The sequence below is a fragment of the Trichosurus vulpecula genome, chromosome 1 (genome assembly GCF_011100635.1).
Source record: "Trichosurus vulpecula isolate mTriVul1 chromosome 1, mTriVul1.pri, whole genome shotgun sequence".
Classification (NCBI taxonomy): Eukaryota; Metazoa; Chordata; class Mammalia; order Diprotodontia; family Phalangeridae; genus Trichosurus; species Trichosurus vulpecula.
The window spans coordinates 70,269,237-70,387,858 of NC_050573.1; the positions used below are offsets into that span (position 1 = coordinate 70,269,237).

Sequence of the window (118,622 nt, forward strand, 5' to 3'; positions counted from 1 at the left end):
ACCCCAGCACCTCCTACTCAACAAACTTCTTTGGCTACCTATCGCTTCCGGGATCAAATATAAAAATCCTCTGTTTGGTGCTCAGAGCCTTTTATAACCTGATAACCACCCCTGCCCCACCTTTCCAGTCTTCTCATATCTTACACCCCACTTGTTCCATGTACACAGCCATCCAGTGACACTGGCAACCTTTTTGTTTCTTAAACAAAACACAATCTCTCACCTCCAGGTATTTTCTCTGGTTGTTCCCCATGCTTAAGATGTTCTCCCACCTCATCTCTACCTCCTAGCTTTCCCTGGCTTCAAGTCCCATCTAAAATCCCACTTTCTACAAAAATCCTTTCCTGATCTCCCCTTAATTCTAGAGCCTTAATTCTAGAGTCAATTATCTTCAATTTATCCTGTATACAGCTTGTTTATACAAAATAATTTGCCTACTGTCTCCCCCATTAGACTGTGAGCTCCTTGACAGACATTGTTTTTCCCCTTTGTATTCCTGATGCTTAGCACAGTGCCTGACACATAGCACACCTTTGGTAAATATTTATTGACTGAGTTCTGTTGCAGACATATTGAGTTTGAGATGCCTGTAGGACATCTAATTCACAATGTTCAGTGGGTTGTATGTCCCAAACTCCGATGGGTATTAATCATAGACCTTAGCTCAAATCAATATCTATTGGTCTTGTAAATAAGGGTCAATTACAAGGGTAACCCTATTGCCCACCTTTTTGCTGCTTTTTAGCTTCTCCTAGGGTTCCTGAGGTCCTGCAAGCTGATTTGTGTCCCAGTAACTTCTCACACCTTCCTTCTTTCCTCACTGGGCTAATCATAGCCTCCCTCAACACTCCTACCTTAACCTGTGGTCTTTAACCCTTTAAATATGTCAGGGCAAAATCTCATTACTTTTGTTTCCTTGAACCCAGGCTGGTGCATTTGTGTCTTTTTAGGACAAAGAGGAAAAACAGCTCCTATGTCTATAACACATTAGGGTTATGACATGAGGACTAGCTAGTATCTTGTATATGGTACCTAGTCTTATTTGGCTTCTCAGAGCTGAGAGGTCCCTTAAAACACAGAATGTCAGAGCTATGGAGGATGAGAGGGGAGGACAACCTTAGAACACAGGATACCAGAGCTGAGAGGGATCTTAGGACACAAGATATGGGAGGGATCTTAGAAGAGAGAATATTGAGCTGGGAGGATCCCATATTTAGAGCAAGAAGGTACCAGAGAGGTCAGATGTCTTAGTTTGCTGGTTCACCCTTCTCTGACTATCTCTGGATGGATGGATGGATAGATGAATGGATGGATGGATGGATGGATGGATGAAGAAACATTTATTAAATGATTTTGAAGATGAGGAAACTAAGGCCAGAGGTTAAGTTCCTTGCCCTAGGTCACATACGTAAGAAGTAAAAGAGCTGGGATTTGGACATCTTAGTACAGGTTACAGGCTATCTAGTCTAACCTATGTGAGAAGAGACTCAGATCAATTCAGTAAAGCAAACACATTATCAAGCATATGCTAGGTTCAAGGCACAACTGTCAAAATCATCTTCCTATAGCAAACACTAACTATCTTACTTTCCTGCTCAAAAACCTTCAATGGCTCCCCATTACCTTTGGGAAAAAATATACAATCCTTAGTCTGGGGTTTAAGCTCTTCCACAACGTGTCTTCAATCTACATTTTCCAGCCCTATTTTACATTATTCTTTAGGACAGAGCCTTACGGATGCTTGAACTTAAGACAATGCCCGGAACATAGTAGTCACCTAATAAATTTTTGTTCATTCATTCATTAATTCATTCATTCATTCAGAGAGAGTTGGAGGGTGCACCAGCAAAAGAAACTAAGAAGGATTGATTAGACAGGTAACAGAATTAATTAAAGCAATGTCAAGGAAACCAAGGCAGTAGAGAACATGGAAGAAGAGGAGATGGTCCACTGTGTCCAAAACTATAGACAATGTCAAGGATGGTGAATATGGAGAAAAGACACCAGATTTATCTGATAAGAGGTCTATGTATAACAGCAATTTGGCTAGCAGAGGTGTAAGACCCAACAAGACCAGCAACAAGAGCTGCCAGCACAAGTTCTTTGATCTGCTTTTCTAAGGAAAGCAACTTTAAGGAGTTAACAATCTTACTTTAATTATATATATGTATGTACATATATATGTATATATATATATATGTATATATCATTCACTTAGTTCAGGGGGGAAAGCCAGCACCCTGAACTTCAGAGCAAATACAAACAGAAATTACAGAGACAATATAAACAGACCAAATCACAATACATAGTTACCAGAGAAGCACCAACATCTGGGTTTTTTCAAAGCCAGGGGCCCCAGTGGCTACTCAGAGTCTCTACACCAATCCTCTTCCAGTGAGTGAGAGCCCCAAACAAAATGCTAACCTCTGAGTTTATATACCCTTCTTAGGGCCCAAAGGCTTGACATCTAATCAGCAAGGTGTGGGCCTGGGGCTTCGAACCTAGTAAGACTTAATCAAAGGCACTTGATTGCTTTAGAATTCTTAAAAGAGAAAACAGTAAAAAAAAAAAGTCCCACCTTAATTACCAAGACACTCAGATGACCTTGAAGAGAATAGTTTCAAAAGAATGATGGAGGGAGCAGGCAGAAGCCAAAATTCTAGAAGTAAATAGAAATCCCTTTGACATCTTCCTCAACAAAGTGGGAGTCCAGACTTTTCCTGAAGACTTCCCAACTATGGGTTGGTGAGCATGACTTCTATTCCTAGCAAAATTCTAGAGTTCATTATAAAAGAAATTGCTTATGAGCAATTATTTAGAGAGGGAACTAGGGATCACTAAGCCAACATGACTTCATTAAGATTAGGTCATGCCAGGATAACCTCATTTCCTACTTTGACAGGTTATTAGATTGGCCGATCAGCATAATGTTGTAGCTGTGATATGCCTAGATCTCAGCCAAGCATTTGGTAAAACTTCTCTTGATGTTGTTGTGGATAAAATGGGGAGATTTGGGTTAGATGAGAATACATTTAGGTGACCAAACCCAAAGAGAAGTCATATGGGTTTACCTTTACTTAGAGATTTCTTGAGGAGTGTATTCCTCAGGGATCTAGCTCTACTTGGTCTGGTGATGAGAGGACATTTTATCAATGAATTAGATGTTATAAATGGCCCAGTTGCCAAATTTTCAAATGATACAAAGCTGGCAGGTCTAGCTAACATGTTAAATAATGGAGCTCAGATCCAGAGAGAGCTCCAAAGGTTAAAGTGATAGGACAAAACTAAATAGGCTGGATTTAATGCAAGATGGTATACAGGTGCTGGGGAGCGGGGAGAGACAGAGTCTAGACAATAATCTGTGTAGGAAAGAGCTGGGTATTTTAGTGGAACACCAGTTCAAAAAAAGTCAACAGTGTCACATATCAGCCAAAAAGCTACTGGTATTTCAGTGGGAGCAATATCCTAACCTCCTCCCACCACCACTCACATAATTCAGGCCAGTTTTCCTTTTAAAGTATTGAAAGAGATTTAATTGGTTCCAGGGACTAGGTCCAGATCATTAAGGTAGCTTCTTGACCACCTGGGTATAAAATGGCCAGAACATGAAGGACTGAGCCCCTCCTTCTAACTTGTGACCACAGACCAGCAGCATGAACTCTGGGAAGCTGTACTCAGCTGGATCAATTTTTTATCCTGGATGAACATCCTGGATGAGCATCTGAAAGTCTTCCCCTGCTATGGCAGAGTTAAAAAAAAATCTCCTTGTGTTAACAGGTGCATTGAGTATCTCATTTTATGCTGATCCTTGGCTCTAAACTACCAAGAGACCAGTCTAAGTCAGTATTCTGGTTTGTATTAAGGAGGCCAGAATGTCCAGAATATAGAATCATTCCCCTGTACTCTGCCCTGGCCAAACCTGATCTGGATTATTTATTGTGTCTAAGATTGAGCACTATATTTGAAGAAGAACATTGATACAGTGGAGCATATCCAGAGAAGGGTGGCCAAGATGGTGGGAGCACTGGATTCTACCTTAGACCCTGCAAAAGAGGATTAATTGGACAAACTGAGGGTATTTGGTTCAGAGAAGAGATTTAGGGGGAACAGCCTAGCTGTCTTCAAGTTGAAGGGTTGTTATAGAGAAGGATTAGACTTCTACTTGACCTCAGAAGGAAGAACTAGGAGTGATGGAAGTCATAAAGAGGAAGGAAGGAAATAAGCATTTATCAAGCATTTTCCTGGAATTGTGTTAAGCAGTTTACAAATATTTTCTCAGTTGATCCCCACAACAACCATGAGAAGCAAGCACTATTATTATCCCCATAATGCAGGTGAAGAAACTGAGGCAGACAGTGGTTAAATAATTTGCCAACATCAGAGAGGGAGGGGGAGAGAGAGAGAGAGAGAGAGAGAGAGAGAGAGAAGCAGGCTTAGGCTTGTAAATGTGGAACTGAAGAGTAGAATGGGGACCCTAAGGAGGGAGAAAATGGGTGCCTTTTCACTGGAGAGCTCCAAGGGGGAGATGGAAGACCCCTTATTGAGGCTGTTGTACCCAGAACTCCTGCTTGCCTCTGGGCAGGATTAGATGACCTCTGAGGTACCTTTAATCTAAAATTCTGTGATACTCAGAATATTTTCTCATGGCCCTAAGGTTATATAGGCAGGATATCATCTCCAAAAACTCCCATGTAAGGTACTGACTTTATCTCTTGTTCACAGGCTCATAGAACTAGAGGGGCTTTTAGAGATCACCCAATTCCCATCTTCCTTTGGTGTAATGGAAAGATAACTAGTTTCTGGAGGCAAGAGAACTTAGTTTGAGTCCTGACTCTGGTAATCATTATCTGCATGGTCTTGTGTAAGTCATATATCTAACCCTCAGTTTCCTCATCTGCAAAGTGGGAATGATGGCATAGTGGAGAGAGTCCTGAATTAAGAGACCCGAGTTCTGCTCCAGGCTCTGCTTTTGACCATGTGTGACCCAGGGCACATCAATCTCCTTTTGCTTCTCACTTTTCAGACTACCACAGGAAGCCTCAACTGCCTCAGCACCTGGGGCTTCCTCACCCTTGAACATCCATCAACCCCTGTGACCTTCCCGGGGTCTTCATTTTGAGGACTGGCACAGTTGGGTCATCCTTCATTCCCCTCCCTCTGGGCTTTGCTTTGGACCTTCTAGATTTAGGGATCATGGCCCTGGGTGAATGTTGAGGGTTGGGAGAAATAACCAGGGATATAGGAACCCTGAAACTAGAGTTCCCAGACAGGGTCAAGGCTGTCTGGAATGAATTCACGATCTCAAGCATTCTTTAAGTCAAGGTGGCAAAGATTTATTACACTTTTCAGCAGGCAAGAGTTCTTAAGGAACCTGCAACCTTGGAGGGGTGCAGGCAAAGTTTATATAGTTTATTCTATAGTAAAATATGTGCCAAATATGTTAATTAGGTGATTCAGGGTGGGATTAGGGAGTGGTTAAGGAATGGTCAGTTCTTAAAGGAAGATGTACTTTTTATATCTACTATGAAGGTATCTTACCCAGAGTTCCCTGGGAAATAGCCCAAGGGGGAGGCTGCTTGGAGGTGTGGTTTTAGGTCTGAGATGTTACTAAGTCAACTAATGGTCAGGGCTGACTGAGAAATACCCAGGCTGCTTCCATCAATGTCTTGTTAGACAAGATAAATGTAAGGAAGTTTACATATATCTAGGTCTAGGATGCACATGATAGGTCAGTGAGTAGTCAATATCTTTATGACCTAGTACACAGCCAGTTCAGCCAGTACACAGCTGGTTCAAAGTAATAAATTCTATAGGTACAGCTGGCCACTGTATCAGGAAGAGAGAAAAGTTTTTTGCTAGGGTATGCTGTCCTATTTTGCTAGAGAGAAACTGCTAGGGACAGTGTTTTGAGGCTAGGGAGAAATGTGATTTTGGAACTGGATGTGATTTTGGAATTGGGGTCCAAGCACAGGCACCCACACACCCCATCACCCCCTCTCTACTCACTTTTAGCTCCCTTGTGTGTTGGCCTTCTGGCCTAGAATGTAAGCTCTTTGAGAGCCCAGACTGTCTTTATGTTTGTGCTTCTATTCCCAGCCCTTTGCACAATGTCTGGTATATAATAACTGCTTAATAAACCTTGCTGTCTTGACTTCCCTTTGCAATCTTCAGTTTCCTCATCTGTAAAATTGAGTCACAGAAGGACAGGCTTCCTTTAGCATTATCAGCAGTGGGCATCTGGGTCAGTGAATCCTTGGGGAACGTGCCCCCGGGGACAATCCCATTGTCTTTCTCTAAAGCAGGAAGGGACCATGAGAGGTGGAAACTCATCTAGCTGGCTATATCTAGCCCTCCTCTTTACTTCACATTTCATCTAGACATCTAGACTGGCTTAATACCTCCCCTCCTCCCCTACCTTTATTTATGCTTCTTGCTTCATTTCCAGATATGTACTATATTTCCCATTAGAATCTTCCTTGACAGCTGGGGTTGTCTTTGTTGTTTGTATTCTTAGGACTTAATACTGTGCCTGGCACACAGGGCACACAATATTTATTTTTTCATTCATTCTTTCATGGTCAGAAGATACTGAGAAGACTTGACTCCTGGTCATGCCTGAGCTGGCTGAGACCCTAGTGAAGTCCTGGCAGCAAGAGGTCTGGTGTCCATGGCAATATTTAATTTGTTGTTCACTTATTTCTGTTGTGTTTGACTCTTTGTGACCCTATTTGGGGTTTTCTCGGCAAAGATACTGGAGTTGTTTGCCATTTGACAGATGAGGAAACTGAGGCAAACAGGGTTAAGTGACTTGCCCAGGGTCACATAGCTAGTAAGCATGTGAGGACCAATTTGAACTCAGGTTTCCTGACTCCAGGCCTAGCACTCTATCCACTTCGCGACCTGGCTGTCCCAGCAATATTTAATAAGAGGCCCTCATTCTTTGTAAAGTTGGCTCTGTATGGGTCGTCCCCTGACTCTGAAGCCTGATCCACCCTTTAATTCCTCAACCTCAGGCCAGGTTGCAACTGTCTGCCCTTTTTCTAGTCTGGACAGGATTTTCCCCAGGTTCCAAAAGTTGCCATCTTGGAGGCTGAGGAGACATTCCCTCCTGTGGCTTATACCTATCAGCATCTTGGCTGACACAGTGTCTCATCACATGGCACTCAGGTTTTTAAGAAGACTCAGCTTTCCTTGTTCTGGGTCACACAGTAGTAAATGACAGAGCTGGGATCTGAACCCAGGTCTTCTAACACCCGATCCCATGTTCTTTGCACTTCACCTTGCTTCTTCTGTCCTCTGTATCATGCTGGAGGCAAACTGCATTCTACAGAGCCTGGGGGAAAGGAAGGAGTCTTGGCCAGGAAATCTGCCCAACCAGAGCAGTTAGTGGTGATTCTGGGACTAGAACTCAGGTATTCTGGCAAGGTGACCTTTAAGATCCCTTTCAGTTCTGGCCCCAGAAAGAGAGAGGCCATGTAGGACAGAGGAGAAATTGTTGGATTTGAAGTCAAAGGACCTGGGTTTGAATCCATTTGTTAGCTATGTGGCTTTGGGCCTCAGTTTCCTTTTCCGTTAAGTGAAGGCTTGGAGTAGATGATCTCTAAGGTCTCTTCCTTTATATCTGATTTAGCCTCCTACTTCTCCAACTATTCTACAAGGGAAGAAACTGAGACCCACAAGGGGTAAATGGCCAAATGGAGATCACAGAGTGAGTCACAGACAGAACAAGTCTTGTGGCTCTCTAAGCCCCCGGCTCTGTTACTACCCCATACTTACTACATGTGGCCCCAGCCCTATGCTCTGTCTCTCTGTCTCTCCTTTAAATGTGTTTCTCATTCTCTATGTTGCTATGAGCCTCTTTGTCCCTTTCTCCTGTTCGTCTCCCATGTCTTTCTCTCTCCTGTCTCTGTTTCTTTTCCAATTGTCTCTCAGTCCTCATAGTTCTTCAATCTCTTTATTTATCTCTCTCCTATTTTCTCTATTTTGTTCTCTCTGCACCACTGTCTCTGATTCATCTATATCCCTTTTCCTTATTCTGTGTCTTGGAGACTCTTCCATCTATGTGGTTCTGTCTCTCTCCCTTCTCTTTGTCTTTCTCTGTGTGTGATTCACTCTCTCTTCCCTCCTCCACTCTCTCTGTCACCTTTCTCTGGGTCTTTTTGGCTCTTCTGTGTCACTATGCCTCTATCTCTGCCTCTCATTCTCTCTGTCTCTTTTTGGGCCTGTCTTTCTCCTCTTCTCTCTCCCACTCACTCTGTCCCTCTCTGTCTCTGACTGTCTCTTTCCCAATTCTCTGCATTGGTGTGGTGGGGGTGGGGGTTCTGTCTCTCTATATAGGCTGACCCCAAAACTTTCAGTTTTAATTTTTAAAAACTGCACTGATTTTTGGGACTACCTATGTATGTTTCTTTCCTCTGTTTTTCTGTGTGTGCTTGTGTTTGTGTGTGTGTGTGTCTGTCTGTCTGTCTGTCTTTCTCTGCCATCTATGTGTCTCTTTTCTACCTCTCTCTGTGTCATTCTGACTCTTTTGTCTCTTCACCTTGCTTCTTCTCTCCTCTGTGTCATGCTGGAGGCAAATTGCATTCTACAGAGCCTAGGGGAAAGGAAGGAGTCTTGGCCAGGAAATCTGCCCAACCATAGTAGTTAGTGGTGATTCTGGGACTAGAACTCTCTGTATCTATCTTCTGTCTGCATCATTCTCTTTCTGTGTGTGTGTGTGTGTGTGTGTGTGTGTGTTTTCCTTCTGTGCTCCTGTCTACCATTTTTCTGTTTCTCTCTGTGTATGTCTCTCTTCCATCTCTCTGTCTCTATGTCTCTCCCCTTTAGCCAGGCCCCTCCTCTGCTCCTCTGTCCCTGGCCCCCAGCCCACTGCTCTCCACTTCTCTCACAGCTTCCATGATTCACAATACTTCAGAACACATGTGACCATCACTCAAAACCTGTTAACAAAACACAAAGATGAGGGAGAGAATGAAAGTGGGTGGGGAGGGAGGGAATGAGGAAAGAGGGGAGAGGCAAGGGTAGGAGCAGGCATGCAAGGCCATCCCAGAGGAGCCCAGAGGAGCTGAGAACAGACCTCTGGCTGTCTTTCCTCCCTCCTTTTTCCCCACTGTTTTTTCTCTGATCCCTACCCTCCTTTCTTTCTTTCTGGTCTCTATTTGTGTCTTTGTCTGGACCTACCAAACTATAGAATTGTAGTGTGTGTGTTCAGGGAGGAGGGTGGGGGCAGAGTGTAGAAAGCTCAGGGTCTGAGAATCCTGTGTTTTAAGACCTCCTACTCTGCCCTCCCCCTCCAACACACACACACACACACACACACACACACACACACACACACACACGATTTGCTGTGTAGCCTCAGGTCAGTCACTGTCCCTTTCTGTACACTGTAGTGGGGCTAATGTGGATGAACTCTCCTAGAATCTCAGACCTGAAAGGGATAGTATATTCCACTGTCTTTTGGTCTCTTCTGCGGTTCTCTCTGCCTCAGCCTCCTGGGGAGAGCCAGAGGGTCAGAGACAGAGACTGATAAAAAGAAAGAGATGGACACAGAGCTCAAGAAGGGAAGAGATAACAACAGGAAATGCTTATTGTGTTGGAGCACACTCTCCCAACAAAAAGAGACAAAGATCATCTTCGGAGGTCCCTCTTGCATCCTAGTCAGGTGTGTCCAAGAATCAACTGAGTCTGGTGACCTCTGATATTGCCCCAAGTAACTATTCCTTGAATTGTAGATGGCCTCAAATGTACATCTCCATGGACTGGGGGCTGCTGATTCACACACACACACACACACACACACACACACACATACACACATTCACACATAAACATACACATACACATACACATAATCCTGAGCACTGGCTGGGAGGGTGAATGTATACTCAGTTTTTCCTCAATATATGCGCCTATGTCTTTCAGTGTGTCTTTGTCTCAAGTTTGTGTTGGTGTCTGTTTTCTAAGTGTGTGTCTCTCTCTTTGTATATGTGTCTGAGTGCGTGTGCAATCTATCCATCAATCTACAAGCACGTATTAAGCCCTTGTCATGTGCCAGGTATAAAGAAAGTAAAAAGGCAGAATGCCTGCCTGCCCTCAGGGAGGTCATGCTCTACTTGGGGAGAGGACACATATCCCTAGGAACATATACAAGAGACATGCAAAGCTTCTGCAAGGTAACCTTAGCAGGGAAGATGCTCTTTGGTGTGAGGCTACATTCTGCAAAGCATGATGGGACTTGGAATCGCTTCTTAGCTGTGTGACCCTGGACAAGTTACTTCCTCTGTCGCAGCTTCAGTCTTCTCCCTGGTTGTTGGGAGGAAAATCCTTCAGAATGCTAAAGGTGCTACAAAAGTTTGAGTTCTTTTGATTATGTAGGTCTGAACTTGTGTGTGCGTGTCTGGGGCCACATTTGTCTCTGCACCCAGGTGCATGTCTAGGTGAGGTGCGTGTATTTGTCTCTTTGTCATTGTGTGCGGGGGGGGGGGGGGGGGGGGGGGCGGGGGGCGGAGGTGCATACATGTGTGTCTCCAGTCTCCCATGAGCCTGCATGCAAGCTTTCCCTAGGCCACGGAACAGCTAATTAAATAATGTAAGAAAGGACATGAAAGAGAAATTCCTGCCCAAGCCTCCTTAATTATTAATGGAGTGCAGCCAACCAGCAGCCTGCAATTCCCAGAGTGATGGGGTGGGGTGGGGGGTTGGAGAGCGGAAGGATGCTGAGGCATCAGGCCTCACTCCTGCTCTCAGCCCCAGAAGCTGCCCTAGATAGAACCTGAAGAAGACTTCGTCCACTTGGGGTATGGCGCAGCCTAAGTTCTGGAAACGCTCTGATCTGAGGGGGACCCAGCTCTGCCCTCTGAGGGCTCCCTGTCTGAGGGGGCATAAGCTGCTGGCACCAAGCGACTAACCAAAGGCAGGTGAAAAGAAGGGGGCAGGCTGCCCCGACTTGGGACCCACGCTTCCAACTCAAATGACTCCCCTTCAAGGTATGGCTCCACAGCTACATGGAACTGGGCTGGGTAGCCCAAGGGACCCTCCCAGAGGTTCTGAGTTCTCTTGTTCAAGGTGGCCTGAGACTCCTCTCCCATTCCCCTCCTTCTCCGTAGCCTGGGCTCAGAGCCAGGGGATAGGGGTCAAAAGGGGCTCAGCTGAGCCTCTGGGTGCCATGGGAACCAACAGAAGGCTTTGGGGAACAGCAGCCTCTCAAAAGAGAGATTTTTTATCTCTATGTCTGCATGTGCTCATGTGTGTACACGTGCATGCGTGCCTTTGGGTCTGACTGTTTTGTGGCACTATAGTGTGTGTATCTGTGTTTTTTTATATGTGTGAATGTGTGGAGGGGGACACACATGTGTGAGCTATTCTCTACACATACACATGCATCTTCTTAATTCCCAAGGCTTCCTTTCCTCCCTCCCATTCTCCAAATCAATGAAACCCTGGTATTCAGCCCCACCTCCTTCCCTTTTCCCCTCCAGGCCAAAGCTCCAGGATGAGTCGCTTCCCCCTTCCCCCTCCATACCCCCCCCAACCCTAGCCCTGTTCCAGGCCTTAGCGCAGCTGCCTCTGGGAATCACAGGTGGCTTCCGGTGTCAGGTGACCTTACAATAGTCTTTCTTGTTCCTTAGCTAGATCAGGGTCTCCAGGGACAGAGGCCAGTTCCCCACCCCATAGACCTGGCAAACCAAGCAGTGTCAGCTGTGCCCTTCCTCCTGCTCCCCAAGGGCAGGGGTGTGGCCAGAGAAAGGGAATTAGGGCTTTCTTTCCTGTAGCAGGAGTTGGGGCAGTGTGAGGGGACTCAACCCCATGTCAGGGTCCCATTCCTTCCAGCCTCTATCTTGGAGTCAGAAGACTTGTGCTTGAATCGCAGCCCCAACACATGCTAGCTGTGCAACACTGGGAAAGTCACCTTTCTGTGGCTCACTGTGAAATGGGCATATTCATAATCGCACAATCCATTTCATGTAGGGCAGTTGTAGACTGTAATTCATGAGCCTGTTAGTTTCATGGGAGCAGGGGCTATTTTGTGTTTCTTTGTATCCCCAGAGCTTAGCACAGCACCAGAAACATAGTAGGCATTTAATAAATATTTATTGACTGATTTTAGAGATAGACTCTATTATGGTTATCATTATACACATGTAGTATAGACAGAAAAGCTGACCTTGGAACCAGGAAGACCCGAGTTCAAATCCTACCACTAACACATAATGACTATATGACCCAGGACATATTACTTAACCTCTCAATTCTCTGGGTAACTCTCTAAGATTAACTTGCAGAGAAGATGCTGACCTGTTTTAGTAGACGTGTCTTCATCTGGAGAGCTATACCAATAAAATCACAGGTCCAGTGCGTATCTCTATCCAATAATTAATGGCAGAGGACTTTGAGACCTGGCCTTGTCTTTACCCCCTCCCTTCTCCATTACTCCTTTCCTCAAGCAGTTATAATAAAGCCACCCACCCTCCCTGGCAACCCCCAGGACTGGTCCTCAGAGACTGTTGCCTTGTGCTCTAGAAGAAGCCTGGCTTGGGATTTGGGAAACAGTTTGTAGCTGTAGCCCTGCCACTGTCTTCCTGTGTGTGGTCTCCTCTCTCTGGGTCTCCATTTATAAAATGGAGAGATTCTGTTACATAATGTAATAATCACTCACACTGATACTGTGTGTAAGGGTGGGGATTGACTGTGCGAATCAATCAAAACCCTTGTCCTTAAAGAGATAAGATGCAGTGTCCTGATACATTCATCATGTGAGAATATAACTTGATTATTCATTAGGTATAAAGCAGAACAGCTAGTGTTTATTTAGCACTTAAGGGTTTGCAAAACATTTTACAAATATTATCTCATTTCATCCTTACAAGAACCCTGGGAGTTGGGTGTTAATACTATCCCCTTTTCACAAATGAGGAATCTGAGGAACCAGGTTAAGAGATTTGCAAAACTAGCAAATATCTGAGATAGGATTTGAACTCAGGTTTTCTAAGTGTTGCAGTGGATAGAGTGCCCAGCCTGGAGTCAGAAAGACTCCTCATCATGAATTCAAATCTGGCCTCAAATACCTACTAGCTGTGTGACCTCGGATAAGTCACTTAACCCTGTCTGCCTCAGTTTCCTCATCTGTAAAATGATCTGGAGAAGAACGTGGCAAACCACTCCAAGTATCTCTGCCGAGAGATAGGGTCATGAAGAATCGAACATGACTGGACAACAACAAAACTTCTTGACTTCAAGAAGTCAAGCTGTTCCTAATGTCTGGATACCTTCCTAGGTACATCAGGAAGCATGCTTGGGCTGGTGGAGGGATTTGGTCATGCCCTGTGGAGACTGCAGAAAACCATCAAATGGTTAGAATCACAGATTTCACTGAGCTGCAGTCAGGGAGGAATATTTCAGCCAAGCCTCACAGGAAGAGCCACTTGGGTCAGGGGAGGAGAAGAGCAGCACCATGGCCTCATCTCCTTCCTTCTCCTTGGTTGGAGAAGGATCATGTGAACTTTAAGGGGTCTAGAAAACCTGGACTTTTCATCAGTGCCCAGTAACATTCCCAGAAGAGCTGACAGCAAGGTCTCCATCAGGATCCAAGGACAGACTAGATGCAGATTCAAGGTCTAAAAATAAAAATAAACTAAGTCATACCTACAGGGAATGTCTTGAGGTCTCCAGCAAAAAGACTTCTGGGAACTGAGTTAACCCTTTGTCATGTGTTCTCTAAGCTAGAGGGAAAGCTTTCTCCTGGATATTTTATGTACTGTATGAAGAGTATCCCAGACTTCAGGGAGGGTGTGTTTGTAAATATCCCTTCTAAAGAAATAATTAAGTCTAGCCAATTGTTATCCATTAAAGTCCAGGAAGCACACTGCTAGGGGCTTTTGATCTCTAGCATTATTAAAGACACTCCACAACCTCTCAGGGTTAAGCCTAGACTCCTGAGAAAATATGGCAGCCAAGCTCTGGGGGTAGGAGAGTAGCTTTGGGAGTTGGGAGAGTAACACCAGAGTCTATCTGAATTAAACATGCTTTTCAATGCACTTTCCTTACACTACCACACACCAGATAGTGTGGCATAGTAGATAGTGTAAGATCAAAAGTCAGGAAAACCTGTGTTCAAATCCTGCTTCGGACACTTATTAAGCAGTGTGACCCTGGGCAAGTAATTTCACTTTCCTGGGTCTTAATTTCCTCATCTGTAAAATGAGGAGGTTGGATCAGATGGCCTTTGAAGTCCCTCCCATTTCTAAATCTATGATCCTTACAGATGAAAAAACTGAGACTCAGAGAGAGGATGTGAATAAAGGTAAAAGGACTGGAAGTGACTGGAAACCACTTTTCTCGATTTCCTGTATAAGGCTCCTTCTCTTCTCTACTCCCTTCCCTTGACCATGCCTCTCATGGTTGGTGGAGACTTGGACCAGGAAAGTGAAGGTTCAGGCTGCTTCATGAGTACTAACCCATGCAGGCACAGCGAGTTAGGGTGTGGGGAGACCTGCTGGAAGGATAGCTGATCTCACAGGCCAGAAGATGGTAGTACTTTCATTGGGTTGTACAGTGGTATTAATTGGTACATTGGACTTAGAGTCCAGAACACCTGAGTTCAAAGCCTTCCCCAGACACCCATTAGCTGTATGACCAGGTCACTAGCCGTCCTGGTAGGTAGGTCCTGGCCTCAGTTTCCTCTTCTGTAAAATGAGGATAATAATAGCACCACCATATAACACGTGAGAATCAAATGAAATAACACACATAGAACATATTGCAAAGTGTAAAGCCATATATAAATACCTGCTATTACTTTTATTATGGAAACCAATTTTTTCTCTCTTCTCAATGCCCCACTTTTTAGTCAGTGAATAAACGTTAATTATCTACTAACTATCTACTACTAATATCTACTAATTATCTACCACTAATAAACGTTAATTATCTACTCATTATCTACTATGTACCAATCACCGTGCTGAGTGCTGGGGATACAAATAGGAAAAAGAAAGAATCATCCATGCCCTCAAGGAGTTTATAATCTAACAGAGGAAGGCAACACACAAAAGGAGTCTGAAAAGGGATGGGGGTGAGAGGCTGGGGAAGGAGATACAATGAGAAGTCCAGAGGGGTGAAGCTGGATGGGAAATGAAGAAATGGCTGGCCTGGGTCCCCTCCTGAGTGGAGGTTCTGACAGGAGCTCTCCACCCTCCAATCAGAGGGAAGGGTCCAGGGGCAGAGGGTACTTATGAGGTGTGAGTTCCGAAGATGAAGAGGCTCCTGGGGCATGATAGAGAAATCTAAAGGAGCACAGCCAGGTGGGAAATGTCTGCAAGATAAAGTAATGGGAACCTTTAAGGTGAGGAGAGTAGGGGTTCCTTCAGTGAAGTGGAGGAGGGCCAGATGGATAAGCAGATGAGGCTCTCTTGGCTCCTCCCTCTTCTTTTTACCCCACTCTCCAGCCAGGATAGTCCCCTGGGCCTGAGAACAAGGCCACCTCTGACCTTTCTTTCATAATCCCTCTTTGTGGGCTTGAGAGCAGAGAAGTCATCTTTGAGAGTCATCTTGGGAAATAACAGACTCACTGCTACCATGTCAGAGTTTGGGAGGGAATTTATTCTAACTCATTCACTTTATAGAAAAAACTAAGGTCAGAGAAATTAGATAACTTGGCCAAGCTCAAACAGTGATTTAGGGGCTGAGCAAGGTTGCCAGAACTGGGGTTCAGTTAAAAGAAGACTTTCCCTTTGCCCTTTCTCTCTCTCCTCCTCCTCCCACTGTTCTCGACTGCCCCACCAAGGAACAAACCTCACACTGCTTGGTGCTCATGGAAGGAGACTTCTCTTCCACAGTCTCCTCTGCCCACCCAATTACCTTACCTTCATTCTTCTTAGAATATAGCATATCGGAAGTAGAAGAGACTAGAACAGAACTTCAGAGCTAAGACAGACTTTTGAGAATAGACTGTCAGAGATGGAAGGTCCCTTAAAACATGAGAGTGTCAAAGTTTGGAGGAGCTTTAGACAGTCCACTAGTCAACTAGCATTTTAAAACTTTATTCGATTTTTTCCAATTAACAAACATCCACCTTCTCTCTTTCCCATGCCTCACCCCTCTCCCAAATTGAGAACAAAAGAAAAACAAAACTCCTATAATAAACATATATAGTTCAGTCAAACAAATTTCTGCATTGGCCATGTCCAAAAAAAAAAAGGTCTTATTTTGCCTCTCTGTCTGGAGACATGTAGTGTTTCATCCTAATTTCTTCTGGGGTTATGCCAACTAGCAAATATTAAGCACCTACTATGTGCCAGGCACTCTATGCTAAGTGCTAGGGATAGAAAGAAGGGCAAAAGACAGTTCCTGCTCCCAAGGGACTGACTCACAGTGTAGTGGGAACATAAAATGTCAAAGCTGGAACTGGTCTTAGAACATAGAATGTCAGAGCTGGAACTGGCCTTGAAACATAGAGTGTCAGAACCAGGAGTGAGTCAGGAGCAGAGCTGGCCCTTACACCTCAACTCTGGGCAGGGCAATTGCCAATACCCTAGGCCACCTTTCTGGAAAAGTTGGATCTGAATAAGGAGGCTCTCTCAGAGGGAGAGGAAGGAGAAGCAGGACCAAGTTTAAGACTCAGTGCTGGGCGATATCGTAAGGATGATCAACTGTGAAAGACTTGGCTACTGTGATCAAGACAATGACCCAAGATAATTCCAAAGGGCCCATGATGAAAAACACTATTCCTCTCCAGAGAGAGAATTGATGAAGTCTGAGTGAACTCTGAGACTGAAGCATACTTTTTTTGCTTTATTTTTCTTGGGGTTTTTGAGTGTGTTTTCTTTTGCAACACAGCTAATATTGAAATATGTTTTGCATGACTTTGCGTGTATAATCAATACAATATTACTTGCCTTCTTAAGGGGCAAGGGAGGGATGAGAGAGAAGGAGAGAATTTAGAATCCAAATTTTTAAAAAAATACATTTTTTTTCTCAATTACATGTAAAGGCAATTTTTAACATTAATTTTTTTAAAAAAATTTGAGTTCCAAATTTTCTCCCTCCTCCCTCACTTCCCCACTCCCTGAGACAATAAGCAATTTGATGTGTACATGTGCAATCATACAAAACATATTTCCATATTAGTCTGTTGTAAAAGAAGACACAGACCAAAAAAACCCATAAAAATAAAGTGAAAATAGTATACTTCAATTTGCATTCAGAGTCTAACAGTTCTTTCTCTTGATGTGAATAACATTTTTCATCATAAATCTTTTGAAATTGTCTTGGATTATTGTATTGCTGAGAATAGTTAAGTCATTCAGAGTTGATTGTCATATTATATTGCTGTTAGTATGTATAATGTTCTCCTGGGTCTGCTCACTTCACTTTGCATCAGTTCATGGAAGTCTTTCCAGGTTTTTCTGAAATCAATCTGCTTGTCATTTCTTATGACAATAATATTCCATTACCATCATATACCATTACTTCAGTTATTCCCCCATTGATGGGCATCCCCTCAATTCCCAATTCTTTGCCACCACAAAAAGAGCTGCTATAAATATTTTTATACAAATAGGTCCTTCCCCCTTCCTTTTTTTCTTCTTATCCCTTTGTGATACAGACTTTGTATTGCTGCATAAAGGGTATGTACAGTTTCATATCCAGAACTCAAAACTTTTAAAAATGAATGTTAAAAACAATTTTGCATGTAATTGGAAAATATTTAATGAAATAAATAAAAAGATATTTTAAAAAGGACTAAGTGTTGGGTCCTTGTCCTGGAGTAGTTTGGTGAGGCAGTCGGTACTATTGACACTATATAGAAGCCCCAGACCTTGGGGGTGGGAGGGAATAGAAGAAATGAACACTATGGGCATATTACTATAACCACAGTCCACATGTCCCAAGGCTAATTTTCACTCTTGTAGTCTGAGCAACCCCAGTTCCCATAGCCCTAAACCATTTAGTGGACTTCAAACTCACTGAGGCAGTGGTGTGATCCATAAAAAGCTAATTTGGTTTTTAGGGGATTGAAGTCTTATGTTCAGGGGCAGGTACATTGGACTCTGCCCTGGTAAGACTACATCTGAAGGTTTCTGTTCACTTCTGGGCACCACAAACTGGAGAACACCCAGAGGAGAGCCACCAGAATGATGCCCAAGTAGGAGACCGAGTCATGTAAGAATTGGAAGTACTTGGGAGACCTAGCCTAGAGTAGGAGGTTTGGGAAGGAATGTGATCACTGCTTTCAAAAATTTGAAGAAAGATGTGGGACATGTAGAAGACAGACATTTCTTTTGGTCCCCCACAGGCAGAATTATGAGCATTTGGCAGGGTGCAGTGAGGGAGAAGTTGTGAAAGGAAAGGATTTTGGCTCAGTGGCAAGAAAAACTTCCTGGCTAATGCTATCCAAAAGTGGAATGGTAGTGAATTATCCATCCCTGGAGGTCTTCAGGTGGAGGCTGGATGATCACTTGTTGGGGATTATGTAAAAGGGCTGCTTGTCCAAATATGGTTTTGACTGTATGACTGTGAAACTCTAGTATTCCCAGCTTTTTGGTGACATCATTTTGTTCCTCTCCAACCTCTCTAGACTGACCTTCTACTGCTCCCCTCCATGTACCTTTTATTCCAGTTAGGTCAGTGTCCCCACTGACCCTGTGCGTGGCAGGCTCATTCTTACCTCCCCTTCATTACCAACCCTGCCATTTGGAATTATCTTCGCTTCTTCTGCTCCTATCTAGATACTGTCTGAACTTCAATGATTAGCTCAAATTCCAAATATCCCAGGAAGTCATCAATGGCCAGAGGAACGTGTACATCCCTTAGGATCCAACTATGCTAAGTCAACTCTACACAATTCAACACATAATTGCACACTGTTATGTATTGCTCTCGAATTGTTTCACATTGGTGAATTTTGTCTCCTCAGCTAGACTGGGAGCTCCCTGAGGGCAGGGGACCAAGTCTTGTTTTTCTTCTGACTCCTTTTCATCCCTTTCCTGAGGGTAGCCTGGCACACAGTAGTTACTCAATTTATACTTGTTGATTGATTGATGAACATTCTCACCCCCAAAGTGCCATCTGTCTCATGTTTATTTTTGAAATGAAAATTAATTTTGTTTTGAGAACTTCACAACAGCACTTAAAAAGATTGGGGACACCCTAACCAGACTTGAAAATCATTGCTTTATCTCAGGGATGGAGGGTCTTTGACTGAATCCAGCCCTTGGTATGACTTCTGCTGGCCACAGCTACAAATAAACAACCAAGAGCACACGCCCCGTTTGTGCCTACAGTTGCAAAAATGCAACAAGACTTTGGCCAACATTCTTCCCCCTTCCCAAACCCAGAATTTTTATCTTGATTTTTTTGTTGTTCTAAACTTGATAAACATTAGGAAACATTAAATATTTCCAATTACAACACACAGAAAAAAGAATTGTGAATCTCTATTACATACATCTTGTTTTTTTTAAAAAAAATGTTATATATTCAACACATTAGCTCTAAAGCTTTCCTGTTTGTCTGTGCCCCACCCTCTGAATATTCTCCTGTTCTCTTCTGTGCATTTAGAAAATATTTCATTGATGCTCCTTTCTTGATTTTTTTTGGGGGGAGGTAGAGGAATAATAGGAAGGTGAGGATTACCATTGCTCTAAAGAAGCAGCATGACATAGTGAACAGAGAGCTAGCCAGCCTCAGGAGGAGCTGAGTTCAAATCTTGCCTCTGACACATACTTGCTCCATGACTCTGAGCAAGTTTCTTAACTTCTGTTTGCCTCAGTTTCTTCCTCTGTAAAGTGGGAATAATAAAAGCGCCTCCCTCTCAGGGTTGTTGTAAGGATCAAGTAAGACATAATTGTAAAGTACTTAGCATAGTGCCTGACACATAGTAAGCACTACATAAATATTAGCTATTACTATTCTTTCTGATGGTACAATAATATCCCATCGCTTTCATATACATAGACTCATATTTACATATTTTCCACCTTTCAGCTGATGAGTGCCCCTGTAGTCTCCAATTCTCTACTACAATAAGAAGTATGGCTAGAGATATTTTTGCAAATGCGGGTCCTTTTCCTTTTCCTTTGGTTGATTTGGGGTATGTACTTAGTATTAGCATTGCTGAGTCAAAGGATATGCCTAATTTAATTACTTTGGGGGTAAAGGTCAAAATAGTTTTCTGGAATTTAGCTATGTTTTAGTCATCTCTTCATGTTTCATAGCAGCTTGGTTAGTAGGTCATACCAATTCAATAAGACAATCAATCAATCAACAAAAACTTATGAAACAATTGCTATGTCAGGCACTATATGTGCTAGGTACTGGGGTTAAACGAGTCAAGAAGTATTTTTATTTTACCTCTGCAGCAAAGGATCACAAAGATTATGGCTTCAGTGATAAGGTATCTTAGATGTCATATAATTCAACCTCATTTTTACAGAGGCTCAGAAAGGTTAAGTTACTTCTCTCAGATCTTTCCCCTTCTGTCTATTCCCATTGCTATATCTTAGTCCAAGCCCAAAATTCTGCTTACTTAGTCCTTTGTCCTTGAATGGGTGTTGCCTCAGGTAAACTAAGACCTAAGAAAGACATAATTTAGGTTGTCTTTGGGCCTTATGTTTTGCCATTGGACTTTGGTGACCCTGAAGGAGACAGTGAGACTGATGACTTTGCACAGCTCTTCCTCACTTAAATCCAATTTACACGTAAGTCAAGACATTGCCCTTGTTATGTCATCAGCCATCTGTGAGAATTAAGGATGAAGAACAACAAGAAGTCCAAATTCTCAATGGTACTTCCTTGGACTATTTCAATTGACCTTTAGTAAGTTTATTTTAACATAACATTATTATAAACAGAGGTTTCCACTTCAATTCTCTCTTTCCTTCAGCAGATTTGGTTGGCTCAGTCCTTAGCTGAAAATTCTGCAACAGCCCCCTATGTCTTATATAGTGAAGGACAAATTCCTTTCCCCAGTATTCCAACACCTCTGCAGTCAGCCACTGTCTGCCTTTCAAACCTAAACTCACCTCTGTGTATAAGGTATATTCCTATACCTTAACCTATAATTTTTGTGTCAAAGGCAACCTCCTGACAGGAAGGCAATAAGTAGGCTGGAGGCAGGGAGGGGCATCTCACATCTTGGATCATTACCCTTACACAGACAATCTGAGAACTTCAGTGTGCGATGCTCATCCCTACCCCTAGGGTATAGTCACCAACTCCCCTTATGAGCACACAAACTCCTGAGACTGAACATTAACAGATTTATTTAGGGTTTAATAGCAACCAGCTAGGGAGGCAGTAGAGAGTATTGGCTTGAGAGTCATGAAAACTTGACTCTACAATTTGCCAGCACCGTGACTTTGGGGGAAGATATTTAACCTTTCTGAAACTATGACAACTCTCTAAGACAACGAGTTAAGGATGAATTGGAATCTCAGCAGGTGGAGGGATCACTGAAGTTATAGTTCCTTAATATATTGCCTAATGGAAACCGGTGGGACTCTTGTCAGGGCCCATAGAAAATAGCCATAGCCGAATATCCATATATATATACGTATATATATATATATATATATATATATATATATATATATATGTTTATGTATATATATAAGTGAATGTGTATGTATGTATATATCTATGTGTATATGTATGTATATGTATGTATGTGTATATATATATATGTGTTTATATATATGTATATATATATATGTAAAAGAGAGAGAGCAGACACAGGGTGAGTTGAAGATGAAGGGAAGATACCTAAAAGAAATAAAATGAAATTAAGGGATGAGAGAGTAACATACTGAGAGAGGGAGATAGGGAGAGACAGAATGGGGTGGATTATCTCGCATAAAGGTGGCAAGAGGAAGCAGTTCTATGGGAGGAGGGGAGAGGGCAGGTGAGGGGGGAATGAGTGAACCTTGCTCTCATCAGATTTGGCCTGAGGGGGAATACCATACATACTCAGTTGGGTATCTTACCCCACAGGAAAGAAGAGGGAGGAAGATAAAAAAAAAAATAAAAGGCGGGGGGATGATGGAGGGGAGGGCAGATGGGGGTGGAGGTAATCAAAACAAACACTTTGGAAAGGGGACAGGGTCAAGGGAGAAAATTCAATAAAGCCGGATGGGTTGGGAAGGAGCAAAATGTAGTTAGCCTTTCACAACATGAGTATTGTGGAAGGGTTATACATAATAATACATGTGTGGCCTAGGTTGAATTGCTCAACTTCTTAGGGAGGGTGGGTGGGAAGGGAAGAGGGAAGAGAATTTGGAACTCAAAGTTTTAAAATCAGATGTTCAAAAACAAAAAAAGTTTTTGTATGCAACTAAAAAATAAGATACACAGGCAATGGGGCGTAGAAATTTATCTTGCCCTACAAGAAAGGAAGGGAAAAGGGGATGAGAGGGGAGGGGGGTGATAGAGGGGAGGGCTGACTGGGGAACAGAGCAACCAGAATATAAGCCATCTTGGAGTGGGGGGGAGGGTAGAAATGGGGAGAAAATTTGCAATTCAAAATGTTGTGAAAATCAATGCTGAAAACCAAATATGTTAAATAAATAAATTGCATTTAAAAAAAAAAAGAATAAAAAAATGTATACATAAAAAAAAAAAAGAAAATAGCCATAGCCATCCTTCTTCGGGGGGGGCGGGGTGCCTTGTACAGTCTTAATTACAGGATTGCCTTGAATCTAGGTGCTTGGGAGGAGCCCCTCATCTCTCTCCAATTTCTTTCCAATCCTTCCGTTTCCCCCTGGGAGCTGATTTAGGCTAGTCAAATTACCCAGAGATTTCTGAAAACATCTAGAAGAGAGAGGAAGGAGTCAACTACTACTCCCAGCACCTAAAAGGAATTTGTAATACCACTGAGGCAGGTATCTCACACTCCAGTCCAAGTGGACTATACTGTTTCCCCTGAACATGTCCTGGGATTTCCCAGCCAATCAATGCCAGGGGCTAAGGTGCTAGGGATACAAAAACAAAAAAAGGAATAGCCCCTGCCCTTGTGTTATTGTGCTCTGTGCCTGTAATGGCCCTTTTCCCTTCCTCTCTCTGCCTGATAAATTCTCACCCAGTCCTTAAGATGGATTTCGAATGTTACCTCCTCCAGGAAGAATTCCAAGATGATTCTCCCCTCCCCTTTGTGGAAAATAACCTTCCCTCTTGAACTTCCGGTGGCACTTTGTTTTGTCCCTTTTGGGTATAATATTGTGTACTATTGTTGTTGGTGCTTGTATCTTATCCTGTCATTGGACTGGGAGCTCTCTAAGATCAAGAACAAAGTCTTATACAAACTCTATATGATAGTGATAATAATAGCTAACATTTATGTGGCGCCTACTATGTACCAGGTACTTAACAAATATTATCTCATCTGATCCTCACAACTCTGGGAGGTAGGTGCTATTATTAGCCCCATTTTGTAGCTGAGGAAACTGAGGCAAACAGAGGTTCAGTGACTTACCCAGGGTCACACAGCTAGGAAGTACATGAAACTGGATTTGAATTCAGATCTTTCTAACTCCAGGCTCAGTGCTCTATCTACCATATCACCTAATTGCCCCATAATGAGCTAATATTTATATATTACCTACTATGTGCCAAGCACTTTACAAATGCTATCTCATTTGAACCTCACAACAACTCTGGGAAGGAGGTGCTGTTTTTATCCCCATTTTATAGCTGAAGAAATTGAGATCAAGTAACTTGGCCAGCATCACACAGGTAGTAAGTACCTGAGTCCATATTTAAGCTCAGGTCTTCCTGACTCTAGATCTGATGCTGTAATTGCTAAATCACCTAGCTGCCCCTAGTATCTCACTCAGTGCTTCTGCACACATTAGGTACTTAATAAATGTTTGTTCAATTATATTAAATTGAATTTTCAACTCTGTAACTCCTTTTCTCCCTTCTTCGTTTTCCATTCTCTCTCTCCTTTGGTTAACCATGACATCTAATTGAAGTATCTATTTTTCACATTTATTGAATAAGGTTTCACATTCTCTGGTCAAAATTTTAAGCTTTCCAATCTGTGTGTGTGATGATCTTTCTCTGTTTTGATCTCTCTCTCTTTCTCTCTCTCTCCCTCCCTCCCCCCCCCCTCTTCTCTTTCTCTGTGCTTCTGTCTGTCTCTCTGTACACCTCTCTCTGCCTTTTTGTCTCTCTCAAAAAGACTCCAACCTAAATCAAGGGGCTTTTAATTTATGATAGTCCTCAATCAATTTTTTTTCCCTTTATGGGTAAATGGTTCCAATAACAGCAGAGGTTTCCTCCTCCTACTCCAAATATAGCCCCAGTTCTGCTCCAGACTCCAGAGAGGCTCAGACCTCTGTTCTCCCTGTCCTCTCAATGGGGTCTCTAACAACCTTCAGCCTGGAGTTTGGCTCTGCCCCAGACCAGAACTAAGGGCTGGCCATGTAATTGTGGCTCATCATCTGCAATGCTGGGTTCACTTACCATCCTGTTGTCAGGAGAAATTCCCTGGGTCTAATTAAAACTGAGTGCACACACCACTGATTCCCCTGGGAGGGACTCGGCTTCCGCCTCCCATCAGAATCCAGAGCATAAAATGATGTTCACACATTGGGGCAGAGAACCAATTCCCTCGAGAGCCTAGTGTTTCTTGTGCTCATTCCAGACCCGAGGATTCAAACAGAAAAGATGTAAAGCTACCTTAGACAAAAGCCATTCTTGCTCTTGTCCCTTCTGGAAGGAGTAAACTCTCCAATGACCACAGTGGAGCGTGTAAGCTCTCCTCTTGATACGTGCTGAAAAGTGGGTGGATCTGGACTTCAGAGGACTGATGGTAAGGCAAGCTCCCTACCTCTCAGCAGAAAGGTGGTAGGCTATAGGTACAGAATGAAGCATACATTTTCAGTCATGTGACATGTTCATTTATTTTTCTTGATTCCAGAGTTCTAAGGGGAATGAGGAAGATATTGGAAAATTCCAATAACATTTTTAAAAAAGAGTATCACTAAGACATTTTTTAAAGATTTAAGTGTTGGGAGCCAGTGTGGCATAGTTGAAAAAGCCCTGAATGGGAACCAGGAAGCCTTGGTTCTAGCCCTTGCTGTGCTGTATTCTCTTAAACAAATTCATTCACCACTATGGACTTCAGTTTTCCTCTCTTTTAAATATGATATGGAGGCACAGTGAGTACAGCACCGGCCTTGGAGTCAGGAGGACCTGAGCTCATATCTGGCCTCAGACACTTGACACTCTTACTAGCTGTGTGACCTTGGGCAAGTCACTTAACCCCAATTGCCCTGCCTTCCCCCCTCAAAAAAACAAATAAGAAAACCCAAACAAATAAAGCATGATAAGTGATTTAAGTGGTCTCTAAAGTCTAATATTGTTGAAAAACTATAGGAACATGAAAGATAACTTGATAATTAGGAGTTTGGATGGCTCAAAAGAAGATACACATCCCTGATGATGACTGAAGAAAGGGCAAGGCAGGTTAAGGTGCTGGTGTCGATGGTAACTTGAGTGATGTTTGCATCTCCTTAGTGGTGACAGTGATTTCTGACAGATGGTGGTAGTGGTGGTAATGGTGATGGTGAATGTGCGATCATGGGAACTGATGGTGACAGTGATCCTACTCATGGTGGCAATGATGGTGATGGTGGTGATGATACTAATTTGCATTTATACAGTGCTTTAAGTTTTGCAAAGCAATCTACATATGCTACTTCATTTGAGTTTCACAACAACCCTTGGAGGTAGGTGCTAGTATTATCCTCATTTTACAGATGAGGAAACTGAGGCAGGGAGGTTATGTGACTTGCCCAGAGTCATATAGCAGTAAGTGTCTGAGGCAAGATTTGAACTCATGTCTTCCTGACTCCAGGTCCAGGAAGTTCTATGCAAAGCACCACCTAGCTAGCTTTCATTGACCATTCCTGCCAGGTGAGCTCACAACCTACCCATGGAAGCATCTCCATTCCTTAAAGTTGAAACACAGCAGGGAGCAAGATAGAAATACCAGTGAGGGGCAGGATGGACGCCTGCCAATGCTGGCCCATCTGTGGCTGGGAGCTATTTCCTACAGGGCTAGAGTCAGCCAGATAAAACTGATCTATTGAATGTTGCCGAGCTCCTGATGACCTCAGCTTGTTAGTGAGAGCCAGGCAGAAGGGGCTGCAGACCAATTCTGGACACAGGGCACGTTTTTATACATTTATATATAGATGAGTGGAGCTAGAGTGACTGCTTTCCTGGCAGGTATTAAACACCAGCTGTGTGTGTACATGTAGGTACAGATGAAACCCCCTCTTCTGAAGTTTGGGGGTGGGGGAGAAGACCAGGAAAACACAAGACCCAGTTCCTGCCTTCAAGAGCTTTCAGCTTAGTTGGAGCCACAAAACAATTCAGTTTACAATTTATTAGGCATTTATTGTATAGAAGGCTCTGGATTGAGGTCTGGGGATATATAAGACAAAAATGAAGTCATCTAGACCCTAAAGTGGTAAAGGTTCTAGTGAAGGTGGTGGTAGTTGGGGAACACTGGTATACAAGTAAGTAAATATAACATCCATATATAATAATACAAAGTAATTTCAAGAGGAAAAGAGTACTAGAACTGGGGGTGGGAGGGGGTGGTCAGGAAAGGCTCTCTATAGGAGGTGGCACCTGAACTGGACTTTGACGGAAGCTAGAGATTCTATGAGGAAGAAATGCATTTCAGACATGGAGGACCGCTTGTGCAGAAGCATGGAGGCAGGAGATGAAATACTGTGTCTGTTTCTGATTCTGGTGTGAATAAGGTAATAGCTGAATGTGAAAATCCTGATCTTTTGCTCCTCTATCTTGGAGCTTTTGGTCTATTACTGCTGTCCTGACCACCACTGGGAACCACATGCATAGTACTCTTCTCTATCATTGCTTTGGACATTTTCTTTCTCTGAGTAGGAGGCCAGATATCCAAACTCTCAAACTTGGTTATTCCAAAGGGAATCCCTAAGGCTTGCACTATCTAAGAAACTCCCACTTGTCTAGCTAGAAGATTGGATTTTGGAACAGTGTTGCCTAGGAAATCTCCCTTCTTTGGATAGAAGGACAGATTCTAGTACTTTTGAACTCAGGGTTAACCACAAGGCAAATACTGAGTTTGGCAAAAATCCCTCTTCTCTGGCTAGAAGGTTAGATTCTGAGATCATGTTGCTTTGGAAATCTGACTCTCCCTCTAACTAGGAGGCTGAGGTTTAAGAAATAAATTTCATTTCCTGAGAAAAATCCTCCCCACCCCCACCTGCCCACCTCCACCCCCACCTCACTCCTGGCCACATAGACATCACATCTCTGCTTCTGCATGTGCCTCTGCTGCCAAAGTCGCGAAGAATGTTCTGTCATTAACAGGTTGTTTCTCCCCCCCACCCCCATCTCCACCTGCTGCTCTTTCAGAATCTCTTCAGAAGAAAGGTACAAGGGAAAAGGCAAACAAATTTCTGGAAATAACTTGGAGAGGAAAGTGTCGAAAGGCATGTAAATGCCATAGTCTGAACTGAGCATATCAAGGAGGGAGGAGAGAATTGGTTTGGTCTAAAATAACCTCATTTGAAGGATATGAGAATAAAGAGGCCAATATGAGAAGGCTTCCTGGAAGAGATGAGATTTTCTTTTTATTTGTTATTCTGACTCTTTATCCCCTGGGGCATTCATCTGCACTGGCCTGAGTGGGGTAAGAGCCCCTGGGAGGGCAATTTTAAACAAAATGGAGGTGGATAAACCAAAGAGATGCCCAACCTCTGGGTTATGTAAGTGTCACATAGGGGATCTCAAAGACCTTTCACGCCTTTGAATACATGATTCTCAAGAGCTAGTTCTAACATTTTGTGTTCTTAGGTACCTTCCAGCTCTGACATTTTATATTTAAGTGTCTCATCCAGCTTAGACATTGTATTTTCTTAGGGGCTCTTAAAAGAGGCATTTTAGCTCTTTAAATACCTAGGCATTACCATGACAAAGCTTGGTTCCAAAGATGAGATAAGAAAATGCACCACCTTCCCTGTTTTTCAGAGGTGGAGGACTACAGGTGTGGAACGTTGCATATGGTGTCAGACTCATTTGTTGTGTTGGTTTGTTTCACTGATCCACTCCCCTCCTCCCTTCTGATTCTTTGTTACAAGAGATAGCTTACTGAGTAGAGGAGGAGAGACAGATAGATAGATAGATATGTATGTATATGGAAATTAAGGTCATGAAAAAGCAAAATATAGAAATAAAATTAATTATATTTCTGCATACATGGAAGAATACGTGCAAAAACATACATACATATATGTATATATATAATACACAGACATTGCCACCCCCACCCCCACCCCCAGTAGAGATAGGGAAGAGCTGGGATCAGAATATAAAAATCTTTTGGTTGTTGTAGCCAAGACCTAGGCAAAATTCTTATCTCTTGGCTCAGCTTGCAGCTGGCTCCCCTCCATTCCTGAATCATAATGGAGCTGTCCAGGGTTCTGATTCAGGTCTCCTGACCTTGCCATTCTGGCCCCCATTTCATCAACTTCCCTCAGACCTGGCCTTTTCACCAGACCTTGCAATCCATTAACCAAAATCTTTATTGAATTCCTCCAGTGAACTGGCTCTAGTAAGGGTCAGGTCATAGGAAAGACACACATATAAACACACAGGGCCTGAATTTGAGAAGGCGCAAAGCTGACTCTTGGAGTGAGACACATACGAAAAACAGAAACTGTTCAAGTACTAAATTGTATGACTGCTGGTGCTTTGGGATATTAGAGAAGGGAAAGCTCACTGGGGTCATGGGATCATAAAACTAGAGCTTAAGTGACCTCAGAGGCCACCTAATACAGCCCCATCATTTTATAGAGAAGGAACTTGCTATCCAAAGAGGTTAAGTGACTTGCCCAAGGTCACACAGATAGTAAAAAACAGACAAAATTTTAACTCAGGTCCTCTTTCTCTCAATTCAGCACTGTGTTTCCTACCTACAAAAGCAGGGTGTGGTCTCTAGGGGCTTCCCAACTTTAATGCTTTTTGTTCTCCAGACCTTTCCAGCTCTGATGTTTTGCTTTTTATATTTTAATGTCCCTTTCTTTTTGCTTTGACATTCAATGGTCTGTGTTCTAAGGTCTCATCCAATTCTGACACTTGTTCTAAGACCTTTTCAGTTCTAATTGTCTATGTTCTCTTTTATAATGTCCTTTCTGATTCTGATATTCTACATTCTCGAGTCCCTTTGAGCTCTGACATCCTGTGTTCCATGTTCTAAGGTACTTTCCAGCTATGACATTCTCTGTTTTATGTTCTAACATTTTTTGTGCTAAGACCTAGTTGGTTCACAAAACCTCCTCTAGACTTGATCTCCTCTGTGGCTATGGGTTGAGGAAATATGTGGATGTCATTGCTTCTCACTGGCCTCCTCCTACTCCCCCCAGAGGGAGGGTGAACTCACAGGCTATAACAGCTGGGAGATGCTGAGCTCACAGCTCCCTGGCCTCAATGATGTCACCACCAGTAAGGTCCTGTCACTGGGAGGGGGTGTGAGAACACAGAGCAGAAATAGCTTCTCTCAGCAGCTGCACAAAGGCTTCCAGGTGAGGGCTGAGGATGAGCAAAGTGAGATAGATAAAATAAGAATCTTCCTCAACCTGGGGCTCCCACCAGCACCACCATGCCCTGAGCCTGAACTTCAACCTCAAAAAACCCCCTCAAATTCCTTAGCTTGGCATTCAAGCCCTCAATGTTCTACTCTATTCTATCCCCTCCCTCTGCTCCCACCAGGCTATTATCCTCCTCTCCTCAAACCCCCAACCTTGTTCCTATCTTCAGGTTTTACTCATGTAACATAATTAACAATAATAATAGCTAGAATTTGTGTCATTTTAAGATCTGCAAAATGCTTTATTTGTGTTATATTATTTGATCTTCACAACAACTCTGTAAGGTAGGTGCTATCATCCCCATTTTATAGATGAGGAAACTGAGGCTGAGAATGGCTAAGTGACTTATTTGCCCAGAGTTGCAAAGCTAATAAATGTCTGAGTCAGGATTTGAACTCAGGTCTTCCAGACATACCCACCATACCCAACTTGCAACAACCCCTCTCTTCTTCTCTTTAACACCTCTCATCCTTCAAGGTTCATAACACACCTCCTCCAGAAAGCCTGCCCTGACTTCCTCTTCCCTTGCTCTCTCCCCCATGGTCTCTCCCTCTCCTGATCACCCTGATTTTTATTTCATAGGATCATAGGATTTAACTGGAAGGGACTTGAGAGATCATCTGGTCCAACCTCATAGATAATGCTCCTTGGAGTGTTCTTTCATTGTTCTGTGTGAGCCAGTCTCTAACTGTAACAATCACTCTCATTTTTGTAGTAGTCAGTTGGTTGACAAGCATTCATTAAGTACTTCTTGTGGACCAGGTACTGTGTTAAGTGCTGGGAATACAAACAGCCCCTACCCTCAAGGAGCATATATACTAACAGAAGTGACAACATGTAAGTAACTAGATAGCAAAGTGCTCTGATTACAAAGCTTTCCCTGAAGGCATCGAGTGCAAATGTTACTATTATCTCCATACTGTGGAGGAGGAGGCTGAAGCTCAGAGAGTTAAAGTACTTTCCCTATACTCACAAGCTGTTAAGGACCGAAGCTAAAATTCAAGCTAAAGCCTCATGATTTAAGTCTAGTGCTCTTTCTGCTTCACCAACTGCCCCTCATTCGCAAATCACTAAACCGAGACCCCAGAGAATAGATCAGGGCTTTTGGCCATTGAATAGTGATAATGAGGATGATGATGATGGTGATGATGGTGATGATGATGGTGACGATGATGACGATGGTGATGATGATTCTTTTTATGGGTCCAAGGGCTTTCACCTCTATTCTCCTCATTGGTTGTCATGGAATCATTGACTACCAGAATCTCAGAATAAGAAGTGGCCACAGAAGGCACTTAGTCCAAGCCCTATTTGAGCAGAAATCAAACCAAATTAATAAACATTTATTAGGTATCCGCTATGTGCAGAGAGTCCTGTGCTAGACTTAGACAATGCAATTCCCTGACTTCAAGGAGTTTCTAATCTACCAGATAAATGGGACAAGTGACCATAATATACAATATTTACACAATAACTGTATTTGAGAGATGTAAACAATGCATTAGGTAGGGTCTGAGGAGGAAGGGAATTGCCAACCAGGGAGGATGACACTTGAGGAAGTGGCACTTGGGTTAGGTTTTAAAAGATGGAAAGGAGTTGAACAGGTTAAGATGGGGAGGGAGGATATTTTAGGCAAAGGATATCTTTGTCTCAGAAAAGGCATGAAAGTTGGAGCACACAGGTCCAAGATCACAGAATCATCAACTTTGGGCACAAGAGTAAAATTTTGATGGGGAATAACAAAAAAGAGGGCTGGAAATATAGGGCAACATCAGATTATGGATGACCTAGAATACTAGAATAGAGAACTAGAACTTTACTTAGGCATTATTAGGAAGCTATTGAAGAATTTTGAGCTGAGGAGCAACATGAAAAGATCCTTGTCTTTAAAGAAAGATTATTCTGGAAGTGTCATGAAAGCTCGATTGAATTAGTGAGCAAATGGGGCTGAGAAGATCTATAAGGAGGCCTTTGTACAGTAATAATCTAGGTGGTTGTAATGAAACCTTGAACTAGAGTGGTTGAAAGGGGACTGTGTGATTCTGAGTAAGTCATTTCTTTTCTCTTTGCCTCAGATTTTTAGGACCTAACAACTGGTTAAATATAAAAGCTAGTGGAGAGGAAAAAGTCAGAGATAACAACAAGGTTCAAACATGGGAGGTCAGGTGGACGGTGGTAACATGCAGAAATTGTGAAGTCAAAAAGAGGAGCAGGATTGGGGGAAGATCATGACAAGCTTGATTTAGGACATGAAGAATTTGAGGTGGAGATGTCCTGTAGGTAACTGGAGATATAGGTCTGGAATGCAGAAAAACACCAGAATTCATGCCTTGAGATATAAATGTGGGATCATTTGAATAGATGTAGCAATTGAAGCCATTAGGAGGTATGAGATTGCCAAGGTAGAGGGCAAATAGAGAGGAGAGACTTGGGAAACACCAACATTAAGGGGTCAGAAAGACAGTGAGAATCCAGGTAAGGAATCCTCCTCATATCTCTGACAAGTAGTCATCCAGCCTTTGCTTGAAGACCTGTGATGACAAGGAATCTACTACCTCACCAGACAGCCCATTCCACTTTGGGGACAGCTGTGATTGTTAGGAAGTTTGTCCTTGGGGGCAGCTAGGTGGCACAGTGATTAGAGCACTGGCCCTGGAGTCAGGAGGACCTGAGTTCAAACCTGGCATCAGACACTTGACACACTTACTAGCTGTGTGACCTTGGGCAAATCACTTAACCCCAATTACCCTGCCTTCCCCCTGCAAAAAGAAAAGAAAAGAAAAGAAAAGAAAAGAAAAGAAAAGAAAAGAAAAGAAAAGAAAAGAAAAGAAAAGAAAAGAAAAGAAGAGAAAAGAAAAAAAGGAAGCTTGTCTTTGTAAGGAGCTAAAACTTGCTTCTCTGTAACTTCCACCTATTGAATTACAAAGAATCACAGAATTCAAGAATTGGAAAATACCTCAGCAACTATCTAGTTCAACCCCTACCTGAAAGGAATCACCATTATAATACACTCAAAAATGTATTTATCCAGCCTGTGCTTGAAGACCTCCAGAGAAGGAGAATCCACCATCTTTTCAGGCAGCCCATTCTGACCTTGGACAGCTCTCATCTTTGAACATCCAGCCCTAATTGGCCTATTGTCAATTTCAACCCATTCCTACTGTTTCTGCCCTATAGGACCAAGTAGAATAAGGCAGATCTCCTCTTCTCATGACAGCCCCTCAAATCAGGATAGAGACTGTATTCCCTGTAAGTCTTCTCAAGGGTAAACATTCCTGGTTTCTTCAACCAAATCTTCCTACATCCTAGTTACCCTTCTTTGTCACACAACCCCAGCTGTTGTTACAACTGCTTTATGGCAAGAGACAGGTTATGGATTATTGTCATTTTACAGAGGGCAAAAGTAAGGTTCAGAAGTTAAGTAACTTTTCCCAGGTTACCACTTTGCAATGAACCAGCACAAGGATCCTAGGACTTGAGCCTACCCCCACACCCAGGTATACACAAGACAAAGAGGACCGAGACCTGAGGACACTTCCCAGTACAACCTGGGCAGAAATTATTCCCTGACAGCCTCATATTGAGGTGGAAGGTAGAAGGACAGATAGAGATCAGGGCTGAAGCAGTTGAATTTTCTGCAGTTGCAGGAAGTTAGAGCTAAGAGTTGGTGCCTTGACTTCAAAGGCTGCCAAAGGGTGGAGGAGGGAAGGATCTGGCCAGGAAATTCTCTTTGAAGTGAAGGGGAAAAGAGTATCTGGTGATGGTATGAGTTATCACTAGAAACTGTCTCAAGGGCCCTGAATATAGCACAGATACGCACTTGTGTAAATGTGCAGACATAAATGGACATACACATATACTCATGCACAGAACACTTGACATGCACAACTCATGTAAAACATACATATAATATGCACACCGAAATATATGTGCACATGTAAGTGCATGTATATCCTGATGCACATAGACAAATACATGCATGTACATTCACATGCAGAAACACACATACAGATACGTGAATACAGAACCTGAATTGGAAGGTCATCTAATCCATAGAATACCTAAACAAGAATCCTCTCTACAATGTACTGGGTAAGCTAACGTATGTAAAGCATTTCGCAGAGCTTAATACTAACTAAAAATGTCTGTTGTTATCTTGTTTTCATAATTTTAATGCCATCAGAGAGAAACAATCTGAGAACAAGTCATTAACCTATTATTCTTTGTTTATGTTTATGATGATGATGGTGATAATAATGGTGGTGGCGGTGGTGGCGATATGGGCCTTGTGAAAGGACATCCACTACCTCTGGAAGCAGTTCATTCCACTTTTGGACCAGTTGTGAGTTTTGCCATCTGGAGCCAACCAGGACAAGACTCAATTCCTCTTCTCTATGGTAACCTTTCAAGTACTTAAAGACAGTTATCATATTCCCAGCTGATTTTTCTCTTCTGCAGGCTAAACACCTGTCAGTCCTTTAACTGATCCAAACATGGCATGATCTGGATGCCCTCCCTTTACTCTCCTGCTTGCCTCCCTATGGACATTCTCCAGTTTATCAATAACCTTCCTAAAATATAGGGCACAGAACTGAATGTAATACTTCATCTGGGCACTAATCAGGACAAGAGCATCATCTTCCTAGTCCTGGGCATTTTGCCTCTTCTAATGTAGCCCAAGATTGTATTAGCTTTTTGGATGCCATATCACTGTTTATAGAGGCAGCATGGAATAGTGGGTAGATACTAGCTGGCTTTGGAGCCAGGAAGACCTGGGCTCAGTTCCTGCCTTCAACTCGGATATGTTGTGTGACTTAACTTCTCAGTACTCTAGGTAACTGAAAGTTGAAAAAAAAATTCTAACATACATTGGGAGAAGGCATCTTCTCAGCTGGGAGTTCTCTGCATCAAAGAGACCACATGGCCAGTCCCCCTCCTTGCCATATTGTCAATGCATATCAAATTTGCAGCACACAAAAGCCCCCAGATATTTTTCAGATGAATTCCTGAATTGCCATATGCCTCCTTTTATTTTTAACTTGATTTTTTGAACCCAAGGATAAGACTTTGCATTTGTTCCTATTATATTTTGCTTTCTTGGATTCAGTTTGATATTTCATCCTGTTGAGATCTTTTGGGATCCTGACCATATCATCCATGATGTTAGATATCCCTAATTTAATTAATAAGAATGCCATCAATTCCTCTCTATAAGAAATTGATGAGATGCTAAATAACTCAGGGCTACACATAAATTCCTGGGACACCTCGCTAGAGTCTTCCCTCTACAGTGGCCACAGAGTCACAGAATCTCAAAGTTGGAAAGCACCTCTGAGGTCATCTACTGAGGTCCACCCCTACTAGACAAAGGATCCTCCCCACAACTTTGCTAACAAGTGGGTCTCCACCCTCTAATTGAAGGCTTCCGGTGTTGGGAAAGTCTCTAGTTTCTATGAACACACAAATGCACAGATATGCTCAAATTTAGGTAGTGAGTGAAATAATCCAAAAGAGCAACGGCCTTTGCCATCATCACTTTGCAGAAGTCCTGGGGCATCAAGGTCTATATTATCCTTAATTTCCTCACATATCTGTGATGTCTGTACAACTGGCCCCTTCCTACCTTTCCAGTTTTCTTACACCTTATTCCTCTTCACATACTCCATGATCCAATGCCCCTGGCTTTCTTGACATTCCTTTCATACCACACTCTACCTGTTGACTCCATGCCTTTTTCACTAGTCCCAGGTCTGGAATGCTCTCTCTTCTCAACCTGCCTCTGGCTTCCTTCCAGATTCAGACTTAGACTCAGCTCAAATCCCACTTTCTGCAGGTTGCCTTTACCAGTCTCCCCCCCCCACCCACCTCCCCACTGCTTAGTGGCTTCCCTCTGAAATTACGTCCCATTTACACTGTATATATCTTGCATGTACATGTTTGCACACTCTCTCATCCATTAGAATGTAAGCTCCTTGAGGTCAAGGATCATGGTGTTTTGCCTTTCTTTGTTTCCCCAGCACTTAGTGCAGTGCTCAGTACACAGTAAACACTTAATTGTGCTTGTTGACTGACAACCGTATTCTTGAGCATGTGAAAGTCTCTGGTGGGGGAGATTAGTGGCATGATGCAGTGAAGAGAGTGCACCTACCATCCAGGGTTGTTGTGAAGATAAAATGTGATACTTGTAAAGCATTATGCAAACCTTAAAACACTGTATAAATGCTAGCTATTATCTATTAGTAATTGTGATCAATCCCATTTATATCACCCTTTATGGTTCACAAAGTGCTTTCCTCATAACAACCCAGTGAGATAGGCAGTTTAAGAATTATTATCCCCATCTCAGAAATGTAAAGTGGATGATCCCCTTTGCTGGAGTGGTAGGATACACAGATAAGAAACAGTCTCTGAGAGCTCATAGGATTAGAACTGAAAGAAACCTTAGAAATGGACTAATTGGTCCAGTCTTCTCACCTTATAAGTGAGGAAGAGAAAATGCATGTGTTTAAGTGACTCATGTGATGCCTCATAGTCAGTCACATAGCTGGTATTTAAACTCATGTCCCCTGACTCAAAATCCAGGGCTCTTTCCAATTTGATTGGTTGATTCCTCCAAGAAGCTCCATTTTAAGAAGGATGCATGGATCAGCCATGTCTTCATTCCTCTACCAGGACCCCACACCAAGTATCATCATTCCCCCCTCTTTTCAGATTCCTTTTATGTGTTGTTTTCTCCTATTAGAATGCAAATTCCTTGAGGGCAGGGATTGTCTTTATATCTGTTTGTATTTATTTGTATTCCTAGACCTTAGTACAGTGTCTAGCACACAGTAAGCACTTAATAAATGCTCTTTGACTTCACTTGACTCTATCACAATAGGACTTATGCAGAGTCAAGTAGTTAGTGGTCAGTGGAAGCAATCCTGGATTCCAGGTTTCTGGCACCTCAGTCCGGTGCTCCTTTTCCTAGAGCACAGGCTTGGGCTATGGGCTGGAGGGACATCAGACCCAGCTCCCCAATGTGTCCTCCTGTCCTCTCAGAGTCCATCTGCATATGTGAAGGCCTGTGTTCCCTGGTTAGAGCACCCTTGCTGGGAGTCTTTTTCAAGCAGCTCTCCCTTTCACTAAAACTCTTGATAAATACTTCATATTCTTCTTGCAGAGAGATGTGGGCTAGGTGAGATTATAATAAGATAGATTCAGAACTGGTCGACTGGCCAGACCCAAAGTTATGACTATTTCAATGTTACTTTGGCAAGAAGTCTCCAGTGGAGTGCCCTGAGGATCTATACTTGGCCCTATGCTGTTTAACTTTTTTTTAAAATGACTTAGAGAGAGGCATAAATGGTACCCTTATCCAATTTGCAGATGAAAAAATGTTGGAAGAAATAGTTAACACACCAGATGAGAGTGTCGGGATTCAAAAAATCTTGACAGACTAGACTAAAGCATTAGATTCACTCTAATGGGTTGGAGCTCAATAGGGAGAAAAATTAAGTCTTGACTTTGACAAAATAATCAACTTCACAAGGGCAACATAGGGGAGCCATAGTGATAACGTATTGTCTAAAAGAGACCTGGGGTGTTAGCAATCTAGCAGCTCCATATGAGGCAGCAGTATGATGGGGGTAGCCAAAATAGTTAATGGCCTGGGCTGCAGTAAGAGAAGTATAAAAGCTTGTAGGAATAAGATAGCAGTGGTTCCTCTGTACTCTACCTGGTCCAATCAAGTGTCATCTCCAGTAGTCCTGGTCTATATCTGGCCACTGGACCCAGATGGCTCCAGAGGAGAAAGTGAGGCTGGTGACTTTGCACAGCCCTCCTTCACTTCTCTGACATCATGGTCCTCTTTGAGAATAAAGGACGAACAACAACAACCTGGTCCTATCACAGCTAGAATGCTACGTTCAGATCTGGATGCCACAGTTTGGTGTGGACATTAATGAGCTGGGGAGCATCCAGAGGAAGGGAACCAAGATGGTGAAGGGATGTGAGTTCATGTTGTATGATGAATGGTTTGAAAAAACTGGACATAATTAACCTGAAGAAGAGAAGGGATACTTGATATCTGTCTTCAAGCATTTAAAAGCCCGGTGAGTGAAAACAGGAATAGACTTGCTCTAGTTGGCCCCAGAGGGAAAAGGGGTGGAAGCTTCAAGGTAACCCATTTAGATTTGAGGTCAGGAACAACTTCTAAACAATAAACTGTCTGAAGGAGAAATGGACTGCCTGAAGAGATGGTGGGCTACCTCTCATTGAAGGTCTTCAAGCAGAGGCCAACAATTTGTTGGGTCTGTTATGGGTGGTATTCCTTTAGAGTATGGTTCCTTTTTCTTTTTTTGAGGCAATCGGGGTTAAGTGACCTGCCCAGGGTCACATAGCTAGTAAGTGTCTGAGACTAGATGGTTTCTTTTTCTTTTCTTTCTTTCTCTCTTTCTTTGTTTCTCTCTTTCTTTCTTTTTCCTCCTTCCTTCCTTCCTTCCTTCCTTCCTTCCTTCCTTCCTTCCTTCCTTCCTTCCTCTCTTTCTTTCTTTCTTTCTTCCTTATTTTTTGAGGCAATTAGGGTCAAGTGACTTTTCCAGAGTCACATAGCTAGTAAGTATCTGAGGTCAGATTTGAACTCAGGTCCTCTTGACTCCAGAGCTGGTGCTCTGCACCACCTAGCTGCCCCTTAGAGTATGGTTCATACCAGATGGCCATTGAAGTCCCTTCCAACTCTCAACTTCCATGGTTCTGTGATTCCTCTGGGCCCCAAAGGGTGGGGGAGGGTAGACAGGCAAGATGCTCTGATGATTCCTTCCTTACCTAGATCTGACTTCCCTTAAACAAACTCTATCATGCAGGGAGAAGGAAATGGACAATCTTTTTCCTACTTTCTGAGTCTTCCATTGGGTACTCTTTCCATCTCCCAGACTGAGCCTCAAATGCTCCTCAATTTCAGGGGAAGGAATGGGGTGCTACTCTGAAGGAAAAAAAGAAAGGGGTTATCCTTGATGAACTTTGAGATTGAATTATTCTGCTTTTTGAATAATCCATACACTCATTCAAAAATCATTTATTAAGTATCTAATGTATTCAGGGCTGGAGGAGATACAAAGTTAAGACAAGGCTGAGTCCATTACCCTCATGGAGCTCACAGTCTATTAAAGAGGATAGATAAAACGATGTGGTGAAGAAGTATGGGCTTACATATCAGACATCAGGAGCCCCGAGTTCTTTCCTGGGCCCTCAGTTTCTTCATCTCTGAAATGGGACTAATAATGCCTGCCCTACTTACCTTACTTTGTACTTAGCAGGAATGTACTGTAAAGCATAAGCGACTGAATTATGTGAAGTATTATTATAAGACACAAACAGAAATAACAGTAACACACACCAGGCCATGCTAAGAACACCAGGGAGGTGCAAACGAAGTGTTATGTGAGGTGGTTAGGGATTAGGGATGTGGGGAGGGAAACATTTCACATCTCTCTGCTAGCTCAGCCCTCTCCCCCCTTTTGGAAAGCTCCTCCAACAGCGAGCAAAGCTCACAGGATCTAGGCTTGGAAGGGACCTTAGAGACGATGATGATGGTGATGATGGTGATGATGGTGATGGTGATGGTGATGATGATGATGATGATGGTGATGGTGATGGTGATGATGGTGATGGTGATGATGATGATGATGGTGATGACGATGATGATGATGATGGTGATGATGGTGATGATGATGATGATGATGGTGACGATGCTGATGGTTATGACGACGATGATGATGATGGTGATGATGGTGATGGTGATGATGATGGTGATGGTGACGATGATGATGGTGATGGTGATGATGATGATGATGATGGTGACAATAATGATGGTGGTGATGACCGAAACTTTCTCTAGCACTTTGCAGAGCACTTTGCATACACTAGTTCTTTTTGTCCTCTATCAACACCCCTGTGAGGTCAGTTTTGCTAGTGTCACCATTCTTATTTTTCAGATGAGGCAGCTGAGTCTCAGGGAGGACAGGTGATTTGCCTAAGGTCACATAGCTAATGAGTCCAGGGCAGAATTTGAACTCAGCTCTTCTTAACCCCTAGTCCAAGAAGATCCACTCCAACTTGCTGCCCCTCACTCATTATCTGATCCAGAGAGGAGAGTTGAAGGAAGTGAGCTGTCCAAGGTCCTGCAGGTGAGTAAGTAGAGAACCAGAACTGGAGCCCAGGACTCTGGATTCCAGATATTGACACCACCCTGATCCACATGTGTCTCCCTTAATAGACTTTGTGATCCAAAATCAAGTGCTCCTGCCAGTACACCACAGCCTCCCCCTGAGACGAGGAAGAAGCAAAGGAATCGTGGTCCGCCTGCCTAGACTTGCCTCCTGTCAGACTGCCTCCCTGCCACCCACGGCAGGAGGCTTCCCAGACTAGGTGGGCTGGCTTAGAGACACTTGCCTCCCACCCTCTCCCCCTCCCTGTCCCTGTCTAGCTGTGGGCACTGGCACCATATGTCCCTGATACAAGAAGTAAAATAACAAGCCCACATTAGACAGCTCAGTCGAGGTGATCAGTTTGGGGGAGGGGAGAAGGGAAATTATCTTGGGGTCTTGGCACGGTGATGTCTGTTGTGTATGTGGTGTGAGTGTGGGTCCTGCACCTGACAACAGCAGCTTCTGGAGAGTAGAAGGTTCCTGACCAAGAGCACAGTCTGGGCATGGGGTCAAGTGACCTGGATCTGCCATTTGTCACCTGTGACCTTCATCAAGTCGCCTATTCTCTTTATGTCTCAGTTTCCCTACTTACAAAGGGAAGGAATTGGACTAAACTTCTAAGGGTCCTTGTGGGTCTAAATCCCATGATAAGGCATTTGATCTCTTAAGTGACTCTTACTTAAGGAAACTTAAGTTTCCTTACCTGTAAAATGAGGATATAGATTCTTGCTTTATCTCTCTCACAAGGTTGCAGAGAGGAAAGAGCTTTGCAAACTGTAAACCACCAAAAGGAATAGGGGGTGTGAAGGTTTTCATTTTCATTTTGGGGGTATTTTTTACTGTTTTTATCTTGTTATGAGTCTTCCTTGGACAAGTTCTCCCCATACACAAATTGACCTCTGCCCTGTCCTGTGGATTCCAGTCTGGATTATTTCTCTGTTGTTCAGAGTGCAGGACACAAGGAAAGGAGGAGATCAGAAGAATTGGAACAAGGATGAGACCCAGGGGAACTGTAGTTAACAGCTCATCCTCTCTGTCTCTGTCTCTGTCTCTGTCTCTCTGTCTCTGTCTCTGTCTCTCTCTCTCTCTCTCTCTCTCTCTCTCTCTCTCTCTCTGTGTGTGTGTGTGTGTGTGTGTGTCTGTCTGTCTGTCTCTCTGTCTCTCTCTCTCCCTTCCCTCCCTCCTTCTCTCTCTCCTCTCTCTCTCTCTCCCTGCCTCCCTTCCCCCTCTCCCTTTTCTTCCCTCCCTCCCATTCTTTTCCTCCTTTCCTCTCCCCCCTCTTCCCAAGCCCAGCTCTGTCTTTTAAAAATAGACCCAAAGAACAGGCCTTGTTTGGATGGGAGCAATTATGGGTTCCCAAGCTCTGTATCTTCTCATTATTAAAAGTAGAGAGAGCAGAAAGATGCAGAGAGAGCCAGGAGAGGGGGACAGATGAGGGCCTCTATGATAGGCTACACCATCCAGGCCAGAAGAGGTCCCTAGGGTGAGCTTCAAGGTCCTCTCCCTAACCTTCCTAGGAGACCTTCATCTCTGGGCTTGCTTGTCCCTCCTCTCTCACTTAACTGGGCCCAGAGTCAGAGCTTCATAAACTGTCAGAGTTGAGAAGGAATAGCTCTAAGAATGGGCAGAATTGATGGCCACCTGCATGAGATTTCCAGGGCCCAGGGAGACTCTGTCCCACCCACAGACCTTCTCTTATCAAATCCCACAGGCCTGAAATCTCCTCCCCAGGAACCCCAGCTTCTTCCTCCTCCTTCAGACTTAGAATGTAGTTCTTTGGGCAAGAGGGAGCCCATAGACATTAAGGGGTAGGGGTGGAGTTCAGAGTCCCTCCTATCAGGTGTATAGGAATGTCAAAGAGGGCGCTGGGGGGCACTGGGCACCTGTGGTACTTCGGGGTGGGACTCCTTGAGCCTGCTCACTGATGCACTCACTCATTCATGCTTACTCACACATGCAGTCACATATGCACATCCAATTGCTCATCCAGACACACGTGTCCACATTCACCCAACTCTGATCCCATGGACTGTCACCCAAACACACTTGCACATCCAGCATAGATTCACACACTCACACTCAATTGTGTACACAGTCTCACAACCTTCCCTATATGATGTCTGCCGGGCCACATGTGGACAGTCACTCTTTAGGGTGCTCCCTACCAAGGAAGCTGGAGTCTGCTAACATCCTAATCATCAGAACTGTCTCATCATGGAATAAACTGACTGGGGTGGGTAGTGAGCTACCTGTCACTGGAGAGGGATGACCACTCGTGAGGTAGGTCATAGCAGCAATTCCTTTTCAGGTATGTGTTACAAGCCAAGATGGCCTCTGAGGTCCTTTCAAATTCCAAGCTTCTGTGATTCTGTGATTCTGTGCTACAGGCAGCTGAGGGACAAAGAGAGAAAGTGGGAGGAGAAAAAGCTTCCAATTATCTCCAGCCCCAGACCCTCAGATGCACACACAGTTCTCCAAGACATATACACATGCTCCCCATGATGTACATACCATCTGTGCAGCTGCTTGCTGAACTCACCTGGAACCTCCCCAATCCCGGGCATGCCCCCAAGACCCCAGCCTACTCTTGCCTCTCTCTCTCTCTCTCTCTCTCTCTCTCTCTCTCTCTCTCTCTCTCTCTCTCTCTCTCTCTCTCTCTGTCTCTCTCCTCTCTCTCTCTCTCTCTCTCTCTCTCTGTCTGTCTGTCTCTCTGTCTCTCCTCTCTGTCTCTGTCTCTCTCTGTCTCTCTCTGTCTCTCTCTCTCTCTCTCTCTCCTAACTCCCCAAGGGTCCATCCCCCACATCAGCATCAGAATCTATATTCCTACAGGACCATGATTGCCTGATCTGCCATTCCAGGTAGAGGGGCAGCTAGCTCCCCACCCTAGACACATGTTTGCATGTGCACATAGATGAGACACATGGAGGCACATACAAGCATACAGGTAAATCTATGAGCCTCTATTCCACCTCCTGAAAAGAATACCTGTTCAGACACACCCCTGGATCTAGAGGCACAGACACCTGCGAGTGTGCAAACACAGACAATCCCCCACCTCCAATCTGTCTCCTGAGCCAAAAAGCTTTTGGGAATGTGCTTGAAAGCTCAAGGCAGTTGGTTGCTTGTGAAGGATGAGGAATGAGGGACATAATAAACATTACACATATCCCCCTTGAAATTTAGTTTGGATTTCATCAAATCCTTCCCAGCGCCGATGGGGGGCATGTTTGATATTCAGCCCTCATTCTCCGGTTTCTGCTGCTTTGCTACTATGCATGCACACACACGCACGGCGTGCACACACACACACACACACACATGCACACATACACACACACGTGCACACACACATACACATAATCAAACAATACATACATGCAAAGGCATGCATGTATATACGTGCCTGTTCTGCTCACAGCTCCATATATGAACACCAGTGCGCATATGTGGTAGGAAATTGAAGTGAATCAAACCAAAACCTCCCCCCCCACACCCTGGGCTTCTAAGCCCCCCTACCCACAGGGCTGCTGCCTCCAGCCAGGCTTTTCAAGACAGGCTGATGGGGCCCTGCTGCCTGTAACAGTCACTAGACAGAGGGAAGAGGCTGCAGGAGCTGGTATTATTCTAGTCAGAGTTATTATCCTATAGAGACAGTGCAGTGCAGAGGAAAGAGCCCAAGGCCAGGCAGAGGAGTTCTAGGCTTGTTTCTGCTACTGCGTCTGCGTGATATTGGCCCATTCCCTTCTCCTCACTGGGCCTCAGTTTCCCCATCTTTAAAATGGCAGTGTTGGACTACAGTATGAAGCTCATTTCTAAATAATATTCATTAGTTTTTGTGTGCTCAGGACCAGATATAGAGAATAGATAGCTATACACACATATGTATATATACATAGAGATAGACAGACAGACAGAGACAGAGACACACACAGAGAGACACAGAGAGAGACAGACAGAGAAAGAGAGAGAGGGAGAGAGAGAGAGGGAGAGAGAGAGAGAGACAGAGACAGAGACAGAGACAGAGACAGAGACAGAGAATCATGGTTGGAGAGCTTCTGAAGAGGGAGACATCCCTGTGATCTGGAGGAATGGGCATTGGGCAGGACAGGATGGCTTCCCAGGTGAGGGGGGCTTGAGTTAGGCCCTGCAGGGAGGGCTGGATAGAGTGAAATGGAGAAGGGAGGGATTTTGGTGAGGAGTTGCAGGGTGAGCAAAGGGGGGAGGAATCGGGAGTTTTCACCAATTGGGGAGGCAATCTCACCAAAAAAGGAGGGTCTGTGTAAGTGAGTTACGGAAGAGGGATGGTGGATGGTGGAGGCTTTGAATGCCAGGCCCACTGCAAAGTCTAGGCTTTGGCTTTGGGGGAGCAGGAGTCAGCACAAATCTTTGAGCAGCAGAGTGATTTGAAGGTCTGACAGAGGACCCCTCCCCTGACATCTAGCGCTGGCCCAGACCCAGACAGCCCTGATGACATATTGACCCAAAGAAGGGGGAGGGCCCACAACCAGTCAGCCTGGGAACGCAGACATGGGTCCTTCTCTTGGATCTGGCAAAGGCATCAGCAGCAGGAAGCAGAGGCCAAGTGCAGGCAGGCCCAGCTTCTCTAGACTCCAGTTGTCAGGGAGCTCCCACCAGGGGCTGGACCCAAGAATCAGAGAAGTGGACAAGGCCTCAGCAGTCTCCTATTGTGACCTTCTTCCATTACAGCCCCACCTGCAGGGGTTTATCCAGCATTTGCCCAGACCCCTCCTGAGACAGGAAAGGGAATCCCTCTCTTCCTCTCAAGGAAACTTGTTTTATTGAAGGCAAATGTCCTCTCTCTATGCCTTCTGATTCTTCTTGGACCCCATTAATGATGGGAAATTCACTACCTCTCAGGACAACCCATTTCATTGTTGATCTGGTTCTAGAAGATACAGAAATGGGTCATCTGTTCAATGGTTCTCTTTCTTTAATAGACTCACATGGATACAGAGAGATGCCACACATGGGTACATGTAGGCAGATAAGCATTCACAATTGTGTGTATGTGTAAAAATGCATGAATGTACACGTTACCACTGTTAGTGAATGACGTGGATGATAATGTGTGGGACCTGTCATCAAGAAGGCTTGGGTTCAAATCCCATCTCTGTCACTTAGCAACTGTGTGAACAGCTTGTCCCTTAAGTTTTCTGAGCCTCAATTTCTTCATTAGTAAAAAGGGAATGACAATCTACCTCTCCAAGCAGTTTCAAGGCCCAAATAAGATAATGTATGTAAAGTGCTTTATACATGTTAAAGCATCCTATAAATGTCAGGTATTATTATCATAGCGACTAATAATCGCATTTCTCCAGCACTTTAAGGTTTAAAAAGCTCTTTCTTGCAACACTCTTATGAGAGACAATTTGGGACAGTATAAAGCACATTGAATTTGGATTCAGGGGACCTGAGTTCAAATCAATCATTCGGTAGTGAATAAACACTTATTAAGCACCTACTATGTTCTAGGCACCGTGCTAAGTGCTAGAGATATAAGGAGAAACAAAATCTAAGGAGAAATCACAATCTAAGATGAGAAATGATAAGCAAAAAATATGTTCAAATATTTTATATGCAGGATAAGTAGGAGATCATGAGCAAAAGGAAGGCACTAGAATTAAGAGGGGTTGGGAAAGGCTTTTTGCAGAAAGTGGGATTTTATTTTATTTTATTTTGGAGGCAATCAGGGTTAAGTGACTTGCCCAAGGTTACACACCTACTAAGTGTCAAGTGATTGAGGCCAGATTTGAACTCAGGTCCTCCTGACTCCAGGGTGGGCGCTCCATTCACTGTGCCACCTAGCTGTCCCTTGAAAGTGGGATTTTAGCTGGGACTTGAAGGAAGTCAGGGAAACCAGGAGGCGGACGTGAGGAGAGAGGGCATTCCAGCCGTGGGGCACAATCAGAGAAAATTCCCAGACCAAGAGATAGATTGTCTTGTTTGTAGAACAGGCAGGAGGCCAATGCCTCTGGATCCAAGAGCGTGTGTTCAGGAGTAAAGTGTGAGAAGACTGGAAAGGTAGGAGGGGGTTGGGTGATGAAAGACTTTGAAGGCCACATAGAGCATTTCGTATTGGATCCTGGAGGTGATAGGGAACCCTGAAAGTTTATTGAGTGGGGTGAGGGACATGTTTGTACCTGTGCTTTAGGAAAAGAGTGATCTCCGAGAGTCTATTGAGCTCTGAATCTCACGAGTTAGGTGTAAGCATTTTGCAGATGAGGAAGAAGTGACTTGGCCAAGGTCACACAGATGAGAAGTATCAGAACTGAGATTCAAACTCAGTCTTTTAATCTCCAATCCAGTCTTCTTCCCACTACAAATACACACACACACACACACACATATAGACACATACACACGTAAGCCCCATACAAAGGCAGAGACACGCCTACACATGAACATAGTAGTTGATATGACAGCCCATTCAGCTGTGCTAATTCATGTTGGGGGAGGTGTACAGAAAAGGTGCAAAGGGGAAACAGAACCACCTGTCCTCTCCACACCTGCTGCTCCCCTCTCCTCCCTCTCACACATGGATCCTGTTTGTATTTGATAGAATCACTAGAAGATTCAGAAGCCAAGGTGGGGGAGCTCAAAGCACCAACTGGTAGACCATGCCGGGCCTTGGTGCGCACCCATCCTTCTAAAGGGCTCATCAGCCTTCCATCCTGACCCTGGCCCCAGCCTAGGAGAAAAGCAAGCCTCATTCCCATCAAAGTCGGAAAACTTCAAGAGAGACCGATGCTCCATGCTCCCATCATAAAGGCATGCACAAAGGTTTTATTAGGATAGAAAATTAAACCCTCTGGGCAGGAAGCAGCCTCCTTCAGTGCAGAACTGAGGAGTTGCCTGAGGCACAGACGGAGTTACACAACCAACAAAAGTCAGAGGTAGTTTTCGAACCCAGTTCTTCCCGACTCTAAATCCAGTACTCTATCCGTGGCGTAGCAATGCCTCAGTGTACCCAATATACCCATTATACAAACTGAGGGCCAGAGCTGGAGGCAGATATAGAGTTAGCCAACCCCAGAAGTCTCCAGGCTTGGGGGTCTCTACTTCTAAAAGTCTCAGGTCTCAGAAGGGGAAGGAGAATTATCGTCCCTCCCTAAAGCTGGCCGGCCACCATCCTTGATGGGATCTTAGCTCCATACCCTGGGGGTGACTTCTCTCTGTTCCCCAGTCCTAGCCCTTGACTAAACTCTGATAGCCCATTACTCACATTGGTCACTGGAAAGCCTGTGGATAAAGGTGATCTGGGTGGCCACTGCCCATTGCTGGGGACCATGAGGTTTAAAGGCTTCATCCTCATGTTTGAAGAGCAGCAGGTTCTGCTGGGCTGATTCTAATGCCACCCTGTAGTAGAGCAGGGTTAGGGTTGATAAGGTAGATAGATTATAAAGGACAAGGCAAGAAACTACTAGAATTAATGGAAAATTAATAGATCGGTTAATCAATTGTTGGTTCTGGAGTAAAGGATTTGAGTTCAAATCACAAATCACGACTTTAGATAAGGGAAAGGAAGGATTAAGTATTTATATAGGGCCAACTCTGCGCCAGGACAGCTAGGTGGTGCCATAGTGCACACAGCCCTGGGCTTGGAATCAGAATGACTCTTTCAGAGTTCAAATCTCTCAGATGCTTAGTAGCTGTGTGATCCTGAGCAAGTCACTTAACCCTGCTTGCCTCAGTTTATTCATCTGTCAAATGAGCTGGAGAAGGAAATGCAAACTACTCCAGTATCTTTGCCAAGAAAACCCCAAACGGGGTCACGAAGAGTCAGACACAACTGAAAACAACTGACCAATAACAAGACTTAAATGTAAACTTCTTGATGGGAAGGATTGCCAGTTTTTATCTCTTCTCCCCAGCACCTGGCACAGAGCTTTGTACAATTGGCTTTTTTTGGCCCAAGTCCCTCTACCGACGCCTCTCAGCCACTGCTCTTATTACAATCTTAGAGAATTGCCTGGCATCTTCAGAGGTGTATATCAGAGGTGGGTCTGCTTCTATCTGTCATGCCACGATGCCTTGAACATAGTAAGTGTTTAATGCATGCTGAATTGAATTGAGCAGCGTCATATAGGGAGTAACAGGAGAAAGAAGTCCAAAACTTGATCTGAAATTTGGAAGAAGGAGAAATCGGTTTTAGGTAGATGGCATGTTTTTCAGATGGCCATTTTTTTTTACTTTGTATACTTAGCATACTGCTTGGTACACAGTTGGTGCTTAATAAATGCTTGACTGACTGGCAATAGAAGCTCCAGGCCAGAGAGCCATATAAATCAGAGCTCTGGGAGGCTTTAAATATAGAATGTGAGAGCTGAGGAAGGGATAGGCTTTTGGGGGCAGGTAGAGCATGTGTGAGAACTGATTGCTAAATTTTTTGTTGTTCAGTTTTGTGTCTAACTCTTCCTTCATTACCCCATTTGGGGTTTTCTTGGCAAACAAAGATACTGGAATGGTTTGCCATTTCCTTCTCCAGCTCATTTGCCAGATGAGGAAACTGAGGTAAAGGTTATGTCTTACCCAGAGTCACACAGCTAAATGTCTGAGGGCAGATTTGAATTCAAGAAGATGAGTCTTCCTGACTCCAGGCCCTGTACCCTTATCTACCTTGCCAACTAGCTGCCCCATTAAATTTTTAGCATATTTATGACTTGGAAATAAGCAAATGCTACACATCAGCCTGATTTATCTAGAAGTAAGAAAGTGAGTTGGAGAAAATATTAACAATACAGATAAACTTATTGTACATCCTGAATTTTTGGAGAGTCTGTTGTTAAACAGCACATCCCTGTGTTACCAGCACATTCCTGAGTTTACAATACAGAATGTCAGAGCCCTCTCAAGGCCCTAGTCAGAGCTAGGAGGGAACTTAGAACACAGAATGTCAGACCTGGAAGAGACCTCAGAATACAGAATGTCAGACATGGGAAGACCTTAGAACTCAAAATGTCAGACCTAGGAGGGACTTTAACATACAGAATGTCAAAGCTGGGGCCTTTAGAACATAGAATGTCAGAGCTAGGAGGGAACTTAAAACATAGAATGTCAGAGCTGGGAGGGTCCTTAGAACACAGGATGTCAGACCTGGGAGGAACCTTAGAACATAGAACATGAGACATGGGAGAGACCTTGGGAATACAGAATGTCAGAGCTGGGAGGGACCTTAGAACACAGAATGTCAGACCTGGGAGGGCCCTTAGAACATAGAATGTCAGAGCTGGGAGGGCCCTTAGAACACAGAGTGTCAGAGCTGGGAGGGTCCATAGAACACAGAGTGTCACAGCTGGGAGGGCCCTTAGAACATAGAATGTCAGAGCTGGGAGGGTCCGTAGAACACAGAGTGTCACAGCTGGGAGGGCCCTTAGAACATAGAATGTCAGAGCTGGGAGGGTCCATAGAACACAGAGAGTCACAGCTGGGAGGGCCCTTAGAACATAGAATGTCAGAGCTGGGAGGGCCCTTAGAACATAGAATGTCAGAGCTGAGAGGGTCTGTAGAACACAGGATGTCAGAGCTGTGAGGTAACTTAGAGACTATTTAATCTCAGTCCCTCATTTTCCAAATGAGAGCACTGAGGTCCAGAGAAGGACAATGACTTGCCCAAGGTCCACTGAGTCAGTGGGAGAAGTGGGATTAGAACCCAGGGCTCATCTGTTTTCTTGGGGGTGTTGTCCTCTCTTACTACAGGGCCTGTGGTTGGCTGCTCCATTTCTGCTAGCTATGTTGGCTTTGAGATTCTCACAGGGAGACAGAAAAAGTGGGAAGGGGGTGGAGAGAGAGAGATGCCAGAGGCTGCAAGCTGCCTGCTCAGCCTTTGAGGGGGTAGAAGAGGAGGCCTGTTCTAGATGGTGGTGTTTCCGAGTGTCTATGCAGCTGAGTATCTGTCGGGGGTGGGAGGTGGGGGGAGGTTGGGTATATGTGTGTCCCTATTTGTGTTTGTGTCCTTGCATTTTCTTTGTGCATCTGTGTGTCTTTGGATGTGCTTGCATCCTTATATGCACTATGTGTTTATTCAAACGTGTGTGAAAAGTCAGTCTCTTTTTTCCTCTTCCTCCCTACCCATCCCTGGACCTCCCCTCTCCTTAGCATCCCTATCCCCATAACCATGCTCTCGGCACAGGCCTGTCCCTGGAAATCTTCCCTCATTCAGTCTGGAAGCTCTTTCCTTTCAGCCTCCGGTCCTTGGGGGAGGGGGTGGAGAATGAGGGGAGGCAAGAGCTTCTTGGGGTCCCAACTGTGGTGGACGGCTGCCCCCTGCTGGTCATGGCTTCTATAGGCTCCTTGCCAGCTCTCCTGCCCCCAGCCCCCAGCCCCCAGCCCCCAGCTCAGACGTGAAGAAACTGAAAATTGAGCAGCAGAGATTCATTCAGCTGGGAGAGACGCAGAAAGGAGAGGGCTGAGATGAAGGAGATCCTTGAGCCTCAGGAATCAGAGAGCCCCATGTGCTTTGTAGTGGAACGAGCTGCAATGTTGGATGACCTGGCTCTGCTCAAGAAACTCCCAGATGAGGAACTCCCTTCACGAATGCTGGTCAGCACCTCTTCTGCAATTACCAGTCTTAGGGAGCTGCCTAGCGATTGCTGAGAGGCGTTTGGATGGAATTTGACCTTCTCTATGCACTGCCTCTCCAAATAAACATTTGCTGATTGTCATCATCACTTACTTTGCTAGCTGTGAGCAAAACACTTATAGGATCATAAATGTATTGATTTAGAGCCGGGAGGGAGCTGGGAGATCATCTGGTCTGATCTCTTCCTTTTGTAGATGAGGAAACAGTCCTAGAGATGAGAAATGGCTTGTCTGGAAACACTCAGGAAGGAAATGACAGAGCTAGGATTTGAACCCAGGTCCTCAGACTCCAAATCCTGACTCTTTGTTCTCCAACATGCTGCCTCCATCTATTAGAGTTTCAACTTACTTTTCTGTATCATGATGGAAGCTAGACTAGCTGAGCTCTGAGTACCCTCCCAGCTCTAAATCCTGTGAGTTTTGTTGTTGTCGTTTAGTCATTTTCAGTCATGTCCAACCCTTAGTGACCCCATTCGGGGTGTTCTTGGCAAAGATACTGGAGTGCTTTGCCATTTCCTTTTCCAGCTCATTTTACAGATGAGGAAACTGAGGCAAACAGGGTTAAGTGACTTGCCCAGTGTCACACAGCTACTAAGTGTCTGAAGACAGATTTGAACTCAAGAAGATGAGTCTTTCTGACTCTAGGCCTGGCACTCTACCCACTGTGCCACTTAGCCATCCTCACTCCCCTGAGTCATAGGATTTACAACAAGAAGATATAGAGAATAAGATTCAAAACTGAAAGAGAGATAGGGAAACTGAGGCTGATGTTACATGTTGCCTTACTCAGAATTGCGCAGCTGGTAAGAACAGCTGAGGACATGACTAATACAGAAATATGTTTTACATGATTTTGTGAGTATAATTGCTATCATATTGCTTGCCTTCTTAATGGGTGGGGGAGGGACTGAAGGCAAGGAAAGAATTAGGAATTCAAAATTTTTAAAAAGTGAATGTTAAAAAATAAATAATTTTTAAAAGAAGAAAGAACAGTTGAGAGCCAACTCCTAACTCCAAATTCTTTCTTATTTTTAAATAGAATTTAATTTTCCCCAATTATTTGTAAAGACCATTTTTAGTATTCATTTTTACAATATTTGGGGTTCCAAAACTTTTTCCCTCCCCTCTCCTCTTCCTAAAATGGTAAGCAATTTGATATAGGTTACATATGTGCAATCATGTAAAACATATTTCCGTATTAGTCACAGTTGTAAAAGAAGAAACAGACCAAAAGAAAAAAAACATGAAAAAAATAAAGTAAATGAAAAAAGTATGCTTCAATTTGCACTCAGAGTATATTAGTTCTTTATCTGGATGTGGATAGCACTTTTCCTCATAAGTCCTTTGTAATTGTCTTGGTCTTGGCTCATCGTGTTGCTAAGAACTAAGTCATTCAGAGTTGATCATCATACAATGTTGCCATCACTGTGTACAATGTTTTCCTGGTCCTTCTCCCTTCACACAGCATCAGTTCATATAAGTCTTTCCAGGTTTTTCTGAAGTCTGTCTGCTCCTCATTTCTTATAGCACAATAGTATTCCGTTACATTCATATACCACAGCTTGTTCAGCCATTCCATAGTTGATGGGCCACCACAAAAATAGCTATTCAGCATTCTTTCTACTACAAGACACTTAAAGATCATCTGAGATGGAGGAATCCCACGGTCATCCTCTAGTGCTCTGGGGATTGATATGGCCAAAGAGCTTGGAGGACAAACTTCCAGTGGAGCACAAAGCACCCCACCTGTTCCTCTGACCCAGTAGGTAGTGTCAAGGCTTCTCCCCACCCCATCCCAGCAATGATAATGATAAAAGCTAACATTTATATTGTACCTACTATGTGGCTGGCACTGTGCTAATTTTTTTCTTTTATTCTTTATTTTTTATTCTTTATTTTTCTTTCTTTATTTGTTCTTTATTTTCTTTTTTCTTTTATTCCAAACTTAAGAAATAAAACTAACATTTCCATCACATAGTAGAATAGAAAAAAAGATGATTGCACATGAAACTGCAAATGTACAACTTGCTATTCCTTTTAAATATATAACAAAGTTATTAACAATTATCTCATCCGAGCATTGCATCAACCCTGGTAGGTAGGTGCTATTATCATCCCCATTGTGTCGATGAGGAAATTGAGGCTGATGGAGATTAAGTAACTTGTCCTCGGTCACACAGCTAGTAAGTATTGGAAGCCAGATTTGTGTTCAGGTCTTCCTGAGTCCATGCCCAGCACTCTAACCACAACAACAACCAGCTGTCCTGAGAAAGAGACCCTTTCCTTGCTCTCTACTGTTAAGAAAGATTCTACTCAAACCCTTTGGGGGTGACATCTTTACTCCTGCCCCATTCCTGACCTCCCATCTGCTCTGAAATCCCTTCACCAACTCACATAACCTCAGAGCTTTGAGGGACCATATAGGTCATTGAGTGCAGCCCCTTGCCTGAATCAGAGAAAGCTATGTGAGGGTTGTGAGTTGACCAAAAACTCGATATGAACCATCAAACAGCATGACATATTCCGAGTCAGAGATGAAGGAGAGAGATATCTGCTACCCCATCCGCCAGATGAGGGCTATTTGCAACCCCTCAAACTAACCGGAGCTTGGGCTGCATGAACTAATCACAGGATTTAGAAAGAAGGAGATCATGGCTCTGATGTTCTCTGGCCACTCCAGACTAATCTGGAATAATGTAATCAGTGATGGGCCCAGTTTGAGGAAGGCCACTGACAACTGGAATGAGGCCAGAGGAAGGCAATCGGAATCGTGGGGGACTGGAAACCAAACTCTACACAATTAGTTGAAAGAACTGGGATGTGGGGAGGGAGTGTTAGACTCCGGGTGGGGAACCTTCGGCCTTGAGGCCACATGTGGCCTTCTAGGTCCTTGGGTGAGGCATTTTGACTGAGTCTAAGTTTTACTGAGCAAATTCTTTTATTAAGGGGATTTGTTCTGTGAAGTTTGGATTCAGTCGGAGGGCCGCACTTGAGGACCTAGATTATCTGCTTCAGGGGAATATAACAATAATAGTTAACATTTATGTAACACTTTATATATGTTTATTTCTAGTTCTATATTATATCACATAAATTATTATATAAATTATATTATTTTATTATATTATATAAACATATTTTTATATATAAACTTTATATATGTTTATATAAACACTTACTAAGTACCAGGCACTGTGCTAAACACTTTACAATTATTTTCACATTTGGTCCTCACAACAAGCCTGGGAGGGAGGTGCTATTATTAGGCAAACACGAGTTAAGTGACTTGCCCAGGATCACACAGCTAGGAAGTGCCTGAGGCAGGATTTGAACCCAGGCCTTCCTGACTCTGGCCTAGCGTTCTGTCCACCACTGTCTTCAAGGATCTCAAGGGTCAGATCATATAACAAAATTTAGAATTAGAATGAGCTTTGGCCATCATCACCCTTCATTTTAGAGATGAGGAAACTAAGGCAGAAATAGGATAAATGACTTGCCCAGGGTCACACAGCTAGTGAGTATCTAAGGCAGGATTTGAACCACAGTCTTCCTAACTCCAAGCCTACTTCTTTATCCGCTGCACTGTCTACCTGCCTTCAGGCAGGACCTAGCTAGCACAGCCTGGTGGCAAAGTGGATAGAGTACCAGGCCTGAAGTCAGGAGGACCTGAGTTCAAATTTGACCTCAGATACTTACCAGCTGTGTGACCCTGGGCAAGGCACTTGCCCTGTTTGCCTCAGTTTCCTTATCTGTCAAATAAGCTGGAGAAGGAAATGGTAAACCACTCCAATATCTTTGCCCAGAAAGCCCCAGATGAGGTCAGGAAGAGTCAGACAAGATAGAATTGCCTAGGTTTTGTCAGGGGGGATTGGGCTTATTCAGCTTGGCCATAGAGGTCAGAACGAGGAGCAAGAGGGGAAAGTCACTGAGAAACAGATTTTGGTCCAATGCAAGGAAGATTTGGGCTCAATATAAGCGTTCTCTTCTTTAATCACAAAATCTCAGAAGTGGAAGGAAGAGCCCCAGAGGTCATCTGCTCCAGCCTCTACTGAAAAGGAATTCTCTGAAAGATCTCTGATGAGTGGTCATTCAGACTCCAGATTGCAAGCTAATTCCGCATTTGGATAGCTCTATTGATTAAAGTATTTTCCCATACAGACACGTATTCGTAATGGAATAAATTGTTGAAGTAGCAAGGTCCCTGCCACTAGAAGGTATCCAAGCAGAAGCCGAATGGCCTTTTCTCAAGGTTGCTGTAGAGGGGATTTGGGCAAGTTGGATTAGAAGTCCTTTGCATGCTTTCTGCCAATGGGAGCGATTTCCATAGTCTCTCACATAGGTCCCAAGTCTCCTTATGACCTCCTTTCTCCCTCCAGAGGCCTAGAGCTCTCACTTAATGTCCTGGGTATTAACAAGCAGCCTAGAAGGATCCTTCCTGATCTAACAGGTCTCCCCACACATCTCCTTTTTCCTCTACTCTAATCCATCCATCCCAGGCTGCCAGCATAATCTTTCCTGCCCATAGATCTGGCCACGTCACTCCTCTGCTCAAAAACCTTCAATGGCTCCCCATTCCCTATTTGGCATTGAAGGACCTCCAAAATTTGGCAGCATTCAACCTTTCCAGTTTTACTTCAGATTACTTCCCTTTACATTCTCTGTGCTCTGGCTAAATTAAACTTTCACATCTTACTCCAAGCATGACTGTGCTCTCCTGCAACCAGGCTTGTGATTAAACCTATCCACTACCCTCTAGATCTGGAATGCCCTGCCTCCCCCTCTTCACCTGCAGAATTCCAGTTTTCCTTTTCCAACTCAAATGCTTCCTCCATCGGCCTGTCCTGCCTTCTCCCCTCTCAGACCTCTCTTACTGCTTTCTTTTTTACCTCTTTAATACACTTGTTTTAGAAACACTTTTTCTTTTTTTATTATTACTAACAGGCATTTCAATACACAAAGAACAAGAAATAGGACTTTATATGAAGCTGTGAATTGTTTCTGGTTACGTTTTAAAATTACACATCAAATTTAAATCATATCAATTTTTAAAAGTTATATATTTAAATTTAACAAAGCTACCCTATTTGTCTGTGTTGCCTTTTGAACTTCCTGCCTGTTGGTTTGTGGTGCGCTTTTCAGATAATATTGGGTACCATAGCTTTGTGTCTGTATCTTCTCCCTCTACTAGAATGCAAACTCCATGAGGGCAGGGCCAGTAGCCAGCACAGTACTCAGCACACAATAGGCTTAACAGATACACGCTCAATGAATTCCAAGTTTGGTGTTTCTCTTCACCAAAAGTGTCCTTTGTCTGGAGTTGACCTGGGAAATGCTTGTTGACTGACTAATTGACACCCTCCTTCCTCCCACCACCACACAGTTAGGGTGACCTGTTTTTGGCTCCAGGCCTGGTGCCCTTTGAATGATCCCTACAAGAAGGTGTGACATCATACCTTTGAAGGAATCACCCAGTGGCTGCAAGGCTCCCCTGATTACTCAATTCTCCCCCACACACACACCGAACGCTGGAACGTGACCCGCAAATTACTCACGTAGACAAAGCATACAGCTACCATCAACCCAGGGGCCAAGAATTTCACAGTCTCCTTCTTTACCTCCCAAGAGAACGGAAGGACTAAAAGCATGCCCCCTGCCTCCAGGAGCAGCTTGGGCCCCCTGACCTCTTAGATAAGCAGATGCCTGGGTCCCAACCATGAGTGGCCTCTGACTCCTCCACTGGGGAACAAGGAGGCCTGGGTTTGGGGGCTTGGCTCTGACACTTAAGAGTTACATGAATATGGCCGATGCGCTTTCCTTCCCTGCAAAAGGAGTATGCTAATACAGTTCTTATCTTACCGAATTCCCCTGGAGTAACATGATAATAATTCTCCCACACATGCATATGAGGGAAATACTTTTTAAATCACCATAGGAAAGGAATGATAGAATAACAAAATAATATAAATAATGAATGATATGAAATAATATTATTATATGATAATATAATATTATAATTATTATGTAATATGTGATATATTAGATAATATAATAATATAATATAATATATAAATAATTAAAAAAAGAATGACAGCTAGCCTTGGTTGTTTTTCATCCTTTTTTTTGCAGAGGACCAATGACATCGTAGGGTGATGTCTTGCCTTGTGCATGAATTGGATTTAAGTGAGGCAGAGTTACATGAAGTCGTCAGCCTCGTTCTGTCTTCCAGAGTCACCAGTGGCAAGACCAAAGTCAAGACAACTGGCGATGGCCTGGGATGCAGTGGCTGACCTTGGCATCTTTGATGTCTGACCAAGCTCTAAGCACTCCACAGAGCCTGCTACAGCCACCTTCATGGATGTTAGAACAAATAGTTCTCATACGCCCATTCTGCCTGGGGAAGTCTTCATGTGCTTGAGGTAGACATGGTCCTAACTCACCAATGGATTTGAGACCCCTTGGTTACCTTCCACTTGGTTTAGCCCATCTGTTTAAGCAGTTTTAGGGGTGTGTGTTCAGTGTGCTAAACAGCTTCCTGGAGCCCCAGGTGAGAGCTGGGTGGTAGGTGGACACCCAAGCTGAATGAGCAGCCCCGGAAAGGGCTCAGCAAGCCCTCCCACCGGAGGTGCTAGTGCTTCCTGAACACCCCCTATACCCCAGCTAGCATTTATATACTGCTTCAAGGTTTGAAGGTGTTGCAACAAGTCAGCTAGCAGCTGCTATAGGGGTGGAAGACCAACACAAGCCTAACAACAAGAATGCTGCCAGCATGGGTTCTTTTGATCTGCTTTACTAAAGAAAGCAACATTAAAGGGTTAACAATCTTATTTCAATCCAACATACAGCTATCATTCACTTAGTTCAGGGGAAAAAGCCAGCACCCTGAACTTCAGAGCAAATACAAACAAATTACAAAGATACAATATAAACAGACCAAATACAATTCATAGTTACCAAGAAGGCATCAATTTCCGGGCTCACAAGCTGGAGGCCTCTTAACTACAGCTGCCCAGAGTCTCCACACCAACACTCCTCCAAGAGTGAGAGGCCCAGCAAATAGCTCTGTTCTCTCTTTTTATACAGTCTTTGGATGGCATCAAACGTCATCTGAGAGACCAGAACTTAGGCTCATACTATTTGCTCTGGGGCCCCGAGGGCTTCACACATACTTCTGCTTAGCACCTAGTAGATAGGGGTTTGGGCCTGGGGTTCTGTACCTAGTAAGGCTCAGTCAAAGACACAATTAATTTGGCATTCTAAAACAGTAAGTCCCACCTTAATTCCCAATAAAGAAGGGCATTTTATAAATATCATCTCACTCTCACAACAATCCTGGGAGATATGTGCTATTATCATCCCTATTTTACAGAGAAAGATACTGAGGCAGGCAGAGAAGTTAAGTGATTTGCCTAAGATCACACAGCCCTTAAGTGTCTGGGGCTGCATTTGAATTCAGGTCTTCCTGACTAGCACTTGGTCTATTTTACCACCATTTCCAACTGATTATTACCATCACTATCTCTCCTCTTTCTTCCTTCTTGTCCAGAGGAGCCTCTTGATTCCCCAGCACCCATTAACCAAATACAATTAGTGAGAAATCTCAAATACACTACCCTGTTATTTCCGTCCAAAGAGAGCAGCTGACGCAACTCCCTCTGACCCAGGCCCACATTCTACCTGACCCCACCCCAAAGAGAGGAAGAAAGGAAACAAATCTCAGGCCTGGTTAAGGTGGGTGAGGAAGAGGAGGTAAGGACAAGAGTCACAGGGTGCCCCCACCTCCAGATCCAAGGACTGAATGGACCTCTGTGTGGGAGAGCAGGCTCTGAGGAAAAAAGAGGGGATCCAGTTACTCCAATAACTGGCCAATTCCCTGTGTCTTTGGATATGAGCAATGCATATACTCCGGTCCTGCAGAGTCTGGGCTTTCTTGTTTTTCGACTCCTCATTACCTCATTTGGAGTTCTCTTGGCAGAGATACTGAAGTGATTTCCCATTGTCCCTCTCCAGTTCATTTTACAGATGAAGCAACTGAGGCAAACAGTGTTGTGACTTGCCCAGGGTCACATAGTTAATGTGTCTGAAGCTAGATTTGAACTCAGGTCTTCCTGTGGCCAGGCCTGACCTGGCACTCTATCCACTGCACCACCTAGCTGCCCAAGCGCAGTTGGCGTTACAGAAATTCAATATCTCTGAGTTTTGAGGAGCTAAGACATCATTTAGTTCAAGTTGGACCTGACCAGGCATCCCAGATCATGGCAGTTTCTGCTTGGTGAGGGACTCACTACCTTCCAAAGTAGCATGCTCTGTATTTGGAGAGCTCTAGTTATCAGGAAGCTGTTTTTCATTATGGCAAGCTGAAGCTGCTACCTCTCTGCAAACTGCCCCCACCACCCCGACTCCACATACCCATGAAAGGGCCCTGGTTTTGGGGCCTTTGGGGGTTAAGTGGAGCACCCCTTCCTATAGGGAAGCCTTTCAAAAATTTGAAAAGAGATAAAATAATAGCTAACATGGCACTTTAAGGTTTGCAAAGCACTTTGCAATCATTTATCTCACTTGATCCTCATAACAACCCTGGGAAGTAGGTGCCATTAGTATCCCCGTGTTACAGATGAGGAAACTGAGACAAACAGAAGCGAACACAGAAGGGTAACACAGCCAGTAGAGGTTTGAGGGCAGATTTCAACTCCAGTCTTCCAGACTCCAAGCCTATTGGATCTATCCACTGGGCCACCTTAGCTGCCTGGGGGTGGGGGGCGGGGTTATCTGAAGATGATGGAGATTGTATCCAGGATCTGATATGTGAAGCTTTGCTGCATCCCCTATAACCTTCCCGTTTCTAAATCTTCCCTTCTACAGGACAAACATCATTCACTCATGCGTGCATGCATCCATCCAATGCGTATTTATTAAATATCTAGCAATCAATGAACTCCAAGACTTTGCTGGCCCTGGGGGATACAAAGATAAAAGTGAAAGCAGTACTTACCCTCAAGGAGCTTACAGTCTAATCAGCAAGATGTGGTGCAGAAACTAAGGACGCAAAGTTTAAAAAAAAAACAAACCAATTCCTGCCCTCAAAGGACTTATTTTTACTGGGGGATGGGGAGGAGAACAATATGTACAGAGATAAATAAACAAAAAATATATACAAAGTAATTTCAAGGAATTGGGGGGACATGAACAGCTCAGGAGAAAGGAAAGGCCTAGCTGGTCACACCTGAGTAGAGCCTTGAAGAAAGCTAAGAATTCTGACAGGAGGGGATGAAAAAAGAGTGTATCGCAGGTATGGAGGACAGCTTACACAAAAAAGATGGAACACTATCTGCTGGAAACAGCAAGTAAGCAATTTTCACTGGAGTATAGCGGCAGCTAAGTGGCACAGCAGATAGCGCTGGACCTGTTCTTCCCAAGACCTTAGTTCAAATCCAGCCTCAGACACTTACTAGGTGTATGACCCTGGGCAAGTCACCAAACCCTGTTTGTCTCAGTTCCTCATCTGTCAAATGACCTGCAGAAGGAAATGGAAAACTACTCCAGTATCTCTGCCAAGAAAACAACAAATGGGATTACAAAGAGCTGGACACGACCGAGCAACAACAGGGTTCAGGTTCATGAGGGCCAAGTAATTTCTAATCAGCCTAACAAGACGGGTTGGAGCTGAATTACCAAGGGCTTCAGATGCCAAAGGGAAGAGGTGGTCTCGCACCCTAGAGGCAACAGGGAATCCCTGGAGTTTCTTGAGCAGAGGAATGATCTGACCAGATCTAGGCTTTAGCAATATCAGTTTGGTGGCCTGCCTGGAGGACAGGTCTGACAGGGGAGAGAAGGAAGCAATTTGGGGGCTACTGGAATAATCCAGATGGGAAACTCTGAGGTGCCGACCTGGGGTGGCAGCTATGTGAGTGGAGGGAAGAAGATGGAGGGCAGAGATGTCGGCAGAGCTGACAGGTCTTCAATCAATACTAATGGCTAGAATTTGCATAGTACCTACTATATGCCTGGCACCATGCTAAATGCTTCACAAATATTATATTATATTATACTATGGTATGTTATGTTAGATTGTATTGTGTTATATTGTGTTGTGTTGTGTTATATTGTGTTATGTTGTGTTGTTAAATTATATTATGTTATATTATATTATATTTGATATTACAAATAATATTTACAAATGTTCACAACAATCCTGGTAAGTAGATGCTATCATTATCACCATTTTGCAGTTGAGGAAACTGAGGCAAATAGAAATTAAGTGATTGGCCCAAGGTCATATAGATAATAAATGTCCAAAGTATGATTTGAACTCAGGTCTTCCTGACTCCAGGCTTAGCACTCTATCCACTGCATGCCATGCGATATGACCTTGAGGCCCTTGTCCAGCTCCATGTTGGCACTGTCCTTCCTATAATTACAACATTTCAGGCTTCTAGGTACCTTAAAAACCATTGATTCCCAGAGTTCTTAACATGGGTTTTGTAAACTGTTATTAAAATATATATATATATATATATATATATATATATATATATATATATATATATATTTTGCTTTTTGGCAGGGCAATTGGGGTTAAGTGACTTGCCCAAGGTCATACAGCTAGCATTTGTCAAGTGTCTGAAGCCAGATTTGAACTCAGGTCCTCCTGACTCCAGGACCGGTCCTCTACTCACTGTGCCACCTAGCTGCCCCATAAAAAATATTTTGATTGCGGTATTTCAGCATAATAGGATTCCTTTGTAATTGGATGTATTTTATGTATTTAAAAACAACTCCGAGAAGGGATCCATAGGCCCCACCAGACTGTCAAGGGGGTCCATGATTCAAAAAGCGAAAGAGTCTCTGATCTGGTCTTTCCTTTTAATTTTACATGTAGCAGATGGATGATTGGGAAGGAGTGTGATCAAGAGTCCTTCCAATACACTTAAAGGAATTGCAGCATGTGTGGAGCAGGTAACAGACAATGAGATGTAAGAGTCACACCACCCTGCATGTGCCCAATCTTGTCTGATCTCAAAAGCTAAGCAGGGTCAGCCGTGGTTAGTACTGGAATAGGGGACTATGTAGTAACACTGGGTGCTGCAGGCTCCTCTCTCCTCACTCTTTCTCCTAAGCACTGGCATCTCCCAACAGAAGCACACCGCATCAGCCAAGGAAAAGGATGTGGCTATAGAGAGCGAGATTGAGTGTGTGTCCACTCTTCCACCTGACGCCATGTGTATCTGTGGGATACAGGTTTACGGGGCAGATGCTTGGTCACTACTGTTCATGCTATCTGAGGAAAATGCCTTTGCCTTAAGCTGTGTTCCCTAGCTACCAAAAATAATGGCAGATGAATTCACAGGGACCGGAGAGTCATAGAGTTTTAGGAGTGTGGACTTGGAGTAGTCAATTCAGTGGCAGGATTCAAGTGAATTAACAACCAGCTCACCAGCCCGAGGCACCATCCCTGCTAACAACCTGTTTGTGGAACTAAACCTAAAATTATGTACCGATTCTACCAAACTGGTACATACCGGCTGAATCCCACCACCAGGTAGTCATCCCTATGGGGACCTGACCTTCCAGTGCAAGTTGGTGAGTTATCACCAGAGAGGGTATTACCTACAGATCAGAAGACCCTGAGAGGTTAAACGGCACAAACCCGGGCCTCTTCTTATCACACTTTGCTGACTGTCTAGGGAAGGCTTCACAAAGGAAGCACACTTGAGTTGGACTTTGGATGATGGGTGGGCTTTGAAAGGTGAAGGGGGAATGACCCATTCAGCACAGGATCTGGGTCATTCCTTGGGAGGAAACAAACACCTCATAGAGTACTATGGGCAGGATCCCAGTTGTTTTCCTAAAAACAGCAGCTGCATCCTCCTCTGGTCAAAGTAACAAGAAAACCACATCTGGATCAGCCACTCTTTTCCCACCCATCCCCCTCTTCCCCACCAACCTGACAATAATATCCTGGAACTAGTTGCTGAATCAAAGGAAAGGAGTTTGAATAAATATGTAACTGTTTTCCCCCTAAAGGATCCCTATAGAATGTCATCCTGATACTTGACCCCATAGGAAAGAGAGGGCAGGGGGAACCAAGATGGTGATGATGAGGACAGAGGACTCCATGAGCCTGGTAATGAGATGGTGAAGTCTGATTACCTGCTAGATCTCTTTCCTGTTAGCCTAAAGAATGATGGAATTCTAGAAAAAAGATTTTCAAACCCTGGAAAATTGAATACTGCACTGGAAGGGACCTTAGACATCACCTATTCTAAGACACATGGCTGGGAATCTTTTCACACAGTTTTGTGTATGTGTGTATGTGTGTGCGCACGGTGGGAGGGTGCCATAGTCAGGTATGGAAGGTAGGGGAATGGCAGTTCCAAATGGACTATCTGGTGACAGAAGGGGTCTGTCCTTCTGCCCCTTGCACCGCCTCCACCCCCTTCTACCCCCTTCCACCCCACCATACCAGGTACTAGTCAGCAGAGGACCACAAGATGCAAGGTACTGGGACAGAGGTCTCCACATCACCTGTGCTCCCCACAGATGTCAGTGCCTGGTAGAGCCCTCCAGATGCCCCACCTTAGTTAGAGCTCTGTCCATTTCAAATCTCTTATTCTACTGGAGGGAGGTAGGATCTGAAGCCCTGGAAAGAGAAATGACTTGTCCATTCATGCTAGGGACTGAACCAGTACTGGAACCCAGGTTTCCTGCCTTTTAGCCCAGGGCTCCATCTGGAGAAAACAAGGCCAAGGCTGTGTGCATTATGTGTTGGATGGTACTGAGAGCCAGTCAGCTTTGTCATCCTGTAACCACTGCTGGCTCCTCCTAAACATCTAACAAGGGCAGGGAAGATGCAGCCTCAAGGCCACATGTGGCCCTCTAGGTCCTCAAGTGCAGCCTTTTGAGTCCAAACTTCATTTGTTCTGTGAAGCTTGGATTCAGTCAAAGGGCCCTGCAGTTGAGGACCTAGAGGGCCACATGTGGCCTTGAGAATGCAGGTTCCCCATCCCTGAGCTTCTAGCATAATCCAGGGGCACCAGGACTGTGTGTGTGTGTGTGTGTGTGTGTGTGTGTGTGTGTGTGTGTGTGTTTTGGGGCAGGGGAGGGGCAGGATGTGGATGGCTTGGTTCACACCCTTTATCTTTGGGACAGGAAGAAGAGAATCATTTCTCTTCCCTGGGCCTCAGCTGCCTCATCTACAAAAGGGGTACTGGTGGACTATGAAGCTTCTAAAGTCCCTTTCAGCCTTTCCCCCAAGACTGCACCAAAGATGAAGAAGGAAGCTATTGCCCCCCATCCACCCAAGACAGAAAGGCCTTGAAGGCCAAGAAGGTGGTGTTGAAGGGTGTCCATAGCCACAGAAAGAAGATCTGAACATTCCCCACCTTCTGGAGACCTAAGACACTAAGACTTCGAAGGCAGCCCAAATTCCCTTGGAAAAGTGCCCTTGGAGAAACAAGCTTGACCACTATGCCCTCATTAAGCTCCCCTTGACCACTGAGTCAGCTATGAAGAAGATTGAGGACAAACAACACCCTAGTCTCCATTGTGGACATCAGATCAAGCATGTGGTAAAGAACATATGACATCAATGTGACCAAAGTCAACATGCTGATCCGGCCTGATGGAGAGAAGAAGGCTTATGTCCCACTTGCCCCAGACTAAGATGCTTTAGAAGTTGCCAACAAAATTGGAATCATCCAAACTGTGTCCTGCTATCCAACTCCACCTACAATAAAGTTTTCCAGTAAAAAAACAAACAAACAAAAAAATAAAGTCCCTTCCAGCTCCCACATTCAATGACTCTATAAATGGGAGAGCAGCTATGTCCTGGAATGTGGGGTGTCAGGAGAGGGAGCTGGCACAGGAGGAACTGAGAGGCAGTGGAAAAACCACTGACAGGGCTTAAAGCTAGAAAACCTGAGTTTATATCCCCATTTTTCCAATTCCTGTCTATGTAACTATGACCTCTAGCTCTACTTCTTAACTCTGGGCCTCAGTTTCTCTGTCTGTAAAATGAGGTGATTGGAACCGATCTTTTCCAACTCTGACATTATCCTGACTCTGTGTGTGTGAGAGAAAGAGAGAGAGAGAGAGAAAGAGAGAGAGAGAGAGAGGGAGAGAGGGAGAGAGAGAGAGAAAGGGAGAGGAAGAGAAAGAGAGAAAGAGAAAGAGAGGAGAGAGAGGAAAAGAGAGAGAGGAAGAGAGAAAGAGGGAGAGAGAGAAAAAGAGAGAAAGAGAGAGGGAAAGGGAGGGAGGGGGGAAGGAGAGAGAGAGAGAGAGAGAGAGAGAGAGAGAGAGAGAGAGAGAGAAGGCAATTATTCACGATGCCTTTCAATGCCTCCGCCTTCAAAGCCTACCCATGCCAGCTAAGTTATTTTCTAGGTTTAAAAGTTGGTGCCCACCAGTGTTTTCAGCAGCAGACTATTTTCCAGGTTCACCAAATCCAGTACAATTGATCAATCCATTTATTAAGCATCTATTATGTGCCAAGCACTGTGCTAGATAGGATACAAGTTCAAAAATGAAACTGTCCCCACTCCCAAGAAACTTTCATTCTATCAGGGGAGTGAATGTATGCCTAGAGAGGGGTAAACATAATCCAGACAAGGTGATAGGGATGGGGAGGGCACCTGCAGATAGGAAAGGCTTCACATAGAAGAAAGAGCCTTAGCTGGGTCATGAAGATGTGGGATTCTTAGAGGCAGAGATGAAGAGGGAGTGCCTTCTAGACATGGGCAGACAGCCAATGCAAAGACACAGAGATGAGAGATGGGGCATCGGGTACAAGAAGGCCAGTCTGACCCAATCATGGGGACCTCAAATGGAAGTATTGTTGGAGACAGGCTGTAAAGGGCTTCAAATGCCAAAGCGAAGAGGCTGTGGCAGTTTCTCATCTGCGAAATCAGAGGGTTGGGCTAGATGGCCTCTGAGTTCCCTTCCATCTAGATCTATGATCCTAGAGGTAGTTGGGAGCCACATGGTCAGATCCACACTTTAGGAAAATTACTTGGGCAACTGTGTAAGTGATGGATTGGAGTGGAGAGGGGAGACAACTTGAAACAGGAAGTCCATTCAAGAGGCCATTGTAATGGTTGCTAAGTGAGACCTGAGCTAGAGGGGTGGGATGGAAAAGGAGGATGAGAGATATGAGAGATGCTCATTCATTCATTTCAGTTGTTTTCATTCATGACCCCATTTGGGGTTTTCATGGCAAAGATCCTGGAGTAGTTTTCTATTTCTTTCTCCAGGTCATCTGACAGACTAGGAAATTGAGGCAAACAAGATTAAGTTACTTGCCTAGGGGCCTGAGAGATGTTATAGCAGTAGAAACAACAAAAGTCGGCTGCTGAATGAATATAAGGAAGGAAGGAGTGTGAAAAGTCTGGGATGATACAGAAGTTTTGGACCTAGGGGACTTGGAAGGATAGGAGTGGAAATACCCTTGGATTCAGAGTGAGGATTTGCATCCAAATCCTGGCTCTGGCACTCACTGCCCCGTGACCCTCTGCAAGTGATTCCGGAACCTCAGTTTCCTCATTTAGAAAATGAGGGGTTGGCTAGACAAGGTGATCTCTAAGGGCGCTTCCAGCTCTAAATCCTATCATTAATATGACCTCAGAGGGCATCTAGTCCAACCTGTCGCTAAGCAGGAATTCCTTCTATAGCATTTCGCAAAATTGGTGATCCAGCATCCACTTCAAATGATGGGGAACGCACTACCTGTGGAGGCAAGACCCCTCCGGGTTCTCACAGCTCTGATTGTTAGGAAATATTTCCTTCTGTTGAGCAGAAATCTGCCGAGTCTCTACAACTTCCATCCATCGTTCCTACCCATTTCCTGCTTCCCCTCCGGCCTTTCGGACCTTGGGGATCCGGGATCCGGGATCGGAACCCGGGGCGGGGGCTGACAGGGCTAAGATCAGTCCCTCCCAGCCACACACAGACGTGCACATAAACACACCGACACACTCAATCACACACTCACACACACCCCCTCCCACCCCTCCCCAGCCCGCGTCCAGCTCGCCTTCCATTGGTCGCTTCGTAGGAAGCTCGGCCGGCAGTTGGCTGGCCCCGCGCTCTCGCCCCGCCCCTTCTGGACTGGCAAACTTTGGCTTGAGTTTGCCTCCCTCCTCCGCTCTCCCCTCCCCTCCTCCTCTCCCCTTCCTTCCCTTTGCCCCCTTGGCCTCGGCCTCCGGGATCCGGGCAGTGCATGGGGCCCCGGGCCGGGCTGCAGGCGTCCGGTAGCCGCTGTACATGCTAGAGGCACGGGCCGGGCCAAGTGTCCCGCTGCCGGGTGCGCTCCCCTGCCATCCCATCCCCATCCCCAGCTCCCCGCGTGGGCGCGCGGACCTGGGGCTTCTGGGCAGCGAGTGTCCCCCTCGCTCCAGGCGAGTCTCGGAGGCGGCAGCGGCTCTCAGAGGGTCCGGGGAGCTCCGTGGAGGCGGGCCTGCTGGCAGGTGAGCTCCTCTACTCCCCCAGCGCTGGAGGAGGTGGCAGCAGCGGGGACCCCTGGGCACCCGGCGCCCACGGTCAGGGTGGGAGCAGGAGAGACAGCTGGGCAGCCCAGGAGGACACGGACTGGGCAACCTAGGCTGCTGACCGCCCCAGTCCTCGGCTTCCCTTCTTTCTTTTCCTCGCTCCTCAGTCTCCGTCTCTTTCGTCTGCCTCCCCGCCTCCCTCAGTCTCCCCTCTGGGTCTCTTTCTCCATCCCGCCCACTCCCCTTCCCTTCCCTTCTCTATCGCTTTTTGTGTCCCTCTCTAGCTGCGTGGGTTTCAGTGCAAGTCTCCCTGTCTCTTATCTCTGTCTCTGGCTTCCTCCCCAGCCCCCTTCTCTCTCTGTCCCGTGGTCGCTTGGCTTGGAAGGGAGAGGGGGTTCTGGGCTTTGACATGTCCTCCCCTCCTTGATTTGCAGCACAGCCAGCGCTTACTCCTCTGGCTCCGACGGTTCCTCGGACTCCTGGGTCTTTTACTCCAAATCAGGAGGGTCGGGGATTGGAGCTGGGGGATGGGGACGGGGCAAGACGCCAGCCCCTCTCCAGGTAGAGAGAATCCTCCTCTGGGGCCGATACACCCCGCCCCGCCAAGGTCTGGTCCTGACCCCCCTGGGCTCTAGACAAGCTCCCACACTGTCCCAATTATCTCACTAGCTCTGCCCTCCTCCACCCTCCACCCCAGACACTCCGTGGGGCCGACTTTTGGGCTGGCCCAAAAGAGACAACCTCTTCCCTCTGATTTGCTGCCGACCAGCCTGGTACCCTCGTGCTAAGTGACCTTGGGGGCCAAAAAAAAATCACCAAATCAAAAAATTAAAACTGGAGGAGACCTCAAAACCACTTAGTCCCATGCTTTCCTTTTTACAGACAAGGAAAAGTCCCTCCATCTGATGCATATGGACAGCCAGTATGTAACTTAGAGTCTTAGAGAATGGGTTGCCTGGGGCACTAAGAGGTTAAGATGTTACCTTTGATCACCATGCTTGGTATGTGTAACAAGGAGTCAGAGGACAAACCCAAGTTCACTAGGGCACAATCATTGCCTCTCATAATACACTATCTTACATAATAAATGCAACAGAATTGCTGAACCAATGTGCTATGTGAGCTCTTGATGGGTTGGGGGTTAGGTTATTCCAATATGGAAAACTGGGGAGGTTTCCTGGAGGAAGTGGTTTTGTTATTTTGTAACTTATAAAGAAACTTTTAAGTATGAGCAGGCCTTCCACTGGGGAAGCTGAGGAGGGAGGGCATTCCAGGTTTGGAGGTAGCAAAGGGTGTTCTGGAGATGGTGAGTAAAGTAGGGAGTGGGTTCATGAAAGGGAATAATATGAGAGAAAATTGGAAAAGGGGGGGAGGTGGGGTGCCAGATTACAGAAGGTGGTGAATGCCAGGCAAAGGAGATCAGCTTCACTTGATTATTTGAGACACTGAAGATCTTTGAGCAGAAACGGACCAGGAAAAAAAGTGTGAAAGAAAATTTAGTCTGGCAGAGCCTTGAAGGTTGGATTTCAAGGAAGAGAGGGTAGAGACAAGACCACCCACTAGCAGGCTAGTGTAGTAGTGTAAGGCAACTAGGTGATAAAGTGGATTGAGTGCTGGGCCTGGAGTCAGGAAGAACTGAATTCAAATCCAGCCTTAGATACTTACTAGTTGTGTGGCCCTGGGCAAGTCACTTAACCTTGTTTGCCTCAGTTTCCTCATATGTAAACCACTCTAGTCTCTTTGCCAAGAAAACCCCAAATGGGGTCACAAAGAGTCAGACATGACTGAAAAATGACTGAACAGATAGCAGGCTATGTGGAGATGGGGGTAGGGACTGGACCAACTTAATGGCAATGGGAACAAATGGGAAAACCAAGGCTGCCGAGAGGTGGAGACTCTAGCAAGGTCTAGAAGGCTCCTGTACAAGGCTTCCCTGGAGGATCGAGATGGGGTGGAACTTGAGAATGGACAGACAGGATTTGAAGAGGCAGAGAGAAGAGGACTTAGAAGATAGGGGAGGGAAAATAAGCATTTATAAATCACCTACTAGGTACCTGGTTCTGTGCTGGATGCTTTACAAACATTATTTCCTCTGATCCTCACAACAACCCTGAGAAGTAGGTGCTGTTATTCATTTTACAGTTGGGGAAACCAAGGCAAGGAATTTACCCACAGTCACATGGCTAGTAGTGTGTGGGGTAGGATTTGAACTCAGATCTTCCTGACTCCAGGACCCAGGGCCCTATCCACTTTATTGCCCAGCTAGAGGAGGGAAAGTGAGCAAAGACTAGGGAGGCGGAGGGCAGAATTCAGAGTTCTGGGGAAGTTCTGGGGTGGAGGAAGCTGCTGCTGCTGATAACCCAGCCTGAGCAAGGTCAAGATGCCTTCCTAAGGTGAAGCCTCTCCCAGGCCTTCCTCTCCAACTGCCCTTGGGCAGGTCTCAGTTCCTGCCTTGACTTCTCAGATATTAAATGGGCCCAGAGCCTAGCCATAATAATTAGGGCCATTAGGGTGCTTTGAAGTTTCTTCTAAGTGGCTGGGATGAAATGACGTGATGCCAACAGCTTTGACTCAAGTGTCCTCTCGCTTGTCCTGTAGGACAGTTTCCTCCTGTCCCCCATCAGCCCAGGCCCACCCCACCCCACTTCACCCTTAGCGTTCTGCCTTCCTAACCCCAGTGAGGGTTAGTGACTGAGCTGAGGATAGCCATTGAGCTGCTGCCTGTGGTCTGACTCACTTCCTGACTCGGCTCCGCCTTCTTGTCATCAAGGGCCAGGTGTGAATCTGACGAACTTTCAAGTTGTTGCTTGCTGTGGCTGAGCCTGAGTAGGTGTCTTTACCTGACACTCCTTTGGGGCCCCAGGATGGGTGTAGTTGTGGCTTAGTAGGGCCCAGATGGGAGCTCAGGAAACAGCCAGTGACTGAGGCATGTGTTTAATGCGTAACACACTCACACTCCCTAATATAGCCAAGTCAATGAATCCTGTGCTCCAGGGAATTCCCCTCTCTGAAGGAACCTGGAAGATTGAACAATGACTTTGGAAATGTTCCTTCCTTTCTGCTTTTTTTCTTTTCCCCCTCCCCACAAGCCCTGAGTTTCTTTATCTGATTCCTTTCAGCTATAGAATCATAGAAAGTTGGATCTGAAAAGACCCTTAGAACAGAGAATATCAGAGCTGGGAGGGCCCTTGGGACAGAGCATGTCAGAGCTTAGAGGAGCCTTAGAATACAAAATAAAAGAGCTGGGAGGGCCCTTAGGACACAGTGTCAGAGCTAGGAGGGGCCTTAGAACACAGTGTCAGAGCTGGGAAGAGTCTTAGAGTACAGAATGTTAGAGCTGGGAGTGCCCTTAGAACAAAGAATGTCAGAGCTGGGAGGGCCCTTAGAACACAGAATGTCAGAGCTGGGAGGGCCCTTAGAACACAGTGTCAGAGCTGGGAGGGCCCTTGGGACAGAGAATGTCAGAGCTTAGAGGAGCCTTAGAATACAAAATAAAAGAGCTGGGAGGGCCCTTAGGACACAGTGTCAGAGCTAGGAGGGGCCTTAGAACACAGAATGTCAGAGCTGGGAGGGCCCTTAGAACACAGTATCAGAGCTGGGAAGAGTCTTAGAGTACAGAATGTTAGAGCTGGGAGTGCCCTTAGAACAAAGAATGTCAGAGCTGGGAGGGCCCTTAGAACACAGAATGTCAGAGCTGGGAGGGCCCTTAGGACACAGTGTCAGAGCTGGGAAGAACACAGAATATCAGAGCTGGGAAGTACTTTACAACACAGAATGTCAGAACTCGGCCCTTAAAGCTAAATGACTTTTAGTCCCCTCATTTTACAGATGGGGAAACTGAGTCCCATAAAGATGAAATGACCTGCCCAAAGCCACACTGAGCGGATGGGGACTAGGCCAGTGCTCTGGGCCTTTAGCCCTGACAGATGGTGCTGGATGAATTATGAGAAGGAACACCCTTCTCCTTCTGTCCCCTCCCCCCCACCCCCCCCCTCTATGTTCTCCCCAGACCAGGCTTATAAATGGAGTAGGGAGAGCTAGGTTTGTCCCTTGGCCATTCAGGTTGTAGTTGGCATCACCACCCAAACAGCCCTGATTTTCAGGGGGAGGGAAAAGAGGCACAAAAAAAGAAAGCACCCCTTTTCCTTGGCAGGGTAGCTGAGAGGGCTGGGACATCCTTTCAAATATTTTTCCTGGCAGAAGCCCAAAGCCCATGCTCTGCATCCCTCCCTCCCTTCACACTGTCTCTAGGGTACAGTCTCTCCTTAGAGACTCACAGTATCCTGGAGAAGTCATATCCCCATTTGACAGATGGGGAAACTGAATCCCAAAGAGGAGACTTGCCCACACAGAGCGAGTGGCAGGCTTGGAGTTAGAACCCAGGTGTCCTGGCTCCCATCCCAGGCTCTCCTCATTCAGCCCTGCTGACCACTGGGCCTTGAGAAGCACATTCCTTAGATCCAGGGGGGCCAGTTGAAACAGGATCTGTGGAGCCATGGCCCCGGAGGCAAACTGCCCCCTATCCTGCTGGCCAAGGTGCTGTCATCCCTGGAGCTTTAAAAAAAATGAAAAGGGAGACCCTGCTGACTCTCAGCTCCCAGGTAGCCAATGAATAAACAAGAAATGCCCTGACACGTTGGGGAGCAGCTGGGAGATGTTGGAGGAGGGGCTGGCAAAGGTGTAACCGGGCCCCTGGCCGCGGTGCCTATGGCAACGACAAAGAACAAATACCTGTTGCCTGGACAGAACGCCGGGAGTCATCCAAACATTGGGGCTGTTTCCCGATTGCCCCCCAACTAGAGCCCCTCTCTCCTGGGGAGTGCCCCACACTTGCTGTCCCCTCAGGGCCAGGGGCCTGGAACATTCCTCAGATGAGTGTTGACTGGCTTGGGGTGAGTGTGGAAGAGGCTTGGGGCATGTGGGGTGGGAGAGGCAGTGGAGCAGAAGGGATCCTGGGCTGGGAGTCAGAGCCCCCCAGATGTTCCTGGCTGTGTTCCAGCTTATGGTGGAAATCCCAGGAAAGTTGCTTCTCCTCTCTGGGCCTCTGTTTCCTTATCTGTAAAATGAGGAGTTTGGATTAGCCCCAGGACTTCTTAACCTTCTTCTAGTGGCCTAAGATACCATTTGGCCATCAGTCTGGTGAAGACTCTGGACCTCTTCTCGAAATCATGTTTTTAAATGCATAAAATATTGGATTACAAAGGAAATGAAGTCTATTGAAATTGTTACCAAAATATCCTTTTTAAAATAAATTCACAGGTCCACAAGTTAAGGATTCCTGGCCATTAGATGGTCTGTAAAGGCCTTTCCAGCTCTGGTGGTCTCTGTTCTACACCATTTTACAGATGGGTAAATCAAGGCACAGAAAGGGGGAGTAACTTTTCCAAAGTCACCCATTAAACCAATGCCAGAGCCAGGCTTAGAACTAGGCTTCCTTACTCCTAGGCCTGCCTCTCCCAGAGAATGCCTTCCCTGCGTACTCTGGCCCCTAGGACTTTTGTGGGAGACATGCTTGGTCCCAATACTTCTCCAGTCTTCTTCTTAAAGGGCTCTTACTCCCCTGTCCCGGTAGGTTTTCATTTACTTTCCCCATTGGGTAGAAATAGTTTGGTAATAAGGGAAGATGTATAGAAATGACTGCAGGGAGTCTCCCTGGAAACAAATACATTTCAGATGAAAAGAGATTTTCCTATGTTCTATGAGAGATCTGCATGCTAGGGGTCCTTCTGTGGTAGAAGGGAAGGGGAGCAACTGATGCCCCTGCTCCATTCCTGACCCTAGAATGGGTGTTCTCTTCCTCCTCTGAATGCTTAATAAGTGCCTGAATTGAAAAAGACCAGGCATTTATTAAGCACCTACTATGTATCAAGCACTATGCTAAGTGCCTTACAAATTTTGGTTGTTCAGTTGTTTTAAGTTGTGTCTGACTTATTGTGACCCCTTTTGGGATTTCCTTAGCAGAGACGCTGGAGTGGCTTGCCATTTCCTTCTCCAGCTCATTTGACAGATGAGGAAACTGAGGCAAACAGGATTAAGTGACTTGCCCAGGGTCAGTCATAGAGCTCAGACCCTGTGTCTGAGGCCAGATTTGGACTCAGTCTTCCTGACTCCAGGCCCAGAGCTCTATCCATGGTGCCATCTAGCTGACTCTATCTGCAGTTAGGTCCTGCTCTTCATTGAGAGTCCTTAAACTAGTTTCTTTGACCTAAAACAAGCCAATCCATAGGCTCAAAGGAGGGACCTGGGACCTGGGGGGGGGGGGGGTAAGGAGGAAGAATGACTTGCCTGAGGCCTTGGAGCTGGTAAGTCCATAGGTCAGGATTTGAACCCAGGTGTTCCAACACCAAGTCCAGCCCCCTCCTCTATTCCATAGTGGGGTGCTGGTGGAGAAATAGGACATGTGTGAGTCACAAGAGCAGAGCAGAGTCTGGCAGGGGTGTGCTAGTAAAATGTTTAACAAGCAGTTCTCTGGGAGGGAAAATGTGTTCCTTAAGAGTTTAACCTGCATTATTAACATTTTCTCCATCGTTTTCTTAAGTCTAGACAATCAACAAAACAATAAAACAAACTCCGATTTCTGAGGAGTAAATAAATGCTCGCACTAAAAATTTAACTATCAGCTCTAACACAACCCTAGAATTCTTTGCATTGGTCAGAACCGGTCCCCAGGAGTGGGAGGAAGAAGAGGCAGAGATCCCCTTCAGCTTTCCCTATACCTCTGATGAGCTTGGGAGTTGGAGGGGGGAATGCCTTTTAAAGAGACCCCACCCCTGGTGATCCACCTCCTCCTAGTGAGATACACCCTCCCTTCAGTCCTACCTCTATTTGCTCTGTGACTTTGGATGGATCATTTCCTCTGCAAGCCTCAGTTTCCCAATCTGTAAAATGACTTGGGATCCTTAATAATAAAAGTTTTCATTTCTATAGTGCTTACATACATCCTTAGATCCTTAGATCAATTCTGTGAGTTAGGTACCTTTTTTTTTTTTACTAGATCTGTGATTTCATTGGTTAAAAACAGAACTCCTAGTGAAGAAATTCTCTCCACCAATGCAGTTTGGCATCTGCTCTGCAACATATGGTCTTAGCTTTCTGAGGAAATGAGTGGTGCTGTTGTTATCCCTGTTTTGCAGATGAGAAAGAGACTCAGAGCAGTCAAGCCAGCTGCCCAGCACCCCACAGCCAGGGAGTATCTGAGATAGGATTTGAACCCTGGAGGTCTTGATTCACGCTAGGTCTTCAAGCTCTGCCACTCTGTGGTTGCCTAAGTTCTGCTCTGTTATTGGGAAGGGGCGTCTGACCCTGAACCAACACGATCGGGTTCTGCAAATGTAGATAGAGCGCCTACCATGCTTAGCACTGGCGGGGGGTTATACAAAAATGCCACGAAATAATCCCTGACTTCGAGTGGTCTATAAGTGGGGCAAGTGAATTTTGCCCAGTGAGAATTTAAGGAGGAAGAAATCACTTTCTTCTGTGAGGACCTAGGAAGTCTTCATGGAGGAGGGGGGACCAGGGCTGGGCCCCGAAGGACGAGAAATGTTTCATTGGGCAGAGGTGAGGGCGTGGAAATGTGGCCTGCACAGATCCAGAGAAGGGTATGGTAGTTTAGGACAGTTTGACTCCAGGCCTTAGACCAGGCAGCCGGGCCGGGAGGCAAGGGAGAAGACCAAATCCTGGACTTGTAGAATGAGGCTAGGAGGGGTAGAGTCACCCCAACACGTCAGGACTACCTTGGGCCCCTCCAAGTGAGGGACAGGCCCATTCCTGGTGTGCTGGCCTTTACCTCAGTTGGCCTCAATAGGAGCTCTCCTTGCCACACCTTACCTGATTGTGGGGAAAGACAAAAGACGGGGAGACTAGGCTGAGTTGCAGGAGGTGGCCTTCATTGCTTGGGGCCAGAGTATTTGGGAGGGGGGGGCAGCAGCGGGAATTTGATTGGTGGCGGTCAGAGGCTGGCCTAGCGGGTGCCCTCTCTCCAGGCCTCCCCCATCCTGCTGCACCAACTCATTAATTATTTAAGGTCTTTGGATTCCAGCGTGAAATATTCATTAAATGGGGGAGCAGCCTGCCTGCCCCTCTGGGGGCGGAACAGAGCGTCCCTTCTTTGGCCCGGGGGGTGGATGCCTGTGTAGTAGTCCTGGCTCTGCAGTTGATTTGTGGCATGAACTTGGTCAGGTCACCTCCCTCTCTGGGCTTTGGTTTCCCCATCCACAAAATGAGGCAATTGAATAAGACAAAAATAACAGAAATGGCGCTGGACCCGATCGGAGTCGGGAATCTCAAGATCCAGTCCCAACTTCTGACACAACTAGCTGGGGAGCTCTCATGAATGTGTTCTCATTTCTGTGAGCCTCAGTTTCCTCGTCTGCAAAATGGGAATGATCATGCTTGCAGCCATCTCCCTTACTTGAGCTTGTGAGGAAAGCACTAAAGTTATTATTATTATCCGAGTCCTATCCCAAGTCTCACCCTGGCACGAGGGTGACTCTGAGCTCTTGAAAGCCGTGGCAGATAAGCCCAGGTCCTGGCAAGTCCCGCCATCCTGGAGAGGCGTGTGGTACTGCCCGGCGATGGTCTGTGAACTGCCATTTGAGGAGGATGCCGGCTAAGTGCACCCAGACTCACCCCCAGACTGGGTCCAAGGTGACAGATATCATAACCTTAGTCGCTGGCATGAAGCAGGCAGCTAGGTGGCTCAGTGGGCCTGGAATCAGGAAGACTCGTCTTCCTGAGTTCAAATCCGACCTTAGACATTTACTAGCCATGTGACCCTGGGCAAGTCACTTAACCCTGTTTGCCTCAGTTTTCTCATCATCTCAAAAGGAGCTGGAGAAGGCAAACCACTCTAGTGTCTCTGCCAAGAAAGCCCCAAATGGGGTCAGGAAGAGTCAGACACGACTGAACAAATACACTCTCAGGAGCATTATTGAGAAGGGGCTATGACCAAGGGAAATTGTGGATCCTTGAAGCAGTCAGTTCTGTGATGATTCAGAATCTGTGACCCTGCCTTCCCATTATAATGACAATAATTAATAATGATAATCAATAACTGCTGCTTACATAGTGATTTGCAAAGCAATTCACATACATTTTTTTCATTTGGGACTCACAACCATCATGTAAGGTAGATACTACAGGATTTGTCATCCCCATGAGGAAACTGAGGTTCGGGTCTAAGTAATCTATTTATTGTCACACAGCTAGTCAGTGTCAGAGGCTAGATTTCAGCCCAGGTCTTGATGCTAACAAAAGCCCACTACCCTATTCATTGTGCCACACCTCCCCTGCCCTCTATTCTTCCCTTCACCATCCTGGTCACCTTCTTGGATACTCTTCCACTTAATAAAGGTTTGTTGTTGGGTTTTCTCCTTAAGATAAGTCACCTAAAACTGAACACAAGCCTCCAGATGTGGTCTGACTGGGGACATCTTCCCCAGTCCCAGCCATGCCTCTCTTAATGCTGTCCACAATCACATTGAGTTTTTTGGCTCGCATATCAACCAGCATATTGAGCCTGCTTTCCCCTAAAACCCCCAGAACTTTTTTTTTAGCCTCATCTCCCTCACCAGATATGTGTGAAGTGGATGTTTTTGGAATCCAAGTGAGTTTCTTTGCCAAGGAATCCAAGTTGTTGGTTACCCAAAGAGTAATGGAGAGTGGCATAATGAGCACAAGGAGTCTGGAATCTCCAGTCTCCAATCCTTGACGAATGGAAGTTGTAGCATTAGAAATCCTTCTAGTGCTGATGGTCTGTGTTCTAAGAGGGGGAGCTTCTTGGGGCCAGGGAGTCTGTCTGATTCTTTCTGTGAGGTCTCCCTCACAACATAGCCACATAAATCCAAGGGGCCAGGTGCACACACAGTAAGTAGGCATTGAGAAAGGAAGGAAGGAAGGAAGGAAGGAAGGAAGGAAGGAAGGAAGGAAGGAAGGAAGGAAGGAAGGGAGGAAGGAAGAAAGGGAGAGAGGGAAGGAAGAGAGAGAGGGAAGGAGAGAGGAAAAAGGAAAAAAAGAAAGAAAGAGGGAGGCTCTCTACCCCTGATGAAAGCTGCCCTTGTACTGAATGCTGGGAATGCTGAGGTTCAGAGCAGGGCACTTCCCAACACAGGCATACCTTGGAGATATTGTGGATTTGGTTCCAGACCATGGCTATAAATGAATATTGTAATAGAGAGAGTCACACAAATTTTTTGGTTTCCTAGTACATATAAAAGTTATGTTTATACTGTACTATAGTCTATTCAGTATGTAATAGTATTATGTCTAAAAAGACGATGTACATATCTGAATTAAAAATACTTTATTGATAAAAAATGCTAACCATCATCTGAGCCTTCAGCGAGCTGTAGTCTTTTTGCCGGTGGAGGGTCTTGCCTCCATGCTGGTGGCTGCGGAGCGATCAGGGTAGTGGCTGCTGAAGGCTGGGGTGGCCGTGGCAATTTCTTAAAATAAGGCACCAGTGAAATTTGCCTCATCGATTTATTCTTCCTCTCACTCGAACACTTAAAGACCATTGTAGGGCTATTAATTAGCCTAATTTCAATATTGTTGTGTCTTAGAGAGCAGTCAGAACACACGCATTTCTCAGTTTTGTTCTCTGTCTTCTATGGGTAGGGTTCCTGGCCTCCCAAAACAATGACAACAGTCATATTAAAGATCCACGATGACAGGTCACCCTAACAGATCGAATAATAAGCAAAAGTTTGAAATATTGTGAGAATTACCAAAATGTGACACAGAAATATGATGTGAGTACAGTGTTGTTGGAAAAATGGTCCTGATAAGTTTGCTCGACACAGGATGCCCACAAACCTTAATTAAAAAAAAAAGCAGTATCTGTGAAGCACAATAAAATGAGGTCTGCCTCTACAGAAAGGGCTCCTGACTCAGCTGAAAGTTGGTGCCCAAGGATAGGTTCAGGCTCTGTTTTTCTTGAAGAGTTTTCATGAGAAAAGTTCTTGGCACAGTAACCTGGGACCACCAGGTGCCAGGACCAGTCAGGTTCCTCAGTTGGGACAGTGTCAGGCTAGTGGTCAATACAGAGATTGCAGCTAGTTCCATGACATTGGAGAAGGTACATGTAGTTTACCTTGAGTTTTGTAGTCAAAGCTTGGATCAAACCAAATGAAGGGACATTGGCCATGTGTTCGTAGTCCTAGGGGAAAGTCCAGAGGCCCGGTTGGCCCAGGTAGGAGCGTAGCCCAAAGTGCAAGTTAAGAAGGAAACAGAGATGTGGAGTTCAATGCAATGAGAGTGTCTGGTCACCAGTGGGGATCCAAGATTGAAATTCACATCCTTTGTCCTTTGGTGGATACCAGTAGGAGGAGGTGACCCCTACCCTAAGTGGGGTACAGGCTCGGAGCTGAGTGTCTAGCAGTGGCAATGGATGACAATGAACCTCCCTCCTCTCTCCCTTGGTCCCCCAAGGTCATTGGTGAGATGGGTCACACTGTTTGAGATCCAGTCTGGGGTCAGGTTCATGAGAGTCAGAGTTGGGCACAAGAGAGCCCAGGCTGGGGGCCAGCTACATTGCTGCTCAGATACTGTACAAAGCTACTCCCAGTCCTGACCTTCCCTGAAACTTGGCTGGCCTGTGTGGGTGTTGGCGGAGAAGGGCGGCCCTGGTTCATGCTCCCTGATTCTCTGGTGCTTCCTTGGCTGCCGGAGCTCAGTGCATGAGCTGTGCCTCCCGTTGTACAGTATTCTTCTGAGGTGGAAACATAGGCAGCATACTGGAACAGGAAGGAAGCCTCTGGTTTATTCTGGTCTCTTGCTGGCTCCCCAGGGACCAGAAACATCTCCGCTTGTTGATAAGGAGATTCTGGATAGAACAATGGAATGGGGAATGTGGGGTGGGGAGAGAAGAGGGGAGATGACAGAATTTAGAGCTAGAATTTTGAACCATTTCACAGGGTAGGGGAGTCACCCAGCTGGTTCTCTGAGGCGACATCCAGTACCATTCCTATTCAACCACAGAGCTACAATAGGGACAGTTGGTAAGAAAGCTGAACATACTCTCTGGGGCCCTCCTTAAACCCTGCCGAGCCTGGCATCCTGGAGGAATGGGCTTGGGGCAGACAGCTTGAGCTGGGTTAGGGGACAAAAGCTGTCTGGGTAAAGCCCCATAGGACATCCCTTTTCTTTTCTTCCAACCTGAATTGTACCAACTAGAGAACAGTGGAGCAAGAAGCGGGCTTGGTAGCAAAGAAGCCCACCTGGGCCCTAGGCCAAGATAACAAGTGGGCTTCCATTCATTTCATCAAGCATTTATTTAAGCTCCTACTATGTGCTCTAGAGTTGCTGAGACAAAAGCAGAACACTTCCTGCCCTCTAGTTGCTTACAATCTTAATGTGTGACCGTGTATGGAGAAGCTAACCCAAGTCACCTCGGCTCTGATCCTGGCTCCTTTGAGCAGCTCTAGACCCCAGGTTCTTACTAATGATGGATGACATCTACGTGGCACCTACTCTATGCAGGCACACTCTGCTAAGCACTCTACAGATTTCTCATTTGCTCCTCACACAACACTGGGAGGAGGTGCTGTTATCCCCATTTTACAGACGAGGAAACTGAGAGGGTTAGAGTAACTTGCCCAAGGCTCACATAGTATCTGAGGTTGGATTTGAACTTGGGTCTTCCCGACCCCATGCCCAGAGCTTTATCTACTGTATCACCCGGCTGCCAGTTTCTTGCTGTCTAAAATGAGGAGCCCAGACTTAATGACCTCTATAGTCCTTATAAATCTATGAACCTAGGAAGAAAGCGATCACAACTGCGGTGCCGAGGTCGGGGGAAGACCAGCAGATTTCAGCACCTTTACTGAGCCTTGGAGGGGATTCTATAACTACTCTAAAACACTTTACATTATTTCATTTGATTTTTTTAAAAAAAGTTTTACTGACACCTTTCAAGTCGGCTTCTTAGTCGTTTCTAGGTCTCCTTTGGTTCTAAGACATGGAAATGAGGAAGGAATGCTTTCTAGGCATGGGTCACAGCCCTTGCAAAAACATGGAGGTGGAATAAAGGAATTAGGTAAAGGAATAGGTCAGATTTCCCACTTCTGGAATGGGTTGCAGGACTATTTGGTTGGAATGAAGAATTCATGTAGGAGAGTGGTATGAAATATGACTGGAGAGGAAGAGTCAAGCCGTACTCTGGAGGCTCTTCAATGCCAAGCTGAGAAAGCTGCATTTTGCCCTAACAGCAAGAGAAAGACACTGAAGCTTCCTAAGTAGGGGAAGAGATTATTTTGGTGTCTTTGTAAAGGATGCACTGGAGAGGGGAGAGACCTCTCTGGGAGATCAGTGAGTAGAGGTGATGAAGGCCTCAACAAGGGAAGTAGCCATAGAAATGGAGAGGAGTCAGATGTGAGAGATGTGGAGAGAGAATTGGCAAGATCTGGCAACTGTTTGGATATGGGGGTGAGGAAGAGGGAGGTTATGTTCGGGCTTGTGAGTCTAGGCCGCTAGGGAGAGATGTCACTGCCTTTGGCAGAAATAGGCAAGTCTGGAGAAGAATTGGTTTCAGAAGGGAAGATAATGAATTCCATTTGAGGCATATTGAATTTCAGCTGCTGCAGATTGAGACGTTTAGCAAGCAAGTTGATGATATATCATTAGAGTTCAAGAAAGAGTTGAGGGTTGGATAAATAAATTTGGTAGTTATCTGCCTAGAGGCAATCGTTGAACTTAAAGGAGTAGAGAAACTGCCAAGGAATAGAACAGGGAGAGAAGGAAAAATAGTCCAGAACAGACCCTTGGGGAACTTTTACAGTTAGGAGGTAGAAATGGATGGTGATATGGCGAGGAGGAAAAGTCGGAGAGGTAAGAGAATGAAGAGGGTACAGTCAGAAGTCAAAAAAGGAGGGAATATACATGACGGGAAAGTGCTTGACAGTGGTCAAGGCTAACGGCAGTCAAGGAGCATGAGGACTGAAACAGAGCGCTTGGATTTGGCCATCAAGAGAACCTTGGTAAACCAGAGGGAGCAGTTTCCGTCCATCGGTGGGGTAGGAAGCCAGACTTGGAGGCATTGAGAAATGAGTGGATGGTAAGGAAGGTAGTTCACAAGCAGCTTCTTCTAGGCATCCGGCTATAAAAGGGAAAGCCCTAGGATGCTCTGGAGAGGATGGGAGGATCAAGTGAAGGCTTGGTGTTTCTGAAAGAATGTAGAAGGCTGAGGTATGTGTGTATGTGGAGCCAAGAGATAAGGAGAGATTGGAGATGAGAAGAAGGAAGACTTTGGAAAGGTGAGCTCCCACAGGAGACTAGAAGAACTGGGATCAGGGGTCACAAGTATTTGTTTGTTCTGTCTAAAAGCCAGCCCACCAGAGTCTCACAGGCTGGAGCAAAGGTGGAGAGAACAGGGGATGACTGGAGGGGTTTGGAGGTGGGGGAATAAAGGAAAGAGAGAGTTCACAGTGGATGGCCTTCTTCTCAGCAAAGTGGAAGTGAGGTGGGTCCTCCTCATAGAGAAATGGGAGAAGTGATAGTTTTGAGGGGTTGTAGAGGGAAGAGCTTTGGAAGAATTGCTGTGGGAAGTTTAAGAGAAAAATCAAGGAAGAAGAAAAAACAGCCGTGCCACAGTTGTGATTAGATAAATTTCTAGAGTTCAGAGTTGGCACAGTTGTCTTTTGGCCACAGTAAAAGTTGCCACTTCCTGCAGGGGCATTCACCAGAGAGCGAGTAGCAGCGGAGAAGGCAGATAGTGGGGATAACCCAGGGCTGGGGTTTGACAACGTGTAAGAGGCCGTGAGACGAGGTAGCAAGAGGGTTTAAGTGGGGACTGGAGAGAATAGCAGAGCATGGGTGAATTGGTCAGACTGGAAGGAAGAAAGTGAAACCTGAGCATGAGTGTCAGATTGGCATAATAAGGAGGGATGATGGGACTGAAGGTCACACGGAAGTCAAAGAATAGCATTAGCTCAGGAATTCTTAACTTGTGGTCTGTGGACTTGGCTTTAATATATTTCAATTCCTATATTTCAATATATTTGGTTTCCTTTGTAATTTTACATATTCTATACATATAAAGACATTACTCTGAGAAGAGGTCTACAGACCGCCAGAAGGGGCCAGGATATATACACACATACACAAAAGATTATGGACCCCTGGTTTAAAAAGTGAGGCAGAGATGGAAGAGGACTTTGGGAGTGCAGGATGGTGGATGTAGCCCAGGCATGGGTGATGGCAAGAGCTCAGGTGACTATTAATAGGTCCATGGAACTCTCCAAGTATGAGGGCAAGAGTGAGGCTAGAGAGGAAGACTGTGGGCCAGGTACTGAGCTCCTGAAGGAAGGAAGGAGGGAGAGTTACCTGAAGGACTACAGATGACTGAAACAAGGACCTGGCATGGGTGGTCTATGGAGCGTGCCTTAAAGGAGGGAGGTTGTTACGTGATGATGGTGGCAGAGAGGAAGTCTAGAGTGACAATGAGGATCAGAGTGTGCCTTCTCCTCCTCCTCCTCTTGGTTCAGTGTGGTGGGGGGCTGGAGGAGGCCTATGATAGAAAGAGGAACACCTATTATTGGTGAGGCCAGTGAACACAGGAGGAAAAAGATGAGAGCTGAAAGAGACCTTTGAAATTATCTAGTCCAACCTTACCCCATCTCCCATTTTACAGTTAAGGAAACTGAGGACTGAGGGGTTTAAGTGATTGGTCCAGAGTCACAGGGCAGTAATTAGCAAAGTCAAGATTTGAACCCAGGTCCTCAAAAATCTAATGCTCTTAGCACTGTGCCAGGATGCCCTGAGAAAGTAGAAGAGTGTGAGGAAGAGGTCTAGGATGGAGGAGAGTTTGTTAATGACTGGGCAGAGGGAAGGCTACGCTGGATGGTGAGGAGAGCTCTGACAGTGGTAGCAGGTGTGGATCTTTGCCTCATTATGCAGTGATTCTGAATCACAGGGATTCAGAAGGAGGAGGAAGTGGGAGTTCTCTAGCTGCAGAATGGGGGAAGTCACGCCCCCCCAGGAGGGGAGGCTGTGATGATGAAGGGCAGCAGTTGGGGCTGTCTTAAAGAAGAGGCTGAGCTGGCAAGGAGATGGGGTTGGACAGATGGGTCAGGATCCTGTGGACACTGACTGGACTCACACTTGGCACTTCGCCTCATTCCAACATGGTGGCCAATGACACCCAGAGGATATCCTTCCTGTGACATATGCGCTTGGCTCCTGGTTGGGCTGCGTGTCGGAGTCCCTGACCCTGAACCAGGTTCTGGCTAGCCAGATGCCTGGCATCTGGACACTCACTGGGTATGGATGGATATCTGAGCCACTGCTGTTTCTTGCAGATCTTACAGTGAAGCAGGGCAGAGTAAATATCCCTTCCACATACCACACACAGAAGTAGGTTTGGGGGTGAGGAAGTCTCCAAATCCATCTTCTAAGGGGGGAATGAAGTTAGAGCCCTATCCTCCCCAGTCCAGAGATAGAGAAAGGGCTCTTGGTATGAGCCATGGCCCCCATCTACCTGGGGGCTCAGTCATAACTGGCATTCACTCCACAATCCCCCCAGAGTAGGACCTGCCTTCATGCATGGTGGGAGGCTCTGGAACAATAAGGGTCTGAGAAGGGTCAGAGCTGGGACGTCCATCCTAACTGGGCATATGATAACAGATCAGCCTTGAGATCCCAGGTTCCTGGATGGGTGAGTGGCCACAGTCCACCGACATCGTATATGCTTCTGTAGCATTGCATGCTAGGGCCTGGGCCACAGCTGCTGATCACCATTGTAGAATATGAGCCCTAAAAGGACCCGCTCAGTCCCAGTGAAAGGTAGGATGTGAAAGTGTGGCATGCCAAGTTCAAGGAAGGATTTATTAAGTGCCTACTATGTGCCAGGCCACACAGCTGATAAATATCTGAGGCCGGATTAGAAGAGAATGCTACATTTGGAGTGCTGGGATCTCCATTAAGGTCCTATCTTTCCCACATACTAATTATGTAACCTAGGCAAATCACTTCCCCTCTGAATGCCTTGGTTTCCCCATCTGTAAAATGCAGGCAATCAGACTTGTACTAGCTATCTCAGGTGTGGTGATGATCTTTGAGATAATCTGCATAGATGCTTTGTAAATGTGAGTTGTTATAATTAATTATTATAAAACAATTAAAGAAACACCCCATATGTCCCTAGTGCTTTAAAGTTTACAGAATGTCTTCCTTGTAACCACCTGGTGAGGGGTGTGGTGTGAGGATTGTCAGCCCCGTTTGACAAATAAGGAACCTGAACCTCCACAAAGTAAACCGACTTAGCCAGGATCACACAGCTAGCAGGCGTGAGAGCTTACACCCACGTTTCCTGACTCTGGTTTCAGTGTTTTTTTTCACATCTTTATGTTCAGGAAGTAGGGGACATTGGGCTGGAGGATTAGGATGGGGTTGAATTGTGGAGGACCTCCAAGACCAGGCTTCAAAGTTTGTCCGTAAGGAGCCACGAGAAGCTCTCCCCCAGGGAATGCTGGAGAGGAAAACGTGGCCTGCCTTGAGTAGAGGGTCATGGTGTGCAGTCTCCATTAAGCCCTCTTTAGGCAGCCAGAGGGGGTAGCAGGAGTAAGCAAGCCTCTGGGGTTCAGACAAAGGTGAGCTTTGTTACAGCCCAATACCACAGGGTCTCCGCAGAACAGAAGGCAGCCCATGTGCTCACCATACATGCCTTCTTCTTCCTACAGCATGAGCTAGGAGGATTGTCATGTCTGGGGGCATGAGGGACTGGGGCAGGGTTAACCCCTGATGTTTGGAACTGTTAGGCCTTTCCCTCCCCCAATCTGCAAACACGAAAAAGTGAGGATGTTTCACTTTGCCCAGCTAGTCTCATCTCCCCAACTGGGCTCTGAGGGGACCAAGAAAGAGGGACCTGCCTCTGCCCAACAGCAAACCTTTTTACTCAGGAGAGCTAACCAACAGGCGCCTTTTGTGTGTCCATGTGGGCTTGTGGTGTAAAGAGCTCTGGGCTTGGGGTCAGGAGCCCCGACTTCCAATCCCATTTGAGTGGCTGTGTGACTAACTGTAGGCAGGTCACCCAATCTCTCCTCAGTCCCTGGTTCCCCCATTCTAAAGTGGAGACAATGGTACCTGCCCTGCCACCTTCCCAAGAATTTTGTAAGCTGCCATAGAATGTTGGAACCGGGAGAGACCTTGGAGCCCGTCTATTTCGACATCCCCCATCTCACGTTTTAGATGGGGCGAATGAGGCTCCCAGGAGAAAAGAGACCCATTCGCCCGCTCGTGAAGTCAGAACTCAAACCTGGTCTTCCAGCCGCCTCCGGGGCCTTGACTTCCTGGCTCTCCCCCTGGCATCCTGCCGCCCCCACATTTTCCTAGAGCACTTTGGGCTTCTCCTTTGCCGTGACTACATTCTGCTTGGGATCATTTCTGTACCTGTCTTGCTTGCCTTACTAAAATATTAGAGTATAGTCGAATTACACGCAAAGAGAGAGAGAGATTGGAAATATAGAGTGGAAAGTACTGATTTCTGTACATTCATGTTCCCCTTGGTCCAAGGGTTCTTAACCTGGGGTCCACAGACACCGCCCCAAGGTCTATGGAGGTCTGTGAACATGAATGGGAAAAAAATACATCTTTATTTTCACTAAGCTTTGGTTTCTTTTCATCATCATTAATGCACTTTGTGCATTTAAAAACCTAGTCTGAGGAGGGGTCCATAGGCTTGCCCAGACTGACTGCCCGTGGGGTCCAGGACATACACACCCACACACCCATACCCACATACACACACACGCACTGTTAACCCCCCCCCCCATTCTCCCCCCCCCCATTAGTAAAATATAAGCTGTTTAAAATGAGTGAAGGAGCCCAGGTTTCCACTCAGGTTCTCCAACTCCAACCCCAGGGCTCTTCCCCGCTGACCACAGGCCCAACAGTTTACCCACCAGGCTATCAACAAGGTAAGAGTAGGTGTGCAGAGTGGGAGACAAGGGTGAACAAGGCATTAGGAGGCTCCCTGGGATTCCTAGACCAGTTTAGGGAATGGCACAGAAAGCTGGGACTGTATGATCTGAGCTTGGTCTTGAAGAATGGCTATTCAGAGTCAGCAACAAGGAGGAGCAGGGGCCTCTGGACGGGCATTAGCAGTAGCCTGGCAGTGGTCAAGCAAGCACACAATGTTTTCAAGCGGCAGTGGACCCATTAGTTTAATGCAAGGAGGGGAGGATAGGGCCCCATGGAAGAGGGCCTTGAATGCCAGGCTAAGGGATTTGGTTTTCACCTTGAAGGCAGTGGAAGCCGCTAAATATTTTAGATCAGAGAAAGTAGTTCATCAGAGATGACAGGTGGGGCCCAGGCAGGAAGGATATGGTGAGAGGAAGAAACACCTGGCATGGCCCAAGAGCCTCAGAGGGTTTTAGTAAACAACTGAGGTGTGTCTGTGGGTGTCTATGGGTGTGGGTGATTGGTCTGTGGGTGTGCATGTGAATGGCATAGGGGGCTGAGTTTTGTGGTGTGTGGAGGGGGAGGGGGTGTGTGGCGGGGTGAGGGCCCCCCTTCCTGGAGGTCTTCCACCAAAGGCAGGATAACGACCTGACTGGATAGTGCAGCTGGGTGGCGAAGTTTTAAATCAGGAATGCCTAAGTTTGAAGCCTACTTCAGGTACCACCTGTTTGACCCTGGGCCAGTCACTGAAGTGACTCTCTGGGCCTCAGTTTCTTCATCTGTAAAATGGACATAGCAGCCCCTGCCTTACCCAGAGCAAATGAGATAACATATGGAAAGAACTCTGTAAATCTTAAAACGTTATTATGAGCATGAGTTATTATTATATTGTCGGGAGGATTTTTGGATGGCTTTAGCTTTGGCCAGATGGTCTTTGAAGTCCCTTCCAATTCTGTGATACTGAGGCTAAGAGACAAGTTCAGAAGCTATTTATTACAAAGGTCCAGCTGTGAGGAAATAAGATGCTATGCTCCACAATGACCCGGAGAGTAGAGAGGACTGGGGTCACCTGTGAGAAGTGCTGCTGAGGAGGGTAGAAACCGGAGGTGTTGGAGAAGATGTGGGAACGAGGAGCGGAGGACCAGAACAGGGAAGGCCACTAGAACATAAGTGTGTGTGTGGGGAGGACCCTTAGCACACAGGGTGTCAGGGCTGGGAGGGGCCTTAGAACAGAGGGTGTCAGGGCTGGGAGGGGCCTCAGAACACAGGGTATCAGGGCTTGGAAGGCCCTTAGAACATAAAATGTCGGGGCTGGAAGGGCCCTTAGAACCCAGGGTGTCAGGGCTGGGAGGGCCCTTAGAACACAGGGTGTCAGAGCTGGGAGGGCCCTTAGAACTCAGGATGTGGGTGGGGAGGGGCCTTAGAACATAAAATGTCAGGGGAATAATCAGTTCACAAGCATTTATTAGTGTTTTACGCACCAGGCATTGTGTCCTTAAGCCTTGGAGATATAAAGACAAAAATGAGACTCCCCGCCCTCAAGGGCTTACATTCTACAAAAATTTAAAGTCAATCTCTTATCCTATCATTTTACAGTGAGATATAAGAACTAGGGGTGCAGTGGATAGAATGCTGGGCAGGAAGCTAGCAGCAGGAAGATCTGAGTTCAAATCCAGCCTCTGACACTTACTAGCTGTGTGACCCTGGGCAAGTCATTTAACCCTGCTTGCCTCAGTTTCCTCATCTGTAAAAATGAGCTGGAGAAGGAAATGGCAAACGACCCCGGTGTCTCTGCCAAGGAAACCCCCGAAAGAGGACACTGAAAATGACTAAACATCAACATAAGCACGAGACTTGTAATAAGAAGAGTCTTATTCTTTGGTCTGAATATCGAGTCTGCTGTTGGTGTGACCTCGAACAAACAACCCATAACCTCTCTGGGCCTCATTGTTCTCATCTGGACCAGATAATCTCTTATGAGGCCTTCTAGCTCTAAAACCTATGATCCTATAGACAGAAAAACTGAGGCCCAGAGAAAAGGACTGACTTGCCCAAAGTCACGCAGTTAGAAAAAGCAAAGCCAGACCTAGACTCCAGGAGGCCCAGGCCACTGCCAAGGTCCTAGCTACCTGAATTGTGCTTCCTCCTCCTCCTCCTCCTCCTCCTCCTCCTCCTCCTCTGCTAAGTAAATGATTGGTCCCTGATCAGAAACCCCGGCCTGCCAACTTCCAGCTATGGGCAGGGCTGCCCCTGTATTTTTTCTGCTCTTTAATATGAGTGGGAGCCAGCCCCCGTCCAAGGTTCACACTGTTAAAAAAATCAATGTTTTTACATCAAAGGAAATTCTGACTAACCATTGCATTTCCAGAAAGCCATAAATAACTCTGTTGTGAAAACCATGGGCACAATAAATTTCTTGGTGGCTCTACTCTGATTGGCTCGCTAATCTACAACAGGCTTTGGGGGTCAGGGAGGATTCTCTATTATCTGCTGGGCTAGGGGTCTGGATGACTAAGGAGAGCTTCTCACCTTAAGTGCAAAGTGCTTTGTGTTAATTATAGTGGAAAGAGAATCAGGGGCCCTCCATCCAAATCCTGGGCTTTGTCACTAACTAGTTATGTGGTAAGGGCCTACTCTAGGCCCATTTCCTCATCTCCAAAAGAGGGATAAAAATACACTCTGTTGTGATGTGATGAAGGGGTCTAAATTCGAAGCTCAGAGAACTGGGTCTGAATCTCAGCCACAGGGACATGGACGTACTCTGGGCTTCCTTTCTTTGTAAAAGAAGGATAGACATATGCTGTTATGGGGTGAAAAGAGCCCCAGCCTCAGGGTCAGAAGTCCTGAGTTTCTTCCACTTTGGACAGATCACTTGTTCTCCCTCTGAGGTTCCTCCTGAAAAAAGACAGGACTGGACTACAGCAGAGGGTCTTCATCCTTTTTCTGTCCTGGACCCCTTTGGCAGTCAGACTGGGGAAGCCTAGGGAACCCTTTTCAGAAGAATGTTTTTAAATACACAAACTAAAATGCAGAGGATTACGAAGGAAACCGATTCTAGTGAAACATAATAATCAATTTCACAGACCCCAGGTGAAGAACCCCTTTCGCTACCCAGTGTTGAGGGGCCCTCCCAGGTCTGAATCCTCTGAATTCTACTTCCTGGGCATCATAGTAAGAAAAGTGCTTTATGAATCTAAAAGTTCTGCAGAAACGCAAATTATTGCTTTGATGATCATCGGCACAAACATCCGCTCAGAACCGTGGAAAGGAGTCCAGTTTCTCATTCTCACCCTGTGACTATCAGGACTCCTTTTCCGACCAGCCATGGCCGGGGCTCATTAGACAACATAAACACAAAAAGATCTAGGCGTTTGGGGAATGTTTCCAGATTCTTCTGTTTCCAAATCCTTTCTGCCAAAATCATCTTCCTAAAGTCACTCCCCTGCTTCAGGACTCCCCCTGGCCATGTCTACCCTGAGCACGTGAAGATTTCCCGTGCAATATGGTGCAGATGAGAACAACTTGTTCCATCGGCCATGAAGGAGCTGAAGCGGGCCCTGTGGAGCTTAGAGCTTGGTCAGACGTCAAAGCCGCCAAGGTCACCCACTGCATCCTGGGCCATCCCCAGTGGTCTTGACTTGTGTCTTGCCACTGGACCTCAATGATTCTGGAAGACATAGTGAGGCTGACGACTTTGCAGCTCTGCCTCATTTAAATCCAATTCACTCAATCAAGGCATTGATGATGGCATCTGTGATGTCATTGGTCCTTTTAGAAAGGAGGGACCAACAATAAGAATTATATACAATCTGGCTCCAGCCTCGCTTCCATTTCACCCCAGGCTCATTTCACATTTCTCCCTTTTACAAACTGTAAATTCCAACCAAACCACCCTCCTTCTGCTATTTCTTGAACTTGGAGTTCCATCTCTAGCCTCTGTCCCCTTCATTTCCCATGTGTGAAATATTCTCTTACACTCCTGGTTCTCGGAAATCCTCTGCTTTCTTCAAGCTCCACTGAGGGGCCACCTCCTACAGGAAGCCTTCCCTGTTCTCCCTAGTTTGTCAGTGCTTTCTCTGGCCTCTCAAATTAAGTCATATTTATTTATCTGTGTTGATGTCCAGGGCTGTGCTGGAGCCAGCTCGAACTGGCTCACAAGAGCCAATTGTTAAATTTTCAGTGTGAGCATTTACACCTTAGATACAAATCGAGACTTACAGCTTGTTTTATTGTTATGCTGACCATCTAGACTTAAGAAAGTGATGGAGAAAATGTTAATACTTCAAATTAAACTTAAAAGTGTGTTCTGAAAATTTTTTTTTTTCCTGGAGAGCCAGTTGTTACACGTTTACAAGCATACCACTGGTAGTATCACTCCAGTAGACTGTAAGGACTTATTCCTTCCTCCATTCAGTCAACACTCATTTACGAAGCATCTTATGGATGCAAAGTACCATATATGCTAGGACTTGGTGAAATAAAACTTTGCATCTAGTAGGTGCTTCATAAATGTGTGCTGAATGGATTGGGGAAAGGAATAATAAAGAAATTGAAAGCATTGAGGGAAAGTGCATCCATTCCAACAGTGTGGTGCAGTAGAAAGTGCCCTGGATGGGCTAGCAAAGATGGATTCTGGGCCAGCTCTGTCACTAAGCAGTTGGAGGAGTCTCTTCCCCATCCAAGTTCTCAGTTTCCCCAGCTGTAAAATGAGAAGATTGGCCTCTATCAACAAGTTCCTTTCCAGCTCTATGAGCTTCCAGTTCTGACTCTAGGTTTGGGGAAGTGGGTTTGCTGAATCTAATCCCTTGACAAGCCTTGAAGGCAGAACCAAAAGTACACAATAGGCACTCAGCAAATATTTGAAGACTGATCAAGAACCAAGTCCCTTCTGTGGTCACATTGACCTGAACGTTCCTTTCAGCCAGGAAGAATGCACTCCACCCATGCCTGCTTATCCTGTGTGATTCATGCCTTTTGTCTGTGTCACTGTTTTTTAAAATTTTGTTTCATTTCTAAGTTTTTGGATTTTTCACTCATAGAAATATTCTTCCTTGTATCCTTCACACTTCTCTCATTCTTCCCTACCCTGCGAGCCTTCCCATGTAGCAAACAAAAATAGTTAAGCAAAACTAACCCACAGAGAGACCCATCTGACAGCATATATAATATTCTACACCCATAGTCCCCCACCTCTACACAAAAGAAAGATGGTTACTGCGCAAAGTCTTCCAAATAGTCTGTCATAACCCAAACCAGATCAGGCTACCCTTTGTTGCTGGCTGACTTCATGACAAGCTCAGGCTACCCTTCCTTGCTGGCTGATTTCATGACAAGCTTCCTTGGGTCACAGCTGCTAAAAACATATGGGCTGCTCCCATAGGGCAGTGCCCACAGAATGGCGCTAGCTTCTGGGTGTGCCATCCTGTGATTGAATCTGTTATTGATTCAGGAACTTGGAAGGGGAACTAGGAATTACAGAAATGAGCGATGCTGTAGCAAATAACAGAGCCAGGATTCACACCTAGGTCTTCCTACCCTAAATCCCATGCTGGCTCCACGACCCCCTGCTTGCATTTGAAGATAGGCTGGGGTGGTAGTGATCCTGCTCCTCTCTAGAGGAGGCTTAGCATTGTGTGGCCGAAGGAGCATTAGGGCTTGGGGTTAGAAGTTGTGCCCTTGATGCTGGATAGCATGTGTGGGTGACTAGAAGTTGACTTCACCAGAAGGAAGGTCATGCTTGCCCCCATCTGCCTTATAGGATTGTTATATGGAAAACTTCAAAGGGCTATAAAAAACAAGAACAGTCATTTTGAGAGCAATTTATTATTACTTCCTGGGCCTCGGTTTCCTAATCTGGAAAATGGACTAGCTGGCAAGGCATTGTGAAGCAACAGCAAGAGTGCTGAAACTGAAGTGGGAGACGTGAGACTTGAATTGGAATCCTGGCTCTGCCAGTCACTACGGGACTTTTCTGGGCCTTGGTTTCCTTATCTGTAAAAGGAGCAGGTTGTACTAGATTGCCTCTGAACTTCCTTCCAATTCTAAATCTGTGATCTTCTAAACTCTAAAGTCACTATAACTCACGTTCTTATGGTAAGTGCCAGTTCTGAGGGTCCCACAAAAGGTAATCTACAAATGCCCACAGGTAATGTCGCTTCTCTTCAGTTGGACAAGGATTTGTTAAATGCACAGTATGCAGTGTGGGATTCAGGGGTAAAAATGAAAAACAGCCTCTGCCCTCAAGGAGTTTATGTTTTACCAGAGGACAAGATGCAACGTAATTTGAGGAGGGAGAGAGGAACAACTCTAGGGAGAATCAGGAAAACTGGTACATGAGCTGAGTCTCTAGGGAGCTAGAGATTCCAAAAAGCAGAGATAAGGGAGGGCATCCCTGGCATGAGGAACAGCCATACAAAGTCATGGAGGCAGGGGGATGAAATGCCACATTTAGGGAAGAACAAGTAGATGGTCTTGGATGAAATCTAAAAAGTATATGAAGTTACCTGAAATAAGTCTGGAAAGGGAGGGAGGCTAGAGGCAGACTGTGAAGGGCTTTAAATGCCAAGCTGAGGAGTTCAGATTTTATCCTAGAGTCAATATCGAGTCAGTGCAGTTTCTCGAAGCAGGGGGCCGACTTGATCTGACCGGTGCTTTAGGAAGATTATTTGGGCAGTTGTGTGGCAGATGGATGGGAACAGGGGAAGACTGAGAATAGGCAGACCTGTTAAGAAGCTATGAGTGGAGTCTGGATGAGAGGTGATGACAGCCTTTAGTGGGGTAGTGGCCATGAGAGTGGAGAGAAGGGATGGTGGATGGGAGAGATTTGTATAGGAGAATCAACTGGTGCGGCTTGGCCAATTAATGAATATTTGAGTGTGGGGAAGACAGGAGACTCAAGAATGATTCCAAGGTATTTGGAATTCCAAGGTCCCCCAGGAATTTGGGGAGACAATGGCTTCTCTGCATGCCCAAGATGTTAGAATTGCCTTTCTTAAATGGTGAGACAGTTTTCTTGTCCCCTGAGGGATGAAAGTCTCAACCTGTCATTTTCAGGTTTCTGGAGGAAGGAAATTGCTTTCCGATTCTTAAAATACTTACAACCCACCCTCATCCCTACCCCTTCTATACATCTGCTGTTAAAGAAATTCATCTTTATTTTTCCCTTTCCCAATTGTTAAACTGAAGTCATTTACTTCCTTTAAGGGAAGGGGAGAGGAATAAGCATTTATATGGTGCCTACTGTGCGCCAGGCACTATGCTAAGCACGTTACACATATTATTTCATTTGACCCTTACAAAAATCCTTCAAAATAGGTAGCTGCTGTTATTATCACTATTTTACAGCTGAGGAAGCTGAGGCAGACAGGTAGAATGACCTGCCCAAAGTCCCACAACTATTGTCTGAGTACAAATTTGAACTCAGGCCCTTCTGACTGCACCTTACCACCTAGCCATTTGCTTTTCTTTTTCAAACAAACCAAAATCCTTGATGAAGTTAATAGATGACTAGTCTTTGTCCTGGAGAGAAGAAAAGGCTTTCCCACCTTTCCTTAGAAAAGTGGAATCCTGCAGGTATAGGATGTCATTTACACTAAGAGCCACCTTGATGCATCAGGTGGTTTTGCCTAACTTTTTTATTTTATAAGGGAAGGAAACTGCAATGATATGAAGCCAAAAAGGTACAAATGAAATGTCTTTATTTAAAAAAAATTAAGAAATCATTAGAGGACTCTTGATTGTCAGGGCCATTAAGAATCAGAGATGGAGTCTAACCTCCTTTGGCTCCTAGAGATGTGCCTTACCTTAGGTCCTACAACTAGGAAGTGTGAGAACAAAGCCTATTTTACAAATGGGAGGAGGAGGAGGGGAATGATGTCACAACAAAATGAGAGTGAAGGATACAGTGTCATGAAACAAGCTGCCAAGGTGGGGGGAAGGCTGGCCAGAGAACTTCAGCTGGGGTGCAAGGGATTACTCACATGCACTTTTCTCTTTCTTCTTTCTTTCTTTCTCTCTCCCCTCCTGCCTTCCTTCAGCAAACATGGACACCTTCAGCACCAAGAACCTTGCCCTTCAGGCTCAGAAGAAACTCTTGAGCAAGATGGCATCCAAAACCATGGCCAGCGTGTTCATCGATGACACAAGCAGCGAGGTCTTGGATGAGCTCTACAGGGTGACAAAGGAATTCACCCGGAACCGCAAGGAGGCTCAAAAGATCATCAAGGACCTCATCAAGGTTGTCATGAAGCTGGGTATCCTCTACCGCAACGGGCAGTTCAGCCCAGAAGAGCTGGCGCTGATGGAACGCTTTCGAAAGAAGGTCCATCACCTGGCCATGACAGCAGTCAGCTTCTACCAGATAGACTTCACATTCGACCGTCGGGTCATGGCCACCGCCCTCCACGAGTGTCGAGACCTGCTGCACCAGGCTGTCAACACACACCTGACAAGCAAATCCCATTCTCGGATCAACCGTGTCTTTAACCACTTTGCAGACTATGAATTCCTGGCGGCTCTCTATGGACCCTCTGAGCCCTACCGCTCCCACCTGCGACGGATCTGTGACGGGATCAATAAAATGCTGGATGAAGATAGCATATGACCTCAGAAACTATATGAAATACAGGGACAACTATACTGCTATGGCCTCGGAGGTGGGGGAGATGTGTTTTTATTCCTATTTCTTTTCTCCCAATCTGAATCTAGCCCGACTGACTTGATCTTCTCCCATTCCTTACGGCATAACAGGGAATTTGCAACCCACAGAATTGTTTTACCAGCAGATTTCACAGGCATCGCCTCCACCTGTGTAGGAAGTGCTCTCAGGGAACAGAGGAGCCCAAGGGGCTTTTTGCTTCCAAGAGTGGTGCATTTTACCGTGGAGGAGAATATGGCGTGGTGGCTAGCAGCACCTCAGCTTTGGGGAGTTGGCCACACACCCCCAATGAATCCTCTGACTTGGTCGGTCTGAGCTCTCATTCCTGTGTGTAGCTCAGGAACTGCCCTGTGGTCTTATGAGATCCAGCTGCATTCACACTTCTGAAAGCCCAGTGTATGCAGTCCAGGAGCTAGCTAGAGAAAACCTACCGCATAGGAGCAGGCCTCCTTCCCACTCTCAATGTTAACAGGACCTTGGGGTTGTTTCATGCAAAGAGGCAAAGGCCTGGGAGTTCCAGTACATGCAGGCTTTAGGTGCTGTATCTGTTTGCAAGGCCTGCAGAAGGTTCAGGAAGATTTGGTGTTTTTTGTTTTCGTTTTTTAGGACTTAAAGGTTCGTAAGAACCAGATCTGTTTAGGATATAATCTTGGGCTAAAGAAACAGCTAGCAGAGGGAAGATAGATACTACTGTTGAGGAGAGATTGATGGTTCATCTTACATGTCCCCTTTTGAACTCAAAGGCGCATAGTTGCTTGTCCTGTGGTATTTTTCCACCGTGGCTGGGACTCCCTTTCCACATGTGGGCAAAAGGCCATGACCACCCCCATCCTCATCCATGAGATGCAAATGAACCTTCCATACTGTGGATTCTCATTTCCAGTGAGATCAGAGATGAAGCTTCAGACCAAATGACAAATGGGCACTTTGTTTATCCTAAGAGGAACCCAGAGGTTCCCCAATGACATTCTGTCCTCAGTTCCTCCAACTGATTCTATCAATATAATTGTTTGTGTTTGTTCCTTGGTCACTATCCAATCTGGCCTTAGTATTTCACGGGTTTGGGATTAAAAAAAAATTTTTTTTTAAAGACAACTGACACTACTGAGCTATTTAAATAAAATCACATGTCTTCTACTTGGACTGACTCAAAGCTGGTAATTAACTGGCATGCAACTGGTTCCCAGTCTGGCCTTGCTCTCCCTCTTCCCTTTTGCCTTTTAAATGGAAATAATGGTCCTAGCACTGCACAAACGATCATACTCTGGTGACCTTTTCTGACAACAGCTCCCATTTCCCCACCCCTCAGTGTGGAGGCTACAGGCAGTGGGAGTGTGGGCCACTCTATTCCAGAACAAGGGTTCATTTCAGAACATGGCCAGCTTGGCTGTGGACTCCAAAGACCAATGCAGCTCAGTTTTTTTACTCATCTTAAAATCACAAGTTTCAAGAGAAACACACACACACACACACGAAAGAACCAGTGTAGGGGGGAGCTGGAAAAAAAGCCCATCCATGCTGACAGACTGAGGTGGTCTGTCTGGAGCTGCAAGTCCCTTTGCTACCCATGCCCCACCCCAAATGCCACTGAGGGCATTGTCCACATACCACATATGAAAACAACTGACAATGAGGTAGGCTGCTCTAAGGAAGGCACAGAAAGCAGAATCCTGGGCAAATTCCTGCCTGTTTGACTGGTGGGGGCCCAGAGGAGAGCAGTGAGTAAGACTATCTCATCCCAGGGAGGAACGGGCCACAGCTCAGAACTTGCTTTTGTCATGTACGAAGTACATGCCTTAGTGAAGGCAATGGGTCCTCAGCAGATCCAGGCTTGACTTAGCTTTTCAACCTGGTGCCTGCAGTGAGGAGTGCAGCTGGGGGCTTTTGCAAGCCTGGTCTTTCAGATGACTACAAGGTTTGGAGCATGGAGCTGCTCTGCCTGCTCGATGCTTCCTGCTCCTCCGTCAGTTCACAAAGTGGATAAATTTCAGGCTTTCATGTTTCAAAGCCCAACCACCTTCAGTCTAAGTACATTCCCCCATAGGTGGAGGCTAATTTATACATAACAAGGAATCTCTTTGCACTAGAATCAGAGTGTCAAAGTCTGAAAGAACCTCTGGGACCACCCAGTCCTACCTCCTCATTTTGCAGAACAGAGACTGAGACGGTCTCGATGTCTCCCATCTAATCATGCTGCTCCCACCTTAATGCCAGTCCTCATTAGTGTCCCCTAGAACTATCACATAACCTCCTAACTGGTTTTCCCACCTTCACTGTTGACCCCCCCCCCCTCCAAGCCATCCTTCATGCAGCGGCCAGGTTCGTCTTCATGCACCAATCCGGACCTATCATTCTTGTGTTTAAAAGCCTCAGTGCCTACCAAGCCTATACTACTTACCCTGGCACTCACAACCCTCCCTGAACTGGTGCCACCCTCCCCTTCCTGCCTCAAACAGGACAACTCTGTTCATAGCATGGGTCTCATGCTCTACCACCATATGTGGGCTGTGATGACTAGACTGTTTCTACCCCTATTGCTTTCCCATCCTCTAAAACCAAGTTTAAATGGCATTGCTGAAAAATCTTCCCTCAGCCCAACACAGCCATCCTTTGCTTCCTTTGACCTCAGAGAGCCCTTCATTTTCATCTAAGGCACCTAACAAGTATCACTCATTGTCAGAGTGAGCTGTGATTAGGTCTGTTCCCTTGCAGACTGTAACCTCCACAAGGAAAGAGCCTAATTCGATTTTCCTATCTCCCAAACTCTTGAATAGAAGTGAATCTGCCCAGTTGTTTGTTGTTCATTTGTTTCAATCATGTCAGATTCTTTGTGACCCCATTTGGGGTTTTCTTGGCAAAGACGCGGGCGTTGTTTGCCATTTCCTTCTCCAGCTCATTTTACAGATGAGGAAACTGAGGCAAACAGGGTTAAGAAACTTGCCTAGGGCCACACAGCTAATAAGTATAAGAGGTCACATTTGAACTCAGGCCTGACTCCAGGGCCAGCACTCTACTATACCAGAGCTGTACGGCCACATACTGGCAGAGCTGGGCTTAGAGGTTGTTTTGACCCCCAGTCCAATATGCTGTTCATGGCCCTATGCTACTGTTCTGCACTGTCACACTAGGGGCTACAGATTTTCCCCAACCTCAGAATCTGTAGTTCCAATCTGATCCTCCCTCCACCCCTTATTTTGAGAACATCGATTTGTACTTGAATGTCTTTCATCTTGGCATCCAATCCTCTGGGAAGTGACCAGAGTTCCATTTTTCCAATAGGCAAACCAAAGACTCTTGATTGATTTGCACAGTAGGAAAACAGCAGCAAGAAGACCTAGAAAGAAAACCCAGGAGTCAAACTCCCAGGCTCCTGCTCCAGCCAGATCAGAACCCTTCTGGGTTTTTATTTGTTTATTCATTCCGTGGGCGTGTTTTTCTTTCCCTAAACGCCAAAGGCAGTCAAGGCTTTTCATAAAATGTGATTCTTGGCTTGAGTCATTGTACTGCAATCCAGATGTAAGAAATAAAGGCCTGGAATAGCATCCCTGTGAATTTATTAGTGGAGCTCTGATCAGAGGCAGTGAGAAAAGAGTGGGCCACTAACTAGAACCACTTTTGTAACCATGGTTCACTAACAACCATGCTTGGGATCTCTGGTTTCTTCCGTCCTGTAATGTGCATGTCCTGTGTTAGTTGAAGCTGACTAAGGAATAGCAGCAACCCTTTCACCACAAAGAAAACTTTCAGTATACCTTCTTTTTAGGGAGAGCACTAGCCAGTTTAGTGAAGACAGCAGACTGGCCCCTCAAAGAGGAAAGCAGACGCCATCAATGGCCAAACCACACCAGAATCATAGTGCAGCACGGGCCTTTGGAGCGCCTAGACCAACCTACACCCATGGGTGGAATCTCTCCCATAAGAGTTCATCATCTCTGCATCTGAAGACTTTCAGTGATGTTCCCATAACCCACGACTTCACAATGCGGGCAATTCCATCCACTTTGGATAGCTAATCATTTTAAGTTTTTGAACTTTTTTCTTTTTTAAACTCAGGAAAACTCAAGTTCAAATACAGCCTGAGACACTAGTTGTGTAACCCTGGGCAAATCACTTAACCTCTGCCTGCCTCAGTTGCCTCATCTGTAAAATGGGGCTAACAGCGGCACCCACCTCCCAGGACTGTACTTGTAAAGCACTCCGCACATCGCCTGGCACAAGCTAAGTGCTGCACAGACTTGGGCTGACACCCAGCTCTCTGCACCTTGGCCCCTACTCGTCAGGCAGAACAAGCCTAATCCTTTTCACATAACAGCCCCTTGGAAACAGCGACCGTGACCCTTGTCTTTGCTGCTCTAGGCTGCGCCTCCCCAGCTCCTGACCAATGAGTCACCTGCCCAGGCCGGTGGCTGGGGATGAGTCTTTCTCCTATTAGGAGAATGCTGCACAGTGACAAAGATGACAGAGCTGGTGAAGTATCTCCATTAGGCAGAGACAGAATTCCAGACAGTCTAGTCCCATCAGGGTCTTCAGGGTGTCAGAGTGCAGCTAAATTGCTCTGAACTCAAAAGGATTTCTTCTATCTGGCACATCCTCCCTTACCATTAAGGCACAATTTAAGGCACTTACATGGAGAATTTCATCCTCAAAAGGGCTTTACCCATAACAACTAGAGCACCCCAAAAACTAGGTTAGTGCTTTTATTAGCTCTATTTTCCGGAAGGGGAGTTTGACTTGGGACTGTCTCTGCCAAGATGAGTGAGCACTCCGGTGGGAATGCTCAGCTCTCAGCTTCCCGGGCCCTTCCCCCATCGAATCTCACCTAAGCATCGGGCAAACGGCTCAGCAAGCAGACTGTAAGGATCATCTGCCTGTCATCAGCCCTGGCACCCCCAAAAGCAGAAGAGGCAGCCTCTGGTGGGGAAAGCACTGGACATGAAGCCAAAGACCTGGGTTTGAATTCTGGTTCAGTTTGCTGCTGCATGGCTTCGGGCAATTTACTTCTCTTTTATGACATTTAGTTTTCATCTGTACAATGAAGGGATTGAACCAAGTGGTCTCTGAGGTCCTTTCCAGCTCTAAATCCTGTGATCTCATGATTCCGTATCTATAGAGTAGGGCAGAAGCACTGGATCTGGAGGCCAAAGACCCGGGGTGGAGCTATAGCTTTGCTGCTTAGTAGAGAGACGATTCTGGGCAGTGGAGAGAGGGCTGATTTTAGAATCAGAGGTTCCACCTGGGTTCAAAGACCATCTCTGCCACTCACTGTGTGCAAAGCTGGGTGAATTACTTAATCTTTTGGCCTCAGTTTAAAGAGGGGTTTGGAATAGAAGCGCTCCTCCATCTCTAATCCTATGTTAGCTAACAACTACAAGGGAGTGTTGGGTCCCGAGTTAGGCCATTTCCTCTGCCCTTTGGGTAACTGTTCAGACTGGACAGGCTTCCACCCAGGCAATGTTACATTCCGGAGGCACAGCCCTCCTGGCAGAGGGCTCCCTGCCCAGCTACAACCAGCAGCTTGAAGATATTGACACCTTTGAGTAAGAAAAGCTCTTCAAAGACAGAGGAGAGTTTTTAACCCTGCCCTGGCCCCTCTTCATTTATTTAGACATGAAAGAATGTTGAATTCCCTTCACAGTCAATCTATAAGGAAATAAATGGGGTAGACATAGGAAAATAGTTCTGAAACTGTACTGAGAGATGCAGTAAGTTGGCTTGGATTTCTGTTTGTGTCAAGAGTCAAGCTGCCCTGCCCCTTCCTCATACCGACGATTTCAGACCTGAACATGGGGCAGCAGATGGCCAGCTTCCCCTCATCTGGGGGGAAAAAAGGGCCCTGGACAGAGGCACCCATCTGGGCAAGAAGGCAAATCTGTTCCTGCAATATTGAGGTGATTCGGAGGCCTCTTTGGGACCATTTGTTTTAGCCCCACCTTCTTAGGAAGTATCAAAGTAGTCTTGTTTGGAACAGAAGTACCATGAGGTGCAGAAGGAAAAGCAGTGACAGGCTGTCTGGGGGCAAGGCTGGAGGAGCTGGGCCACTCCTGCTTGCCTGAAAGAGAGGCTCCCAAGCTATACTCCCTCTGACACCTGCAGAGTCCTGACCGTAACACCCCAAATACAGCAACGTGGACATCTGTGTGGCAAAACCATGAAAATATCCCCTAGGAAACCAGCACATGAAATGGTCCCTTCTGGTCACTTCAGTAGAGACAATACAAGACAAACTTTGGACGAGGCTCCAGATCACAGTTCAACGTGGCCTGTTCTGGCCACTAACACAATTTTGGACAGTTCAGATCGGAATGCTCCTTGCCTGTGGGTCACTGAAAAAAATACACAGAGACAAAAATATACAATCAGAGGGAAAAAAATACAAAGGCACTGGAAAAAAAAAAACACCCTACATTCACACTCAAGTACTAAGAACACACACAGTTGGCTTGGCTATCAATCAACCCACTATGTTTCCTTGAACAAGTCCTCGTCTCTGGAGGCCTCAGTTTCCTTATTTGGAAAATGGAGTTGAACTAGTTCCTAGTCTAAAATTCCTTCCAGATTCAAGACTCTTATTCTCTAAGTAAAAGTGTTCTACTAATTAAGGTAAATTCCTATATAGTAACACCACAATTTCTCTACCTATATCAACACAGCTTCCTCATGGGAAGTCTCCTATACCAATGAGCTCAAAGGTGCAGTTAAAAAAGCAGAACGCACTTTCAATTATCAAAAGAAGGCCCCGGAAGGGAATTTTTAAACGCCTGAAGCCTACTTCTTTTCACTGTCAATGTTTTTTCACGTTTGACCTTTTTAATGTGGAAAGCTCACCTAAAATGCATAATTTCTCTCTTCTTCCCTCTCATTGCTGACTCAGTCACCATGATGAATGCCAGGCACACACCGTGAAGTGTAATGGGGTGGGCACCAGCTTTGGAGTCAGGGCATCGACCTCACTTGCTGCTTGTCTGACCTAAGACAAGTCACTCAGCCCCTCCTTCTGTAAAATGAGGGTGCCAGACCAGACAGGCTCTTAGATTCCCTGCAGCAGTAAGGAGCCACGGCAGGAGGACATGCCCTGTCACACAGTGAGTGATGCCCTTGAGGCTACTCAGGTATGCCTAGAGAGCTAGGCATCTCAGTCAATCAACGTTTATCAAGTGCCTACTATGTGAGGGCTCTGTGCTAAGCGCTAGAACTAGGCCCAAAGTTGTCCTCTTGCCTTTCTCTGCCATCAACTGTCACCTTCAGCTTTGCCTCTCTCAGAGGCATGGACTTGATTGAGAAAGTCTTCTTGGCATCTGAGCCCTGAATGAGTGGAGTGTTTTTGACTCTAAGCCTTTCATTATGAACCTGGGTCACATCTGACTATTGTTGGCTCTAGAATGATTGAAATGAACGTATGAAACACATACACTTTCTTAAGATGGAGCAAAACTCCAGGACCCACTCCCAATATAAGATGTCCTACGGTCTTAACAGGGGCCTGGGAGGGGTCATTTATTTGAAAGGTAACTACGGGCAGAATGTCGGTAAATTTAAGGCCTAAAAGACTAGGGATTGAGGGTGTCTCCCTTGAAACTATAACTGTACTGAAATGCCAGACATTTGAGGCACCTCACACCCAAGATAATAAATTCTGTTTGAAAACCAAGCATGTGCTTTCTGTGAACTATGGATTGGCCATTTCCCCTCTCTGAGGTTCACTTTCCTCATCTGTAAAGTAACGCTTTCACGAGCTCCCTCATGGAGCTGTTGTGAGAATTACCCGGAGCACTGTGCCTTGATGCTCTCAGAAATGTCTGCTGGCATTTTAAATAAGACACATGGTTTTCTATGATGCTTTCAGGCCTTCCTCACAAGGCCACCATGGAGGGGATACAGTCTGCCCACTTTCTGTGATTAACCTGCCCTTAAACTTCTCCTTCTGTTCTTCTGGCAAGTGAGCAATCCCAAGGTCTACGATCCAATGAAAACAAGGGTTATTCCTGGATTGTACGTCAGACTTCTTAACAATGACAGAAACTCCATGGGGTGCTTTCAGGTGACAGGATGACTTCCTTACAACGGTCTCATTGAGTAAGCTAACATAAGGGTAATGATTTTCACTTTCCTAATAAGGAAAACAAAGACATGATATGACGGAGCTAGTCTCTGAGCTCCAAACCTAGGACCTGAACACAGCTCTCTAGCCTCCAATTCCAGTGCTCTCCTCTACCACATCTGCTGCCCTTCAATCCCTTCTGATTGGATCTCCCACTATCTTACTCCAGGCAGCCACACCCCAATCCGTCACATTACTGCATTTGAGCTACAGAATCACTGAGTCACTGGGTCATAGGTTTCACAGCTATAAGGAAACTTAGAGAGATTATTTAGTTCAATCCCCAATTTTACAGATAAGGAAACTGAGACCCACAGAAAGGAAGTCCCTTTTTTTTTTGTTGTTGTTGTTCTTAGAGACTGGGTCTCCCTAGCCTGGAAGTACAGCGGCTCTCAAAGACCTGATCCCACTGCTGTTTGGGACAGGATCTTGGACCTGCTCCCATGGGCTGAGGTATGGGCTGATGGACTCTTCTTAAGCAGAACTTCCAAGCTCAATCGGTCACCAACCTCCCTCTCTCCAGCAGGGAATTACAAGTGTGTGTGCCACCATGCCCAGCTAAAATTACTTGTTTAAGGTCATATGGGTGGTAGTAAGGAGGTGATTTTAACACAGACTTTCCCATAAATACTGAATTCATTATTCATCTCTCTTCATGCCTTCTCTCTTTCTCTTCTGGCCCAACTCTCACAGTTCACCTTCACTGGTCTTCTAAAGCAAATATTTACCTGCTGTGCTGGTCACTTCAAATTCTTCAGGTTTCAAGGGAACATCTGCATCTTTTCCAGTTGAAGCTTTAGACTGAAAAGAACCAATTCTGAGGTTTACCAGAGGCCTCTGTACAAGGGGTCTAACTGTTCTATAAACCCAGTTCTTATGCCAGAGAAGTCAGTGTGCTGCTGTGTACATTAATCTATTTCAGAGACCACCAAATGGCTTACCAAAGGCTAGCAAGGGCACAGGGGAACCTGCTCTGCCTCAGACGCTTGCTGGCCAAGCAACTACGGACCGGCCATTTCCCCTCTCTGAGGTTTGCTTTCCTCATCTGTAAAATAATGCTTTCACGAGCTCCCTCATGGAGCTGTTGTGAGAATTACCCGGAGCACTGTGCCTTGATGCTCTCAGAAATGTCTTCTGGCATTTTAAATAAGACACGTGGTTTTCTATGATGCTTTCAGGCCTTCCTCACAAGGCCACCATGGAGGGGATGCAGTCTGCCCACGTCTATATTCCTAATGACCAAACAAGACACAGACTTGTCCAGAGTCACCCGGCCAGTGAGTATGAGAGCTGGGCCTAAATTGCATCCACCCACACCCAAAGCTCTCTCAGCCCACTATCAATGCTGTTATTTCTAAGTTTTTCTTTCAGTCAGTGATTTATGAAAAGAATACAAGAAAGGCAGACTCTGCCATGTAACATTTATCAGCTCTGCCCCACTTTCACATTAGCCAAAGGTGGGCAAAATGCTTGCATGGAAGCCACAGGCTGGTAGCCAGGACCAAGCTCATTTCCTGACATGAGGAGCCCTAGGATACCCAAAAAAACAATATAAAAGAGATGCCTTTTTAAAAAATAAAGTCAAACCTTTCTAACTAAAACTGAGTCCATTAGCTCTCTAATTTAGCTTTATACACAGAAGTAAATTTCATTTATTAACATCCCACCAATTCGGAATTAGATAATTTTGGCATATACTGACTACAGAAAAGCCTAGAAAAAAAGGGAAACATTTAACTTACTTCAGGGAACAGACTTCCCTTCCCTTTTGCAGCATCCACCCGAAACCCCACAGCTAATTACAAATGACCCATTATCTATTCATTAAAGCAGTCACGCAGGGCCTCTACTTGGCAACTCATTTAAAACCATCTAAGTGTGTGTTAGTCTCTGGCTTTCTGAGTAACAAAATTGAATTTTAAACACTTTCTCAAGTCAGACTTGTCATTAATTCCGACAGCCTCCTCTGCCCTGCCTCCCATCAGCATGGGCGCCTGGCTTCATGGAGCAGAAGCTTGGGCAGCAATCCCAGCCCTCACAGCATTATCCCCAAATGCCCACTCTTCAGTTAGATCCACAGACTAAGACTTACATAAGCCATGCCGTATTCAACTTCTGCTCCCTGCACTTCTGCCTTAAACTGAGTAAAGAACAGGTAAGACTTTCCCTGGGGCCTGCAAAAAAAAAAAAAAAAGTCATTACAGTCATTCAGAGAAGGGAACGCTGGTACAAATTCCCTGCAGCTGGCCCAAGGGATGGAAGCCTGTCCTATTAGCATCTGAGCCTGGCTTCTTAAAACCAGGGAGAGATGGAAGCTATCCAAACAGGTCACTGACTCTGGGCAAGCAGTATTCATGCTGCTGGGGATGCTGCCACAGGTCTCTTGCTCTCCCATGAGGGAGGGCAGCAGAACCATCTTGGAGACCGATTCCATCGCTTCCCAGCTGGATGATCCCAGGTCAGCTACTCTGCCTCCAAGGCTTGGTGGCCCCACCTATAAAATGGGAATAATACCCACCCTCTCTATTTCACAGAATTGTTGTGAGGATCAAGTGAGGCAGCTCTGGTAAAGTGCTTTGTAAACCCCAAACAAAGTGCTCTAGAAATCTGAGATTCCTACCAGACTCCAGGCCTGGGGATGACCTCAGAAAATCTGCCTGAAGGCCAGCTTAGCTCAGCCAGGTGTGGAATGGCTCCAAACGGAGCAATTGGGAACTGCATCAGCGGAGGGACCCCAGCAGCCAGGAAATAACCAACAATGGCAGGAATGAGTGACATTCAATTCCGCTTTGAGATGTATCCAATGTTGCAGGGGAAGGCTTCCCATTCCTTCACAAAGAATCTTTTAATGCATCTAAAGTGACATTCTGATGATCCCTAAGGCACTGACAAAATTTTAAATGCCCTTCGAGGGGTTTTGAAGGCAGCTGAACTAGGAAACAAAGGTTAAACAGGTTTCCTCCAGAAACGAGACAACAGTAGATTCAGAACTATAGCCAACGCTACTTTGAAGGCACTAGCCCATGGCCTTAGCTCCCCACACTACAATGATGCATTCATTCTTGTTAACAAGAGCAGTACTCCTAAAACCTGGACCATCTAGAACCCACTGAGAGAGCCTAAGGGCTTCTGCTTCAGCTAATGTAGGAAATCTAGGTCAATTAAACAAAGAGTGAGGTTCAAGCACTACATGGTTACTGAGCACCCACTAAATGCAAGCACTAGGCAAGGAATTAGAAATACAAGCCTCATGGAGCTCACAGTGGGACTGGGTAAAGAGAAGACCCATATTGTACATGAAAAGCTAACTGAAAACACGAAGCACAATCATATGCTCACTTTCTATAGCCTGGCTTCCCCCTTCTTCCTGCCCCACTTTCAGGACCTAGTTCCAGTCCCATCTCTTCTCGAAAGCCTTTCTGTCCACACTGTTGCATTCTCTGAACGCTTACAGAACTGATTGTCCGTTCCACACAACTTAGCGCTTTATTACAGCTGGCTACTGTTCTCTGCTCATTGGTATGACCATTGGGGTATTCAAAAAAACCTTGAAAACCACTACTGGATCATTCATTCTTGGAGGCAAAGGACGTTCCTTAGCAATATTAAGTGAGAAATGCATCTAAGTCCTTTCTGGCTCTCCTTCACTGGAAAAGGAGGGAGATGGAACAAATGATTATCTGGGGTCTTTCCTTGACTCCTCCCAGACCCATCCAAACCATTCACACCGATAAGATGGCAGTCACCAAGTCTCTTTCTTCCTGTCAGATGGAGAACTACCAGGCCTTATCATCTGCTCTGCCCATGTACCCTAAGGTCCCGTCTCTAGGCCCTCAAGACCACTCTACTGTCACCTGAACTGCAGACCACAGCACAAGGATGCTTAGGCATTGCCGAGACTACACCCATAAGGCTTTTTTCTATCTGCTCCCTCTCCGTGTTGTCTCTTCACCCCGAGGGAGTGTTTCCTTTTTCTACTTGTATCCCCAGCACTCAGCACACTGCTTGGCAAAAGTAAGGGCACAATAAATGCTTCTTCATTTCTTATTCAGTGTTCTAAGGTCCCTTCCCAGCTCTGATGACATCCTTTATTTTTTGTTCCAAGGCTGGCCAATCGCCACTGCTGCTGCAGCTCCTACTTCATTTATCTGGCATTTTAAAGTTTGCAAAGCACTTTACAAACACTATTATGACCCCCATTTTGCAGATGAGGAAACTGAGGCACAGAGAGGGGAAGGGATTAGTCTAGAAGCCACACAGCCCTGCCAGTGTCGGAGGGAGGATTTGAACCCAGGTCATGCTGACTCCAAATCCAGAGCTGTATCCATTATGAGTTCTAAAGGAGCCAGAGGACAGATAAAATAACAGTGAAATGACTGAACTTGCCTCCAAATGACGCAGGTGAGGAGTCGGCTGTCATCACTGAGGTCCAGGCTCATTTGCCATTGCTGTGAATGGAAGACAGCGCAAGTCTCATGATGCTTGTAAACGGAAAACATCTCATGACTTAAAATTGCTTTGAGACCCCTGAGCACCAGTAAAATGTTCTAACCCAGGCACAGCAGCAAACAAAGCTCTCCCTGCATTTAGAAAATTACCTAAGAAGGAAACTGACTTGCTGACAAAGCATTCGAAAGAAGCCCACGCCAGCAAGGCTCCCATGTGAAAGGGGCAGCGTGAAGATGGATGGGCCCTCACAGGGAGGACTTCTTCCTTCTTCCAGGGCTACGGAAGGGTCTGGCCCAAGGGCAGCCTTGCCTCTCCAGCACTGACTTTCAGCCCTCCCCATTACAATTCAGGTGGTGAACACAGGTGTAAACATAACCTCTGGATGAATGCAGTATTTTGGTAGCATAACCGTAATTCAATCAAAGCCATCAGCTGCCAGGCCTTGTCAGTTTTACCTTCACAGCTCCCCTCACTTAGCGGTCGCCGCCTGTCTCACCCTCTCCTTCTCATCATGGACATGCCCTCATCACTTCTCATCTGGACTAAAAGATGACCCTGTTCACATGTACTGAGCTATGTGAGAAAAGGAGAAGAGCCACCAGACAGCCAGCAGATCACAGCAACAAGAATCTGACCCTTTGGCAGGCTGAAGTCTCAGAACGATGTTTTTAAATGCATAAAATAAGGCACATAGGATTACAAAGGCAACCAATCATAACTTTTTTCCCATTCAAATGCACAGCCCCCGGGGGAAGAAGCGCTGATATAGACAGGGTGCATCTCAAAGAGAAGGCTGCTGAGTGCCCTCTCCTGCTCCTAGCCCAGTCTCGAGGACAAGAGAAGGAGCGACTAAGCCATGGAGAGGAAGTAGTGTTATCTGAAGAGAGTCGAGGATAAAAAGGGAGGAAGGATGAAGGCAGGTCTGGTAACAGCCCAGGGGATTCCAGAGCGCACAACACTAAGGAAAGGCCGAGGAAGAAAGGGGACAGGTAACTAATCTACTTCTCAATACTTCTTAGTCATCATAAAGTCCCTCTCCAAGGGGAAATGCTAAGAAATTATGAAATTCACTAGACAGCATCTTTTAAACTACATCATCACCATGGGTTATATAAAAACTCCAAACCTATTATACAATGATTCCTTCACCCCAGGGAGTGCAAGGAAAGGAATAAGAATAAATAATTAAAATAATAATAGTAGGTGACATTCACATAGCACTTTAATCTTCCCAGTGTCCCCCACCCTGTGAGACAGGCTATCCACCTGAGGAGACCTGCACAGGGTAAGATTCAAACCTAGGTCTTCTGGGTCCAAACCCAAGGCCTTTCCCAGCAAAGCCTGAGAGGCATGAGGCAGGTAACATTTTCTTCACTGCACTGACACGAAGGCCTCTCCGGGTTCAAAGCCCTGCCTGGGGTCACACAATGAACCAGGACAAGCGGCCAGGTCTCCCGACCCCAGGGCCAGTCGGCTCTGCACATCAGGCTATTTTGTTGGCCTGTCAGGAGAACATGCTCACTCAGCTTCTAAGGAAAGGCTGGCAGTGGAGCTGGCGTCTGTGGGGGAGTGGAACTGTCCTTTGATCGAGCTGTGCTAGGATCTGAATAACTCACCTCATTAGTCCCACCTTGAGAAGCATACGTGAATGTGCAGGTGTGCCCTCCCTGGAGAACAAAGGAGAAAAAATAAGTCTTGGGAACAGCAGGCAATGGGAAATGGCAAAGAGTTGTTAAATACATCTTCTCTTCTTTTTAGACTCTGGCTCTGAGCATGAGAGGAAGTCAAATGCCTTTGTCAGGCACCGCTTCAGGCAAAAAGCAATCAGTTAAGTAACTCATTTATCTACAGCAAGGAGTTAGGGAAAGGAACAAAACACAGGAGCCCAAAGTGGAAAAGGACCTTAGAAAAACCCTATTTCAGGCTGAAGAACAAACACCCTCTGTGACAAGGCCATCCGACATGGGGGCCTCCAGTGACCGGAAACACCACCCCCAGAGGCAGAGGATGCATTCTGTTTTTGGACAACTCTAGTTTTGAGGAGACTTTTTAATGCTGAGCCGAAATCTCTCTCTGTCATTTTCAGCCCTCCCTCCTGGCTCCATCGATACCACGCTCACGCCTCCCTTTCCCTGAACTACCCCATCTACAGCCCCAGACACACAATCTACACTTCGTCCAACCGGGACCGTGTATCCTCGTCTTGTATGTTGTCCTGACCCTTGGTCCACGGCTCAATACCCATAGATCTGAGAGAGGTGAGGGCCCCTATAAACCTGGAGGATCAGGAGCAGCTCTGGATGCCACATTAAAGAGAGATACTGAGAAAGCAGACCCTGTAGGACCAGTGCTATTATTATCCTTATCAAAACAGATGAAGAAACAGAGGCAGAGGTAAAAGTGACTTACCCAGGATCACACAGTTACTAAGCGTCTGAGGCCAGATTCAGAGTCAGGACTTCCTAACTTCAAGTCCAATACTCTACCCCCTAGGCCACCCAGCTGTCTAGAAACCACAGTGGCTCCCCATTGACTCTAGGAAAAAAGCGAACTCCTTTGCGTGGCCTTCAAAGTCCTTCACTATGTCACTCTCCCAGAAATGTCCCTTTATATCCACTCATACACTCTGTGAACTAATTAAACTTGCCTGCTCTCAGGGGCCTGTCCACGACATCCTACCTCTTTCTTTGGAGAGGCTCTCCTCCCTGGACGCTGAGAGTCCTCACCTTGCTCTCTTGGAGCCGCTACCTACCCTTTCAGGATTAGCTCACAAGACACTTTTCCTATGTGATGCCTCTCCTGATCTCCCCCACCCCCAGAACTTTGTATTGATATATCTGTACATAAACTGTAATCTCAACAGAATAAAAGCTCCCTGAGGGCAGGAACTATTTGCTTTTGCCTTCCTAGGGCCAGCACTGAGCACTGCCTGTAGCATATGCTTAATACATGCTGGCTGAATTCAGCTGCACGCTGCAGATGACTCCTACTTCAGGAACGGAGGAGCCCTGGGATCTCTCTCCTCCTTACTGTCCACGGCGCCAGGACCCCCAAAATACACTGGGGCACACAAGTAGATTTATTTAGCAGGAGTGCAGATTTCACCTCAACAGACAGTCCGGACCCTCTCATAATGTAACCTCTTTTGGGAAGTGGTCATTCCCCTGAACCTCGCTGGTACCTGGGGTCTATTTTTTGAGAATGCCGGAGAGGGGCTCTGCATGCTTGGGGTGTATGAGGCTGTAACAGGATACACCTCTTCTTTCCTCTCAGATGCTGTAACCTTCTTGTGGCCCCAGGCTGAGGGGTTCTGCAGGGAGAGCTCCACTAGCCACTTCCTAAATGGCCCCAGTTCCCCCAGCACTGGAGAGTGGGGCCCTGGACCCTAGCCTTGGGAACATCTTACCTGCACTCTCTTTCCTTCATCCCAGAGCACTAGGTCCTCTTATTAACACAACAGTCATTTGACCCCTGCTACAAGCAGGGCTCTGGGCTAGGCAAGGGTCCAGCAGTCCTCACCCTCATGGCATTCACAGATCACTGACATTTCCTATTTCACTTCATCTTCACAAGCGTGTGAGGGGACGGAGGAAGAGCAGCAGTCATTCCCTGCTTTTTACAGAGAAATGACTCAAGCAACAAATGCCTGTTAAGCATCTACTCCGTTCCAGGCTCTGGGCTAAGTGTTGGGGCCACTAAGACAAAACAGAAATAGTCTCTGTGCTCAAGGCTCTTACATACTAACAGGAGAGACCACATGTACACATAGAAGCGTAAGCAGAACATAGGCTAAAGAAATGTGAGGCACTTTTGAGAGGGCCCTGACAGCTGGGGGTGGGTCAGGAAAGGCTTCAGGCAGTGCTTGAGCAGAGCCTTGAAAAAAAAATCAGGGATCTCAAGAGGCAGAAGTCTGAAATGAGGTGCATCCTGGGCCTGGGGGACAGCTTGTCTAATGGAAAGGCACACAGATAGGAGAGTCCACATGCGCACCTACGCTTAAGAGAACATAATGAGAGAAAGAGACACAACAGACAGACACATGGTCAGACCTTTGCTTTAGGGAGATCCCTTTGACGGCTGTGTAGAGGATTGCCCGGAGGGGAGAAGAGATTTGAGGAAGGAAGGGAGACCAAAGAAGAGGATACTGAAAGTCCAGGCAAGAGGTGCGGAGGCCTGAGCTCAAGCGGTGGCTGTTATGAGAGAAAAAGGGAACCAACCGGGCAAGAGATGACATGGAGATAGAAAGGATTCTTTGAAAACCTAGGAAAATGAGCCTCACAGAGCTAAGATGACATGTGCAGCCAGGACCAGGCCAGGGCTAGCCTCATTCTGCATCTGAAACTCCCCCAGCTCGGGCTTGACACTGCATGTATACCCTACAGACAGACACTCAGTGGTTGTTTCATTTTAACTGTAACGCCAAGTCCAATATTCTTTCTACCAGACTGTCATCTTAAGCACTTACCATACTCGACTGCATTATATTTGCACGTGTTTTATATTCCCTACCAGACTGTGCCATGTGGACAGGGACCCAAGTTCAATTCTCTCAGGGTCTCCCTCTGTGCCTAGCACAGGGTTTAATGTATGTCCCTGCTAGGTTCATCTCCCACTTATTCTAGGCCACCCTTTGCTATTCCTTTAAGAAGACACTCTTTCCAATGACTTCACCTCCCCACTCCATGTCTCTTTACCAGCTCTAGAGTCAAAAAGACCCGAGTTCAAATCTGGCCTCAGACACCAGCTGTGTGACCCTGGGCAAGTCACTTAACCCTGTCTGCCTCAATTTCTCATCTGTAAAATGAGTCCAAGAAGGAGATGGCCAACCACTGCGGTATCTCTGCCGAGGAAACCCCAAATAGGTTTGCTGAATTAGACTGAAATGAATCCCCCCCCTTACGTGGAAGGCTCTCGGCCTCCTGGCTTCCTTCGAGCCCCACCTACAGTCTCATTCTCTACAGGAAGGCTTCCCCCCGCTCCTCTTAATTCTGGGGCCTTTCCTGGGTTGACTATAGCCTATTTATCTTGTACGCGGCTCGTCTGTTCCTTGGGGGCAGGGCTGTCCTTTGCCTCTCTGGACATCCCCGGCTCTTGGGAAATGCTTATTGACTGGGACGGGTAGAAGGGACCTCGAGATGGAGGTCGGGGGTGGAAGAGGCTGTCCGACATGGGAGCCTTCACCAGAGCCTGGGGCTGCTCACCCAATCCCCCTCCCGGGGTCCCTGGATCATCAGGCGGCCGACATTTATTGGGCTCCTGCTGGGGAGGGGTCTTAGGCTTCAGACCATCAGAGGCCGGGGCCGCCTGGGCGCCCCTCCCCCGCAGGCCTGGGACTCGCGCTGTTCGCTCGGGGTGGGGGGAGAAGGGCCCGCCCCTCCAGCCGCCCCGGCCCCCCCGCCCCCCGTACCGCCTGCCCGTGGCTCTGCGAGAAGGAGTGCACCACCCCGCCGGGCCGCACGTCAAACTCCACGGTGCGGTCACCGTCACTGCTGCCCGCCGCCGCCGCCGCCGTGGCCGTGGCCAGGAGCAGGAGGAGTGAGGCCCAGGGGCGTGGGCCGGGGGCGCCGCTGCTGCCGGTGCCTCTGGGCGCCGCCATTCGGGCCGGAGGCTGGGACGGAAGGAAACGCTGACGGGGCGCCGAGAGGGACACGTTAGGCGAGCCGCGCGGCGGGCGAGGGAGCGTGCTCCACGTCAGAGCTCGCGGTGGCCACGTGACCGGCCCCTCCCCGCCCCCGCCGCCAGTCCGCCATCTTGGGTGTGAAGGAGATGACCTTAAGCTCGGGGTCCCAGGGCGGATTCGTGGTCTGGGCCCGCCCCGCCTTTAGAATTAGGGAGGGGGACCCTCCAGGTTACAACGGGGGGCCTTGTCCTGCGGGGCGCACCCGTCAGTCCGCGCTTGACCCCAATGAGAAAGAAGTGGAAGCGGACCCAGTACCGGAAAAGCCCCGCCCACAGATGGCGCTTCTCCCTCGACCCATTCATTTCCTTCCCCTCCATGAGTTACGTCACGTCCCTTGCTGTTACGTCACATTCCTTTCCTGAAGTTTCATACGGCATCCAGGCACCAGAGAGAGCACCCAACGAAATAGGAAGCAGAATTGGAATTCCTCCATTAAGAGCTTTCTACATGCTAGCGCTCTCTCCTTGAAATTACTTTGTATTACATCACAGATGCTTTTGTCTGCCTACTTGTACGCACGTTGAATTTGCAGTGGGAAGAGGAAAATTCGAACTCATAACTGCTGTTTACAGCCTTAGTTATCTTAGGCGAGTCGTGGCACGCTGCACCTGTTTCCTTATTTGCTCTAAAAGGAGGGGTTGGATATTTGGACGACTTTTGTGTGTGTGTGTGTAAATAGTGTTTTTATTTTTTGCAGCGTTCATTTTTTTTATAAGATTTTGGATTTCAAGTGTTTTCTCCCTTCCTCCCATCCTCCTTCCCCAAGATGGCAAGCAATCTGATATAGGTTGTACATGTGCAATCAAGAATGCATATTTCCACAGTAGTCACGTTGTGAAAGAAGAAACAGAACAAAAGGGAAAAGCCGTAAAACCAAAAAAAGTGAAAATAGTATCCTTCGATCTACATTCAGACTCCATAGTTCCTTCCCTGGATATGGATAGCATTTTCAGCATGAGTCTTTTGGAATTGGAACAAAAACTTCCAAGGTCTCTTGGGGCTCCAAAGCTGTGTCTTCGCAGTAGGAAGTTCATTTTTGTCGCTGTTTCCGCAGCTACCAAGCACAGTGTCTTGGACATAGTACATGTTTACTCAAGTATCATTAAATTGAAATGCAGGGCATAAAGCACAGCCTGCTCTCCAGAAGCTTACAATGAATTGGAGCCATTGCCCAACTGACAAATGATCAAAGGATGTGAATAAGCAGTTTTCAAGGGAAGAAACCCAAACTATATGTAACCATGTGAAAAAGTGCTCGAAATCGCAGTCATCGTTCAGTTGCTTCAGATTCTTTGTGACCCCATTCGGGTTTGAGGTTTTCTTGGCAAAGATATCGGAGTGACTTGCCATTTCCTTCTCCAGCTCATTTTTACGGATGAAGAAGGTGAGGCAAACAGGGTCAAGTGGCTTGCCCAGGGTGATACATCTAATAAAGTATCTGAAGTCAGATTTGAACTCAGGAAGATGAATCCCAGATGAGGCCTGGCACTGTCCACTGCGTCACCTAGCTGCCTCCACTAATAATTAGAGAAATGCAAATTAACTTTTGAGATTCCAGCTCAAACTCATCCCATTGGCAAAACTGATGTGAATAAATAAATTAATATGATATATTGGTTGCAAGGGCTCAGGAAAATGCAGGATTGGTTTAGCTGTAAATTAGTTCAGGGGAGGAGAACATGTAGCCTTCTAGGTCCTTGGGTATAGCCTTTTGACTGAGTCCAAGTTTTACAGGACAAATCCTCTTAAATCCTTTTATTAAAAGGGTTTGTTCTGTGAAGTTTGGATTCGGTCAAGGGCTACACTTGAAGACCTAGAGGGCCACATGTAACCTTAAGGCCGAAGGTTCCCAGCCCCTGATTCAGCTATTTTGGAAGGCAATTTTACGTACCAGTAAGTATCTGAGGCAGGATTCAAACTTAGTCCTTCCTGGCTCCTAAGTGCAACATTCTGTCCCCTGTAACTAGTAGCTGCCTTAGCTGTAAGGAGGATAGAGTGAGGACAGCGAGGCTAGTTAGCAGGCTATTGGAATATTCCAAACCAGAGGTAATAAGGGCATTAACTAGGTGGTATCCACGTGAGTAAAGGGAAGGAGATGGATGCAAGAAATACAAATCTACAGGACTCAACAAACCAACTGGATCTGGGGAATTGAAGAAGATGCAAAGATAACAATGAGGTTTACCGGGGTAAAATTGAGAAGATGGTACAAAAAGGAAAGTCTGGAAAAGAGGATGGGTTTAGAGGAAAAGGTGCTGAGTTCCACTTTCGACATCACAAACAGCCAACAAGCACTGATTAAGCACTCGCTATACGCCAGCTACTGTGCTAGGTTGTGGAGATACAAAGAAAGGCAAAACAAACCCTGCTGTCAAGGAGAAGGCAACATGCAGATAACTATATCCATGTTGTTATACAGTGTAAATGGTAGGTAACCTAGAAGGAGTGACCCTGCAGAACGTAGGGCTTGAGCTATGTCTCGAAGGAAGCCTGGAGGTGGAGATGAGAAAGGAGAGCAATTCCAGCGTGGGGGACAGCTAGTGAAGAGACAAAAAGTTGGAAGATGGATGGACTGGCATATAGTAAGAAGGCTAGCATTGCTGGATTGTAGAAACAAATAAAGTGTAAAAAGACTGGAAAGTAAAAAGAAGACAGGTTATGAAGGGCTTTAAATGCCCAATAGGGTATATTATATTTTATTTGGGAACCCTTAGAGTCTAAGTAGGGTGACATGGTTTAGAAATGGTCTTTAATAAAATCACTGAGTTGCAGCTAGGTGGTGCAGTGAGTAGAGCACTGGCCCCGGAGTCAGGAGGACCTGAGTTCAAATTTGACCTCAGACACGACATACTAGGTGTGTGACTTTGGGCAAGTCACTTAACCCCAATTGTCTTGCCTTCCCCCCTCAAAAAAATGTCAAGAAAATCACTGAGCTGACTAGAGGATGGGTTGGAGTGGGGAAAGACTTGAGGCAGGGAGACCCATTTAAAATAGCCCAGGCTTGAGGTGATGAAGGCCTGCATCAGGATAACAGCTATGTGAGTGGAGAGAAGGGGCCCTATGGAAAGATGTTGGGAAGGTAAAAAGGACAAGACTTGGTGATAGATTGGATTCACATGAATTTGAGTAAGGAGTAGAGGATGGTAGAGACTGTGAGAATGAATGACTAGGCGGATAGTGGTCCCCTTGATAGTAACAAGCAGGTTTAGAAGAGGGGAGGGTTTGGGGGAAAAGACATGTGTATCAGTAAGGCAAGATTCACAATGTCGAGGGTGACCATGAATATGCCTGTATAGTTCAGAATTGCAAAGTGTAAGAGACTCCGTATAGAAGGCGGAAGAAGTAAAACATTTATTCAGACACCAGAGGATCAAACCCCAAAACCAATAATTCCAATTCGACATAGCAGTAATCATATCCCAAAACCAGTAAGTCTATTTCAACTGTAACAGCAAGGAAATTGAAACGCAGTATCACAGCAAGGAGCCAAGTCATCCTGTAACCTTCCCCTCTGCTAGGGCCTTCCCGTAAACACTCACTCAGGAATCCTTACTGTCTGCTTGCCTGCGTCCTCTCCTCCGGAAGTTCTGAAAGCCCTTGCAATTCTTAGAGCCCCTCCATTTCTCTCTGTCTCTCCATCTCTCAGTCTCTTCCAGTTCTCTCTCTCTCTCTCTCTCTCTCAAAGTTCTCTCTTCTTCCCACAGTTTTGTCTTCTTCACAGCTCTCTCTACTCTCAGTTCTCTCTTCTTTTCCTCGAAGTTTTCTAGTCTTAACTTAATGGCTACCTTCAGGGTACATATACCCTGTGTAGGCCTGGGGCTTAGCACCTAATAGCAAAAAGGTGTGGGCCTGCCTACAAACAAGCCTCTCCTAATCAAGCTTCCTTTAACTAGCTCCACCTGAGGCCTATTGAATGGGCAGGAAAGATCTCTGATCACATTAGCACCACAACAAGTTGAGTTTGAGAAGTCTATGGGACATCTAGTTCAAGATGTCCAAAGGCAATTAGTTTGGAGAGACTGGCACTCAAGAGAGAGGCTAAGGCTGGACATATGATCTGGGTATCTGCAGAAAAATGATAATTGAACTTTGGGTACTGATGAGATCATAGGAGATAGAGAGGCAGAAGAGAAGGGCTTTAAGTGCCCAGGAGAGAGCCTTAGAGTGAGGGAACACTCATGGTTAGCAGGAATGATTTAGGTGAATATCCAGCGAAGGAGACTGAGAAAGAATGGTCAGACCTATAGGAAGAGAACCAGGATAGATCAGGGTCAAGAAATCCTAGAGGGGAGAATATTGAGTAGAAGATGACAAGACAGTGCCAAAGGCTATGGAGTGATCAACAAGACTGAGGTTCGCTAACAGGCCATTAGATTTGGCAATGAGGGGATCATTAGTGACTATGAGGAGAGTGATTTCTGTTGAACTGTGAGGTCAAGAGCTGTGTTGCAGAGAGTTCAGAGTTGAGTGGGGCCAGAGAAGTGAGACACTTTTCCCCTATTATTTTGAAGGGAAAGAGAGATGCAGGATTAGAGTGGGGACAGTCAGATCAAGTGAGAGTATTTTAGGAGTATGGGAGACTTTGCAAGTGTTTGTAGGCAGCTAGTAGATGGGAAGAGGCTGAAGATTTGTCAGAGTGGGGACGATAGCAGGGGGCAATCTTCTGAAGATGGGATGAGATCAAGCGGGCATATGCAGGGGTTTGCCTTGGCAAAGAAAAGGGGCACCTCTTCTTGAAGAAGAAGGCATCTGATTCCAGATGGGGAGGATGGGAGAAGAGGGAGCTCATAAGAATGGCCTCATTTTTTTGTGTGTGTGAGGTATAAGAATTCCCCAGCTGAGAGGATGATTCCAGAGGGTCCGTGAAGGCTTGAGGAAGAATAAAAAGGTTTTTGTTTTTTTTTTTTATAACTGCTATGGTGTGTGGGATATTGAACTGGTTGGGGAAGTATAAAAGGATTGTGTTGCCACCCTGAGGACCCCAGGTGAGGTTATGGAACATAAATTTGTATGGATTCAGAATAATTTCATGATTTTCTACAGCTCTATTCTGCAGCATGTGAGCTGGAGCAAAGGTGGAGGACTGTGGGAGTAATCTACAATTGAGACCTAGCACAATCATTGAAAGGACCAGAGGCAGGGTGTAGCAATGTAGTTTGAAGATGGGGAAAGGAACAAGCATTTAAGTGCCTACTATGTGCCAGGCACTGTGCTAAGCCCTCTACAAATATTATCCCATTTGATCATTCTCATTTTATAGTTGAGGAAACAGGCAGCCGTGGGGTGACTTGCCCAGAGTCACACAGTTAAACGTCTGAGACTGGATTTGAACTCTGGACTTCCTGACTCCAGGCCCAGTGCTCTATCTGCTTCAACACCTAGGTGACTATCCTTTGATGACAGGAATTGGTTTTTGTTTTTGTATCCTCAGTGCAAAGGAAGCACTCTGTGTGTTTGTTTAATTAAGAAGAGGCAGTAAATGTAGATTAGTTTTTTCTAGAGGCTGGTCAGTGAAGGGGAAGAGAGAGATAAGGCTTTATAGAATGAGGGCCTAGGGAAGGGTTTTTTTTTATTTTGAAGTTAGGGAGAAAAGACCTGAATTTATTTGTAGACCAAAGGAAAGGAGCCACTAGACAAGGAGAGACTGAGGATAAGGGAGAAGGGGAGAATGGGACCAATTCCATTAAATACCACTAGTAAAGCCTCTATGCTGGGCACGGGGAGCACAAAGGCAAAGATGAAATCGTCCTTCATGACCTCTAAGCATACAGTTTATGGATCAAGGGCATAAATGGGTGGAGAGGGGCTTTGGCAAAAACAAGGCAGGAGAGGACAGGAGGGGCTCAGGAGAGATGAGGACACTCACACGGTTGGGATGGTTTTACTTCCTCCATCAGTGATGGGAAGAAAGTGGAGTTGGGGGCTTGTGAAAGATTTGGAGC

The 118,622-nt window shown here is 45.8% G+C and overlaps 2 protein-coding genes across 2 annotated transcripts; one reads left to right on the plus strand and one right to left on the minus strand.

Moving 5' to 3' along the window:
* Positions 1-66,604: 66,604 nt before the first annotated feature.
* Positions 66,605-95,590, plus strand: TNFAIP8L1 (TNF alpha induced protein 8 like 1). Its single transcript, XM_036742276.1, is given in 3 exon segments — positions 66,605-66,739; positions 66,741-66,885; positions 93,834-95,590. Coding segments are annotated over 3 exon segments (768 nt in total). The 5' UTR covers positions 66,605-66,682; the 3' UTR covers positions 94,400-95,590.
* Positions 95,591-99,991: 4,401 nt separating this feature from the next.
* Positions 99,992-112,775, minus strand: MYDGF (myeloid derived growth factor). Its single transcript, XM_036741777.1, is given in 7 exon segments — positions 99,992-100,776; positions 103,280-103,352; positions 104,644-104,725; positions 106,938-106,999; positions 108,617-108,667; positions 112,408-112,684; positions 112,686-112,775. Coding segments are annotated over 7 exon segments (690 nt in total). The 5' UTR covers positions 112,751-112,775; the 3' UTR covers positions 99,992-100,696.
* Positions 112,776-118,622: the final 5,847 nt, after the last annotated feature.